The sequence below is a fragment of the Engystomops pustulosus genome, chromosome 1, assembly GCF_040894005.1.
Source record: "Engystomops pustulosus chromosome 1, aEngPut4.maternal, whole genome shotgun sequence".
NCBI classification, from domain to species: domain Eukaryota; kingdom Metazoa; phylum Chordata; class Amphibia; order Anura; family Leptodactylidae; genus Engystomops; species Engystomops pustulosus.
Genome location: NC_092411.1, coordinates 143,207,188 through 143,351,366, shown reverse-complemented (window position 1 = coordinate 143,351,366; position 144,179 = coordinate 143,207,188). Strand labels below are relative to the sequence as shown.

The following is a 144,179-nucleotide window of genomic DNA, read 5'->3' as shown; positions in this document are numbered from 1 at the left end:
TTTTGTCACTGCTTTTAACTGTATCTGCATCCTGCGGACACCAATACAGTTAAAAGAAAAAGGAGGAATTCAAATAATCATTGTAGCTTCCTTCCAGGGTCCCCTGGAAAGGAAGAACTGTGGGGCCCAGAGCAGGAGCTCCAATAATAACGCAGCCTTGTCTGCACCTCCTTGCTCCTCCTGTAGTCCCAGGCAGCTAAGGATTTGTAGCTTCAAAATAGCCCTGATCACAGCACATCCTGGGTGGCCAGGGACAGTAGGAGAAGATTTTGAGTCCTTTCTGGAAACTCTGTGCTGGGGTTATGGTCTGGGTGCCCACAGAGAGTGCTCTGAGTGCCACCTCTGGCACCCGTGCCATAGGTTCGCCACCACTGCCCTAGGATATCTCTTAGGCTACATTCACACAACTTTCGGGGCGACGTATGTATGGCCGCAAGCCTGCGGCAATGGGCGCACGGAGCAATATGGTGCCGCACGTATAGTGCTCCGTACACGGGGAAAAAATAGAATATGCATTGCTCCATTGCTGAGAACGCATACGTCCCTGTGCATGTAGCCTTACAGAGCCTGTTATTGTGTTTTCAACGCTTCATGGCAGAACTGCTTGAAGAGGTAGCACCATACCATGATGATGTATATGACAACCTAAAACGCCTCCTATGGTGTCACTGGTGGTGCCTTCTCCCACTTCTGGGACTTCTTGTGTCTAAATGAGGAAAAGAGAGACAGGGAACACAAAACTTTGTGGGCATGGCTACCATCCCTCCTACTTGACTGCAATCTATCTCTAGGTAAAAGAAGCAAGTTTGGCTGCAATGTGACTGTCAGTGGACATTTTTGCATTGACTCCTTCCACACTATCAGCTGCACCAGGACTAGCAACAGTATGCTATGGAATGATGATACACTTATACCGAGGATGCAGCATAGGGAAAGAACCTCTGCCCCCTCCCTCTTGTCAGATGGATCAGCAATCCCTTCCACATACACACTCCCTGACCTCAGCCCCTGCCACAGTGCGATGCCCTGCTCCCTCCTCTTCTGACGTCTGACACTCCCCCCGGCCTCCCGTGCCATCCTGTGTTGTCCTCAGCTCCATGCTAGTCAGCCATGATTCCAGAGCTGCACAAGAGGGAGGGTGAAGCATCATCTTAACACTGACCAATAGGGGCGGCACTGCCTCCTGCTTCCATACCAGCACAGCGTTAACCCCTTCAGTGCTGTGGCTCATCTACATAGTGGGCGGGGTCTCCTCCTCCGTAAGAATGGAGTACAGATGCCAATCAATGGAATACTACATGTACGGCCAGTGATACGGGGAGCGACCGGGAGGAATCCGCCGCACAGGGCACTGCACGTAGCCTCTCATCAGGATGGACAGTAATGGCCAATCACCTCGTATGCGGGGTCCTCATGTAAGTCCCATCTATTGTCACTAGACCCCCTGCTGCTCAGGCCTGGGGAGAAGGGATGTTGTCTACATGTCAGTTATCTAGCTGTGTTGTAGTGATCAGCCACGTCCCTGCTATTCACTGCCAAGAATGGGGCTGATCCATCCATTGTCTCATCGCTGGTCATTTCCTTCTTCTCATGCCATGTGAAATGTTCATTTGACCATCTCTGAATTTGGGGAAAACATTTGACATGAGTGTGTGTGTGATTGTGTGTATCATTTATCTATGATCATGGATAGATACTCATACAGATATGATCATAGATAGATACTCATACAGATATGATCATATATAGATACTCATACAGATATGATCATAGATAGAAACACATACATAGCTAGAAACATATACATATACCATATAATCATAGATAGAAACAAGTACATATATAATCATATATAGATGCACACATAAATGATAAAAGATAGACAAATACATATATGACCATAGTACCAAGAACTATCTGTGATTATACATATACTGTATAATCATAGATAGAAACAAGTACATATATAATCATAGATAGATGCACACATATATGATAAAAGATAGACAAATACATATATGACCATAGTACCAAGAACTATCTGTGATTATACATATACTGTATAATCATAGATAGAAACAATTACATATATAATCATAGATAGACGCACACATATACGATTATAGATAGACACATACATATATGATCATAGTACCAAGAACTACTGTGATTATACATATACTGTATAATCATAGATAGAAACAAGTACATGCAGTAATCATATGAACACCTCATCATTTTGTGGGACCGTTGATGGTTGTGCTCCACAGGACACAGGTTGTCACTTTAGTACCTCCATGTGAGAGATTCTCGGTACAGCTGATGAGAGCATAGATGGAGCATGATTTAGATAATGTACTTTTCTCTATCTCTGAAATGTATTACAGTAATATATCGGTAATAAATATGGTGGAGGTACATCATCAATAACATCAATCCTCAGTAACTAGGTCCATATGCCCCTCTTTTATTAGAAATAGGAAGGAAAAGGCCACTTGTGACATGTTTTCCATGAACTGTGCAGTGCCTCACCTGAAAGCCCATAAAATGCATGTCATATTTCTACACCGAGATATGCAGTTTTATAAGGTCACACATCAGCCAAGTGCGCAGGTTTGAGTGTGGAGTCGTAGCTGTATAACTAAATAGCTATAGGAGCAATACTGTGATACAGCTCGGTACTTCTATAATGGACTCACAGTATTATAAATCTGTACATGTCTATAAAGACTCTGACCTATATTGTTACATTTTGTACTGGAGATATACATCATGCCTCCAGTTTACAAACAAGGCAGTGTAAGTTCTTCAGCCAAGGGCTTGTACTGCTTATCCAAGCGGAGAAAGAAGTGCTCCTGACTCCCTGAAAAAGCACAGGAATATCCATCACATGGACTACTATCATATGTACAGCTCAGGAAGTGAATATTAGAGAAACAGGATGTACTGTGTATAGGGTCGGTGCATAACCTGCACTTCTTCCTCCACTATGTGTACTTTAAGCCACTTGTTGTACAGACTTGTTGTGGGCCATTTTTTTACTTTCGGCCACATGTATTCCTGTAAAAACTGAAATCATTCCCTGAACTCTGTTCTCTTCAATCATGAAAGGGGTAAAGTGATGGAATAAGTGTTTTTCCTGGAGTGTTGCTTTAAGTAATGCTAATGAAAAATGAGAAGCACTTTTTAGGTGACAGCAGTGGCAATGAGTTCTGCTATAAGGCAATATGCCCCACTCTCCTTTGTTTAACCTATAGAAATTCCATCTCATACTTCTATTACCTCAATTGCTCACTGTGTACTAAGAATTTAGATAACAGGAGACAGTGGCTATTTTAAGCGTAGTCAGCAGAATGCAGGTGCAATTTGTAGTACTCTACCTGTATGCTATCCATGAAGTAAGACGAGTGCATGATAAATGTCACTATATTCTCCATACATAAAAGAGAGAGAGACATCAGCAATATTTTACTGGTGAGAGGAACTGCAAGTCTTCTTAGGTCTCCACTGCTGTATTTTTACACTTACTTCATAGCTCAGAGCCTCTTGCTTTCAAAAGGCTTGTTAAAATAAACTGAAGGATATTAAAGGAAATTTACCATTTTAAAAAACTAAAAACACCTACTCATACTTATCTACGCTCCTCTTCATCTTGACTGGTGTGACCAGTGTCTTTCGCTAAGCTTGACATGCTGGGATCACCTACATAAGAAACTTAGAATAAGCAGCCTGGAGCTCGGGGATAAGTTGTCCCACACTCTGGGCTGCTAATTATGCATGCCTCCTTTTCGTGATATCACCTCCCTTTCCTATGCTGGTATAGAGAAGGCGAAAAAGGAGAGACCAAAAAGCGCTCATAGAGTAGTTTTTCTTAGTGGTATTTAGAAAATGGTGAGGTGATAAGAAAGAGGCTCACCAGATAGAGTTGTGCTTGTACCAGGCACAACACTAGTGGAAAGCATGGAGAGTGTATCATATGGTGCTGCCAATCAACTGTCAGAATACAGTTAGCCACACCTGTCTGGATCAGAGGAAATCGCTAAATAGGTGGTAGTCAATGCGCCGCACACTGGTAGTGAATGGATTCCGGAGTATTCTTCATAAGAAACTTTTATTTGTAGCTCAGAAACACAACGCGTTTCAGAATCTCAAAGGATTCCTTTTTCAAGTGGGAAAAGGCTGAAGGCCTTGGGCGCTGTCGCTCTGGCAAGGTTTACAGTGCCCAAAGCCTTCAGCCTTTTCCCACTTGAAAAAGGAATCCTTTGAGATTCCAAAACGTGTTGTCTTTTTGCGCTACAAATAAAAGTTTCTTATAAGGAATACCCCGGAATCCATTCACTACAAGTGTGCTCCGCGTTGACTACCACCTCTTTAGCGATTTCCTATGCTGGGGGAGGGAGGTGGCATCATGAGGAGTGAATTCACGCCTCCTGTGGGATAGATACCTCTCTCTCCCATGTTGGAGAGGGAGGTGACGTCACACAGAGGTGTGCATAATTAGCAGCCCAGATTTTGGGACATCTTATCCCCGAGCTCCAGGGTGCTAATTATAAGTTTCTTTTCTAAGTGGTCAAGATGAAGAGGAGTGTAGGTATGTGTATGTGTTTTTTCATTTTGGTTAATTAATGGTAGATTTCCTTTGAGGAAATACTCATAAAAATAAATGTTTTAGGTTTTGTTAAAGGGGTTGTCCAGGATTTTCACAAATTTTATATCCGGCTTGGAGAGCTATACAAACTTATACTTACCTTATCTGGTGCTCCTGTCTCAACCACTGCCTCTTGCCTGCTACGCATTAAGACTGAGCTGTGTAAACAAACAGAGTCCAGCAGTGACACCCTTGGAGAACAGGAGCATGAGAGGCTGCCATGTATTTTTTTGTTTGTATAGCCCCCCTTTAAGATCTATCCTAACAGGCGTGATTGGATGACTATTCTGTTTGTATGCCATCTACCTGATGGTAGATTTCACGTTGGAGAAGGATCAGTCACGTTGGATTTTACAGGCATGGTTGTGTTATCTCTTCACCTTTGCCCAGTGTAAATACGAGTATGTCTGTGTGGCTGAGACTGCATGTGTTTGGGGAAGTAAAGACAAAGAACTATTAGCCAGATATTTTGCAGTGTAAGGGTACATTCACACGCGCTATGCACGCCGTGCGCTGGAGGTGAGGAGGAGGTGACCCCTCCTCCCTCCACAGGAAATAGCGGCACACGGCCGCACATCATCCGAAAGATAGAGCTTGCTCTATCTTTTTAATGGTGTGCGGCCCGGATCGGTGCCACACATGTGTGGCACCGGATCCCCGCTGTGCCGCTATTGCCGTCTATGGGGATGTACATGCGGCCGCAAATTTGCGGCCGCATTTACGGCCCTGCAGATGGCAGTGTGAATGAGCCCTTATTATAACCTATCATATGTTGTAAATCTGCTCCACAGACAGTTTGGGCCACATTCATCAGTGGCGCATGGTCTTCATGAATCTGGCGGACACTGCACTTGGGAAGTGTGTGCCACCTTTTTTGGTGCATCTTTAACATAGAGCGTGCAACACAATTCTGTCGAGTTACTGTAATAAATGTGGTGCATGGTCTGACTCTGCAGCACAACGCCCCTTTAGGTGCAGAATTGTCTGCCTTGTCAGACACAGTGCAGCCGCAACACAAAACTGGCGCAGATGCTTTATAAATACATGTGCAAGCTGTTCGCACATTCTTTTCAGTGCAATGTCAGACAGAAAACTGGCCTATATGTTGTTTTACAAGCACATCCAAACTGTAGGAAACTTCCTCATCTTTGGGTGTAACCCCAACGGAAGACATTCTACTTTTACAAACAAATTATATGTTACCACTACTCTCTGCTAAGAGAGGAAATTCAGTTGTTCATATTGCAAAAACATTTCAAATAGTAACTTAAAGTGAAAGTGTTAATGTAAGCATACGGTGGACTCTGATAAGAGGTGACCTAGTTTTTAGAGATGGTTGCTGGAGGGATTAGGAACTACAGAATTGGACAATTCTGCATTGTTTTACATGTGATTGTCACATGATGATTCTTATAGATAAGGGTTATACTGTGTTTTGGCTTGGTCATCAACCCCTGCCTTGCTGGAATTGAGATCTGATGTAAAACATGGAAACAGATTTTTTTATGTTTAATTTTGGATTTCCTGCTATAATACATATGCTAGGAAGTGCTCTAAAGTGCACCTGTCACTATATCTAGTACAAGAATGGGTCAGGAGCCTCTGTGCATTTTATGCTATATACCCAAGGACAAAGTGGACATAGACAAGAGCAAATTGCAGCTGATTACTCCCTGTCAGCACTTACATAATGAATTCTGCAGTCTACTCAACTATAGCATCATTGTATGTTTGTGCGTAGGGTCACATTGATTAGACTTCCATATGGCTGCATTAAGAAAACAGGCATCATATAGAACAGTCTGTAGTCATGAACAGAGAGAGTAAATGGGGTCTCGCATTATGGCCAGTGGGCTGCTACATAGAACAAACAACATAAAGTAGGTGTATGTTATTAACATGGCACCACCAGAAGGGCAGCTGCATGACGGTGCCCTCAACTATTGATTCTACCCACAAGAAGTGTTATTATATTTTTTGGGGAAATGCCACAAATGCTGTTGTCCAGTATATGGTGGAAAGATTACATTTATTATTTGAAAAGAGATCTGTGTAATCATAGCTTTGCCTATGTTAGTAGCTGCAGGACTGTGAAAATGTATTTATATTCCAGGATTGAAGCTGGACTTGTAAGATCTTATTATTGAACACACCAAAAACTCATAGAAGAAGGGAAGAGTCTCACACACACCAGTGCACTACAGTGCTCCATGTCCAGCTATGTATGGCTAAAACCGATGATAGATTTGCTTTAAAATGGAGAAAATAAAGGATCTGGTTACTCAATTTTATATTGGAACATTTTTTCTTTGAAATTTTTCTTTTCTTTGAGACCCTCTGACTCTCAACAATAGAGAGTGTCTAAATAGGAAAGACCATGGCAAAACAGGAATTGGAATTTATTCTGGTAAAAACCCAGCGAGCTAAAAATTTGGATAACCTTAGAGTAGACAGGCTAAAGATAAGCCAACTTATCATTCAGCATCAGCCTATGTGATAGGGGTTATAAGGCTGATCTTATATTTTAAGAGAAAGTGGAGATTAAGAGATTAAGTGCCTGCATGAGTTTAATCTCTAGATTTACTAAAAAGACTTAAGTGGTGGATGATGATGAGCTGTAAGAAGTAAGTACTTTAAAGAGAAAAACCATGATGAACAGCTCTACTAGTTATTTATCTATGGAGCAGATTTATCAGGGCGTGCCCTGAAATAGTTACAGTTCCTGTCATACAGGCAGAAATTGCTTTAATGCCAACTCCACACCAAGTGGGCATATGAAGTGGGCTGTATCAGGCTCCGGCACAATTCTAAACCAGGCAGGACCTGGCATACAGCACAGCTGGCCCCCGGATTTATCAGGAGGCAAAAGTCTATTTGTGAAATCCCCAGGAGTTCCCTATACCATATACAGCACCCACAACAGTTAGGGTTTTTTACCATAATGAAAGTGATTTGCAGCAAATTCTTGTTAGGTAGTTTACATACTTGTGCTATGTAAAGAATGTGGTGTACCTCCTTACCGGAGTCAGAGGAATTAGGAGGGTGTTGTTCAGGAAGACTTTTTAATGAAATATAATTATGCCAGTATTTTCATTTATTTAATGTGTCCTACGTGTGTCACAATGCGTAAGGAAGGAACAGGAAATAACTTATTAAACACCATACAGCACTAAAGTACATCATCCTCATTACTGTATAATACATAACACTCAGTAGACAGCCTGATACAAAAATCATTTTGCCTCTGAGGCCGGTGCCACACGCACAGTTTTGTTTGCGTTTTCATTGTAATGGATATGCAGAAGCCACTAAGCCTCATGTCAGATGAAGACACGAGGCTACCATGGCAACCCATGCGCCGCCATGCTTCCAGTGCCGCCGGCGACTTTGCTGGCGGCAAAGAAAAGCACCGAACGCGGTTGATAGCAATGGGTCTTTACTGCGATATGCAGCAAAGCCCATCTCTGCATGAAGAGGGCTCAGCCCGTTGGCCCTCTTCATACACCCTTCACAGCTCTGTGGCGGATATATCTGCCACGGAGCGTGAAGGGCTTAAACCTTCAGGATTTTTTTACGGACACGGAGACAAATCAGAGACACAATGAAGAATGCAACGGAGGCTGAACACCAACGCCAATGTGAAAGAGCCCTTAGGGTGAAGACACACATGGCGTTTTTGGGCCGTTTTTACTAAGTGCGTTTTCAGATCGTAAAAAACACATGTGCAAAAAACGCATCCGTTTTTTTAAAAACATGTGCGTTTTTGTCCGTTTTTAATTGCGCAAATTCGGAAAACCAAACAAAAACGCATGCAATCTTTTTACGATCTGAAAACGCACTTAGTAAAAACGGCCCAAAAACGCCGTGTGTGTCTTCACCCTAAGGCAGTCATATTTTATGCATGCTTTTTTTGACTGAAAAATTTACAGTTTTTTTTTTCAACGCATGCATAACAGAATAACATAGAATTGGATATATGTGCACTTTTTTGCATAGTGCGTGATAATAATAATTCTTTATTTATATAGCGCACACAGATTACGCAGCGCTGCACAAAGCAAATAGGTCCCTGTCTCCATGGGGCTCACAATCTAAACAACGCTTTACTAAGAGCGTTAGTGAAGGGGCAACCAACACTCTAAACTTCAGGAGGGCAAATTTTCATCAACTAAGGGAAGACCTTAAAGGCATAGACTGGGATAATGCTCTCAAAGACAAAAGCCCCCCCAAAAAATGGGACTTTTTCTCATATATTCTGAAAAAGTCCTGTGAGAAACACATACCTTATGGGAAAAAGCATAAAAGGAACAAGAAAAACCCTATGTGGCTAACTAGTCTTGTAAGGAAAGCAATAAGCGAGAAAGATAAAGCGTTTAAGGTGCTAAAACGTGAAGGTAGCGATGAGGCATTACAGGATTATAGAGAGAAAAATAAATCCTGTAAAAAACAGATAAAGGCCGCAAAAATAGAGACTGAAAGAAATATTGCCAGGGAGAGCAAAAATAATCCCAAATTATTTTTCAAGTATATAAATGATAAGAAACTAAAAACAGAGAGTGTGGGTCCCCTTAGAAATAACATGGGGGTCATGGTGGAAGGAGATGAGGAAAGGGCCAATCTACTGAATGTCGCCTTCTCAACTGTCTTTACCCAGGAAAATCCCCTGGTGGAAGACACAATGAGGAATAATGTAAATTCTTTTTATAATGTCAACAGTTTAACCCAGGAAGAGGTACGGCGCCGCCTCGCAACCACTAAGATAGATAAATCACCTGGGCCAGATGGCATACACCCCCGGGTTCTGCATGAATTATGTACCGTGATAGACAGACCGTTATTTTTAATATTTGAAGATTCACTGAGGACTGGTTATGTTCCACAGGAATGGCGCATAGCAAATGTGGTACCAATATACAAAAAAGGATCAAATAGCGATCCTGGAAACTACAGACCCGTAAGTCTAACTGCTGTGGTGGGGAAAATATTTGAGGGGTTTATTAGAGATGCTATCCTGGAGTATCTCACTGTGCACAACCTTATAACCCAGCGTCAGCATGGGTTTATGAGAGATCGGTCCTGTCAGACTAATCTGATTGGTTTCTACGAGGAGGTAAGTTCAAGACTGGATCTGGGGGACGCTGTGGATGTTGTATATCTGGACTTTTCAAAGGCATTTGACACCGTGCCACATAAAAGGTTGGTATATAAAATGAGACTGCTGGGAATAGGAGAAAATCTGTGTATCTGGGTAAGTAATTGGCTTAGTGATAGAAAACAGAGGGTGGTCATTAATGGCACATTCTCAGATTGGGTTGATGTTACCAGTGGAGTGCCACAGGGGTCAGTATTGGGGCCACTTCTTTTTAATATTTTTATTAATGACCTTGTAGTGGGTTTACACAGTCAAGTTTCAATATTTGCAGATGATACTAAGCTGTGTAAAGTAATAAATACTGAGGTCGATAGTTTAGCATTACAGAGGGATTTGTGGAAGCTTGAGGGATGGGCAGAGAAATGGTTGATGAGGTTTAATGTAGATAAATGTAAAGTTATGCACTTGGGCCATGGAAACAAAAAGTATAATTATGTTCTAAACGGTCAATTACTTAGTAAAACTGAAGCTGAAAAGGACTTGGGCGTATTGGTGGATGGTAAACTTAATTTTAGTGACCAGAGCCAGGCGGCTGCTGCTAAAGCAAATAAAATAATGGGATGTATCAAGAGAGGAATAGATTCTCATGATAAAGACATAATTCTGCCCTTATACAAATCCCTGGTCAGACCACACATGGAATATTGTGTACAGTTTTGGGCACCAGTATATAAAAAGGATATAGTAGAGCTGGAACGGGTGCAGAGGAGAGCAACCAGGATTATTAGGGGAATGGGGGGACTAGAATACAATGACAGATTACAAAATTTGGGATTATTCAGTTTAGAAAAAAGACGACTGAGGGGAGACCTCATTACAATGTACAAATACCTGAACGGACAGTACAAGGATCTCTCCAAAGATCTTTTTATACCTCGGCCTGTGACCAGGACAAGGGGGCATCCTCTACGCCTAGAGGAGAGGCGATTCTACCATCACCATAGACAAAGGTTCTTTACTGTAAGAGCAGTGAGACTATGGAACTCTCTGCCGCAGAAGGTTGTTATGGCCGACTCTATGGACATGTTCAAGAGAGGCCTGGATGACTTTCTGGAGAGAAAAAATATCACGGGTTATGGGGATAAAACATTTATTTAATTCTTGAAGGTTGGACTTGATGGACTTGCGTCTCCTTCCAGCCTTATATACTATGATACTATACTATGATACTATGAACCTACCAATATGTTTTGGAGTGTGGGAGGAAACCGGAGGACCCGGAGGAAACCCACGCACACATGGAGAGAATATACAAACCCTTTGCAGATGTTGACCTGGGTGGGACTAGACACCAGGACTCCAGCGCTGCAAGGCAGAAGTGCTTACCACTCAGCCACCGTGCTGCCCTGCATCACTCCAGTTTTATTAGGAAGGTATCCCCAAAGACACTGGCGAAGGTTTTCTACTATTCTGTAAGAAGTGGCAACACTCCTGTATTTCATGTGCAATCTGCTTCCACAAGTATTTAAGAAGTGACCCTTATGTGACGCTGCTGCACTATTCTTCACGCGACACAAATTTTGTCACTGAAATGGGCATTCTGGTGCACAGTCAGACCGTGCGCCATATGTGACATGCAAAGTCCGACAGAAGTGTGTCACGCCCCATATTAAAGGTGCACCAAAAAAAAAGTTGTTTCCCTCTGTCGGGGGAGTGCAGGGAGCACGAAATGAATGAAAAACGGACGGCACTACATACATTTATATACTACACAGGGCACATTTACTAAGCGCTTTGCACCAGCTTTCTGTCAGACTTTGCACAATCTTTCAGAAGCGTCTGCACCACCATTGTGTTGCATGCAACCCTTTTGTGGCACAGCTGCACTAGGCATCATGCAACACAAATAAAGGGAAGCTCCGGTGCCAGATTTATCATGCAAAGTTTGTTGCACACCCTATGTTAAAGGTGCACCACAAAAAAAGTTGTGCCAGTCGCACCAGTGCAGTGAGCACCAGAATCATGATATCTGGCGCACGTTTTCCATGAATCTGGCATGCACTACACTATACACAGGCAAACCTCATTAAGTGCAGTTTGTGCCACTCTTAGTAAATGTGCCCCATGTGCTTGAGCAAGTAAGCTTCACAATCCTTGAAATAGGCCTCTGATTGAGGCAGAAGAACTGATATGATTTTAAGTAGCTGGTATTCACTTCAAAGACATGAGTTAAATCCTTTCTAGGAATACATGACTGGGTTAAGCCTCTGGCTCTCTGTATTTAATTATAGGATACACATAAAGAAGACTTCTGCCTAGAAGCAGGGTTTCTTGTAGATGCTGCTGACCAAGTGCTGTAAAATGTATTCCAGGAAATTGTATAGGCTCCCATAACAGTCTGTAAAACCCCTGTACATTGCCTACCCACAGATGTATACAGTATACAGTACCTGCTAGTGGCACTAAGAGTGTCTGCACACATCATTTGTCATGTGGCAAATTCGCTTGAAAACCAGCATAAAATCTGCATCACATATGCACTTTTTATGCAGATTTGTGTTATTTCTAAATGCCTTATCTTCTACGAGGAGCTGTTCGCCGAACACACAGGCTAGGAGGAGTAATGTGGCTACTGGGGCGTGGAGTAGCCGCGCCGTGTAGCCTCATGCCCAGCTACTCCACGCCCCAGTAGCCGCATAACTAAATTTACATATTAAGGGAATAAAGTTTATTAAAAGTTAGCGGGGACGTGAGGATTATCTCTAAAAAAAAGCTATCCTCACGTCCCTTACATCCACCTACCACCCGATCTACCTTTATAGGTAGAATCGTGGTGGTAGGTGCCCTTTAAGCTTATAAGTAAAAGACTAGTGTCCTACCTACTCCTTGGGGAGTCTGAGAGGCAACCACAGACTGCAAGAAATGGGTAGGACGCTCAGTTTTTTGTGGTAGTATATTTGTGTTATTTCTATTGTATTTTTTATGAAGATTTACATGCATTTTTTCTGCACACTGATCTTGGGTCATTTCAAGCAAAAAAAAAATCTGCATCATTGTGTGGATCTAATGCAGATATTCACATGCCCATTGACTTCAATGTAAAAAAAATACATGAAAAAAATCACAAAATGATCTCAGATTTTTTTTCTGCATAGAGCAACAATTTCTCAAAGTAAAAAAAAATCGCCCATATTACTTTTTCAAAATCACATTCTTTAATTCTACTGTATTACCCTCCAGATTGTACGCTAAAAATCAGCACAGAATCCACAACACATGCAGGTAGCTTTTGACCTCCTGACAGCAGGAAGGGCCCATGATCCATAGCCCATAACAATGTGCTATGTGCCCTATAACACATTTGGGGGGCGGCATTTATAAAATGCCTCCGCTGGCGCTACAGCTTGCGTATCTACTAAGATGCTCCAGCCTCTTGGAAAATATGGGCACAAACTCCGACTATAGTAGAGCAGCTCTGGTAATGAACATACTGCTGATTCAGAAAAAGAGTGTTATTACAGGATATTGATTGGATTGGTAAAATTCCCAAGTCTTCTTGCTCATTAATGTGCAATGTTTATCACATGGTGAATCAATCATAAGTTAGTAAATTTATTATCACATGGTCATAAGTATTCAGCCCCTTTGCCCAGTATTGAGTAGAAGCTCCTTTTGAGCTAGAACATCCACACGTATTGTAAATAATGCAACAAGTTTTTCACACCTGGATTTGGGGATCCTCTGCCATTCTTCCTCACAGATCCTCTCTAGTTCCCTGAGGTTGGATGGTGAAGAGGATTTCATCCAGGATATCTGTGTGCTTGGCCACATTTATCTTTCCTTCAATTGCAACCAGTCATCCGGTCCCCGCAACCCCTAATGCATAATGCTGCCACCACCATGCTGGCATGTTGGGATTGTATTTGGCAGCTGATGAGCAGTGACTAGTTTTCTCCACACATACTGCTTAGAATTTACACCAATACGTTCAATCTTCGTCTCATCAGACCATAGAATCATATTTCTCATATTCTGGAGTCCTTCATGTGTTTTTTTGCAAACTGTATTCAGCTTTCATACGTCAAGCACTGAAGGGATGCCATAAAGCCCCGACTGCTGGAGGCTGCAGTGAAAGTTGATTTTGTGGAACTTTCTCCCTACTGCACTTGGTGCTCATCCACAGTGATCTTGGGGTGTTGTGCTGTTGTACAGACTCATAGTAGCTGTCTACAGAGGATTCCCCAGAGGAGACATCAGGCAGGGAATCGTAACCTGGGAGATATCACCATCTGTCCATGTATGGTGGCATACCCAGGCACAAATTCAATTAAATATTAAGGATTTGAACCCACAAACTTCACACTCCACCTGCCATAGAGATACAGGTCAGAGCCTCAATCCACTAGGCCAGTGGTAGTGCCACAGGTGCCATAGGTTGCACTCTGAACCCTTTCTGTGGGCACCGAGCACAGAATTTACCAGATAGGATTCAAGGCTTCCTTCTGTTCTCCAAGACAGCCTGGGAAGCGCCATACTCAGCGCTATTTTAAAGCGACACCTACTTGGCTGCCTTGGACTACAGGAGGAGCGAGAAGGTGTGGGCAGAGATGGATTATCTTTGGAGCTCCTGCTTTAGATGGCGGCGCCCCGCGGTTATTAGCGGTGGGGGTTTTATGCATTATGCCCGTGAGCCCTCTCCATACATCCCTTATACCTCTGCGCCGTAGAGCTACGGCTCAGAGCGTTAAGGGGTTAAGCATATAATAGAGTTAAATTCAATAAATAAAAATGTAGAAGACAAAAATAAGAGCTTATTCAGACAGACGTGTCTGCTGAGCATCTGCAAAAAATGTGGACGTGATATCTGTGTCTGTGTTCAGTCTACATTGTATCAGTTTTTTTCACATATGCAAAAAAAGTGATGGGTATCTAATCTAGTTTTTGCCCTCCCCAGTTGTTTTCCTAGCAACAATAGAAAAAAAACTAAGGGTGATGCCACACATGGCGTTCTTGGTCCGTTTTTCCCAATTATCTTAATAGATAGGTTGTAAGCAGCCAAACGCATGGTACATGGCCAAAAGCAGACTGAAAACAGATGTTTAAAAACGGACCAAAAACGCCAAGTGTGACATCACCCTTTGGGCACTGTGCCACGTTGCGTTTGCAAACGCAGACGCAGACAAAACCGCGCCCACCAGGGCAGTCTGCGGTCCGATCGCATCGGCGTTTCTATGGAAACCCCTGCGATCGGGTACGAGCCTCTGGTGTTTTGCGTTAAATTAATGCAAAACACCGGCGGCTCGTACCCGATCGCAGGCGTTTGCATAGAAAAGCCGATGCGATCGGACCGCGGACCGCCCCGGTGGGCGCGGTTTTGTCTGCGTCTGCAAACACAACGTGGGACAGCGCCCTTACAGGTATGTGCCTTTCCTAATCAAGTCAAATCAGTTTAATTAACCCCTTAACGCTCTGCGCCGTAGCTCTACGGCGCAGAGGTATAAGGGATGTATGAAGAGGGCTCACGGGCTGAGTCCTCTTCATACAAAGGTGGGGGTTTTTGCATATTGCACAAAACCCCCACCGCTAATAACCGCGGTCGGTGCTTGCACCGATCGCGGCTATTAACCCCTTCAACGCCGCCGGCAAAGGAGGGCGCCGCCATCTTTTTTCCGATCGCCACGCCCCCGAACGTCATCGGGGGGCGGCGATCGGTTGCCATGGTAGCCTCGTGTCTTCTTTTGACACGAGGCTATCTGGCAGCTGCAGATTCGTTACAATGAGCCAGTGGCTCATTGTAATGAATGTGCTGCAAAAATGCCATATATTGCAATACAGAAGTATTGCAGTATATGGTAGCAGCGATCTGACCATCTAGGGTTAATGTACCCTAGATGGTCTAAAAGATAGTGAAAAAAAAAATTAAAAAAAAAGTTTAAAAAATAAAAAAAATTAATAAAATATTAAAAGTTCAAATCACCCCCCTTTCCCTAGAACGGATATAAAACATAATAAACAGTAAAAATCACAAACATATTAGGTATCGCCGCGTCCCAAAATGCCCGATCTATCAAAATATTAAAACGGTTACGGCCGGCGGTGACCTCCGAGGCGGGAAATGGCGCCCAAATGTCCGAAATGCGACTTTTACACCTTTTTACATAACATAAAAAATGAAATAAAAAATGATCAAAATGTCGCACAGACCTCAAATTGGTAGCAATGAAAACGTCGCCTCATTTCGCAAAAAATGACCCCTCACACATCTCTGTGCGCCAAAGTATGAAAAAGTTATTAGCGTCAGAAGATGGCAAAATTTTTTTTTTCTTTTTTGTACACATTCGTTTAATTTTTGAAAATGTATTAAAACACAATAAAACCTATATAAATTTGGTATCACCGCGATCGCACCGAACCAAAGAATAAAGTAGGCATGTTATTTGGAGCGAAGAGTGAAAGTCGTAAAAACTGAGCCCACAAGAACGTGACGCACGTGCGGTTTTTTTTCAATTTTTCCACATTTGGAATTTTTTTTCAGCTTCGCAGTACACGGCATGTTAAAATAAATAACATTACGGGAAAGTAAAATTTGTTACGCACAAAATAAGCCCTCACACAGGTCTGTACACGGAAAAATGAAAAAGTTATGGATTTTTGAAGTTGGAGAGCGCGAAAAGAGCTGGAAAACCCTCCGTCCTTAAGGGGTTAATACAATTTACACAGCTGGACTCCAATGGAGTAGATCCATCTCCATGAGGGTCAAAAGGAAATGGACAGCATGTGAATTAGATATTAGTATCACAGCAAAGGGTCTGAGTACTGAATACATGATCATGTGATATTTCAGTTTTTGTTACATAATAAATTAGCAAAAATATCTACATTTTCTGTCAAGATGGGGTGCAGAGTGTACTTTAATGAGCAACAAATGGCTGCAATTCAACAAAGAGTTCAAAATTTAAAAGGGACTGAATACTTTCTATACTCAATGTAGGTCACTGCAGGTTAACCACAGACAACCCACCTCCATCTACCCTAAAAGAAAAACATTGTTTCCCACGGAAGCCAATCACATTGTAGAATTCAATTCTAACTTCTAGCTCTGGTAAAATAAAAACTGTGTTTTGATTGGTTCCTATAGGTAACAAAGTTTCTCTTTGTTATAAAAATCGGATTGATGGGGTCAGACATTCTTTCTAATTTATGAAGTAGTAGGTCAGGCATGTGTCATGCAGCCCCAGGATACCTAGAGTTGGGGGCCCCCTTCTCACAAATTGGTGGAGCAATAGGTTTAAGTATGGGTCCTGCTACTCCAATCAATAGTATGGGGAAATAGTGTTCAGCAATTGCCAAGCACAGCGCTCTGCTACCTCTAGTGAAGGTCAAAGCTAGCTGAGCATTGTGCTGTGCAATTTTCAACTCTCCCATAATATTGATTGGAGCACTCTCCGGAATTTTGGGGGTGCCAGGAATCTGACCCTCACAACCATCTTGTAACAGTAAAACTAGGTCCAAACCCCTATAACGGTTTTTGCTTTCAGGCACAGCAGCTTCTAGTTAGGCCACAGTCGTCATGTAAGGCGTCTTGCCAAGTGTGAACACGGTTCTACGATGCAGGGTCCACTCCCTGCACATATTTTTGTTTTCTTAGTTTCGTTAGAATCCAGTAATGTGCCCTTCAGCAATGAAAGGGTAAATGACTGTTGCTGCCTGTGCTCGGGAGTCATAGCTACATTGTGTGGAGTTGAGGAAGCGTGAAGCAGCACCGCAGGGGGCATAGCGGCAGAAATCCAGAGCAAATATTTGTACTGAGGGCAGCCGGGTATCTGAGAGGAATAGCGCACACACCGTCACTGCGGAGCCACGCCCACACCAGCTAGGCCGCTCATGAGCTCGTAGGCACGCCTTTTGCGTAGCTAGAATGTCTGCACCGCCCACTTCCCATTGGAACCACGCCCCTCAGCCCTCGTCGTTCTGATGAATTTCAATCCCGTTTGCCTTGCCGCAGCCTATTACGTGAACGCGCATTATCTATGTGGCGTCTGCTGACCGGGCGTTGAACACCCCTCAGGTAAATAACCGTGACGTGACCCGGCTCGGAGCTATAATGGGTATGTCTGCCAGTACCACCTGGGGGGAGGGGGAGTAAGCGGCTGATATGGTTCTAAGTAGAGACCGTGAACGCTGGCATATGCTTTGCATAGGGATGTTGCACATTAGTTATGTGTCTGTCTTTTGGGAAATGGGGAAATAAAGTGGAGAATTTTGGAGTTTTCCAGAGTTCAAGGCCTCTTTCGGCCCTCATAGTATAATAGAGGGGGAGACACGTATTATGGGTTAGTGTATAGTACCACATGTTGTCAGTATTATTGCTATGCTCTAATTATGGCTTGGCATACCAGGCAGCCCTATGGACAGATGTGTGAAGCCTGGCATTCTCCTTTCAGATATAAGGCTAGTGAATGTGTGCCAGTGTATGCCTATGGTGCTGGGTGCCCTGACACGGGCCTTCTCCCCTCTCTTCTCACATATTACGGTTTACACATAGTTTTTGCCATACGTTGTACATACATTGCTGGCATATCCTTACAAGAGATGGCACAGATGTATCGCTCTGTATGCTTACACAGTGGGGTACATCACCCGGTGACTCCTCCAACCCCCTAAATTCGCCAATTGGCTGCTGCCGATGTGGGGGGTGTTTCCCCAGAAATGTTACTGTCCTTATATGGATGGTGACATCACCGGAATCCACCCTCCTGCTGAGCAACATATCCTCTCAGCAGAGGCTCGGGACGCTGCACCCGCTCCCCATAGGTACTTGCTGCCTCCGCTGATCGTATTATGGGGCTCAGCAGGATGGAAAGATGGCGTTTTTTTCACGTGCATGCGCAGGCTGCTCTGGTAATCTGTATGACGCTGACGCAGGTAGCCAAGCACGTACTCGGCTATATGCGCCAGTGCCATAGAGATCTGAATTTCCCCACTTTCTAATTGATAGGGTCACTTTCCCACTTTTGAGGTTGAGCATTCTTTCGCTCTGTCCATACTTTCATTCATTTTGCGCTGTCCATACTTTCATTCATTTTGTGCTGTCCATACTTTCATTCATTTTGCGCTGTCCATACTTTCATTCATTTTGCGCTGTCCATACTTTCATTCATTTTGCGCTGTCCATTCTTTCATTCATTTTGCGCTGTCCATTCTTTCATTCATTTTGCGCTGTCCATTCTTTCATTCATTTTGCGCTGTCCATTCTTTCATTCATTTTGCGCTGTCCATTCTTTCATTCATTTTGCGCTGTCCATTCTTTCATTCATTTTGCGCTGTCCATTCTTTCATTCATTTGTCTTCTCCTCAATCCCTTCTCCTCACTCAGGGAGCAGCGGAGAGGATACAGTGACTCTTGCTATTTGAACTACTCCCACCTCCTGGACTCTCTATACGCTGCTGACCGGGAGCCAGGTAATGTAAAATAGTCATTTAAAAGAGTCTGCTGAGATAACTCTACACAGACCTTACTGAGTCGGCCTCAGACCATTGCTGCTTATGGTCACATACCTGCATATTGTCTGGACACATCGGGAGGAATTCCAACATGCAACGACATATCCAACTCTATAAAAGTCTCTGCAAGTTTTTTTTTTTTTTTCTTACTCCTCAATCTTTTTCAAAGCAAATCTCCAATCTTACCATAGATTGACAATGAAATAATAATAATAATTAGGTATACAACTGTGTAAGTATATTATTGTCCATTTACAACAAATATTACAACAAGCTATGGGCAACCGCAAATATTTTAATATATTTTCTAGTCTTGACACGATCTTCTGGGAAATTCCTAGTTGGGAAACACTATTAAATCTGAGAAAATGGCACAGAGCTGTTTTTCCTGAGTGTGTATGTTAGTTGGATCAGGGACCATTCGGTATGAGAAATAAAAGGGGAAATAATTTTGTAATAAATAATAATTTAATTTTCTTTTGTAATTGTAAGGTTTATGTAGTCCTTGACATCCCACTTATTTCCCTTGACCCAGTGTTCCCATACAATGCTCCATGTAGCTTCTACTAAAAGGTCTGATGATTGCTGTGCATTTCCATTGTTGCGTTACTGTTTACACACTTTCCTAAGTGTACAGAAGTCTGTCAAGCCTTTTTTTTTTTTTTTTTTTACAGCCCGAGGGCTTCTGTTATTAGTGGAGGACCATGTATCTAAACCAAGTTCACAGAAAAACCCTATACCTGCAGTCTGAGACTTTAAACTATTTTTCTGTATACAGGAGTTTGGAGAGATGTAGGAATGAAATGCTTAGCTCCTCCTCTGCTGTAGGGCTCCAACACATAGACCAGTGATGGCAAACCTTTTAGAGCCCGAGTGCCCAAACTTTAGCCAAAAGCCACTTATTTATCGCAAAGTACCAGCACAGCAATATAAGTAGTAATTTATTTCTCCTTGTTCTTTGACAACTTTCAATTGTTCAGCCTCCTAAAGACACCAACGCAGTTGAAAAGGAGGAGGGCAAATTGCCTTTCATTGTTGGAAGATTCTGTAGGAAGATTCTTTGAGTCCTGTCTGGTGAACTTCATGCTGGGGTGATGACCTGGGTGCCCACAGAGAGGGCTCCGAGTGCCACCTCTGGCACCCGTGCCATAGGTTCGCCACCACTGACATAGACAATCGACTGCTCCGGTATGTGGATGCCCCATGTATGGAAATTGGATGTTAAGGAGGATATCTACATTCACTTGTTACTTAACAGAGCTGTGCTGCTACACTCAGAGGGGCTGTGCAGCCCTCTGTTCACGCTGGTCTGTAATATTCTGAGGCCTCTACTCTCAGCATTGGTCCCCCTGCAGTGATGGCATAACAGACATCCCTGCATGATTCACTGGCCTCAGCAGCTCTGTGGGGTGGTCAGTGATTCACATGTGCCCATGTAGGGGTGGTAGTGAGAAGTGTTGAGTCATTTCTTTTACGTCCTTTCCTGGTTTTGGCAGAAGGCAACATCAATATGTAGATTGAGGGAAGTCGTCTTGCAAAGTTAAATTAAAAGGGGTCCCAGCTCCCAAATTGCCCCACAGGTAGAAATAGCATTATGTAGGATATATTTGCCTGTTTCTTAGATATCTATCAATTCAAGGAAAATTTAGGGGGTCATTTATCTTATTTTATTTTCTCTTATATTTGTGACTTTTGGTGCATTTGAAGATGTACATAAATTTGCACTTTTCCACTAGCCTAGAAAACTTCGCCGCAACAGAGTTTTTCAGTGTTGCATCTGAGAATATCCAAATGTGGTAATAAAGTCACAATTTTTGTGCAAATAAACTCCAGAGGAGGAGAAAGATTAGACTGGGTTGCAGAAGTTTTTTTTTTTTTTTTTTAAAGTTGCAAAAAAACAGACTCGCTTGCCAGATATATTACCCTCTTTTATATATATATATATAGATATATATATCTCAAGTAAGTCCATAGATAAATGAGCCCCCTTATTTTTAATTGTCTTGGTGCATCAGGAATTTGGCTACATGTGCTGGTACACCTGTTTTCTTCTTTCTGCAGAGCCCAGTACCACTCAGTACTTCCCATATGGTCATATCATTACAGAGAAGGTCTTGTAAAGTACATAAAGTTACCAGGCGAACCCTTTGGGGGTCATTTATTTGTAAATGTATCTGTGGCACTTTTTTATAACGTGAACACCTGAATTGCAAAGTTAAATCACACGCGAAAGATGCGAAATTGATGGTTAAAAAAGTTGCCCAAAAAATTGCATAAAAACAAAAATAGCACAAACTGCAAAAAAGAGGGAAAGGAATATGAAAAATCCCCCCCCCCAGTGCTCCAAAAAATCACTAATAAAAATATAAAATATCTCTTACCTGCAAAGCTTAAAGTATCTTAAGGGGCCTACACTAGACCCCCCCCCCCCTTGGATATGCATTTATGATTATTGGGGAATTTGGATAGCTGGTTAGTGCTTTCCTGGTCCCCCTTAGTGAACTCTTTTCAATCTAACAAACTTTGCTGTTTGCTTTAGCGCTGTTTGTTTGGTTAGTTGGGCTACCTTTGATGTGGGAAGTGAATGCTCCAGTTGCTAAACGTTAAATATTTGGCTAGAAAGTTTTGTTTGACATGGTTGTTGGTTTTTCAGAAATGGATAATTATAGGTTGCTCCTGAATACACGCATTAAGGGTTCATTCACATGGCCGTCTGCGGGGACGTACATGCGGCCTTAGATTTGCGGCCGCATGTACGTCCCCATAGACGGCAATAAGGAGAATCTGTTTCAAGTCCCTGTTTATTTGTTGCGGTGGGAATGGAGGTTCAATATAATGCAAAAACATAGGGGCACATTTACTTACCCGTCCTTGGCACGTTCCCCGAAGTGTGTTGTCCGACGAGAATGAACTTTGTCGCGATTCACTAACATCGTGCACCCTATTTCCTGCATTTGTCGCTTCCCGCTCAGGTCCAACAGAATTCACCTTCTGCTTCTTGGTGTATGTAAGCGCCTTAGATGCGACACAATTTAAATGTTAGATCCCGCGCTGAGTCAGAATCAGTCAGATTGTCTGACGGCACACCCCCATGATTTCTGTTGCATGAAAGCCAATGCAGCTGCGCCAAAATCACATCGCATGCGACCTAAACACCTGTCCCAGCGTTGCAAATCCCGAAAACGCCGGGAAGTCCGACGGAAATGCGATCCGCGGACCCTTAGTAAATGGAGGCCTCTGGTCCCATTCAGAAGGCTGCGAGGAGTAGAGGTCCTTGTGATAGATCCACGTCATGGACTGAACATGGATGGACCTGCTGTACTAAACTTACATCAGCATCACAAATCAGTGGCACTGAGGCACATTCATCGATAGATGAACTCCAGGCGCTCTTTAAAGCCGTGTCTTTTGCACATAGGATTTATTAAAGTGGCTTAAGCTTGATAAATGTGGTTCTTGTTCATAATTTTTCCTAGGCTACTGAAGGTCTGGAGTGGTTTTATGCCTACACAAATCACAGCAGCATGACAAATCTTTCAATAAGTCATTACTTCATGGAAAATATCTTTCTGGATTATAGATGGGTGTGCGTAATTATAAAGCCACAAATTAAGCAACATTAAGATGATGATTCTCATGGGCCCAAGTCTAAACCTTATATAAACATATGGGTGTGGGTTCTAAAGATCAGAGTTTCATTCATGACTGATACCAGTGTAATCTCATGAATCACTGAGGATATAAGTAAACATTGGTGTTGTTTTTATCTATAACCATAACGGTATATTCTGGGGGGAATTTGTTAAAGGGGTATACACATAAAAAAAAGTTCTCAAATTTTAATCCCCCCCCAGTGATATTTACACAATAAAGCTCACTTTAACCCCCTTACTTTACAGTTTTATTACTGTTATAGCTCCTATCACTCCCTAGGCTGGTCAGTGTAAAATCCCTGAGTGTGGGCGGGGACTCTCTAACCAGACACTTCATGATTCCTCTAGTTCATTGTAGGATTGCACTGATAACAGAATTTTGAATGCGATATGATACCCAGAAAAGCATTGCAATACTCGATACCGATACAATACTTTTAAGAAAAGAAGAAATGTATTATCTGAATCTTCAGAAATGCAATGCAAACATCTGGGAGCATAGCTCAGGCTGATCCCATTTCCATTGAAACAAATGCAATGGGTAAGGCCCGTTCCACACTTGCGAGTGATGCAATGAACTCGCAGCACACTCGCAGTGCGTGCTGCCTCCATCTCCCGGCTTGAACGCTGCAAACCAGGACTGAACTCAGCATGTCGGTTCAGTCCCGGTTTGCAGCGTTCGGGCTGGGAGATGCAGGCAACACGTGTTTCATAGTAGCAAGATAACCAAACTAGTAGAAGTGCTGGATCAAATGCATTTTCTGGGCACCACTGGTCCACATTGACCAATATTTTACCAGTCACGATAGCACAGGATAGGACGATAGCACGTTAGCAGTGCTGCACTCCTTTGTCCAGCATTCTATATACAAATCGGTGATTAGTTCAAGCCTATGGGAAGATGTACACATCAGTTTTCCATTAATACTGAACACTGTATCTGAATATAAAAGCAGATATTTGCATAACCCTTTATGATGCTGAAGTTTGTTCCCATGCAATATTTTTGACAAATATAGAATACACAATGCAAAAGTAAGTTAAAATGGTAATAATTGGAGTTTTTAAACCCAACCTCTGCTTTATTATATTTTGTAGGCACTCTACTTTGAAAACTTGTCAAGGCGGAAAGTAGCCATGGAGAAGGACACAAACCAAAGGAAACTTCGAGTATGTGTGGCTACCTGCAACAGAGCAGATTACTCCAAGCTGGCGCCTATTATGTTTGGAATCAAAGCCGAATCCGCTTACTTTGAGCTTAGTGTAGTGGTTATTGGATCGCATCTGATTGATGACTATGGGTAAGTTGTGTGCTGTGCGTTAGGACTCCAGCATTAGTTACCTTTCTTACTGAGACCAAAGCTTGGATACATGGATAAAATTAACCAAATAAGTGTTTGACACTTTTGAAACACTTCGGGAATTCTCATGGTCTAAATTATGTTACTTACTGTTCTCCAAAACATTTTGGCACGTTCAGGGAGCTTCCTGTGACAGGCCATAACAAGAATCTGTATATAGCCATTTGAAGGCCATTATTCAGTCCCTAGCGGCTATGATAACCCATTGGGAGCATAAGATTGATCCATGAAAATCCTTGAAAAAACTTTTTTTTTTAGTTTTTCACAGATGATTTTGGCCATGTTTGTCTGCATGTAGCCTAACAGTGATGTTTTTCTTGTTTATTCAGCTATAATACTTGTCAGAGAAGACACCATAGGGAAACATGTTGTGTGTTTGATTTAAAGTATATTTTTAAGTTGTTAACTATGTTTTTGCCCTGTCATTTTCTTTGTTTAGCAATACCTATCGTATGATTGAACAGGATGACTTTGACATCCAAGCAAGGTTACACACCATTGTGAGAGGAGAGGATGAAGCTGCTATGGTGGAGTCTGTAGGACTTGCTTTAGTCAAATTGCCAGATGTTCTAAACCGCTTGAAGCCAGACATCATTATAGTCCATGGCGATAGATTTGATGCGTTGGCCTTGGCTACAAGTGCTGCACTTATGAACATCCGGATTCTGCACATAGAAGGAGGTGAAGTCAGTGGAACGATTGATGACTCCATCAGACATGCCATCACTAAACTGTCTCATTACCATGTCTGCTGTACCCGGAGTGCAGAACAGCACCTCATTGCCATGTGTGAGGACCATGACCGCATCCTTCTGGCTGGATGCCCCTCTTATGACAAGCTACTTAATGTAAAAAACAAGGACTACATGGGTGTTATGAAAGCATGGCTTGGTAAGTGTATCGACAATATATATATGCACACAATCTGCTGTAATCTCATTATTTATATCTTTAATGTTTTACAACTAATGCCTTGTTCAGAGTGTAACAAAAAATAAGTAGATACGTGAATGTCTCTTTTTAATACTGTTTTTAACCAAACATTAACACACACACACAAAATACATGGGGTAAAGTGGCCAACCCCTTTAAGCGGTAACAGTAAGCTTATACAGGCAGTCCCCGGGTTGCATACAAGATAGGTTCCATAGGTTTGTTCTGAAGTCAAATTTGTATGCAAGTCGAAACTGTATATTTTATAATTGTAGATGCAGACAGAATGTTTGTTTTTTGCCCCAGTGACAATTGGAGTTTTAATATTTTTTTGCTGTATTTGGACCAGGGATTATCAATAAAGCTTCATTACAGACACCTTACAGGGGACAATAGTAAAGTAGGGGACCGCCTGTACTGACTATTGTTAGGCAATAACAACAGACTCCTTCATCACAGCCGACTGCAACATTTCACAGAAAACAGCTGGGCTCAAGGCATATTGTCTACTGGGCAGCTCCCCTGCAGCATGAAAGTTTTATGGGTCTCGCTTTGTTTAGTAAACCTTAGCAGCAGTCTTTTTCATTACGATGAACTATATCATTTTGTCTATGGTCACAATTTCTTTGGCAAGTTTTAGAAGAGTACATTAAAGGCTAGTTACTGCAGCCATCTTATGAGGGGATTTACCTGCTCGACGTGTGATACAAACTAGGGATAGATGCTGCAAGTTTGGATCCTCGGCCTAGGGTTAGGCCAAGATACTTGTCTGTAATATGCACCCATAACACTGGCTTACCTCCCTAAGTCTATCATTTGGTCTTCACTTTTTTTCCACATTATCAGGATATTAAGTTAGTGACATAAGAGTGTACAAAAACATTTCCCCTTTGTCATTCTTCACAGGTGATGATGTGAAACCTGAGGAATACATTGTAGCTCTGCAGCACCCTGTTACCACAGATATTAAACATTCAGTGAAAATGTTTGAGTTCACTTTAGATGCCCTTATTTCTTTCAATAAGCGAACATTGGTCCTGTTCCCAAACATTGATGCAGGTGAGATGCTGCTTACTGCTCATGACATTTGAACTGTCACACCCCCCCCCCCCTGACTCGCCACATGCTGATGGCAGGGAAAAATGGCCTTCCTGTTGACAAGGTTCCCTTTAATATAAACCATTGACATTGGGGTTGAGTTATAACTTGTTCTTCAGTGGTTGACTAATGCATTTCTGCCTGTAACAGGAAGTAAAGAAATGGTGAGAGTCATGAGGAAGAAAGGAGTGGAGCACCATCCCAACTTTAGGGCAGTAAAGCATGTCCCATTTGAGCAGTTCATCCAGTTAGTCGCACATGCAGGATGCATGATTGGGAACAGCAGCTGCGGTGTGCGTGAAGCGGGAGCTTTTGGAACACCAGTCATTAATTTGGGAACACGTCAGACCGGCAGAGAAACTGGTGAGAACATAGTGAATTCTATTAAAAATAAACCAGCAATGAACAAAATTGCAATGCTGCCCACAAAAAAGTGGAGCACTTGATTGTAAATCTACCACAAGCATCTTCTTTTTGATTCCACAAAATATATGTGATGATTAGTTGCCATTCATTTATTTCAGGTTTTGTTCCTTTTTTTTTGCCTTGCTCCATTATGGCAGATCTTTGATCTGTAGCTACAGAGTCTAGGACACATCCATCTAATCATTGGTTCCCTTGTAGCTCCTCTGTTTGGCTACAGTGTGTGAACAAGATTATCAGAAGTCGTATATCAAGGGTAAAATGACTGTAGTACAATCTGAAACTGACTTTAATAAGTGCATTTAAAAAAAAAGTTTCCTCATCAGCTGACTAAGTAACTATAACATTTCTAAGAGCAGTAACCTACTGACACATTTTAAATTGCCTGGTGAGGATCCAGAAAGCTGCATTTTGAACAAGGGTCTGTCGTACCCCCATGTACCCTGAAATGAAGAGAGCAGCCAATCGTGCCATCGAAATGAAATTATGGGTGTATAACTTGTATGCCACTGGAGAACCCCTTTAAATTTTTTTTTTTTCCTGACCTTTCTAAATGTAGGTGAAAATGTGCTTCACGTCCGTGATGCCGATACAGAGAATAAAATAATTCATGCACTTCAGCTCCAGTTTGGAAAACGATATCCTTGGTAAGTGTGATACCAGCTGAGAACCAAGGAAAACCACTTTAATTGTATTTTATTTATAGTATGGAGCTTTTTCTGTGAGAGCTCTATGTTGTGCCATATCTTCTAATAATGTACAGACAACTGCGACACTCTCTAGTCAGTGCTACAAATATACGACTGAATAAGGACACACCTTCTTGACAAAGGTTGTCACATTATTACTAAATCTCTTAGAGGGATTCAACACAATATATTTAGTAGAAGTGAACAGGTCACTGAGCAAATTTATTTCTCGTTCACAGCTCAAAAATCTATGGAGATGGCAATTCTGTTCCAAGAATTGTGAAGTTTCTCAAATCAATCAGTTTGTCAGAACCTCTTCAAAAGAAGTTTTGCTTTCCTCCAGTAAAAGAAAGTATCTCTCAAGATATTGATCACATTTTGGAAACCCTTAGTGCATTGGCTGTTGATCTGGGAGGAACAAACCTAAGAATAGCAATTGTCAGCATGAAGGTACATTCTTTTATTTTTATGTAAAGTGCTGCGGAATTTGACGCTACATAAAGATTATTATTATATCTTTTACAATGTGCGGTTTCTTCGCTTAGGGGGGGGTACATTTCTTTTGTGTATATTATTATAATGCAGTTAGCTTACCCCAGCAAAAAGCAAAATTTTAGGACAATTCAGAATTATAGTAGCTGTCGATTCATAAATATTCAAATGTGAAAGATTTGAGGTTTTTTTTATTTTTTTTTTTAATACAGAATTCTGTTGTGAGGATTTTCTCTAAAAGCCTCGGCAGTATTCAAGTTCATTACAAGTCTAATGTAATAGTATTCAGAAATGTATGAGGAACACATACTCTATGTAGGGCTAGTAGAAATGAGCAATTTTTCCTTTAAAATAATTAACGTAACATTACATAAATAAAATTATTTATAAAGGAACCCTACCACTACGGATCTACCTATTAAGGTTCATCCGGATGTAGGTGCATCTAACGTATGTGAGGATAGCCCTTTAGGGCTAATCCTATACTCTCTTCGATCTTTTCTAATCTTTAATCAGGGTAATATGCAAATTTTTTAAAGAGGCTACTGGGACGTGGAGTTGCCCGGAGCTGAGGCTACATGACCTGGCTACTCCAACCCCCAGTAGCCTTGATGATCCTCCTAACCAGACATCTTCAGAGCGCAGCTACAAGGAGCTAGAGTTCTGCGCAAAATGCAGTCCAGTGGCTGCGCGATCTCCACTCCAAAGCCAGAGCTACTGCGCATGTGCAGAACTCCGGCTTCGTGGGCTAGTGCGTGCAGCTACTTGTAGCAGCGTGCTGAAGATGTCTGGTTAGGAGGATCAAAGAGGTTATTGGGGCGTGGAGTAGCTGTGATGTGTAGCCCCTGCTCTGGCTACTCCATGCCCCAATAGCCTCTTTAGAAAATGTGCATATTACCCTGATTTAAAGATTAGAAAAGAACGAGGGGAGTAAAGGATCCTTACATACGTTAGATTCACTTAGATCCATAGATCCGTAGTGGTAGGTTTCCTTTAAGTAATTGGGATTGTTAGGAACCCTAGAATATTTCTGTAATGAGAAGCGGTCGGCCAATCATAGCAATCATTGATGCAATGTGACGTTCTTGTCAGTTTTAACCAATAATGGCTCTTAAATCTGTGCCTCAGTGGCCTCTATAGTATGTGGTGGCCTGCATTGTCAGATGCTATCTATAGTTACAGCTACCAAGTTGTAGTTGTACAGAGCTTTATATATTGTATCATGTTTTATGAAACCTTAAAGGAAACCTACCACTTGTAGTGGCAGGTTTCCGATGGAAATACCGGGCACCAGCTCAGGGTGAGCTGGTGCCGGAGCTTATTTTAGTTAGTGTTTTAAACCGCGGTATCGCGGTTTAAAACACTTTTTAAACGCTATAGCCGGCGCAGGCAGGTACGCGCTCGGCGCTTACCGTGCGCGCGGCTACATAGGAAGTGAATGAGAGCTGCGTGCACGGTAAGCGCCGAGCGCGTACCTGCCTGCGCCGGCTATAGCGTTTAAAAAGTGTTTTAAACCGCGATACCGCGGTTTAAAACACTAACTAAAATAAGCTCCGGCACCAGCTCACCCTGAGCTGGTGCCCGGTATTGCCATCGGAAACCTGCCACTTCAAGTGGTAGGTTTCCTTTAACCTTAAATTTTTTTTTTTTTTTTTTTGTAAGGGGGAAATCATAAAGAAGTATGCCCAACCCAATCCTAAAACCTATGAGGACAGAATTGAATTGATTCTGAAGATGTGTGTTGAAGCAGCATCAGAAGCTGTCAGTCTGAACTGTAGAATACTTGGTGTGGGTATGTGCCTGTGATTTTTCTTCTCTTTCTCTGATAAGTTGATCAATCTATTAATCATTTCTACAAAATCTTACATCATAATAGGTATTTCCACCGGTGGACGGGTTAACCCGCACGAAGGTGTGGTGCTTCATTCTACTAAGTTGATTCAGGAGTGGAGCTCAGTTGACCTGAGGACTCCCCTATCAGACACCCTTCATCTGCCTGTATGGGTAGATAATGATGGAAATTGTGCTGCCTTGGCTGAGAGGAAGTTTGGTCAGGGAAAAGGAATAGAAGACTTTGTCACAGTTATTACTGGGACAGGTATGTATCAAAGTGCTTGGAAAGCTCTATAACTTCTGTATTCTTTTATTCTGCATGCAGTTTCTCTGACAACTGTACTGAGCCCACAACTGTAAACCCCTAACATTCATTTATCATTCAATAGCCATTTTTTAATTATGTTATTACTCAACTTTCATATGGATTTAATATTGGAGAATGAAATGTCCTGAAAAGTGTTTTCTAGGATTCAAATATTAATTATTATCTGTGAGGATAGGTGGGGTCCTGCTCCATAGTTGTTGCCACTATCGGAAGTGATCCATTCCTAGATGTAGACTTGCTGTCTCCTCTAAAGACTTCATTGCACAACCGTTCCCCCACAATGTACTGCTTTTCTGTTTCAGGTATCGGAGGAGGAGTGATCCACCACAATGAACTTGTACATGGCAGCTCGTTTTGTGCTGGTGAGCTTGGACATATCATGGTGTCTTTTGATGGACCTGAATGTATGTGTGGCAGCCATGGCTGCATAGAAGCATATGCATCAGGAATTGCCTTGCAGAGAGAGGCAAAAAGACTGCATGATGGTGAGTTCAGCAAATTTCCTTTAGATTTTCTGTTTGTCACTAGGTGGCAGTGAAACCACAGCCATTCCACTATAGTTACTATATAGCCTACAATCATCATAGGCTGCATCATCCTGTGTAATACTAGGCATTTAGCCTGCACATTTGTATCTCCTAATTTTCACTTTGTGTTTAATGTACATAGGTTTTAAGCTGATATTGTGTAACCCCTTGTTATCTCTGTTATTCAGAGGACCTGCTGTTAGTAGAAGATATGTCGCTGAAGAATGATGAATCTGTTACAGCCGTTCATCTCATCCAAGCAGCAAAACTTGGAAACTCCAAAGCCAGCAATATTTTGAAGACAGGTATTTAACTAATGTATAAATATGTACTAATGTATAAAAATCCCTAAATTGCTCAATAAGGCATTGCATTACTTCAAGTGCCTACTCATATGCAGGTTGTTAGGTGATGTGTGACTTATCTGGTATTGAATATATTTATTAACCCTATACCTTAACGTACACATTACTGATGTTTGCTCTTGCTTTCAGTAATTTAGCATATAAAATATTGCTAATCTGTTCCTTTATACCTCTTTTTCTATGAACAGCTGGGACTGCACTTGGTATTGGGATTGTGAACATCCTGCACACCATTAACCCATCGTTAGTGATACTCTCTGGAGTCCTAGCAAATCAGTATGTAAATCCAGTGAAAGAAGTAATACGCCAAAGAGGTTTGGCCTCAGTCCAGGACGTGGCTGTTGTGGTATCCAACTTATCTGACCCAGCACTCCTGGGAGCGGCAAGTATGGTGCTGGACTATACCACACGTAGGACATACTAGACCATAATGGAGTGGTTCACAGCCAGAAAGAAGACTGCAAGGCCAGGTTTTGTGCCTAAACGAAGGTGGCATATGTTTTCTAATATAGGCCACTTTTGTCTGAAGTTGTTTTTCTTATCATCTTATGTATATATCTGATTGTTTTCATAAGAGACGCCTTGCCCTCATCTGCTTCAAGTAAAAGGTGGACATTGCAAAAGGAGCCTTTTACACATTGAAGAATTTAAAGCAGACCAGATATCATTGTCCAAGCAGTGGCTTCACTTGTTTCATGTTACATTCCCTATGTGTTTAGGGAGTTGTATATGTCTAATCCTTTTTTGCAATTTTAATCATTTATGAATGTCAAAAATTTATTTCAAATGTAAAAAATCTGATTTAAGAAAAAACTGTCACCATGAAGTGCAGTCAACAGGTAGCATGTGACAGTGCAGAAAGAGCTGAGAAGACTGATTAAATAGTTTTCTGTTCTTTCTATGTCCAGAGTGAATGATTGACAGCCTTCCCTGTATCTGTATATCCTGACATTGTCAGTCACGTATAGGACCTCCCACCCTTCTAGGGGGCTCATGGCCACCCAAACCCCCCCCACTAAATTTTATACTTGGAAGGACCGTCACCCTTGAACATCTGTTCCTGCTCTCAATACACATGTACTGAGAGCCATTTCGGGTCCTTTTGAAGCTCTTCTAAAGTTCCTCAAATTGCAGATAGAAAGCAGACAGACCGCAACCTCCATTCCCAAGAAGTCTGATTCTAGTTCCATATGTAGGAAGTGAATTCCAGACTTGTGGGGTCATAATATTCATACAGCCCAGGGCCCATGGCAGTCTTATTACGTCCCTGGGATCACCACCATGACTGCACACTATAGAACAGAGAGAATTAAGTGTTTATGATACAAGTTTTCCTATATAATTATTTCAATCCGCTCTCCCACTCTAAAACATGCTGTCTACAAATTAGACTGTGTTGCACTATAAAAAGGCCTGAATTTGGCTGTATGCAGACAGCTGTCCATGCACAGCCACATTTGCATCAGCCATGCAAAGCTGTTCCCAGCCTTCAGGCTTTTACAGCATATTATATGGATGTTCCATACATGACTTTTGTCCCCCGTCTGTATTCTATTTTTATGTTTAACAGTGCTTATAAAGGAAAACACTTTTTACAAGTGTTTTTTCTAAGTTCACCAGAACTTAGGTGTACAAAGATACAACATGTTTTATATAATGCTGTAAATCTATGTAATTTGTGAGTTTTTTTTATAAATGCAGCTAAGACTGAGAATGTTCTAGAAACTTTTAGCGCTGCACTTGAATCCTTATACTGTTATAAGTAATTACATAAGTAATGCCAATGATCATAGAGGTAATTCCATTTTTATCATGATGGATTCAATATTGTTTTTATAACTATACGTATGTACCTAACTATATTGTTTTAAATGTTGCTCTCTATTGCATCTGAAGTTGAAAACAAAGCAACGTTGCACAAAGTCTGTATTACCGTATTACACAATTATTATTTTTTTTGTAGCTGTTGCTATGTACAACTGTTTGTGCCGGACATCAAGTAGTGCTTATGACTTCAGGGTCAGGCTACACAGGGCCTGTCTGTAATTGACATTAATGGTGGTCTACATGTCTGTATTCACCAAATTAATCAAACCATTGCAAAGTTGCTTTAAAAAAAAAAAAAAAAAAAAAAAGTTCCAAAGATCAAACCTTGTTCTGGGGTTGTAAAACTTTGCTTTTCTTGTATTGTAAGTATACAATATTATTATTATTATTGCTATTTGTAATTGCCAAATGTTAACAGGAATTTTAATTTCCTAAAAGTCCAACCGCTTTCTAAAATTTCATGTTATTTATGTCATGGAATGACTGTTGTAAGGATGGTACATTTTAAGTGTTTTATGAAAAGTTATCTCCTGAACATTCCACCTTTGTACATAGTACAGTATAATTATGCCCCGGTGATAACTATTTGGTATTTATTTATTATGTTAATGCAAAAAGCATTATGATAATTTAATAGCACAAAACAACAATAAAGAGACCAATGAGAGACCATGTATAGCTTGTGTTTCATTTGTGAGGATGAGCGTTGCATTCTTTGTTTTTATTCCACATTATAATGACCATGTTAGCCGCCAGATAGTTTAGAATGGAGTGTTTAAAGGGGTTACGCCACCATATTATATTTTTACTTATCTGAATGCCTTCAAGTTAAGTATTTTTGCCATTATAATTTATTAAAAATTATGTTCCCTTACTGTGCAATTAATCATTAAACTTGTGAATGGCTCCCCCTACTGGTTGCTGTATCCGTCCTCTTGCTTTCCTCTGCTGGCCGACCATGCATAGAGGATTTCTGTCAGGCAGCTGCTAGTTCCCTAGATCCCTCGACTCATCTCTGCAGAAACTCTGAGCCAGGATCCTCTGACCTGAGCTTGCTGTCTTGTCTCTCTTCTGAATGATGATCTTTATATCTGAGACAGGAGGATCCTCTGGCTACTACATCTTTCCCCATAGATACCTGTGAAACCCAGACCACAACTTGTGCTCACCGTACTGTGCCGTCACCACAAAAAAGAAAGAGTCTGCTCTACCTTTTGACCAGAAGAATCGCCATGCAGCTTGGTCTTCTATGGAGAGGAGTCGGATGAGCAACGCTTATGCCTCTTCCTCTCCAGTGCACCAGCGTGAGCACATGTTCATGTAAATGCAGCCTTGGTGTGTAAAATGTCTGTCATTTTTAGAGGTGTGCTTTTACACATGTATTGTGTGTCTTTATATATATGAGCAATTCTGGATTGCGAGCTTCAGCAGAGAAAGACCTACCTGCTTCACACCGGTAAATGTATGGTCCATTTATGCACAACTGCTCTTGGTGTCATTGGTAGCCTATTGCTGTAACACTCCTGTGACTACAGGATGGGACAGGGGGCTGAAATAATCGGTGCTGTACACCTGAATGGCGGGGGTATCCTGTAAAGTCAGTGATGCCAGGGAGTTAAGCTGGGTTTACCATGGTTTTTATTGTGTAAGCTTAGCGTATACACAGGGAAAGCTGCCGACATATTTGCTGAGCATATCCATTGACATATGGTGGCAGACGGAGGCATAGTTGTTGCCTCCGTCTGACCACTATACTGGCAAAAAAAAGGCAGGATGGAAAGACATTGCTTTAAGACTTGAAAAATGTCTATTAGCCTTTTGTTAGCTTATAGATGCTCTACAGAATGTGTACATATACGGCGCTCTGGGGAAGAATGTAAACAACATCTAATGATCAGACGCTTTGCCATGACTGTACCCTGCAATTTAATCAGCAACTTCCCTGCGCTGCCGCTGCTTTCAATCATATTGGCATCTTAACGGATTTTACTCATGAAAGAAAATTTATGGCCCCTCTAGTGCTGTGAGATGCAGTGTACTGGCAATGTGGTTAGATTACCAGGGTATAGGGTTTATATACACTTTCATTTAGCTTCTGAACATTGTACTAGAATCTGACACCTAGAAAGAGAGGAGACAGATTAGACATGAGATGATGAGATCCATGGGATGCATGCAGGGTCAGACTGGAGTACCTGGGGCCCACCAGTGAAATTTATTTTGGGGGCCCACCAATTACTACATATAAATATTTTGTGAGGAGGTAATTTCTAATCAGTAGGGGGGGCAGTAAAACAAAGGATAAGCTAGTCCCTCTCTACTAGTGCATGTCTCATGGTGGGAGTACAGGGCTGCAGTAGTGATATCTCAAGGCATTAATGTTAGGAATTGTAAAAGAATTACCGCGGATTCCTGCTAGTGCCTGGGCCATAATGATGTAACTGTTAGCACTCCACGCCTACCTAATAAGAAACTGGTGACAATAACCCGACACTCTAGCGTCCCAGCGTCTGGCTCTCTGACCCTGTAGATATAACAGCACATAAGCTAAGAGCTGTCTCACACTGGGTTACTCAGTGAATACAATACTGATCTGACAAAGAAAGCAGTAGGATCTATTACCTCACAGGTTACATGTCTTCTCCTACGCGTCCAGAATTGTCATAAAATCTGGCTGTAGAATTTTCAGGCAGATGTGCTCAGCTGCAGGCAGCACATCCCCCACACTACGCCCCTATAAATACCAGTTACTTACAGTATTTCACCTGGATAAAAACTGTGCTGCTAAAGAATCTACTTAACAAAACTAACCTGTGCCCCCTGCATATCAAAGATTACATTGTTACCCCCAAATAAATTACTATTATACAGTCCCTGAATCTTTTATGCTTTATTTATTTATTTTTTCAATTTTTTGAAATTTCACACAATTACAATAAACAGAACCAAAGAACAAGATTGTCTGTTACATACTTTCTTCCCTACAATGCAGGGTTATTAAATAACATCCATGGTAACAATCAAGGTCTTACAACAACCCAATATTAACTGAGGGATATCACACAGTAAATGGTAGCAGGATAATGTAGCCAGATGTCTTGTTAAGACAAAAATAACTATTGACACATAGACGATCAGACATATACACACACACATACATACCAGAACACTCGGTCTCCTTCATTATGGAGAGAAATAACTACCACATGAGGTTATTAGGCTGTATAGGGAGTCACGCACCATCTGGACCATATGCAATCATACTTCAGGGGACACTTCCTGTTGGCATACAGGGACCGGTAGTGGGGAATGACACTCTTAATAAGTAGTATCCATCTTTTTAAGGGGGGGTCCTTCCACGTCGTCATCACCACTTTTCGTGCATAATATAAGACAAACCTAAAGAAAATTTTGTCATAGAGGCCGTTCACAACCTGAATCTTTATTCTTTCTATACACCCCCACCCCCTAAAAATACGAAAGTTACTTTCAATAGTGTCACCTGGATAACAAACTGTACTGCTCAAGAATCTACGTAACAAATCTAACCTGCATATCAAAGATTACATTGTTACTCCCAAATAAATTACTATTATAAAAGTCCCTGAATCTTTATTCTTTCTATACAGTGCTGCCAAACCAATTATTTACCTTTTTAACATGTGTCCTAATTATTATGCATATAATTCAAGTTTTATTATACATTTATTCAATGTGCCTCCTACTTATTAATTTACACATAGTTCCCTTTACATTATTTGATTCTATTATTATATAAAGCCTCCAAATTATTAAAGGGATTTTGTCAGCACAGATTACTCCTGTAACCAGTAGCAGTGCCTTGTGCAGCATGTAATTATAACAACTTGCTTTGCAAATCGCACATTGTAATGAATGTTTTAAAACGACAAAGCCTCGGGTCTTCGGAAGAAAAGAGGCTGTCATGACAACCGATCGCCGCCCCCGATGACGTTACTTCACCAAGATGGCAACTCCCATGCCCTGGATAAAGACCTTATCTGTCTGTAGCTTTACTATCCTCATGCTTCTGTTTGCTGGCAGGAAGTCTGAGTGAGTGTGAGCTTGTCTTGGAATGCAAGGTTGGGGGAGCTCTGGAGTGCAGAGAGCAGTTTACTACTGTGTTAGAACAATATGCTGTATTTTTGTTAACAGTGAATTAGAGAATGTGTTATTTCGTTATCCTGAGTACATTTAAGAATCTTGTCTTTAAGGATAAAATGCCATTAACAGGATGGGGAATGACAATCCAGCCCTATCCACACCTGCTTGCTCCTCCTGTAGTCCCAGGAATGCTTTAACTTTCTCGACCAAGCATGCAAGTCCTCACTGGGTGGCACCTCTATGAGATACATCCTGGATTCTAGGAGCCATAACTTTGGCTCCCTGGGACAAAGAATCTCGGGGCCAGTAATCTGGAACGTTTCGTGTTTCAAGTTAAATTTTCTGGTGCGTTTGAGAACACATACATGTCACTGCTGACAGCAATTTAACAGATAATATATCTGGTTCTCTGGCAAAGGGGAGCACAATCCTAGATCCATATGAAACAGGAGATTCTCCTCCTTCAGAGGGAAACTTCCTCCTGAGATTCTAGGTGTCAGAGATCCACAATTTCAGCCCTCTGAAATGTTCTCCCCCAGCCTCAGGTTAACCAATGTTCGTGTTGTAGGCATATACTTTACATTATTTTCATATGTGCAGGTTTACATGCATTGCTCTAACATGGAAAGATGTTTTAGCATCATTGCAATCACCTATAACTGGCGTAACATCCTTGGATTTGGTTTACAAGATAGTTATTTAAGATACCTTACAAGTGGTGTTTGATGTAGATGGGAACAGAAAAAGAAAACATTTCCTGGAGGGGTTGAGGTAGCAGTTGAGTTGTACCATTTTATTATGCAAAGGAAGTGATCTTATCTAGGTGTTTAATTTATGGCCATCTCCAGGGTTGATTCCATTTGTCTGCAGCTGTCAAAACTTGAGTTTTAAACTTTGTTTCAACCAGTGAAATATCCTCGAAATGTTAGTCAATGTAAAGAAAATGGTATAAGAGGAGAATGTTCGTTTACTGGTCAACATTATAATATCGCCAACTTCAGCTATGGGAGCTTAAGTTGAGTTGTCTCTGTTTCAACCAACAAGAGATCTTTCACATTTTAGTTAATGTAAAGAAAATGGTATAAGATTTTGGTTAAGAAGTTAGGCAGAAGGATATAGAGGAATGGAATATATACACTCACCGGCCACTTTATTAGGTACACCTGGCTAACTGCTCGTTAACACTTAATTTCTAATCAGCCAATCACATGGCGGCAACTCAGTGCATTTAGGCATGTAGACATGGTCAAGACAATCTCCTGCAGTTCAAACCGAGCATCCGTATGGGGAAGAAAGGTGATTTGGGTGCCTTTGAACGTGGCATGGTTGTTGGTGCCAGAAGGGCTGGTCTGAGTATTTCAGAAACTGCTGATCTACTGGGATTTTCACGCACAACCATCTCTAGGGTTTACAGAGAATGGTCCGAAAAAGAAAAAACATCCAGTGAGCGGCAGTTCTGTGGGCGGAAATGCCTTGTTGATGCCAGAGGTCAGAGGAGAATGGGCAGACTGGTTCGAGCTGATAGAAAGGCAACAGTGATTCAAATCGCCACCCGTTACAACCAAGGTAGGCAGAAGAGCATCTCTGAATGCACAGTACGTCGAACTTTGAGGCAGATGGGCTACAGCAGCAGAAGACCACGCCGGGTGCCACTCCTTTCAGCTAAGAACAGGAAACTGAGGCTACAATTTGCACAAGCTCATCGAAATTGGACAGTAGAAGATTGGAAAAACGTTGCCTGGTGTGATGAGTCTCGATTTCTGCTGCGACAATCGGATGGTAGGGTCAGAATTTGGCGTCAACAACATGAAAGCATGGATCCATCCTGCCTTGTATCAACGGTTCAGGCTGGTGGTGGTGGTGTCAAGGTGTGGGGAATATTTTCTTGGCACTCTTTGGGCCCCCTGGTACCAATTGGGAATCTTTGTAACGCCACAGCCTACCTGAGTATTGTTGCTGACCATGTCCATCCCTTTATGGCCACAATGTACCCAACATCTGATGGCTACTTTCAGCAGGATAATGCGCCATGTCATAAAGCTGGAATCATCTCAGACTGGTTTCTTGAACATGACAATGAGTTCACTGTACTCAAATGGCCTCCACAGTCACCAGATCTCAATCCAATAGAGCATCTTTGGGATGTGGTGGAACGGGAGATTCGCATCATGGATGTGCAGCCGACAAATCTGTGACAACTATGTGATGCCATCATGTCAATATGGACCAAAATCTGAGGAATGCTTCCAGCACCTTGTTGAATCTATGCCACGAAGAATTGAGGCAGTTCTGAAGGCAAAAGGGGGTCCAACCCGTTACTAGCATGGTGTACCTAATAAAGTGGCCAGTGAGTGTAGATGAATGGAGGTAGAATATCTGGGTATGGTAGTACATTCATCTACATCTTCAAGTCAGAGCTATCACCATTGATACTAACGCCATTGTCAATGTCTGGGGCTGAAATCCAATAAAGTATGCTTTGACTCTGGAGGACCGAGGTTGTCTGAACTGGATGATTACCTGGTTGAGTGGTATAAGGTGGACTGGCGATTCATCGTCATCGTATTATATATCATCAACACATGTTATTAAAGGGAACCTGTCACCAGGGACCTCATTTTCACCAAGAACAGTTTGCAAAAGCCCATTACAGCTGCATTGTAAATCTACTTTCGATAAGCATTTCCATTACAATATAATTGTGTCTTATAACACCCTGACAGAATCCTCTGTGTAGTTTTAGAGGTTGCCCTTTGGTTTGGATGCATTTCAAAAAGCATGTGACTTGTTTGTGCTGCAGACTGCTCAGCTCTCAGCCCCCACCTTTGTGTTCCTCTACAGCTCCTCCCTCTCCCACTGATGTCAACTCACCAGGCTGTGCGCTCTTTAAAGGAGCAGGAGGGAGGAGCTGTACATGAGCACAAAGGTGGGGGCTGAGAGCTGAGCAGTCTGCAGCACAGACAAGTCACATGTTTTCTTTTTAAATGCATCCAAACCAAACCCCAACCACTGGGACTAAACAGAGGATTCTGTCAGGGTACAAGGTAAGTTATAACACACAATTATATTGTAATGCAAATGCTTAGAGAAACCAGAAAGGCATACATGCAATACAGCTGTAACTGCCTTCTGTAAACTGTCTTTAGTGAAAATGAGGTCCCTGCTGACAGGTTCCCTTTACCACTCTCCTACCCAGAACAATCAGAGTGCCACCTCTGGCACCTGTGCCAAAGGATCAACACCACAGATAAATGGTATTTAACTGTATTATATTCTTAGTTGTACAATATTTATCAATTCCTACAAAAGAATCATTGTCAGTGGACAGAAGACATAGACTGAAATAATCATAAAGATTCAACCATATATAGACCTTTAATATCACTATTACACTTCTGCACAAATCCAACAACAATCTGTATTACACTGAAGCACACTGAGACAATGATCAGATGTGGGGTTTCCTCCCAAAATGTATTTTCTAAGTACAAGGGAAAAACAGGAGCAATTACATACAATGATCGATATCAAATACACATGGAGGTTTGGTCCCAAAAAGGAGGAAATGTAAAATTTAACCCATTTTTGCAAACATAGCTTCTCTGAGATTAAAATATTGGAAGTGTCATATTTTTGTTGTGCTTTTCTCTCAGTGCACCAGTGGCGCCTGCTTGAGTGATATCAGGACCGAGCGCATACGGGAAACATCTTTTGCTTGCTTGCTAGACTTGGGATTAAAGTCACAAAGACGAGCCACTCTTTCCCACTCTGTTCCCGGGGCCGTTTCTTCAGCATCGCTTACAAAGGCTTCTTCAGCAGCCCTGAAAGGCAGTAAATTCACCAATTAGAAAAATATTTACTTTGCCCTGTGGTTACGGGCATTCAATTACTCAGTTTCCTATTCCTTAAACTCAACCAAAGAAAATGCATTCAACATGGTTTCAAGATATAGATCTAGATTGGATCTTCACATACCAGCGTTTGTTATTACCTTGTGTTATCAGATATGTCAATGTGGAACCAAACAAAATTTAGAGGAAGGAAAAAAATAAATGATAAAACTGTAATATACTGGAAAATAATGATTGATATCAAAAGAAATTGCAGGGAATGTATCTTAATGTTTGCAACTTGTTAAAAACATAAAATAAACAGTATTCAATTCACAAATCCTCTGACGCTCCTGTTCTGCAGCTTATTCAGTGGCCGCTGGTATAGTCTTCCAGGTCATAAATCAGAAGGCAGGAAATGCCAGGACAAGGAATAAATTGGTGACCCATCCATATCTACAATGGGCCAGGGTCCAACCTGGTGTATAGGGATTCCCAGGAGATTTGAGTCACATTAGAATACATGGCAATAAAAAGTAGTGTTTGGGAAAGCGTGTCACTATGATGCATGGATTCCAGACCACTGTGCTTTGTCTGTGGAATCCAGACAGAATATATTCAGTCTTTCACAGACTTAAATTGGGGTAAATTGAAAAAGAATGCGTCTTCAATAACAGTTACAATAAACCGTACGCACTCCCCCCAACGCCACCACTGTGCCTTTGTTGAAAAGGTGTCCTGGCTTAAATCTGCCTCCTCCAGCCACTAAAATAATTCCCCAAATGTTTTCTGCCTTTGTCTATGTTGGCTCCGCCCATGGTCGCTTGGCCCCGCCTGTCGCAGGGTGCGAGAAATGGTGAGTAGATCTGTTAATCAAAAGGAGAAGTAGTTGACTACAGAGAAAACATGACTCTTCTCCTCAGAAATTGACTCAGAAAAAAGTAGAGCTTCAGTGTCAGATCATTTTAGGTGATAAGGTGTAAGACTTTTAACCATTTACCAGCAGATATTACTGGTGCTAAATGTGAGAATTGTTTGGCTGGAAGAAATGTGATCTGAGGACAGGGCTGGATTTGTCAAGTAACGAGCCTACATACATTCTTGCCACAACTAACCAGGTGGTAAAGACTACTGGGCGACTGGTAAGTTTTAGAACAGGAGCAGGGATTGATGTAAAGTTTTTTTTATGTTTTTAACCAAATTGTGTGCGACTCTACCAGGCAACGCTTTTCAACCCAGCTCAGATTATTTATTTAATGATATAGCAAAAACTGCATTCAATTACATAGGATCTGTGCTGTAAGGAGTTGGCTGCAGCGTTTCCTGCATTACTCAATGGCTATTTCCTGCTGTATGAATACTTCATACCATGTTAAAGCATATTTCAAATCAGGACAGCACACTAATATGGAAACAAGACAAGTGAAGCAGCTGCTGAACACACGAAGCCTGCAACGTAATGAGTCAGACTAAGCCTTTATATACTGCTACTACACCTAATGCATGTATTAGACAAGCTATACTACTTTCATCAGTTAACCAAGCATCACCCAAATCTAGGCACAAAAGATAATAAATCTATCAAGAAATGCTACAGGTTTTGAAGGCCTTGCTGAAGAATGACATTAGAGTCTACTTTCTCCATTATGTTCTACAGATCTCCAGAAGCAGCCAAACCATGGGAGGATAAACAGGTGCAACATGTAGATAAAGCACAAAAAAAAAAAAAAAACAAGGAGGAGGGACTTCCAGGGAAAGATGTGGTGACATTAGGACATATGGTGGGTGTACACCACTGCAGACAGGTCACTACGACACTAGCACTAACCATGGGACGGACAGGTTAAGGGGGCAGTGAGAAGAGTTTACTTAACTGTTCTAGGCTGTAGCAAGGATGGTTTATGTTTGTGCTTATAGGTGAAGAGAAGAAATAAAAACAAGAAAAAGTTTAAGTCAGATACAGAAGATGAACATGAAGGTAATGCTGATGACAAGCAGGACATGTAACTAGGACACTGCTGGCATGCTGGCAAACCCACGTTACCATCATTGACAGCTAGAGAGCTAATACTAGTATATTCAGAGGCATGGGGGAAAGGACATTGTCGAGAAGGGAAGATCAAGGGGAGAACTAAATGAGAGTGTTTAATGCTATTCACGAGAGCACACGGTTCTGCAGCAGCACAACAATTAACGTGTATGATGCAGCTGAACACCCACACATAACAGAAGAATACATGGGAGACTTCTCCATTGTGTGCAGCCTGGATCAAAGCTCACAACCATCGCAAAGTAGATTGTGTAGGTTGATACAGCAGAGCAGTGACAAGGCAGGGGCTTATACAACACAGCTAAACAGATCTTAAAGGGAAACCTAAACACGTAACATGTTCATAGGCATTAGGTTTAGGGGCCCAAACCTAGTGACCCTACAGTCCTATTCATCCCTGCATGTGGGTTAAAGGAAACCTACCATCATATGGTAGATCTGATGCAAGATTCCTATACAGTGTACCAGCACCTTGTAAATATCTTATCTTATATATATACGGTATGCAAATCTTTTCTAGAGGCTATTGGGACGTGGAGTAGCAGGAGCTTCTTGCCGCAATAGCTGCCCGCACTCGTCTGCGGAGCCAGAGTTCAGCGCATGCACAGTAGCTCCAGCTTCACAGAAGACAAAATAAATCCTCCCTCATATAATCCTGTTACCTTGGACAATTATTGTGATGATAGAATAAGGAGCCAGTTATAATTCTAGTATTAGGGCTATTATAAGTATTGCTTATATTTCTTTGACACAATGAAATACATGTATTTAGGCATCTTCAAAGGATTTACTCTTTATAATCTCAGTAAAAAATAAATAAATAAGAATACAGAAAGCCTGGATAAATAAAAGGCTTGATTTAACACATTGTGGTTCAGTGAGATAAAATAGCATAAAGAGTGCAGTCAATGAAGTCAATGCATCTGTAATGTGAGCTACGGCTCCTATATATACATACAGTACAGCAAAAAAGGCCTCCATTAGCTGATCCACTATACATTTCATTATATACAAGACTCATTTGGGCAAATGATTGTTTATTTTTTGAAGTTGTCGAGAGAACTGAACAGAATATGGTAAAAAAGAAAGCAGAACACCACTTTCCATGAAAAATGTCTACAGCCAGGCATGGCACAGTTACCCTCCAAAAAGTTACATAACGCCTCCAAAATACACATGCTCCAGAATACTGGTGCACACCTAATGATAACAGATGTCCTTGGGTCCTCAAGCATATGTGTAATAGGCAACTGAGCTAATACATTGTACTTCTTACTAAACACCAAAAACAAAAGAGCTTAGAAAAATAATAATTTATACTTTATTCAAAATAACACATATTGTACATGTAAACAACTTTCAAAAGGGATTCCTGTAAGTCAGAATATAAGGGGAACAAGATATGTCCTTGTGGAAATGGGACAAACACAGAGTACCTATGACCCCCCTACACATGCCTCAAAAAATATATGCCAAAAAGACATATCAATTATGTATTATGTCCGAAAGTAGGACTTCTTTTGGGAAAAGTAGACCTATGTGCAATTAGACAGTACAAACAAAAAAGGTCAAAAAAGCAGGCCACACTTACCCAAAGGCATAATACAAAAGGCACAGAGGCAATCAGAGGGAGGGCCAACAGGAACACCCCGACGCGCGTTTCGCACTGATGCTTCGTCAGGAGGCATGTGTAGGGGGGTCATAGGTACTCTGTTTGTCCCATTTCCACCTGGACATATCTTGTTCCCCTTATATTCCGACTTTCAGGAATCCCTTTTGAAAGTTGTTTACATGTACAATATGTGTTATTTTGAATAAAATATAAATTATTATTTTTCTAAGCTCTTTTGTTTTTGGTGTTTGTTGGTTCTGGATTTTGGAGGGCGGTTGAGACTGCATATGGGGCCTTTTTTGGTTTTTCATACTTCTTACTAAACACTAAAAAGTACACACAATTATTTAAAGGGGATGGTCATTGCTTTACTAAAATGCTTATGTGCATTTACTGTCTTGAACATGATCCCTGAATATTCCTTGAACAGTCCTTTATTTACAGCCATGATCTCTGCGGAATAGGTGGAGCATCACCGGTTTCCTTCCATCCTTCTCTGGCCCAGGCTTACAGGATGTAGATGAAGGGATGAGCAAAGCAAGGTCTGAACACTCTCACTCATCTCCTGTGCCTCCCTCCTTGTGAAGTGCTGACCAAAAAGGTACTGTATGAACAGTACTGAATGAAGAGGGAGACACAGGAGATGTACAAGAGTGTTTGGACCTCCAATTCGCCCCAGTCCGATTTCTGCCCGTGTTTGCGTCCCTAGCAGTCATTTTAAATTGTCATCGGTGTGTGAGAAGAGCTCACCCGCAGATGACTCGCCGAATACAAAGGCCTTGGGCTACTTGCACATCTCAGTAAGGCTTCTTGCACATGAAGGTGCAAGGCCGTGGTCAGTGTGTAATCCATTACCAAGACTTGTCTGCAAAACCGGGACGTGTGTCATCAGTATATCACTCGCTTATGCGCATCCGCCTTACATACATATTTGCCATACATATATTTGGGTTCCCATAAACTTCTGGGTCTACAACCTGCACACCATGGAAAACACATCCAAGTTCTAGGATTAATTGAACTTAAAGTGACAGTGTGCCACCAGATAAATTAAAAAAAAACAAATAGCAAAACAACCTGTGTACATGTTACCCAAATCACAGTCCCTGCAACTAGTGGGTCAGGGCCTATACTTGATACCTTCTCCTCCTATGTGAGACAGTAGACTGAAACAGCTTCACTAAAAAAACTGAGCAAACTTGCAGTGTGCACCAAAAAAAAAAAAAAAAAAACAAAACAAAAAAAAAACACGCGTTCGCCACAAATTTGTACCGGTGCAGGGGCTTTACATCTTAAGTAAATCTGGGCCTGTATTGACACCTATAAAAAAGTAGCACAGTTCCTCCTGTCAGACTTGGCCTGTTAAATGCGGCACACAGCCCGACTAAGCACCGGAACGGCCATTTCAGTGCAGTATTTTGTGTTGTGTTGGGTATAGTGTAGCGTGCACCACAAATGTGTCTCGGACACTTCTCAAATACATGTACAAGCAGTTGTATGTGCAAAGTCCGCCAGAAAACTGGCGCAGGGGCCTTAATAAATCTGGGACTGTCAAAACATTTGAATAGTTTATGATGATCTCTGTTGAAACTTTTGGTGGTGCGGGCACTATATTTTTGTTTTTTCCAAGTGTACCCATCATTAAATTAACTATCCATAGTAGCGCAGTTCTGCAGGTGAGATGGAGTTACCTACAGTACCTTGCACGAAATATATTTTTCAGCTTGGTTCACAGCCACACTGCTGCCATCCTATGTGTGGTCATACCTGTGGCCAGATAGAATAACGAGGGACCCCACAATAAGATATCAGATTATATAATAAAAGTCCATATTTATTCATTTACCCTATCTGATATATACAATACATGCCCCAATTTACCCACCTATAACAAAAGCACAAGGACAATAAGACAAAAAAGAAAGAACATCCATAAAGTAGAAGTAGTAATTTAGTAACATACACATAACCAATCACGTCAGCGAAGGGTTGTTTGTAGAAAGCTTCATCTGCCACCCTACAGGCAGCAAGAAGTCCAAAGAGAAGGCAAGCAGGCAAAGAAGAAAAGAGGGAGAAAGCAGTGAGAAGTGGAGTGTTAAATAAGCATGGAGAATAACAGGAGATAAGAAGAGCCCCACACCAGAACACAAAGTGGTCAATTCACATTCAAAGATAAAGAGAGAAGGCAACAAAACTATTAATAGAGGGTTTTACACACAAAACATATACCTTGATTAAATATTATACGCCAATGTATTATTACATTTACACCATGCATAGGTACAAAATGCCCCTTAGGCTGCATTCACACACATGTATGGGGGACGTATATACAGCTGTCATATATACGGTCGATATGCGTCCCCCATACACTTCTATGGGCTCACGGCATGGTACGGGAGCGGTACGGTGCAGCACACATGCGGGACATGTCCTAGCTTTACCCGTGTTACAACGCCGTGCATCTCTATGGAGTCAACCCTCCTCCTCCTCTGCATAGCACCAGACATATGTACGCCCGGCTACAGCCCAGTGGCCATACGTTTGTGTAAATGCAGCCCAAGAACGGCGAGCCCCACTTTGCACCTCCTTAGTTTGTCTAGTTTGATGCACCGCAATATTACATTTTCTAGTGCACGGGCCATTTCCTGTAAAGCCACACCTCCTTTTACTGAGGACACTCCCCTTTTTCAGACGAGTTCTAAAACAACCTAAAAATGGTCTAGAACTTTCAATATATGCGACACACATCATTTCAGGTGGGAATTACACCAGTATTTTGGTGTAGACAGATTAATACATCTCCCCCTATATGTCTGAGGGCAGGATCTGCATGCTTCTCACTTTAATTCCCATGGTAACACCAAGGCCAAAGTGGCAAGTCTTTGATTAGACAATGTATAGCAAAAGAGCAATGAAAAGACGGTAGCACTAAATACTAGACTGCATAACTCATGGGGATCCCAGTGAAAAAGAATAATAAATTCAAGACAACCCTCTTGATACCCCTTCAATAAGTATATTTTAAGGAAATGCTTGCATTCTGCATGAAATAACTAATGTGGATTATAATAAACTATTTCCTAAGAGTTTTCAAAAAGGGGTTTCTGCTCCAAAAGTTAAATGTGGGCATTTACCAGGGCTTAAACTCTGGGTTTCTGCCATAGAATAATCACATATCCTGGATCCCTGATGTGCATCCTTTAAAATACTAGGCTCCTTGAGGCGCTCGGGTGACATAGCCTGAAACCCAGGCAAATTTGCACAACTTTTATAACTCTATATTTCAATTGCAAGATTTAGAATTCTAATAAAAGAAGATTGTTACATAGTTCCACTTAAAGGGCATCTACAATCACTTTCCTCAGTGGTGGCGCAGCCAGAGAATAGAAAACTAATTGATCTCCCATTCTTATATTTGATGGGTGATTTATACAGCAAAGAAACTGTCTAAGGTCAGCAAAACTGTTACTACTGTATTTTGCACAAGTTATTACCATCTAATGAATGAAGCATAAGCTCAACAATTATAAACAGGTATAATGCTATAAAAGTGTTGTAGAAGACGTTACCGGTTATTTGCTTTAGTCTTTTGTAACAGTTCATCCTGCCTGGTGTACCATTCTTCTAGCTCTTTTCCAGCCTTTTCTTTCCATTCAGTCTCCTGTTTTCTTGAGTTGGCATCTGTGAACAAGGTAGAAAATACTCAATATAAAGAAGAAAGTAAAGGATAAATAAAAGATACTTGCTTTCATCAGTAAAGGGGTTTGGCCACTCTTTTTCAAGTGGCCCATGTCCCTTTATTGCCTTGTGGAAAGTCCCTGAATGTTCATCAAGTGATTCAGTACTCCATGTGCAGACCCTCCATGCTTATTTCTTTACATATATAATCTGTACTGAATAGAAAGAATGACTCATCCTGCCCCCCCCCCCCGCCCCCCACCCCCCCATGTGTATGCAGGGGGTAGCAAGCTGATGACAGGGAAAGGCTGCAGCTTTCAAGTCACTGATAGATAGATATACATGCAGAGCTGTGTATCTTTTGAATATTTTGTTTTTGTATTTCCCTGCATACCAGGGATTTGCACACAGAGCACATTGCTATATCTATATTTTTATATAATATGCGTGTCCCTCTAGTAGGGTTATAGAGTGCCTTCTTTTGTAAATTCATACAGGCATAGAAATGTCCAAGAAATGTAATTATTTTTTATCCACAGGAGAGTGGATTCTGTCTTCAGTCACCTGAATTATTATTGACCCGTTAATTAGAAAAAGGAAGTTTATTCACCCAGTGTCAGTTGTACAATACAACATTTCAGCTCCGCCATGGAGCCATTATCAAGTGTTCATGGGTGAATAAACTTCTCACAATAAAACTTTTTCACAATTGGAGTGCAGCTTCTGTGGACAGTTTGCTTCTCAGAGTTTTCTCAGATATGGCTCTCTCTTTATTTCTATGGTACTTCCTGCTGACTAAGAACTGGTTCCACCATGATATCTGTCATATTGCCAGAAAGAAATCCTCTATACACTGGGCTATTCTTCCCCAATTCTTCTGTAATGCAAGTGTGAAAATAAAGACTAATGCATTTGTTTAAAAGTAGCATGACTGGCACAAGAGCAAAAAAATGCCAATTTTCAACTTTTTCATGCCCTGCACACAAGACATATCAAGCCAAGTGTTAACAGAACGTGTCAAGCATTGAGCCACTGAAGTGGAGCTGTGGAGATGTAAGCCCCGGACAACCACCGTACTAGAAAACTATCTGTATAGATCAGTCACCAGCCTCATTGACACCGTTATTTTCTGGAGAGAAGAAGATAATCACTATATTATCTAGTATTGAGCCTTCCCAGGAGTTTGTAGAACTTTTGAGAAACTGATAGACTCTCACCAAGCATTTCTAAACGACTCCTTTGTTCCTCCCTCCACTTGCGGATGCTCTCTGGTTCTGCCTGTAGACGATCGGCTTGGGAAATTGCTGCATAGCTGTCTGTTGGGCCATTAGACTCCTGATCAATAGAAGAGTAACGTGTAAGTATACATCTTTATAAGTTAGCCAAAGATACGTCAGAGTAAGACAGACAATTACTCTTTAATATGAAGCTGGTATTGCTAGCCAAAGCTTACATGAAGCATTACAGAGAGGCTCTCAAAATCAAAATAGTACGGTTTCCCCAACAAAATTCACTAATAGGGAAAGGATTTTGGGTGGGGGTCCACCATACGTTTACCCCAATTTCCTGTTTGGACGCTTGTCATAGTTTCACTTATGAGTACAGATAATGGCAACCATGGCAAGTTGCTACGGGCGTTCATTCAGCTGCAATCCAACATGATGTCCGGGGTGCACAGCCAAACCCAAACATCAAGTCCGATCATCACTATTTACGAGGGGACATGAACTTAAAGGAAACCTACCACTTGAAGTGGCAGGTTTCTGATGGAAATACCGGGCACCAGCTCAGGGTAAGCTGGTGCCGGAGCTTATTTTTGTTAGTGTTTTAAACCGCGGTATCGCTGTTTAAAACACTTTATAGCCGGCGCAGGGAGGTACGCGCTCGGCGCTTACCATGCGCGCGGCTCTCCTTCACTTCCTATGTAGCCGCGCGCACGGTAAGCGCCGAGCACATACCTCCCTGCGCCGGCTATAAAGTTTCAAAAGTGTTTTAAACCGCGATACCGCGGTTTAAAACACTAACAAAAATAAGCTCCGCCACCAGCTCACCCTGAGCTGGTGCCCGGTATTTCCATCTGAAACCTGCCACTTCAAGTGGTAGGTTTCCTTTAAAAACGACATTGCACCACCACCAAATAAGACCCCATTGTTGACAAACAATCATTTATGGTAGATCTGGCAAACCAATATGTTAATCAGACTCCCAGGACCACCCACCAGTAGAGAAACTAACTCCTTAGTGACGCAGCCTGAAAATGCTCTAGTGACCGGGCATTTTTAGTGAATTTTTCTTTGCGCCGTTTAAGTGCCATAACTTTTTGCATTCTACCTTAAATTTATTTGCGGGGTTTTTTGGGACACATAGAGCTAGTTAAAAAAGGTAATAAAAATGTTAACACTTTTTTTTCATTTTTATTGTTATTTTGGATTAAAAGTGGTAAAAAGGCTTTTATTGCAATGTATAGTACTTTTTTTTAAATTTTCAAATAAACATTATTAATAAATTGCCTATTTTGTTTAATCCGTTTTGATATATAATATGTATAGTCTCTATGGTGACATTTTCAAATTTTATTTTTTTTTTTTACTTTGTTTTTTCTCTTTTACAAGATTTCCCCTGTAACTAGGGGATGTATAAGAGCCTCAGTTACAGAGGAAAGCCAACAACAGCTGATCAGAGCTGTACTAGGTCTAATTAGACCCAGCAGCTCTGATTAACTCTTTAGACCCCCGCAATCACGTGACCGCCGAGTCTACGGCGGTCGCGCTGGCTCTGCTCCTCTCTGCATCGCCCTCATTCAGTGTGATGCTGTAAGGAGCGGAGAAGGGAGAAGCAGTAACAAACTGCATCTCCCTTCTCCCCAGGGGTCTCCGGGTGCCTCTGACACCCAGAGACCGGGTCCTGTTCCGGTTAGTCAGTGGGCAGTCCGAATACAGCTAATTGACATACTGAGTGCCAAACATAACACCGTAAATTGTGAGGTGGCTAAAGTAAAAACCTAAAACTACTCTGGGATCAGTAGAACGTGGGTACTGATGGTGAAATGTCAAATCAAGGACCTAATCAAAAAAGTGCAGACCTCTTAAAAATCTTAAACATGTGCAATTCTGGTAAGGACAATAATGGTAAATAGCTTTAGAACAAAACGATCTGAAGCAGCACTCCGGTAGTAGTGAAAAATAAAGTGATTTATTCCACCATCAATGCGACGTTTCGCCTTATCAATAAAGGCATTGCTTAATAATGCCTTTATTGATAAGGCGAAACGTCGCATTGATGGTGGAATAAATCACTTTATTTTTCACTACTACCGGAGTGCTGCTTCAGATCGTTTTGTTCTACTGGATGTAGTGGGTCACGTCAGACCCGCTTTGAAGACCTGCACCCAACCTCTGCATGGTGCAGTTCCAACCCCATTTCCTTTGTTGGCAAATAGCTTTATTCACATTGGGTCGCCGGAATAAAAAAAACATGCATGATTATTCAAATGCTATTCAGTGCCAAATTACTTTTTTTCACTGTGAAAAAATGAGCACTGAATAATGGGGGAGGGGTGAAGGCAAAAAACACTAACTATATAGAGGCATTTGCTAAGTGAGAATATATTAAGATTCACTGAGAAGTGTTATTGCTGATAGATTTTCTTGTGAGACAACCATCAGAAGGTCGTACAATGCTAGGCTTATCCTATGCAGTTTGTAGTACCACAGCATCTATCACTGCTTTAATTGCGGAGACTTGTAAGAAAATGTTCCTATTACCTGGTAAAAGTCACCATTCAAAACACCATCTATATAGCAAACAAAAGAATAAAAAAATCATTAGAAATCACCACAAAATACAGCCTGTCACGTTATTGTCATATAAAATGCCATATAATATTTACGCATCTTTCCAATAAACTTACCAATGCCATGCGAGGTGGGATTCTTCATGTCAGATTACTGGATTCACTTACACCTTTCACACTTATGGTGTGAACATTAACTACGTGACTGGACATTGTCCTCAAGATTTTTGTGAGGTTTACTCCATAGCACAAGGGGCTCTATACAATGCGACTACAGGTACATCTTACAGAGCTAAGCCTACAGGTATCTACTACATGGATGGGAAAAGAGGAAGCCAAATAGACCACTCCTTGAGGGAGATTAGAAAAGTTAAACCTCCATACAAAATAATGGAAATCAACCTCATTACAGGCCAAGGCACTGGCTGTGTTTTGGGATTCAACCAGTGGTAACAGCACATAATAGATGCCACATTGATTTCTGGAAACATGTCGGAAAAATAACCAATAAGTCAGGTTTTGGCAGTATAACAGCACTATGTACATAGTCCAAATGGCTCCTCTTACACAAACACATTGTTATATCCTACAATACCAACCTTCATCACCCTCTTCCTCCTCGGATGCTGCAATCAGCAATATTATATATCAGAAATGGCCAAAATATCATAGTACAGAATCATAGAAAAACAGGCCAATATAGGAGGGCTGACCGATGGGAGCAGGCAAAAAAAGAAATTCCATGACTTGTAAAATCTGCTGTATGTGCTTTTTACAATGACCATTTGAACTGTTTTATCCACAGGAATTTCCTCCTTTTCAACTCGCACAGCAAAATACAGTTCCTGTCAAGCAGCGCTCTACAATCCTAGGGATCCCCGGCTGAGACTTTCAGCATTGTTTCGATGTAGGGCCCTAAATTCTTCCAATAAAACGCCCTCTCCTCTAGAACCTGATGCCTTCACCACCACCCTCAAATTACAAGTCTGGTGATATCCATAGATCATATTGAAAAACACAAATATAATAGATTTGGGTGAATGTTTCACCAAAAGACATAGAAATCACTTGTCTAAGCAATGTTACCTTCCTGGTTTGTCACATGGGAAGTGATCGCCTGTGATCCATGATAATAGACATGACAAGCCAGTTAGACAACTTCAGACATCAGTATGATAGTCTCAGTAGTCAAAAGAAACTTCTACAGGGAGGTTGACAATACACGTAGAATAAGGCCCCTTCCACACTAGCGAGTGTGATGCGATGAACTCGCATCACACTCGCAAAGCAAGCTGCCGGGAACGCACGGCCCGAACGCTGCACCGCGGGAGTGAACTCAGCATGTCAGTTCACTCCCGCGGTGCAGCGTTCGGGCCGTGCGTTCCCGGCAGCTTGCGTTGCGAGTGTGATGCGAGTTCATCGCATCACACTCGCTAGTGTGGAAGGGGCCTTAGGCCTTATTCACTAGTCAATGGTTTGCATCAGTATTCTGAAGGCAAAGGAACAGGGGGAAAGTATAGATTGAGGTCTTTTCATTATATCTTCCTATCTACCGATAGTCACCAACACTAACCATTTCACTAATAAAATATATGATGGAATGTTTAACTGAATGATCTATACACCAACATACGGGCCTAAGCTGGTAGATCTAGAATATAGTTTAAAAATGTAGTAAAAAAGGACCAATACACTTGAAGAAAGTGGTGGTTTATCAGCGGCATAGCAAAAACTGAAAGGTGCGGGTAAAACCCATAGAAATAACTTATTTGCTCTGGGGGCAAAACATGCAATGCTGCAGATTTTACAGGCGTTGTAGCAGGCGAGAATCTGACTGCCAGGCCCCCTACCAATCACAAAAAAGGGATCCCTAGCGATCTGGAGAGAATTGGTGTACCATTTTTAATAGTGGGTGGAGCAGCTCTATTAAATAGTATGAGAGTGTCAAATTGCTTCACACTTCGCTCGACTGTCTCTGAATCGCTGAGGGTCTGTTATCATCAGTAAGAGTCCCAGAGGTCGGACCCTCAGTGATGAGCTTGTTATTCCTAAGGCTGCATTCAGACGAACATATGACCGCCGCGATGGAGAGGAGGATGGGTGACCCCTTCCCTCTCCATAGAGATGCATGGTGTACGGGCTGTAACACAGGACATGGGACATGTCCTGTCTTTTTCCCATGTACGGAGCAGTAGGGTGTCAGACATTGCCGTCTATGGGGACGTATGTATGGCCACAAGCTTGCGACTGTACATACGTCCCCCGCGTGAATGTAGCTTTATCCACTGCATAGCAGACGACATGCAAACTTGGTAAAACCCCTTTAAGGCCTTCATATACATTTGGATGAAATTGCAGCTAAACCCCGTGTTATGAGGCTGATGTGCATGCCTCCATCTTATACAAGACATAAGCCACATACATGTCTGTGATAAGGGTGGGAGGATCAGGTGATGCATCAGCAGATTCCCAGCACTTCCTATCAATGTAAAGGCAAGATGATGTACAAACAGGATATCCAGGACAGGGAATAGCCATTTCAGCAATCTCGGGTCACAGAGAAGGTTATTCAGGGTCATTCCACTAGTCTGATCCAGTTATTACCTATAATGTATCTCCTGATCACTATGGAGACTTAACATTAGCAGCTGGATGTCAGTGTAATGAGCAGACATTGCTATGGGTAACAGAAGCCTCCACTGCCATCTCTATGTATTCACCAATGGAAAACATGGGAAATTAGGAAAGACATAGTGAAGGAAGGGAACCTGGGTGTAATCCTCTTACAATGTCACCCAGTGTAACACTCAGTAATCTGCAGCCACTATACAGAGTAATCCAGGTATAACCAGAGGACTGCTGAATTATTAACTCCGTTACAGGGGAAGGAGACATACACCAGTAATGGGTAACTAGATACCCCATCTCCGGGGCTCTATAGAGATATCATACATCAGGATGACCTTCCACCAGTTCTCTGAAAGCAGCCATCATCCCGAGCATCCCCCGAACACACTGACGTCTCAGCACCCCTCCCCCACACACCGTGCCCCCGCTCACCCACTGTCCCGTCGTGCAGGGCGCTGGGCACATCCCCGCTGTCCAGGATGCTGAAGCCTTCATCATTCTCGATGCCGGCGATCTCACTCTCCTGCTGCGCCAGGAAGGCGGCGGCCGGGTCCTCCTCGGCGGACACTCCGTTCCCGAAAGCGTCAAACTCGGACATGATGGCGGATGATGGCTACAGGACACGGAGGAGAAACGAAGCGCGATATTTCCGGCAAAGCCTTCCCGATCACACTCCTGCCACCGGCGATCGCCAGAGGATGGGCACGGAAGTGACGAACCCGGGAAGAGGCGGCAGGAGCGTAACGTCAAGTGTGGCAGGAAGGGACGTCACAGAGCAGGGCTACATACACCAGCTGACTGACGCCCGGATGAGGTGTCTCCGGTCAGGAGGGGTTTACTGTACTGTAAGCAGCAGTACTCCTGACTGCGAGGTCACACCCGGGTGCTGGAAGCATGGACGCGTCTCTACACAACACTATTCCAGCTGATGCTTCTCTTTCACATTGGCGATTTTCCCTCACATCACTGAACTCATTTTGGCTTATGGACACATTCCTGGATTCAGTGATTTGTCACTGATACCTTACTGTACTATTCTTTTCAATGGCCTTTTTCACACTTTCCACCGATCCAATGCTGTCACAAAAAGGTTCTGCTTTTCCTTCTGACCAAAAAAAAGAAGTGTGAAAAACAATGGTTCAGTAAGGTATCAGTGACAAATCACTGAAGCCAGGACGCGAAAACAATCTGTATTCTCAGCCAATAACTGAGGAAAAAAGTTTGTGAAAAAGCCAATAATCTGATGTTACAGCATATGACCCACAAATGTCCTAAATGGTCCATATGTGGAGTGCTGGTGCACGTACTGCTATCACCCCCAATCCCTGAAGTGAATGAAGCAGTGACCAGGCATGTGTGTGCACCACTTCATTTCGAACACATATATATACTACTCACAAAAAGTTGGACTTGAAGATGATGCACAATTTATGGAAAATGTTAAAATTTCATACGCAGTTATATCATGAAATAAGGCATCTAAGTAGAACAGTGATGGCTAACCTATGACACGCGTGTCAGTGCTGACACAAGTAGCCATTTTCACTGACACGCGGCTGCCTGAGAGTTAAGTTTCATCCTACATGATCAGGTGCAGTAGCCGGGAGGCTGAGAGATTGCACTGAGCTTCCAGCACTCCCCCCTCCTCCTCCTCCCCCGGGCCGGCCCCTCCCCATGTGTGAGCTGTGCCTAGTGTCTCCAGTCAGCACAGGTATCAGCACAGGGCACAGCAGGAGAGGTGACCCGGCCATATACCCAGGAGGCTCCTCTGCAGCTCCTGATATTTGTGGTGGGGGTAGGATGGCAACACAGTCAGAGGTCACATTGTTGCTGCCTTGTGTGATGTCCCAGCAGCTGCCACCTCTACACTGACCAGCTCCAGAGCAGGGATGAGGGAGGACAACAACTCCCATCATACAGTGAGTAAGGTCAGTGCACTGTATGATAGAAGACAGTCATCAGGGCTTGTGTGTCAGTTTTGTGACGTACAAGCCCTGAAATAATCGCAATGCCTTGCAAATTGCCAGCTTAAATCTCTACAGCTTAAATCTCTGCCAGATAAGACCTGGTCTAAGCAGGTCCAACCTGATGGAAATGGTGCCCACATCTACTAAGAGGTCAGAGCCTTATAAGATCCATGGCCGGCGGAGGGGATTCTTCTCATTGTCTGATGCCTAATTGCCTGCTGAGGCAGTATTAGGCCCCTTCCACACTAGCGTTTTTCACGTGCGAGTTCTGCGCGTGCTTTTGACACGCAGAACTTGCATTGCACTCTGTCCCATTGTTTCCAATGGGCTTGTCCTTATTTGCGTTTTTTTTCACGCGCGTGCATGCGTTTGTTTTGATGCGCATCAAAATCGCAGCATTCTCTACTTTCGCGTTTCAATTATTTCCCTTGCTCGAGATCGAGCATTTAATTAAAAAAAACACAATGAAGAACAGTGAAGAATAGAATAAAAACAGTGAACACGGGATCATTTAAGTGAAAAACACAGTGAAAAATAGATTACAGATGTTCGGCACATCTGCTTACTTGTCGGGAGATACGCGCGGAACGGTGCGAACAAAATAGCATGTGAAGAACACTTTATATGTGTGTGAAGAACACATTGCAGATGTATGGAAACATGTATGGAAACATGTATGGAAACATGTATGGAAACAAAATAGAATGTGAAGAACACTTTATATGTGTGTGAAGAACACATTGCAGATGTATGGAAACATCTGCAATGTGTTCTTCACACACATATATAGTGTTCTTCACATGCTATTTTGTTCGCACCGTTCCGCGCGTATCTCCCGACAAGTAAGCAGATGTGCCGAACATCTGCAATCTATTCTTTACTGTGTTTTTCACTTAAATGATCCTGTGTTCACTGTGTTCACTGTTTTTATTCTATTCTTCACTGTTCTTCACATCTGCTAACTTGTCGGGAGATAATATACGTGCGGAAGAGTGAAGAATAGATTGCAGATGTTTGCATACATCTGCTAACTTATCAGAAGACATTCTTTTTCAATTAAATAACACATTTTATTCCCGAACCATGGTCCCTTTGAAAAATGCTCGAGTCTCCCATTGACTTAAAAACCGTGCGTGAAAAACGCGCTGAAAACGCAAGAAAAACGCAAACAACACGCGCATGAAAAACGCAGAAACGCTAATGACTCCAAGGAAAAATGGAACAAAAACGCAGCCAAAAACGTCAGTTTTTCACGCATTGCACCCTGACGTGAAATGCAACGCTAGTGTGGAAGGGGCCTTACACTCTTCTTCAAGGGCGGCCCTTAGGTCATTAATGTTCTGGGATCCAGGTCTGGAGAAAGCATAGGCCACTCAGTTTGAGGTTACTGCAGTGTCCAGCAGCATTCCATAATGTGACTTATACTGGTGTTATAATATATATAATATAATGGCCCACATTTATCAAAAGTAATGCAAACTGGACTATGTGCACCACATTAATGAATACTTATTTAATCTGGGGCACCCTGCACTGCTCAGGAAGTTTGCACCAACTTTTTTTCAGTTCACTTAATATAAAGGGTGAGACACAATTGTGATGAGTCACAGTAATAAATATGGCGTGCGGTCCGAATCGCCAGCAGAACGCCCTTTTAGGCGCAGAATTTTTTGGCGGACAAAGTGCAGCCGCGCCATAAAACTGGCCCAAACACTTAATAAATCCATGTGCAAGCAGTTTGAACATTCTTTACAGTGCAATGTCAGACAGAAAACTGCTGCAAACACTTTGATAAATGTGGGCCAATGTCGACTGATACCTCAGCTATTGCCAACATATTTTTACTATCTCATGTGACTACAGTTTTTTTAATAAAAACAAATGAGACAAAAACAATTGTTCAAAATATAAGAATAAGACTAAATGGTAATTCCTTTTCCAAGAGTTCATCATGGCATCCCCCTGGAGGTTGGGAAATTATTGAGAGATTATTTAAGCCTTTTACCCGCAACCTCCCTCAGTGTATACCAAATAAACATACCAGAAGGAATGCAACAAATTTTAATTGTGCAGATCTTTCATGATACAAAAGAAAAAACGTAACTTTACAAGAAAAAACTTTTATACATCTATTTTCACCCACCATGACTGCCCTTGAAGATATATCACATAATATCATAGGGAGGAACATCTTGAAGGAATTTCCTCCCAGACGAGCAGATTTCTGGCCTGTAATGCCTGGCAAAAGTAAGACTATTAGTTCATGTTACAGCTCTGCAGATTTCTTCCAATGTAGCTATTTCTTCTCAGCCCAAGATGTGGATACTGATCTAGTGGAAAGTGCTTTAGAATCCTGAGATAGAACTGTGTTTTCTTGTTTGTAGCACAATCTATTGTGTACATAACAGAGTTTACGGAAATAAGTTGAGTGTCAGACTTTAAGGATTCCATTTAGAATTTCCTGTATACAACCCAATTGTTTAGGAATTACAAATTTATGATTCAACGGAAAGAACCATTTGGCTTTTTTTTTACAAGAAATAAAGGTTAATAATGACTTATACTTTGTTCCTGAGGAGGAAACAGAATCACCACATTTACAGATTCATCTGGATTAGGGGTTCCACGTTGTTTCAGAATTGCCGGTTCAGAGTTTCGAAATGAAGATTGGCGATTAAGAATCTCTGAGGAGGAAGAGACAAATTGTATGTAACCCTGGTGAATGATAGAGATCATACTCATATTGTTGGTTATGAGCATCCAATTGGTAAGCAAATTCAGTAATTTTCCTCCCACTTTGGCTTCATTGTTTGCTCTCAGGTTTGTTTGAGAAGCCCGAAGAGAAAGGATTTACCTATTCCCCCTTTGTAGTAGTTCCACTTTCCCCTTTTTTCCTTGCTTTCCTGAGGTTCTTTAACATTCCTGAAGCCACAAAAAAGGTTCCTCTTAGGGGCTGTCTTGGGCTCAGGAAAACCCTTTTTCTTATTGGCTGCTTTATCAAGAATATCGTCCAACTCAGAACCAAATGCATACTGGCCAGAGAAAGGAAAACTGTACAATTTGTTTTTTGACTTAATGTCCCCAGACCATTGTTTCAGCCATACAGCCCTCTTTGCTACGTTGGATAAAGCTTGCTCTCTGGCTGTAGACCTAATACTCTCCACTGAGGCATCTGCTAGAAAAGCCACAGCCGATCTTAGAAGTGGAATTGAATCAAAGAGGGTGTCACTAGGGGTACCTTAACGTATATGATCCTGTAATTCGTGAAGCAAGTAAAATAAAGTTTGAGGTATTTGTTTTGAAAATAAACATAGCTGTCTCCCAGGATCTCTTAAGTAAACAGTCCATTTCACGGTCCACAGTGATAGGGATTTTTATGCAGGGCCCCAACAGCCCTCTTGACTTTTGTAAGGTGAGTCCTAATTAACCCTTTGAGGGAAGATGAGATAGCTGCCGGCAGCGAGATGACAGAGTAAAAAAAAGACACAGTCTGGTCTTTAGATGCACTCATATCACACTGTTTATTTTAAAAAAAACCCAGCTGTATTTTAATACAGAAAAATCAGCATTTTGGGTGTTGTATGAAAGGAGATAAGGCACTTAGATTCTATTGGACATTAGCACATTCTGGGAAAAAAGTTAATTAATTGTGCTCAGTTCTCAGAGACCTTGTACACAGATATTGTTTATAATAATTTGCTGAGAAGAAGAAGATAACTGGACTCCAGAATCATAATATAATCAAGGACAGACTGACAGGCGAGCAAACAGGTTACATAAAATGAAGTTTGAATCATGACATTAACTTGACAATGGTCAGTGAACATGGCCGCTGTATCTAAGATGGCGGACAGTAGTCAAGATGGCGTCCAAAACCAGTGTGATCTCCTTGACAATTCCCCCCTTTGAGCTTTGCTGGCCTGTAACTCCATCCTGAGCGAACTCCTCAAGCTCCAGGTGCCCACAGGTAGGCTAAGCCCTCACCTGCTGGACTTGTTAACTCTTCACCAGATCCCCTGGAGGCCAGTCACTAAGGGGTTACAGGCCTGCACACTCAAATCACATCACTGAGTTTCTATAGTTCATAGGTTTGTAAACAGGCTGGTTCTCCAACAGGCAGCATCATCCTCCGCTCCGGGCACTTCTCCTGTTGTGGTTCTTACCGCTTGGATGGCCATCTGGGACATGGTGGACTTGATGAGGGGGACCACACAACACACAATAAGTGACAAGAGCAAAATCACAATCCCCAATATCACCCCCATTTAAAGGAAACCCTTCCAATCCCCCAACTACAAAGTGAAGGACAAAGTGTCCACTCCAGAGTTTCTCTTGAGTTCCCTGGACAGTCCTTCAATCTTTTCACGAGCATGGGTCCATAGGGGGCGATGTCATCTGGGATGCATATGCGACAAGCCACTCCCACCATCTTACAGACTCCTCCCTTCTCAGCAAGGGTCATGTCCAAAGCCATGCGGTTCTGGGAAGCATCTCAGATATAATTCACAAATCTCTGTTGATTACAATAAAAACAGTTAACTCAACCAACATCTTTACTCATAGCTCTCTGGGTAATAATGGACTCTAGACCTGCCCATATCTGATTGTGGGCCTTGAACTCATCTGTGACCTCCCACTGTATCTATATAAACATTGTCATCTAGGTGCTTCTCTCAGACCTCCAGAATCCTTTGGGATTCTCTACCTTTTCTTATGTGTCTGATCAAACTTATCCCTGAGGATGACGAGGAAGGAATGCACAAATGTTATCACAGTACACTCACCTTCCCAGCCTCTAGGCCAGACCTGACTCTCCAAATCCACAAATCCGGTACACATCAGACACTGCTAATACAGGGTTACCTGTGCTGTCAATGTTAAAGAAGGTCATTGTTGTGTTGCACCAACCATAGGTAAAGTCTGCTACCCTGGGGGCATCCTGGTCAACCCTATAGTTACAGTGATAGTCATGGTTGGGGTGTCCCTGAGCGTACAGTTAGTCCTATAGTTACAGTGATAGTCATGGTTGGGGTGTCCCTGAGCATACAGTCAGTTAGAAGAGACCAGCTAGCAAGAAGAATAAGTTTGCAATAGAAAGTGTGGAAGCATGCTGACTTCCCTCTAGCTGCACAGACGTGGCACGGGTCAGCAGGACTTGGAAAGGACCGTCTTAGTGAGGCTCCAGACTCCAGGTGTCTCTTTACCACCACGTAGTCTCCAGGCTTCAGGTTATGCATCCTGAGGTCTCTGTCTGGATCTGAAAAAGGAATCAGAAACACTTTTGCGGACCTTTTCCAAGGCCTGGCTCAACTGTGGCATGTTCCACCTTGTTTCCTGCCATCAGCTATAGGGTCTGTGGGAAGTAGAGGCCTAGTCTTGGTGCACATCCAAAAAGTACTTCACAGGGGGACAATCCCATCTTTCTGATGGGGGTGGTCCTAACTGAACAGAGGCAGCAGGAAGGCACTCGTGCCATGGTTTCCCTGTTCCTTCCATGGCCTTCTGGATCTGTAGCTTAAGAGTGCCGTTTAGTCTTTTAATCCCACCACTAACTTGGGAAAGGTAAGGGGTGTGCAGGGCCTGTTCTACATCCAGGAGGGACAAGGTTTCAGTCTTTACCTGTCCAGTGAAGTTGGTTCTGCGACCGGACTCTATGGACTCCGGAAGTCCAAACCTGCAGAAAAATCTCACTCATCATCTTCTTGGCTGCGGCTCTGGCAGTAACCTTGGTCATAGGAAAAGCTTCTGGCCACCCTGGAAAGAGATCAATGCACACAAACACGTATTCCTATGTACCACTTTTTGATAGCTGGATAAAATCCATCTGCAGTCTCTGGAAGGGATACAGCAGCTTGGGTGTCACCTTCTGTGGGGTCTTTACCACCTTACCCGGGTTGTGGCGGGCACAGACTATAAAGGCTTTAACTAGTCTAGTGACAGGGGTAGTAATGCCCGGGGCAAACCACTGGTGGTTTATGAGCGCTAGCATGGCCATTTTGGATATGTGTTTGTGTCCGCAGGCTACTTGAGTTACTGTCGGGTGCAGGGCTCCGGGCAGGCACACCCTCTCTCCCAGCATCCAGGTCCCATCGGCATCTGGGCTCCAGCTTTCCTCCACACTTCCTTCACTTCTGATGACTCTCAGCTCACCAGGGACTGGAACACCTGTGGATCAAACTTTTAGCTCAGATCTCACCGCTGAGACTTCAGGACAGTCTCTGAGTTCCATCTGTGCAGCTGCCTTCGCCATCCTGTCAGCCACATACTTGCCCTTGGCTTGTGGAGTTACCAAATTGTGTGTGCTTGAGTATAGATGTTCGCCCTTTTACCTTCCACCAGCTGTAGCGCTTCCCTGAGTGCCATCACTTCACCTCCTGCGCTGACCTGTGTGGAGGGAGTGGTTCTGCTTGTACTACCTCATGTGCGCCACTGACCACTGTATATCCAGTGTAGAACCGTCTGTCTTCTCCCGCAGACCTGGAGCCATCTATGAGAAAAAACCTCAACATCTGGGTTAATCACCCTTCTCCCCCCCCTCTCTGAATCCTGGAAGACTTGCGATAGAATGAAGGATTCAGAGCTGTGCACCTTCTCAGTGTATACTGGGGCACCAGGAGTGCACACTGGAGTCTGAGCTGTCTGGCCTTTGCTCAGATGTTTGGGCTGTACTTGGGTGAGGACACTATGCAAGGTATGTGGGGTTTGCACGGTAACTGAGTGATCTAGGGTCTAGGATCAACTCACTGGCCTTGCTGAGCAGATTGGCTGCTGGCTGCAGCTACTGACACATGAGGGGCTCTCCTCATGACTAATCGGGCCTAATAGTGGGACACTGGGGAGGCCACCACGTTCCTGTGCTAAGACACCTGTGGTGTGGCCTGGATACTCAGTGCAAAATAAAACAAAAGGTCTTATCCAATAGGATGTGCCTAGGGCCGGGGAAGATAGGATTTGCCAGCTTAGGGCTATGGAATGCATCAATTGCCTCCTGACTAATGGGGAAGAGGCAATGCAGTCAGAAAGGGGCAGCATCAGGCTGAAGGCTGCAGACGTTATCCCAGACCTGCAGGAGCTGGCCAGTCCCAGAAACATGTCAAGAGGCTTAGGGCCTCAGGGCAGGGGCACATTCTGGACTGCCAGCTTTCTTTCCTCTATCAGGTATCTCCCTGTGGCTGAGAAGCAGTGGCCTAGGAAGACCACCTTCTCCTGGCAGTACTGGAGTTTGTCTCTGGAAACTTTGCAACCCTTCTGTAACAGAAAACACATAAGGTCAATAAATGCATCCTGGCAAACAAAAAAAAGTAGGTCCTTTGCATACTGAAAAGGAGAACATCCAGTAAGGGGCTAGTCTGCCAGTCTACTCCCTGTAGGGCCATGTTGTATTGGCTGGGTGAGTTTTACCCCCTTGTGGGAATCTACATCAGGTATACTGGAATACTGAACTGGTAAAGGCAGATAGGTACTGGCAATCTTCATGTAGGGGCACAGAGAGGAGAACATTTGCCAAATCAATAACAGTGAATAAAATGTCACTCTCGGGGACTGCTGCCAATTTGGGCTAGGGAACACTGGGCTTCAGTACACTCATTGGCAGCTTAAAGCTCATGGACCATCCTACATGTATCCGGCTGTTCTTTCTGGGTCTTCTCCTTGACTGGGAAATGGGTTAAAATCATCATCGGGCTAGCAGGGGAGAGTTCTACAATGAAAGGCGATAACTCTGTTGGGGGGGGGGGGGAGGCGTTCAGAAGGGGGACTGTTCTCGCTGACATCCCTGTCCATTACCACCCCCCCTTGTCCTGGCCTGTTGGGGCCGTCTCCGCCACTCACTATAGTAATGTCTCCTCCCCACAGTCAAAACACACCCACTTGGGTCGGGCTGTCAGCGGACCGCAACTTTCTCTCAGTCTCACTTTGCCGTGGTCTGTGAAACTGGTCTCTGGCATCAGAACCCACCGCAGCCAGCCCTACAACGCCCAACCTGCTCTCAGTACAGGAGGCGGCTTGAGCGCAGACATTCGCGGCACCACACAGATCCAGCCCGTCCCAGGTGATAAGACACACAGGAGCCGAGTGTGCTGACCCACAACATTCCCCGAGAAAACTCCTTTCATGCCCTCCCCTCTGTCCCAGGAGGACAGACTCCCCACAGTTCAGGACATCAAGTCCAACCTAGGAGGATATGACAATTTACCTCTTTGATTCTAGCCGAATGCCCGCAGGAATTTGCCAGCTTGCGTTCTGATGTTACTTCTATGACGGCTAGAGTAGATGACCTAGACCAGGCACAATCTTCTACAAATCTGCTCTTGGAAATCAAAATACAATTCAACAGCATCAATTGCAGTTATGTGCGCTGTAGCAACACATGGATGATATAGAGAACAGAAACAGACGCAACAACCTGCGTATCAAGGGCCTGCCTGAATCTGTCCAACCCGCAGCCTTATTCTCCACCAACACTGAAATTCTTAATGGAATCCTAAGCAAACCTCCCACCACGCACCGAGCCCTTGGTCCTCCAGATCCGAATGCACAGAATCCAAGGGATGTGGTGTGCCGCATACACTTTTACTCCTTTAATGAACAGATCTTGATAAAACTGAGAAATCAAAAACAAGTCCTTTACCAAGGAGCCTCAATCAAGATCCTCCCAGATCTCTCCTGGGCCGCCGTACAACCCCCTACTGGACATATTGAGAGAGCACAATCTACCCTACAGTTGGGGCTTCTCATTTGCCCTGCACGTTCGTTCTGGGGGAAAAAGTAACTCTGAAGCCGTTCCTTCATTCACTATGCTTACCCCCAGTGTCTCTAGGTCACTGGTCCACATACCTCAAACCGTTAGCCTCTTCTGCTAACCTCACTCTGCTAGGCCCCACAGGAAGGATCCCTGGAAATGCCAGATGTCCAGCAGAAGCGGAGGAACAAAATGCTCCCCTCACTCACGGCCTGACTCCTCGTCGTGAGGGGCTCCCAACTCATTACCCCACCTCAGTAGGGAACACTCTACAAAATAACTTGCACGCCTCACCACAGTTGATAGCCCTATCCTCACATAGCTAGGTCAGCTGATTAGGTCTACTGAACAGGAAGGAGTGGCTGTGGAGACTTAATGAGTCCCTCCTCCTTGATTCATTATGCATCATCCAATTCATTTCAGACCATCTGATGGAGCCTGCACCAAAGCTGATGCAGTGGGAAATCCTCAAAGGCTACATCCAGGGAGGGTCTTCATTAAGCACACACCACACACTGCGGATAGTGCTGGAGCGGGTTTCCTCCCTGGAGCTGAAACACAAACAAGCCCTATTCTGCCCAATACTGTGTGACCTCCAGGCAGCTAAACTGGAAGTTAAATGCTTACTTGAAAAAGCCTATGAAGGCATGCCACAAGTCCGCCGCAGTAAGTTCTACAAATATGGCAACAAATGGAAAAACCATTCACCCCTACGGAACTCACCTTAGTAGTCAAAAACCTACCAGGAGGCAAAAGCCTAGGCCCAGGCAGGTTCACGGGTAGCTTATATAAACATTTTTCACAAGCACTGAGCACAATCTTAATAAAAGCATTCAACAAAGTCTCCCCTGAATGTCCCTTCCCTTTGCAGGCCACAACAGCACATGTTGTGGTCATTCCCAAACCTGGCAAGGACCCTCAGATATGCTCCAATTATCGTCCCATCTCCTTACTTAATGTGGACCTGAAGATCTTTGCAAAACTTTTGCCCAACAGGTAGTGTTCGTGCCGGGAAGGGAGGGTCGTGACAATACCCGGAAAACCCTGAACCTCATGCACTATGCCACTAAGTCACACCAGAAACTGATGAGGATTCTCTCCCTAGATGCCGAGAAGGTCTTTGATAGGATCTCCTGGTCCTCCTTCAGACAGACTCTTACCAACATTGGACTAGGCCCAAACCTCATGACTAATATTCTCTCCATTTACAGCAACCCCTCAGCCCGACTTAAAATTAATTGAACGCTATCGTCTCCATTCTCAAAACACAATGGCACCCAGCAGGGTTGCCCTCTGTCTCTGCTTTTATACGTACAGGCCATGGAACACCTCCTAGCAACAATTCGTAACAACCAAGACATCAGGGAGTCTGCATTGCGGGAACAGAGTACAAATGCTCAGCCTTTGCTGATGACCTTTTGTTCTACATTACGGATCCTCTATCCCAGCCTTGATGAGTGAGCTGGACCGGTTTGACCATTGGTTGAACTTTAAACTCAATGGGGCACATTTACTTACCTGTCCGAGGAGTTCACCCGAAGTGCATTGTTCCGATGATAATGCACTCTGGCACGATTCACTAAGATTGTGCTCCCGATATCCTGCATCTGTCGCTTGCCTGCTCAGGTCCGCCGGAGTTCACCTTCTTCTTCACGGTGTATGTAAGTGCATTGTCTTGGACTTAAATCCTGCGCTCAGTCCGAATCCGTTGGATTGTCCAATGACCCGCCCCCCGATTTTTGTCGCATGAAAGCTGGCGTGATTACGCCAAAATCCGATCGCATGCAACATAATCCCCTTCTAATTACCTGTCCCAGCCCCGAAAATGTCGGGAAGTCAGACGGAAATGTGATCTGCAGACCCTTAGTAAATAAGCCCCAATATGTCCAAATTTGAAGCTCTCAACGTCACCCTTCCCCCTACAGATGTACCCCCTCTGATCTGTTTTACCTTTCTCTTGGCCACCAGGCGGCATAAAATACCTGGGGGTCAAAATATGCAAGGACATATCCTCCCTCTTTGCCACCAGTTTTGCCCCCTTACTAGCCAGATTTGAAACAGATTTAGCCTTCTGGAAAATTAAAGACTTTTCCTGGTTCGGGCGACTTAACATTCTCAAGATGCCTCTACTACCCCGATCACTCTACCCCGTACAAACCATTCCAATCTATATACCCCTCTCCTACTGGAAAAAGATCCGTAGGTGTTTCAGAGCCTTTATATGGTCCCGGGGTTGTCCAGAATTGCGGAGGGAAAAACGTGGGGGGAATTGGCCTTCCTGACTGCCGTTTCTACTATCTGTCGGCTGCCTATTTCCACTTTCTGGACTCTTTCCACTGTAGAACCTCGAAGACTTGGGTGGGATTAGCAGAGTTGACATTCACCAAAGACTTAACTACTCTCCCATGGCCTTTGACCTCAACGCCTAGAAACCCCACTTCACTCTCCTTCATGATGGCTCACACTATATGCATTATGAAAGGGACAGGACAAAATCTCTCCCTGATTGATCAGAGGGAACCTCTATATCTAATCGTGAACAGCCCTGCATTCACACCAGGCCCAGCAATAATCCACTTTGATTTCCCCAGGTGTTAGCGAGATCTACAATCCAACCCTTACAATTCTTGATCCAGAACCAGTCCCCCTCCACACACACACATAACACATTTCAATATAATCAACACTTCTATAATGCAATCAGGAACCATAAGGAACTTGTCACGTACCCCTTCTGCCTTTGAACAGGCATGCCTAGCCTCTACCCCCACACCCCATGCCATCTCTTTCATCTATAAATTGTGTGTCTCTGCACTGTCAACCTTCCTCCCCTTGTACTGCGCGGCTTGGGAGAATGAGCTGAGCAAGACCTTTTCCCAAACACAGTGGACAAAATGTTTCTCCCTCTCTCAGAGGTCCATGATCGCCACCAGGAGACTAGCTACAAAATCCTCTCCAGATCGTACAGAGTGCCCACACTACTGCACAAATGGTATCCCGAGGTCCCTTATGTCTGCTGGCATTGCGGTGAAACACCACTGATGGTCCTGCCCCCGACTTGAAAATTTCTGGTCCACAGTTATCTCCTGCATCAAAACTGCCACTGGTGCCCTCATCCCAAACACCCCATAGACGACCCTTTTATTTATGTTCGACATACAGGCCCATAAATATAAGAAATCCCTCACTCGACATCTCTTACAAGCTGCCAAGACAGTTATCCCCAGGAAATGGCAACCAGACTCCCCTCCCTCCATTTCGGAATGGTTGGCTGAAATTGCCTCCACCCACAGGATGGAGGAGCTTATTGCACACTCCCCTGCAGATCACACTTGATTCTCCAACACATGGTTACACTGGCAACCAGTCCTAATTTCCCATTGTTTATCGAACCCTCCAAGACTAAAGTGTCTGTGGCAAGGTCAATCTCCCACCGGACCCTTGGATGTACCTCCAGCTGCCTCATCCCCTTACCCCTCTTTTTACTCTTTCTCACTCCTAATAACCACTGGAAGATTCCCCCCCTCCATCTCTTTTCCTAACCAGTTCAAATTATAAATATGACTATGTAATCTTGTGTCATATAATATTTTGCACTTGTGCTACTACTATTGTAACTCTAATATATGGCTATTGATACTTATTGCCCTAAACGGCACCCTATTGTGTCATGCCATTGCACTGTATTTTATTCTGTTGCTTAATAAAATCCACTAATACATCCACATCAGATGTATTTAAAATACAAAAAGATTAATCCTCAAACAAGGGAGTACTTAGAGGACCCATCAGCCACGGTGCAGAGCACATTCGGAAGCTCCTCAGCATGATTGTAGACATCTGAGGCGACGGATATACCTGCGGCTACACTTTAAATACTTGCCTTCCTGTGATCCTGGCGTTCAGCGTCACTCAAACAGCCCGCCTCCCCACTTCTGGTCGCATCACTGCTGACACCTGAACTGAGGCATCTGCAGAAGCAGGGAATGCAAAGGAGAATCAGAGCGACTCTGGCACCTGGATGAGCCAAAAGTGCACTTAAAGGAAAAAAATAGACCAATGGAGCGGCCAGGAAGGGGCTGAGACCCGATCATAGCTGGGACAGGGGCCAGGGTACCTCAAGGGATAAAAAGTTGCCATAATCTCCCTCTTTCCCTTGAGGAGAGAGAGTGGTTTACTCACAATCCTGACCTGTGGAGGAAACACTGAGGGAAGTTGCAAGGGAGGGGCATAAATAATCTCTCAAGTGGAAAATAGGGATATCTTGAGAAATACACATCGGATCAAAAAACAAATAATATGTGACAAATATTTATTAAAAATCTATCCAATGATACTAAAGTTGACCCTGTATTTTCATCCCCAGGGTGAAATGGTTAGAATTTTTCATTTAGAAACTACATTCAGTGTAACCCAGGAACAATGACATGCACAATAGTAGTTTTTTGTTCTCTCCGGGTGCCTTTCACACATTGGAGACCTTGAAATCTACCATTTGTTTTCATGCATTGTGAACCAAACATACCTTGAGCAGAAATATTTCATGTTTAATCCCTGATCCGAGTAGTTTTGCTCAAAAACAATTATAAATTCAGGTCCTTGGGAAAGCTGGGTTGCATGCTGGCTAGTGATGTTTACACAATAAAGTTAATTTTTAAATCCTACTTTACAATTTTAATCACTTTTATTGCTCCTGTAGCTCCTATAACTTAGTGATGGTTGGGGTAAGATTTCAGAGTGTGGGCAAGAACTGTCTAAGCAGACGCTTCATGATTCCTCTGTGCTTGGAGATGCTGTGTGCTGACAATGTGCTTAGATTATCAGGGCATAGGGTTTATCTACAATTGTATTTAGCTTCTGGACATTCTACTAGTACCTGACACATCGAAAAAGAGAGATGAGATGATGAGATCCATGAGATGGATATAAAACACAATGACTGGAGGCTGGAGGCAGGAAGCTCTGCATCGTGCTATTCATGATAAAAATCTGTCCTGCGCGGCCTTAGTCAGAAAATTTACAGCCGGATCCTGGGGCAACCAAAATTGTACACACCAGGACTGATATAGAAAGATTGTAATTATATCTGTGAAATGCCGTATTTTTGTTAATAACAGTAAATTTGTTATTTTGTTAACCTGAGTATATTTAAGAATCTTGTCTTTGTGGGAATACCCCTTTAAGGTCTTATACTTACCATGTTAAAGTTTTCTGTAAGTGGCCATCCCGTTAAAAGGGAATCTATCACTAGTTTTTACACTACTACACTAACCTCATAAAAGGTATAAAATAACATTTCTAGAATTACCTTTATGTGTTAAACCTCACCCATTTACATATAAAAAAGGCTGAACAGGGTGCATCGCATCAGATGTCGATAATTTGGGCTCTATAGTAATTAGAACCATGCTTTTGATATAATATGACAGATAAAATTCTCATCTTCCATATCCCTAGAAATTGAAAGCTATGATTCTTGGTGCTACAGAGGATAAGATAAGGACGTTAGAAGTGAATCTCCCCTTCAGCCTCTTCGGGTGTCTCAGCTCAGGTTCTCTTCAGCTACTTTGTACATGAATTTTGAGATTTTTTTTATAGCTAAATGGACAAGATGTCACATAAAAGAAGGAATACTAGATGTTTCCTACCCTACTAGAATTAGGTAGTTTAATGTAGGTAAAAGACGGTGACGCTCGGCTGTACGCGTGGGCGGGAAGCAGTGAACCTTGGGGCTGATAGATAAACAACTACTGCAGACTGGCGGGAGCGAGGAGGGAAGAAGGAAAGTCACGTGACGGGCTGAAGACATGTGACCTGCACGTCATCCCTTCCAAGAGCATCTTTATTCCTGACTCGAGCCAGCTCAAAGAACTCAGCACTGCACCCTGCAGGCCACTCGCGGGACTGGCAGCACGAAGTATTAATTGAGGCGTGGTCACGGAGGCTCCAGCCCGCCCCTTCTTCCCAGATGTATCAGGTGACCGCGCTTCCTCGTGTGGACGGCCCGTGATTGGCTGTGGGAGCGGCCCTGGTGCAGACACGTCAGTGACAGGCAGAAGAGGCTGCAGGAGAGATCACAGCACGGTCTCCGCATTCATCTGACACTCGTATCCTTCTGCAGACTGCCGCCACCATGCCGCTAGAGTTCGAGTTGTGCCCAGGCCGTATGGTGGGTGGCGAGCACCCATGCTTCATCATAGCTGAGATAGGACAGAATCATCAGGGAGACCTCGAAATCGCCAAGAAGATGATCCGCATGGTTAAGGTAAGAGAATGGCATCCTCTATGTGTGACATGGCAAAAGTAAAGTATTGGCTCTCTAATGGTTGGGTGTGCCCATGGCAGCACACATGTGGGCATCCCCTCTGCAGTATGTGCCCCCTGTGCCAGTGTCTGGATGAATGGGTGACCTGCCATGAAGTCTAGTATCACTCCTACATCTGGCTGCTTTGTGGCTTACCCCAGGGACCAGCAATGTGCCACCAATCGGACTGTGTTGGCACAGTGAACAGAAGGCATCTTGCCCTGTGTCTTCTACAAGGTAGCAAATTAAAATGTCTTTTTCTCCAGTGTGGGTGTTAGGAGAGGTGGGAGTGGGATTGAAGAGATTGCTGCAAGATTTGTGCCAAAGTGTAGTGGGTGATGCATCAGCCAGCTGCTTACTAGACCTTCTCCATCAAGCAGATGCCCACTTTGATTGTTAGAAGACCTGTGTGCCCTCCCATAGTGCCTGAGTGATTAGCTCATGTTTTTATACCAAGTGCAGTCTGTAACTGTAATGGAGCTCGTTAATGGGAACCTGTACCAGGAATACCATTTTTAGCTAAGGATAGGTTTCACTAAAAATGCTTTTGTCAGGATTCTGAATAATTTCATTACTTTGTAACGCTTTATTTCACATTACTGACTCCATGCCAGTAGTGTGTGGTGAGTCTTGTTACCAGTAAAGATAAGTTGATCCGATGGTTAGGCGATCGGCGATCTCCGTCAGCTCCATAGAGATTAATGGAGCAGAACGGTCATGCATGCCCTCGTTTTCGCGATCTGCAGGGTTCTCAGCATTGAGACCCCCACTGATCAGCAAGTTAGGCCCTATCCTGTGGATAGGACCTAACTTGTCTTCCTGGGAGAATCCCTTTAAGTCAATTTAGCACCTTGAAATGCAGTGTATTTGGCATGTTATATAGTAGGAGGAGCTAGTAGATTGATATCAGGAGTTTCGTGGGAAAAGATTCAGTATAACTTGTTGTTTATTCTTTAATATTTATGCTCATTCTAGGAGACCAGTGGGTAGACATAATGATGATTGACAACTGTATACACACTGATATGCTCAGCTCCTCCTGCTCTGAACTATACTGCTGTGAATTATATTGTGTTTACATGGTGGGAGATTCCATTTTAAGTGGTTTTCCATAATAGAAAATAATGCTGTGCTAGAAGTGGGGCCCTCATACCACCCTCTTGGAGTGTGTTTCTGATAGTTTGAGCAGACGCATGGATATTAGTGGTTTGCCGGAGGACATTTTGAGGGCTCTCCTTCTGTTTCTCCTTGCAGAAAGGAGCAGGTATTGGGCTGCTGCTTGGTTGATACCCTCCATGAGAAGGGTGTACCGGCCAATCATAGTACCTGCTCCATTCTCTGGACATTGTACTGACACAACTAAGTTTCTTGCCACAGCTCGCCTTGCTGTCCCATCCTGGATGAGTTGTACTACTTGAGCCACTTCTGTGGGTTGTAGTTGCTGCCCATGCTAACTCTAGGGGTGAGAGCAATGACAACATGAAGCAGGTGACCAAAACAACAACCAAAAAGGATGAGAACAGAAATGTTCTATGATCACCACCTACAGAACCACTCCTTTTATAGTGGTTGTTTTTCTCAATTCTACAGCTGTTGTCTATTGCATTTGCACAACAGCAGGATAAATTGGTTCACAATGGATTATAAGTCGATTATAACTGGACGGATTGATTTCAAGTGGGATTGACAAATAGTCAACGAGGTTGCTAAAAACATTAACCCCTTCTGGGTAAAAAGATTGTCCGGCTGGTGTCGTCACTCTTTGAGCATATGTATTAGACCAGGTTGGCGCACCGCAGGTTTCAAATGACAGATGATTCCGGCACAGGATATGTTGTACTCTGTATGTGTTGTGTAGGATAATTGTGTAGTAAGTTGCACAATAATGACACAGCACAGGATTAATAATTATCGGCAGCTTGCGTCCAATGTTTCTGGCAAACAACGTCAAAGGTATTCCAATACTAATATATGCATAATGGTATCAGAAATCCATTTTTCAAGAAAGTAGGATCAGCTGAACCACTACTTCATAAAATAACAGGCTAGACATGTTTCCGCCTCCTTCATCAGTAGCATCAATGATTCTGAAGTGTGAACTTCCTTTTATACATGGATTAATAGATGGGGGGGGGGGGGAGATTTATCACGGCGTACACAGTGTTTTTTTACATTTGAGGTGAAAACCCACTTTGCAGTGACCAGTTCTGTGTGTGTGCAGAGGGGAAGTGGTTCAAAGTTAATTTTGGTGATCAATTTTGGTTTAATTTATTTGGATCTGATGGGAAATACTATGTTTGTCAACAGACAGAAAAAAAACTCAACCCAAATTGTGTAAAAGGTGGTGGCGGATGTGCCATGGTTTGGGGAATGATTTCTGAAGCAGGAGTTAGACCTCTTATACAGCTAAATGGCAGAGTGAATGCAATTGTATATCAGACCTTCCACAACATGTGGTTCCTTCCTTGCGTTCATCACTCATCAGCCAGCAATTTTCAAGCAGGACAATTCCCCCTATCACACAACCATTATTTGAAACCGAAAATATTGACCCAATGCAATAGCTGATCCATAGTCCTGAAAGATGGCATCAGTGACATTATTTTAAAGGCGCAGTGTCAGCCTATGCATGTGCGTAGGCTGACACAGCCAATACCCTGCAATACATCAGTATTGCAGAGTATTATCATGAACAAGCAATCAGATGTCCCATGGTGGAAATGGTAAAAATATAAAGCAATAAGTCAATAAAAATGGCCATAATCCCCATAACATGTAAAGAGACATATAAGACCATATAGAAAATATTAAAAAGTCTAAATCATAACACAAACCCCACATATATAGTATCGCCATGTACATAACAACCCGTTTAATAAAAAGTAAATAATTATTGAACCCGCATGAGGAACGCCATTAAAAAACTTTTAAAAACCCACCAAGAATTATGGTTTTTAACCTATTGAATCCCACAAAAAATGCAATAAAAAGTGATCAAAAAACATGTACTCCAGAATGATACTGTTGCGAAGTACAACATGCCCCACAAAAAAACAAGCCATCACCCAGCTCTGTAGCCAAAAAAGTTAAAATGTTATGCCACTTGGAAGACGGCAATGCAAAAATGATAGATTTTTCTCTCCGCGTTGGGGATTTATTTGGCAAATTTAGTAAAATGTAAGAAAAAATATTCAAGTATGGTATCCCCGTTGTCGTATGGACCCATACAATAAAGATAACATGATTATTAGGCTATAGTAATTGATGCTGCCCTAAAAGTTCCTAAATTTTCAACATTTGGGTATGCCAACCCCAAAATGGTAACACTGGAAAAAGCATCTTATCCCGCAAAAAAAATGCCATCACATGACCCCAGTAACAAAAAAGCTAAAATTTTATAGCCTTCAAAAGGGGCCAATGATGAAATTTAAAATCCTGGCAGCTGCAGGGCTCTCCTTCCCTCCTGCGCCTCGCTGTGCGCCCATAAAACAAGTCACGGCCACGTGTGGCGGGTCTCTGTACTCGGGAGAAATTATAGAGCAAAATGTAAGATGAGTTTTCTCTTTTTATCTGTTTGAAATGTGTAAATTTTAGGGCTAAATAAATGTATAACCAACGCAATTTGACCATTCAAAATTTCACCTCCATTTTGATTCAATTACTATGAAGATCTCAAGGGTTTAACGATCTTCCTAAAAGCTGTTTCTGATAGGTTGAGGAGTGCATATTTGAAAATGGGTTGATTTATATAGGGGTTTTTTGATGTTAAATATGTAAAATTTCATTCAAAACAGTATTTATCCCCATAATAGTCAATTCTGAAAATGCGCAAAATCGGTTTTCGATTTGTAAGCCGCATGACATCAGATAAATTATCCAGACATTTCAAAATTTTGGTAAATAAATGCAAAACTTATCAGCCAAAATGTACCACTAAAATGAAGTATAACATGTGAGGAAAAAACAATCTCTTAATCCTTTTGATAAGTAACAGTGTTCAAAAGTTATAACCATATAATGCGACACAAGTCCGAATACAAAAAAATGGGACTGAGCCTTAAGCTACAAAATGGCTGCGTCCTAAGGGGTTAATCAATGCATAGGAATTTGGGAAAATTATGAAATGTCCTTTAAATCTCTGTTCTATTTCGGATCATGGATTTAGGCCAGGAGTGAACAACAAAATGTCAACCCATCCAGAATTGTACCACAGCATAGCAATAAATACCACCCTAGAAACCAAATAGTACATTCATAGCATAATGGAGACCCCAAAGCATACAACAAAAATAATGAGAGTGCTCTGAGTAGACAATAATACTGGAGACCTCCAGAGCAGACAAAGAAATACAAAAAAAAAATTCCAGATCAGACACAAAATGCTCTCCTTTCCTCACCCCTCTTCTGCTCTCTGCACCACACTTCAGCTTCTTCTCTACTCCATGTGCTGCTCCGCTCTGTCCCATGCTAGTTGTACACTCACCGGCCACTTTATTAGGTACACCTGTCCAACTGCTCGTTAACACCTAATTTCTAATCAGCCAATCACATGGCATGGTGCATTTAGGCATGTAGACATGGTCAAGAAAATCTCCTGCAGTTCAAACCAAGCATCAGTATGGGGAAGAAAGGTGATTTGAGTGCCTTTGGACGTGGCATGGTTGTTGGTGCCAGAAGAGCTGATCTGAGTATTTCAGAAACTGCTGATCTACTGGGATTTTCACGCACAACCATCTCTAGGGTTTACAGAGAATGGTCCGAAAAAGAAAAAACATCCAGTGAGCGGCAGTTCTGTGGGCGGAAATGCCTTGTTGATGCCAGAGGTCAGAGGAGAATGGGCAGACTGGTTCGAGCTGATAGAAAGGCAACAGTGACTCAAATCGCCACCCGTTACAACCAAGGTAGGCAGAAGAGCATCTCTGAACGCACAGTACATCGAACTTTGAGGCAGACGGGCTACAGCAGCAGAAGACCACACCGGGTGCCACTCCTTTCAGCTAAGAACAGGAAACTGAGGCTACAATTTGCACAAGCTCATGGAAATGGTTGCCTGGTCTGATGAGTCTCCATTTCTGCTGTGACATTCGGATGGTAGGGTCAGAATTTGGCGTCAACAACATGAAAGCATGGATCCATCCTGCCTTGTATCAACGGTTCAGGCTGGTGGTGGTGTCATGGTGTGGGGAATATTTTCTTGGCACTCTTTGGGCCCCTTGGTACCAATTGAGCATCGTTGCAACGCCACAGCCTACCTGAGTATTGTTGCTGAACATGTCCATCCCTTTATGACCACAATGTACCCAACATCTGATGGCTACTTTCAGCAGGATAATGCGCCATGTCATAAAGCTGGAATCATCTCAGATTGGTTTCTTGAACATGACAATGAGTTCACTGTACTCAAATGGCCTCCACAGTCACCAGATCTCAATCCAATAGAGCATCTTTGGGATGTGGTGGAACGGGAGATTCGCATCATGGATGTGCAGCCGACAAATCTGCGGCAACTGTGTGATGCCATCATGTCAATATGGATTAAAATCTCTGAGGAATGCTTCCAGCACCTTGTTGAATCTATGCCACAAAGAACTGAGGCAGTTCTGAAGGCAAAAGGGGGTGCAACCCGTTACTAGCATGGTGTACCTAATAAAGTGGCCGGTGAGTGTATGTGCCGCCATCAGGACCCGGAGCACAGCTGTGCCAGGAAAGGTAGAGGATGCAAAAGCACTACAGTACAGCTGATAAGTATTTACCTCTCCTATCATTTGTTCCAGATCTCTGTAGTTTTTGTATTTGCATAGTGCTGTATAAACAAATAATATTAAAAATACTTTCCTCCATAACACGTGGAGGGCAAAAATCCATAAATCCTATATGGCAGTGATGGCGAACCTTTTAGAGACCGAGTGCCCAAACTACAACCCAAATCCACTTATTTACCGTGAAGTGCCAACATGGCATTTCAAGAAGTAACTTATTGCTACCTGTTCTTCCACATCATTCAATTGTATTGGCTCTCCTAAGGCCACCAATACAGTTGAAAAAGGTGGGCAAATTCAGACCATAATTGTAGCTTCTCTCCAGGAAGAATGGAGGGTCCAGCAGGATGACCTCCAAAGATATTGCAGTTCTATCCACAGCTTCTCACTTTTCCCACAGTTCAAACAGCCAATGAAATGTCGCTTTAAAATAACTCTGAGAGCAGAATCTTTTAAGTTGCTTGGGACTGCAGGAAGATTTGGTGGATTTGGTCCTGTTTGGTGAAATTGGGACAATGGTCTGAGTGCCCACAGAAAGGGCTCTGAGTGCCACCTCTGGCACCAGTGCCATAGGTTCACCACCACTGCTATATGGCAACAATTATGTAATTATATATACATACTCACTGCTGACAGTTATGTAAATGTGCACACACAACATGACCTGGTTCCTTACTGCTGTTCGTCCAGTGGGCCAGTAAGAAGAGAGTGAGAGATATGTCTAGCTTTAAATGTTTTAATATCCCTATGGGCTGACCCTGCCTACTACCCACAACTCCACCATTTTCTTCGGTCCAGCTGAGAGATCTTTAGAAGATGCGAGGACTTTGTTCCTCCCTGTTTCCTTAAATAGGCAAATGTTGCCACATTGTCCAATAGAACCTTTATATGCTTGTTCCTCAGGTCCTCTGAACAATATTTTAGTGTGTTCCAGACTACTGTTAACTCTTTTTAGTTTGACGGAGCCGATGGCATTTCCCGGGACCAAAGACCTTGGAAATATTTTTGCCAGAAACAAGGCCCCCCAATCAATCTGACTGTATAGATATTGAGGGACATTGGATCCATTCTACTCCTTTCCCCAATGTTATGGGGTTCTTCTGCCAATTCAGGGATTCTTTCACTAGCTTGCGAATGGCCAGATGCCTGTTTAGCTAACAATGGTCACTGTCCTAATTTGACGGGACCCGTTTCTCTTGAAGGGGTCTGACACCAGGCCACACACCGGGTACAGGAAGTCATTGTCCACAGAAGGCTCATTGCCGCAAGGATCGAGATCGTTTTTCTTCATCTGGAAATTCTTTACTTTCCCTTGGATTGTCTTCAATTTCTGTTCAGGAAGATAAGTGGTCTGAGTCACAATTTAATGACGCCCCCAAAAATTCTTTCACATAACCTGGGGCTAAATCTGAATTTTCCTCGTTTATTAACCAGCCCAGATTTTGTAAGACCTCTATTGTTAGTCGTTTGTCATCTTCCAATTAACGTATCGACTTGCATACCAGATACGGGACAATGAGGTCTTCTTCTGTCTTTAGGTATTTTACCACTTCTGTCATCACTTTTGTAAAGATCCGAGGAGCTGAAGAGAGACCTAATGACAAAGCAGTAAATTGTAAATGAATCTCCTGTCCTGGGTTCATTTCAGAAAACCATTCTTATAGGCATCCTTGAGATCCAGGGTGCATAAAACTCATCCTTTTGATATAATTGGAGTTTCTGTTTTTATCAACTCCATTTTGAACTTGTAGTTAGCTACCCAATGGTTTAAAAACTTTTAGATTTATTATTGGTCTGTAAGTACCTTTGGGTGTTTTTTTAATGAGAAATAGAGAAGAGTATTATCCTGTACCTCTTTCTTCCTGAGGAACTGGTCTCACAACGTCTAGGTCCTGTAATTTCATCACATTTTCCCATAGAAGGTTTTCCAAGGTGTCAGAGGATTGCCTGGATAAAATAAAATTGAGGAGCTGAAGAGGAAGGATTTGTTCTTTCCACCCCTAGAATTGTTCCGGTACTCCTGTTTCCATGGTTGTTTCCTTTTAGGAGCGTCCTTATTTTGTCTGAAACCATGAAAAAGATGTTTCTTAGCTTGTTTCGGATCCAGGAATCCTTTTTTTCTTGTCCACAGCCATGTCTAGGATTTCGTCCAATTCTATGCCAAATAGGAATTCTCTTGTGAAGGGAAGACTGCACAATTTTGGTTTAGACCATATGTCTCCACTCCACTGTGTCAACCATAGTTCCCTTCTGGTGGCGTTTGAGTGCTGCTTCTCTAGCTGCAAATGTAATGGTTTCTGCTGATGCATAAGCTAGAAAGGCAGTCACTTTAATTTTAATAAAGGAAAGGAGTCTAAGATTACCTTTCTGGTTATACCTTCTTCTAATTCACCTAACCAAAATTGGAGGGTACTTGCTACTGAGGTGGCTATAAAGTGTGTCTTAAGATTTGCAAAAGACGTCCCCCACGCTTTTTTAAGTAGGCATCTATCCATAGCGTCCTTAAGTTTGGTGGAATCCTCAAATGGCAAATCTGTCTTCTGCCTCCAAATAACTCAACAACTACCAATTTTTCTATTACCGCCTCTTCAATGTTTAACGTATCTCTTACAGTTTTAATCAAACCTTCGAAGTCATTATTTGAAAACAAGAATTTTAATCACGCATAGCCTGAGGATACACAGAGATTTCCTGTTCATATGACCATGACTTCTACTTTTCTCTTTCTCATATGACCATGATGGCTGTTTTGAATCTATTAACGAATATACTGGTGAGTTTCCCCTAGGTGTTTTATAGGATGGACCAGATTCTGGACCATTAGAAGATTTCATCTCCTCATGAATGAGACTATGTAAATCATCCATTAAAGTAGGCCTTTCTTCTCCTAATTTTTTGTCAATACAATTTTTTTTATAATGACTTTTTATATGATACATCCATTTTTGTGTGACAGACTAGACCTAGTTTTGGATGGTGTTTTTTGGGGTTTCTCTTTCTCAGCCTTTTTAACTCTTTTCTTTCTCGATTTCCATTGGGAGACTTTTCTCCTGCAGGGAGAGGGGAAGGGAGTTGATAATAATCTTAACGACTACCCCAAGAACCACCATAGTCACTTAGTAACTTAAGATTTGTAAGAGGTAATTTGCAGGACCCAGGGTCTGTACAGCAAGACTCTCAGCCTCATCAGCCATTGTAGGACACTTGGGAATGGAGACCTCAGAAAACTATAACGATCCCTTTGCATTTTACACTTACCTTCCGGCATCTGACGAAGAATCCACATCCTGTATTAAAAGGAAATCTACCACCAGGATGAAGGATTGTAAACGAAGCACTCTTACATACTGGGGTGTGTCCCCCATAGATATCAATGAAGCCTGGAGGCCCTTTGGCTTATTTGCATTATTTTTAAAACCCTTTTTGTGTAAAAACAAGAGCATAAGAAGCTAAAATGTCATAGTGCTTGGTTTATAATACTTCAACATGGTGGTAGATGTCCTTTTAAAGGAAATCTACCATCAAAATCAATCACTGAAAACTAGGGGACTTCAGATCTGTAATTGTGGTAATCTTTTCATATTTGTTATCCATAAGCTCCTTCCTTCTAAAATCAGCTAAAATAAACCTTATAGTTTCATAGTTTATACGGTTGAAAAAAGACACTTGTCCATCAAGTTCAACCAAGGAAGGGTAGGGATTGGATGAGGAAAGGATTTAGGGGAAACAATTCTATATAACATAACAATCAATGTTATTTAGGTGTAAAAAGACATCTAGACCCTTCTTGAAGCTGTCCCTGCTGTGACCAGCGCCTGAGGCAGGCTATTCCACAGATTGACAGTTCTCATAGTAAAAAAGCCTGTCGCCTCCGGTGATCAAACCTTGTTTTCTCCAGACGGAGACAGTGCCCTCTCGTCTTTTGATTTGATTTAATCTGAAACAACTTACCACCATATTTCTTGTATGGACCATTCATATATTTATATAAATTAATCATGTCCCCTCGTAGTCGTCTCTTTTCCAGACTAAATAATTCTAGTTGTTTTAATCTTTCCTCATAACTAAGACCCTCCATACCCCTTATCTACGTTGAACCCTCTCCAGCTCCAGGGCATCCTTTTTATGGACCGGTGCCCAGAACTGGACAGCATATTCCAGGTGTGGCCGAACCAGTGCCTTGTATAGTGGTAATATTACATCCCTATCACGAGAGTCCATACCACTTTTGATACATGACAAGATCCTACTAGCTTTAGAGGCAGCTGATTGACATTGCATGCTGTTATTCAATTTATGTTCTACTAGTACCCCCAGGTCCTTCTCAACAAGGGACTCTCCCAGATTTACTCCCCCAAGGACATATTTTGCCTTTGGATTATTGGCCCCCAGGTGCATAACCTTACATTTATCCACATTAAACCTCATTTGCCAAGTGGATGACCAAACATTCAGTTTGTCCAAGTCACCCTGCAGCCTATGAACATCCTCCATAGACTGTATTACACTACACAGTTTGGTGTCATCTGCAAAAATAGACACAGTGCTACTAATTCCTACCTCTATATCATTAATAAATATATTAAATAGTAGTGGGCCAAGCACAGAACCCTGAGGTACACCACTCATAACTGGTGACCATTCCGAGTAGGAATCATTGACCACAACTCTTTGGATACGATCCTTCAGCCAGTTTTCAATCCAATTGCAAATTATTTCTGCCAAACCAATAGCCCTAATTTTACCCATCAGGCTTCTATGAGGAACAGTGTCAAATGCCTTTGCAAAGTCCAAGAACACAATATCCACAGCTGCTCCTCCATCCAGGCGTCTGCTCACCTCTTCATAGAAGCAGATAAGGTTAGTTTGACAACTTCTATTCTTAGTAAACCCCATACTCCAGTATGTAGTCTTTTACTAACCCTTCCAATACTTTCCCCACAATGGAAGTTAAGCTTACAGGCCTGTAATTGCCTGGCGAAGTTCTAGAGCCCTTTTTATATATTGGCACCACATTTGCCTTGCGCCACACCAGACATTACGGAATCCCTGAAGATTTTAGACAGTGGTACAGCAATAACAGAACTGAGTTCTTTAAGAATTCTGGGGTGTAACCCATCTGGTGCAGGAGCTTTGTACACATTGGGTCAGATTTATCAAGCTGTCTGAAAGTCAGAACATTTCTAGTTGCCCATGGCACCCAATCACAGCTCAGCTTTCATTTTACCAGTGCTCATTAATATTTTAAAGGGGAACTGTGATTGGTTGCCATGGGCAACTAGAAATATTCTGACTTTCAAACACTTCATAAATCTGCCCCATTAATTTTATTTGGCTTAGATTGGATAATGTCTACATTTAGCCAGTCTAGTATATTACAGGGTCCATGACCGCACTGGCACCACCCAAGTCAGAAGTTCTGTCTTCTATTGTATAAACGGAGCTAAAAAAACTATTAAGTAACTCCGCCTTCTCTTGGTCTCCAGTCACTGATGCCCCATTTTCAGAATAAAGGGGTCCAACCTGTTCTGAACCATTTTTTTTTTTTTTTTTGCATTGATATACCTAAAAAATTTCTTGGGATTTGTTTTGCTATCTTTAGCCACCTGTCTTTCATTTTGTATTTTGGCTGATTTGATTCCCTTTTTACAGATTTTGGTAAGTATTGAAAGCCTCAGGTGACCCGTCAGATTTATATTTTTTAAATGCCCTCTTTTTCTCTTTAATTGTCCTTTTAACTGTAGCTGTAAGCCACGCAGGGTGTAATCTAGCCCGTCTATACTTGTTACCTATTGGAATAAATTTAGAAGTATAAAATCCCAGGATAGATTTGAATTTCTCCCATTTAACATTAGTATCACCATGTGACAGTATCTGATCCCAGTCTATATCCTGTATTCGATTTTCCCACCTGTTTCTACTTTTTAAAGTTTAAGAGGAAAATAATTTTATTATGATCGCTGTTCCCAAGGGGTTCCCGGGTACTAACATTTTGGACAATCTCCTCATTGTTAGAAATCACAAGGTCCAACAATGCGTCACCTCTTGTGGGATCTTCTACAAGCTGCACCATAAAATTATCCTGAAGAATATTCATAAAATGTCTCCCCTTCACAGATGAAGACAAGCCCTGACCCCAATTTATATTTGGAAAGTTAAAGTCTCCCATTATCACTACGGTCCCCTCCTGTGCAGCCCGCTCCATCTGTTTATATAGGTGACCCTCTATTTCCTCAGAGATGTTAGGGGGTCTATATATTGCACCAAAAATAATTTTCTCAAAGCTCTCCTGGCTTTGAATTTCAACCCACAAAGTTTCAGCCTCCTCACACTCTGAGACCACTGACTCATTCACAACCGCTTTTAAGTCTCTTCTGACATACAGACATACACCACCTCCCCTCCTATTTGCCCTGTCTTTCCGAAAGAGTGTAAAACCTTGAATATTAACACCCCAATCATGCGATCATGCTTTTTAAATCCTGCTAATAAGCTTGAAAGACTCTGTGGGAATTGTCAGAGCCTGTTGCTTCACAGGCTTTTGCACTGTGCAAGAGCACGTCCCCCCCCCCCTCTGCACAGTGTAACAGCCTGTGAAACTACACTTCTGGTAATGCCCCTGGAGCCTTTTTGGTTTATTAGCATAATTTTAAAAGTTGATTTTGAGAAAATATACCACAATCACCGTGCTCCTGGTTTATCCTGCTTAATTTTTATGGTTGATTTCTTTTTAAGGGAGCTATACAGCTATAATCCAGTGGTATATTTGCTTTTAATTCTAGTTACTAATTTCCCTGTAATTTAGAGGGGTTACTGGCTTATCATATTTCAGGTACAAGTATATATGACTGTGTATTTAACACATAATTAATGTGACTAAAGAAAAGAAAAAAAACATGAAAACAAATTAGTTTCCTCCTCTATATAGAGGAATAATAACCAAAATGTACCCTGATACAAGTGGGTTGTATCATATGATTGCTGCTCGGAAAACATTCTGAATAAGCGGTTATATTATTTTGCCAATTTTTTTTTTATGATTTTTTTTTCTTGGCCTATAGCCTTAGAAAGTAAGGATGTCCTGTTGTGTTATGAAACCATCTGTAATTAATTTTATGCAGACGCTTGAAATCCTGCTTACTGAGTGGGTGTAGCACAGTCAGCATGCAAATCCATGAGCTAATGAAGTGGCTGTGGAGAAGAAGGTTCTATTAGGGCAAAAATTGGATTTTCTTCATGTGTTATCTAATATGATGAGCAGGTAATGGTCATTTTATATAAATGTTGGATGCATAGGTCAGTTGAAGGGGAGAATCTAAAAATAATGTTCAATTTCAGACAAATAAGGTTACGTTTACGCTTGCCTTCGGCATGTTCTGTACAATGTTTCTGTTATTAGCGGTGGAGAAAAATTCACATCACTTTTTTTCGGCTGTTATTAATGGAAGTGTAACCTTCCACAAATTGAAGTCTATGCAGAATGGAAGACTTTACGTTCCACTTTTATTCTTCGCTTCCGTTCTGCTCTCCTAAATTGGAGGGTGTGACACAAAACGCTGACGCAGTTGTGACCTGAGCCTTTCAGTGCTGTGGTAGTAAGCTGTTGTGAACTTCCCCCAGCTGATGCACCACCGTGTTCAGAAGCAGGACATTTTACTGCCTCCATTAACTCCAACTCTTTACATTCTTTAATGGGAGCCATTCAGCTTTTTTCATAGATGAAATTTTCTCTCGCCTCCTCTATTTGCCAGAAAATCAATGTCAAAATTATCAGATGGGTGGTCCTGGGCTGGAGAAGATAGCTAGGCTCCACTAATCTGACAGTGGAGATAGAAAAATAATTGCATTCATTGGTTTAAAATGGGGGCTAGAAAGAAAATTCCAAGAATTTGGACTGGTACCTTTTTTTTTAAAGGTTGCAGAGATTTGGAAATGGTCTAAAATGTGACTTGCTCTGCAGGTTTTAGACCCACAGCAGTTATTTCTGTGGGTTTGAAGAAAATCTGTCGCCATGAAAATTCTGTGTAGTATAGCATGCTGCTTGAATATGAGATTATATTTTCCCATGATATGGGTTCCTTTTTACCCACTGCTTTGAACCTGGGGGGCGTTGGGGACATTCTGGTGTGTCACACTAAAAACCACCATTCTGAGACACACAATGCTGACAGAAATGCCATCCTCAGACAAACTCGCCTAAATCTATGGTCTGCGGAGCAGATTCAGTGTGCACCATGGCAAACCTATATGTACAACATGCAGATTGTCATGGGTATCTACCAGGTATAGAGTAATGCTACATGTCTGGTGGAGAAGTTGAATGCGCCTGCTAGCCTTGTCTTGCAGTTTATGATAGTATTATATTGCATTTGAGACCTCTTTTTAAGCTATGAACCCAATTTCAGCCTACGAAAAACATGTCTAGCCCACTGCAACCCTCATTTCTTCCATTATCTGTCATATTGGAAAAAATGTGGAATACATATACATAAAAAATATGAAAAAAAAAATGATGGAATACATAACCTCACCGATACTATTGGATTTTATGTGTGGAGTGGTATGCTGTGCTGATCACTGCTATAATGGGGAAGTGTAACCTGTTGAATAATTTCTACAGCTTCTACTGGAGGTCTGAATCATTTTGTATCCTTTTGATCCTTCGCCATCTTGCACGCTTGCACTATTATCCATGAATTGTATGAGCTGTTTTAGTGACCTGATGGTTTAATATTCTTGTAGGAGTGCGGTGCTGACTGTGCCAAGTTCCAGAAAAGCGAGCTAGAATACAAATTTAATAAAAAAGCCTTAGAACGACCATATACCTCACCACATTCTTGGGGAAAGACGTACGGAGAACACAAGCGCCATCTGGAGTTCAATCATGATCAGTACCGGGAACTGCAAAAATATGCAAAGGAAATAGGAATCTACTTCACAGCCTCTGGAATGGATGAGGTAAGACTGTGGCTGATGGGAATGGAGTTAACACTGGTTACAGTAAATATTAGGAATGCAACCCTAAAATCTCTAAAATTAAAAATAGTTTTGAAAGGTACCTATTCTAGAGAGTCAGAATTTGATCCCAAATCTCCCCACAAGTAAAGAAGCATTTTGTATAGAACTATAGCATTATGTATAGTATAACGAGCTTTGCAGACATACCATATTGTACAGAAAATTCACTGATCTATGTGTTGTAGAGTCGTGGCTGGGTGTGCCCATGCACCCATTGATGTGCCGTTACACAATAATTGTCACCCTTGTATAAGAAAGACAAAGCATGGCCCTCCTGGTTCTCTAAAGATAAAATGACAGTGGAAAACTGGAAAAGTATGACTGGCATGATGCTGTGTTTACTTATGATGTGGCAGCGTGTAGGCCTTTAATATTCATTCTGCTTTATAATAATATAATTTAAAGTTCTTTGTATATTCAGGTCATAGTAATTATATTGATCTGCCTCATAATTTGTATTGTTTTGAATTCATTTTTTTTTTTTTTTTTGTGGAAAATGTCTTATTTGTTACTTTTATTGTAGATGGCAGTAGAGTTTCTACATGAGCTTGAGGTACCTTTCTTTAAAGTGGGGTCAGGAGACACCAATAATCTCCCCTATATAAAGAAAACTGCCCAGAAAGGTAGGTGGTTCCCTTCATTGTACAATATATACAACTTGCATTCTTATAGAATAGACCCCAGTTCACAAATATTCCACCAAAACGGCAACTATAAAAATCACAGCTCTACACACTAAAAAAGACCACTTACACAGCTCAGCACACCATAGTATGTTTTTTTTTTTTTTTTTTAAATTTATAAGTGAATTTAAAGTGTTATAGCCACATGCACACAGCCGTATCATGGCCCTTATAGAGGTCTATGAAGCCCAGTCACTGTGAGCACAGTATTTCTCCGCACTATGAACCAGCTGGGCAGCTGCTTGCCTTATGTATAGGGGAGGAAGGTTCTCTCCCCCTTCCTTTTCTACCCGGGCATAGGGGGCAGTATTATAGTAGTTATATTCCTGTACATAGGGGGCAGTGTTAAAGTGGTATAGGGTCAAGTGGACCATTTATATGCTTTGTGTGTTTTAAAGATTTGTTGAATAAAGAAGAATTTTACCATTCAAGAAAGCCACCTTCCTTTGCTTTGCCAGAGTGTCGGGATTTTCTCATTTTACACGCAGTGTTATAGTAGTTATATACTTGTACATGGGGGCAGTGTTATAGTAGTTATAGTCTTGTACATAGGAGCAGTATGAAGCCAAATTCATCCCACCTTTCCACACTTGACGTGCTGTGAGATTTTGTATCAAACATCTCTGTATGTGATAGAAGCTCAGGCTGGCAGGCTATCTGCTACAGGTTTTTGCAATTTTTTATGTTAAAATTAGGGATCTCGGCTTATACTCGGGTCAGCTTGTACTCTAGTATATACGGTATATGTGATTAGTGATTCTTTTGGGAAAACCCTGTATAAGACGTTGACTAGAGAAATGTAAGCGGCTGATGACCTCCCACTTAGCATCTGTCATTCTTGAAGACTAATTGGTTCTTTGGACTCCCACACTACCTCTAGATGTAGGAGCATAAATCTTGTGTTTGCCATATTGGTGCAATAGGTCTTTTACTAGAGCACATCTAGGCTAAAGATTCAGAGTAGATAGGAGAAAAATAACCAAAAAGCACTCAATAGTCATGTTACATACATTATGATCCACTGTTCAATAACAAAGGCAAATGCTGTACGATATATTAAACATCCGTGAGTGTAATATACCCGTTGACCCCAACAGGTCATTTGAATAAAGAAACTCTGTCAATTTCTGAATAGCCCCAGCACCATGCAGCAGCCTAGAACAATGTCTCTAATATTCACTGTATATACATATTCTTTGGATAAATTCTTCTTGTCAGCTCGAACAACAGTCATGACATCTGAAATGGATCATGGTATAGTGATTATTTCCAGCTTTGAACCATTGGGGAATAGTCACACAACAGATTAACATCTTGTGTATTGTCATGTCAAAACTTTAGGGCTAACCATGCACAACCATGTGTTTTTCTCTGGCCACAGGCAGTCCCATGGTACACAGCTTAGTGCCCCAAAGGTCAACGGCAAGTGAGCACTGAGTGCTATAAATCTGCCTGATCCATATACTTTTTTTTTTTCTTTGGCATGGGTATTCAGCTCATGCATAAAGCATGCATGACATTTCATTAAACGGGGCTTCAGGGCATTTCATTAAACGGGGCTGCAGGGCATTTCATTAAACGGGGCTGCAGGGCATTTCATTAAACGGGGCTGCAGGGCATTTCATTAAACGGGGCTGCAGGGCATTTCATTAAACGGGGCTGCAGGGCATTTCATTAAACGGGGCTGCAGGGCATTTCATTAAACGGGGCTGCAGGGCATTTCATTAAACGGGGCTGCAGGGCATTTCATTAAACGGGGCTGCAGGGCATTTTCTTTCATGGGGGGGGCTGCAGGGCATTTTCTTTCATGGGGGGCACTGCAGGGCATTTTCTTTCATGGGGGGCACTGCAGGGCATTTTCTTTTATGGGGGGCACTGCAGGGCATTTTATTTCATGGGGGGCGCTGCAGGGCATTTTTTTTCATGGGGGGCGCTGCAGGGCATTTTTTTAATAGGGGGGGCTGCAGGGCATTTTTTTAATAGGGGGGGCTGCATAAAAGTGTGGGTCAATTATTTTGTGGAATAACCCTTGTTTGCAATTACAGCTAATAATCGTCTTTTATAAGACTTGATCAGGCCGTCACAGGTCTCTGGAGTTATCTTGGCCCACTCCTCCATGCAGATCTTCTCCAAGTTATCTAGGTTCTTTGGGTGTCTCATGTGGACTTTAATCTTGAGCTCCTTCCACAAGTTTTCGATTGGGTTAAGGTCAGGAGACTGACTAGGCCGCTGCAACACCTTGATTTTTCCCATCTTGAACCAGGCCTTGGTTTTCTTGGCTGTGTGCTTTGGGTCATTGTCTTGTTGGAAGATGAAATGAGGACGCATCTTAAGATCCTTGATGGAGGAGCGGAGGTTCTTGGCCAAAATCTCCATGTAGGCCGTGCTATCCATCTTCCCATGGATGCGGACCAGATGGCCAGGCCCCTTGGCTGAGAAGCAGCCCCACACCACCATGCTTGACTGTAGGGATGGTATTCTTGGGGTCGTATGCAGTGCCATCCAGTCTCCAAACGTCACATGTGTGGTTGGCACCAAAGATCTCGATCTTGGTCTCATCAGACCAGAGAACCTTGAACCAGTCTGTCTCAGAGTCCTCTAAGTGATCATGAGCAAACTAAACGAGCCTTGACATGACGCTTTGAAAGTAAAGGTTCCTTACGTGCTCGTCTGGAACGGAGACCATTGCGGGGGAGTACGTTACTTATGGTATTGACTGAAACCAATGTCCCCACTGCCATGAGATCTTCCCGGAGCTCCTTCCTTGTTGTCCTTGGGTTAGCCTTGACTCTTCGGACAACCCTGGCCTCGGCACGGGAGGAAACTTTCAAAGGCTGTCCAGGCCATGGAAGGCTAACAGTAGTTCCATAAGCCTTCCACTTCCGCATGATGCTCCCAACAGTGGAGACAGGTAGGCCCAACTCCTTGGAAAGGGTTTTGTACCCCTTGCCAGCCTTGTGACCCTCCACGATCTTGTCTCTAATGGCCTTGGAATGCTCCTTTGTCTTTCCCATGTTGACCATGTATGAGTGCTGTTCACAAGTTTGGGGAGGGTCTTAAATAGTCAGAAAAGGCTGGAAAAACAGATAATTAATCCAAACATGTGAAGCTCTTTGTTCTTTGTGCCTGAACTACTTCTTAATACTTTAGGGGAACCAAACAGAATTCTGTTGGCTTGAGGGGTTGAAAAATAATTGACCCATACTTTTATGTTTAAAATTTATTAAAATTTAACTGAGCAACATAACTTTTTGGTTTGTAAGATTTATGCATCTGTTAATAAATCCTGCTCTTGTTTGAAGTTGGAAGGCTCTAACTTATTTGCTTCTTATCAAACCTGCTAAATCTGCAGGGGGTTGAATACTACTTGTAGGCATTGTATCAGTGGTAAAATTAGGGGCCTCGGCTTATTTTTGGGCAGTTTATATGGTAATCTATATAAACTATGTAAGCTGTAAATGCACAGCCTGCAAGAAAATGGTGCAACTATTGGTTTTTACTATAACTATTGGTTATTGCTTTTGCATTTCCTCCACTTTTTGGATTTTTTTTTACCAGCTTTCCTGTAGATTGCACAAAATCTTAAATGATGAGGACATGGTAAGGTCTATTTGTTCTGCAGATAACAAGCCCATTATGCATCTCTTTAAAAAAGGAGAAAAAAGGAGTCCATAAGGAGTTAATGTCACTTTTTCATTACAAGTGCAGCTTTTAATGTAAACCTTCTGTTTCTTTCTAGGTCGACCAATGGTGATATCGAGTGGCATGCAGTCAATGGATACCATGCGCCGTGTTTACGAGCTTGTAAAACCAATAAATCCAAACTTCTGTTTTCTCCAGTGTACAAGTGCATACCCCCTTCTCCCAGAAGATGTCAATCTACGTGTAATACAGGTATGCTTCATGGTAGATATCTCTAAGAAGAGGATTGATTTTCCTTTTCTTATGAACTAAGCAGGTATAGGTTACAGAGAAGTTTAATAAAAAAAACCTCTATAATAAATGACAAGAACAATAAATCCAATATGCGCAGCTTACAGAGCTACTACTAATCATTTACAAGTTTTAATTTTTGGACCTGGTGTAAAGGAGTAAAGTTAACTTTAATTGACCTCCTCATCTCTCTTTTTTTGGATACTAAGATGAAAACATGGCAATATACAGCATAAGGGGGCACATGTCAGTTTTTGTCTTGTTCATCAGTGCATCCCACATGTCCCAACTCCCTCAGACTAAGGCTGCTGTATATATCTTGCAGCTGGATATACGCCCCCATAGACGACTATGGAACCCATTGCTGGTAGGCTGACCACACGTGTGGCACTGTACCATGCATGGAGAAAAGATATAGCATGCTCTGTCTTTCCCAGTATGCAATTGTGGCGCACGCTGACCTATTGTGGCACAGTTGCGCTGGCTTCCATGCAACACAAATTAGGGGGCGTGCCGTTGGATGGTCCGACAGCTTCGGAATTTAACTTTTAAATTGTTTCCCAAGCCCTATGTTTAAATTGCACCACAAAAAAGATGGTGAACCTGTCGTACCTGAGCGGAGAAGCGACACATTCATGATTTCAGCCGCACAAACTTGGCGAATAGCCGCACGCTGCATTGTGGACGGACAATGCACTTTTAGTGAATTCTAGTGACCTGTTAAGTAAATGAGCCCCATAAAGCTATAAAAACCAGTAACTTATCTAACCAATATGCCACTTATGATTTGTTGGTCCATCCCAGCTCAAGGCCAAATGCATATCTGGGATCGTGGCAACGAGGCAAATGAGTTTGTTTTGGCAGTCTTGGAAAAGCAGATATACAGAACTTATAATGGGACCATAGGAAGTGGGTCATGTCTGGTCTCAACAGAATCCAGAGATTCAGACTGATCCCATGAGACCAGAACACTGCTCCTATGATTTCCATTGAGAAGCTAGAACCATCAAAGGTCCTGGAATCCCCTAGAGCCACTTAGGGGGTGTCGAGGAGTGTGTGTACAGCTAATATAAACAAATTACAGTTTGAATTATTTACCATCACATCAAGAGCAGAAAGGATTAGTGTGGACTAACTTTTTTCCCCATTAATCCGGCACAAGCTTGTAGTACTCCACTTGTAATCTACACTCTGTAAACTGCATATACAGGCAGTCCCCTACTTAAGGATACCCGACGACCCTAGACCTTCCTGCGCACTGTAACCTCTGTGACCACTGTGATTTTTTTTTTTTTATCTTGAATCCCTATGTGTGCGTCTCGGTTATAAACATGGTACTGACTTCTGACCTGATATAATCCTGTTACATATATTAAACGAGACATTGATGGAAGTCTACTTCACTGATAAGGCTATGTTTCATTGAGGCCAGTGAAAGGAGACTTTCAGTCATTCAGGGTTGTGAGCGAGTGTTGTGCCATACTGGAGGCTGTGTGGACAACTCTAACTCAATAAGCATTGAAAATCCAACCAAAATGTGTGACTATTGCAACAATTCGGTGACCACAACGGTGACCTATCTATAGCACTAGGGTCATCACAGCAGACAGTTACATGTCCATGAAATCTTCAATGGAGCCAAAAGAAGAAAGACTTGGTCAGAAGATGAAGTGGTGGTGATAGAGAAGGAATTACAGTTTCAGATGGAACCTGCATACCCTGCAGTTATTAATTTTAGTATTTCAACCCTGTACCTATAAATATATTGTTTAGTGGTTATAAGCAAAGGGATTACTAAATGATGTATTTGCTTTAACTGTTTTCCTGTACTTTGTGAACATGCAATTGTGTATACTGTTCACATTTTATTTCAATTTCAACCCAACTCTGGCCCCTAGGTGCTATAAATCGATGCTGGAGCACAGGCAGGGGGTATTAACTTAAATGGGTTGCTCAGTTTTGGCAAAAAAGGTATCTTTATGTAATGAAGCAATACAATTTGTATATATACTTTCTGTATCAGCTCCTAGATCTGATTTCCAGATCTCTGCTTGCTGTAATTCAGGAGGATAAGAATTTCTCCATTGTCATGTGATATCCCACAGGTGCATGGTGGTTACCGGACAAAGGTCTCATTACTGTGCTGTCACTGTAACAAGCCATTAAATAAGGGACGTGACGAGGGCCAGATTTTTACTCCTAAACAAAAGCTCCTACAGAATGACAGTAAGCAGTGATCTAGAAACAAAGAGGAATTCATACAGGATTTATTTTTGCTATACTGTACATAAAATGTATTAGTTGAAACTGGAAAACTTCTCAATGGACATGATGGTAATTATTTAGGAAAATGGCTTTTATAGATTTTTTTCAGATAGTTCTTTTTCCACACTGTCTTCATGTTTATGCTTTTATAAGGAATGCAACTAACTATTCTTAGAATACATGTACAGTAATGATAGGGAAGAGAACTGTTATCCAGCTCTACTGCAAGGAGCGGCCGGTTCCTAGAGCACGGATCCGAGTTCAGTCAGACATGCTTTATACATGATCCAACTCAATTCAACCAAGGCGTTCAATCAACCAAGATTCTATAAAATCTTCTTCTGTTTGTTTTCGGAGGGGGAATTACATATAATAATTTGGTAAAATCACTATAACTTTACAGTTATGCTTTCAACATTTGTTCACATCAACACATTTTAAAATATTAAAATATTAATATAGTCACGTAAAAAAAGGTTAAAGTAAAATGAAGTACTTTTATTATAATGGTCGTTTTCTTATATAACTAACCTCAGGTTTGTGATTTGTTTTTTTCTTTTAGGAATTTAAGTCTGCCTTTCCAGACATCCCAATTGGTTATTCTGGCCATGAAAATGGTATTGCTATTACAGTCGCTGCCATAGCACTGGGTGCCAAAGTGGTTGAGCGTCATGTAACTCTAGACAAAACTTGGAAAGGAACTGACCATCAGGCCTCTCTGGAACCAAATGAATTAGCTGACCTAGTCAGATCCATAAGGCTAGTAGAGAAGTCAATGGGATCTTCAGTAAAACGCCTCCTTCCATGTGAAATGCCTTGTCTCAACAAGGTAACTTTCTATGTATTGGTTTTTATTCTTGAAGTATGCGTCATGTCATTGTAGTTGGGTGTCCCTTTTAACATATAAACCAAAACTTGGCATTCAGGGGGAGGAGTAAGTTTTATCAGAATTGTTTGAGGCCAAAACTGTTCTAGTTGCTCACGGCAACCAATTATAGCTCTATAGCCTAGCAAGTAAAAGCTGAGCTGATTGGTTGTCATGATACAATAGAACAGTTTAGCTTTCAGACACTTCTGATAAATCTCACCACTTTGAGTTCGAAGTGTTTATGTAATATATGTATTAAAAAAAATCTAGCATGCTCCTTTTCTCCTTACGAGTGGGGCTTAGGGGACATCCCCTTTTAAATGTAAGTTTCTTTTCCAATAATCCAGTATGATAAAGAGGTTGCCACAATACAATGAGGGAAATAATACTAATCTGTAATCATTGGGCCACACTTTATATGCAGACTTGGCAGTGACCACTCCTGGATAAATGTAACCCAATGTGTTGTCATGTGAAAAGTGAGGTTGACTGCCCTATTCCACAGTATAAAATCAAAATCACACAGAGATTATGGATTTGTGTGGACTAGATGGTGATAATTTTTAACGTACAGTATTAAGACTAGGGTATTTTGGTAATATGCATGGCAATAAAATTCGACATTGGACAGGGAGATGGCTTGACTTGTATGAAGTCATTATATTTAGTGGGTGACCAGAAAGTGAGACTGCAAAGCTTTTCCGTCTCCTCCTCCCTGTAATTTGTATTCCGGGACGTTAGTCATATATATTTTTTTCCAAATTTTTTTTAATGTATTTTCCCATACTTCTGTTTTGTTAAGTTATAGTAGAATTCTTGGAAAAAAAGAACTCATAAGTAGACTTCTAAATAGATTATTTTACCTGTGTTTCATATAAAATATTCGGCTAATGTCAAATTATATTTAACCAAAGAATCAAATGTCCTGCTTGCTTTTCAAGATCTTGAGATTATAGGGCGTTTCCTAACAGTTGTTACAATGAGAGTGCTGTTCGTCACAAAAAGGTTGCATTAACATTTTTCTAGAAGAATAAAATAATTCTTTGGAGGAGTATTTTTAGCCAAGGAGGAGTATGAAATTTTCAGTATTACATATAAATAAATCCTAGGCATACACAGAGGGCCCTCTATTTAAGGGCACCCCATAGTTAGTAGGACACCTCTGCCAACTGTAACCTCTGTTGAAGTCTCTGGATGCTTTACTTTAGTCCCAGGCTCCATTGATAATCCAATTGTTACTTGCACAAAAAAGAAAAATTTGTTTGCTGCAGCGAAGAGAATGCACATCGCACAGAGACCACTATCTGACAATAGAAAAACTGTCAAGTAGAGAAAATATTAACTTACTTGGGGGAGAGGGGTACACTAAACATTGATGGTGTAATGTTCTATAGAATTGTTTCCCTTAAATCCCTTCCTCATCCAATTTCTTCCCTTCCTTGGTTGAACTTGATGGACATGTGTCTTTTTTCAACCGTAAACTATGAATAAAGGGTCAAGAAATAGTTGACAGCCCAAAGATACAAAAGCAATGCAGGCATGGAATACGACTGGTACAGGACAGGAAGTCCTGGCCTCTGCATTAAGAATCTGCGATGCACACACTCCTACTAGACTGGCATCGAGGAAACATGGGCTGCAACTCCTGGCTCAGACAGATTTATCTGCTTGGGACTTTTTTCAGGCGTAAAAATGCCTTTACATGCGTAATAGACGCTTGTAGAGGGATTAAAGGGAACATGTCACCAGAAGGCAGAATTTCACTGGTGATGGGTGGGAATAGGCACTGCAGAGTACATTACATGACACCTGGATTCACAGCTCTGCTCCCCACTATTCCCGTAATGTCCCCTGATAATGATTACCTGGCTCCCTGTCAACAAGTTTTTGCCAAGTCCTGGGGTGTTGCCTCTTCGCTGCTGGGTGCATCGAGCTTATGGCACATATCTGGTCTTGCGGACATGTGCATGTAGCCTTAAACTGCGCCATATTTTCTGTCCATTATGTAAGCACTTTGAGACCAACTAAAATTGACACTACATAAACTAGACAGTCTTATATGTCACAAGGTTTTCACTTTTTTGGCAGGCATCATGGATAGCATATCCCCCCATGTTCTTCATATCCATCCAATGAATTCTGCTAGATGCTTGTTCAGCACTACTTTGGCAGTGATCAAACAAAATGATGTACCTTTCTGTTCTGCGGTATGTCTATTGCGTGCGACACTCCACTACGCCATTATATTAATAATATAATAATAATCTTTATATAGCGCCATCAAATTCCGTTGCGCTTTACAATTAATAGGGGAAATATACAAATAAAATAATACAGAGTACAAACAGTTATATGGAATAATGGGAATGATGGCCCTGCTCACAATAGCTTACAGTCACTATGCATTCACTAAACAAGCAATGTTTTACTGAAAGACATGAGGTCAACAGCTTGTAAGATGCCAGCAAGGTTCTGGCTGCCGCTTCAGGCACAAGGCATGTAAGACAAAATGTAACTTGGCATTACATGTTGATTTTGTTGAGAAGTAAAGTTTCACAAATGATGCTTTCTCAAGGAGTATCCACTACTCCTGAGGAGCGACTGTAGACACTTCACTGGAATGATTGACATGTTAATTGGCTAATTGGATAGATATGTTGTCTCTTTATAAAAGCTCTCCTTAGTCCTCACTTGAGGACTGAAAGAGCGTGTCATAGAACACCATTGATATAATGCTTTAAATACACAGTTGTTGTATACCGCTGATGCCACACTACTTATTCTATACAATGGAATAACAGCAGGGGTAGGCTAGGTTCATTATCACTTTTTTCAGCTCTGTTGCAAGAATACCATGGGCTAAGACTTATCCCACTGTGTGCTCCTACAGCGGGATACGTCATCCTGTAAATCGCCCTCTCTCCAAAAAGCAGGAGGAGTTACCATCGTCGACCAACAGCCAGTGATGTCGGTGAACTTGAATGCACTGTTATCACTGGAGACCTTCCTGAACGTTTGCTCATTGGAGGCCCGGAGAGGGATGCAATACCTTTCATCCGTCCCCATTGCCTCCAATGGCCACCACAGAACGTTGACAACATATACTGTGCAGAAGTAGTAGTAGTTGGCATAAGAAATTAGAATGGCTATATCTAGAAACCCTTCTACTTGCTCACATAATATTGTTTTTTTTATGTCTCCTTTAGCTTGGTAAATCTGTAGTGGCAAAAACAAAAATCCCTGCAGGCACTGTGATAACTCTCAACATGTTGACAGTGAAGGTAGCCGAGCCACGCGGCTTCCCTCCTGAAGAGATCTTTGACCTTGAAGGCAAGACTGTTAAGAGAGACATCGAGGCGGATGAATCGGTCACAGAAGAAGCAATAGAAAATTACAATACTAGAACGAAATGCTAATAGAATATAAAGCCTGCCCGTTATCCAACAGTTTTTCTCCACTCACCTTTTACCTTACCAATACATGTTCTATGTAAAAGTCAATTGCACAGGGTTTTGGATCCTTTTTGTAACAATCTATTCAGTGGCATGTCAGATCGAGTTGCTGTACTACAGTTGTCATATCTAAATGGGTGAAAGTGCTGTTGCTTGTGAGGCTGTGACAAACGCATGGCAATCACTATGTTTTGTAAGCAGATTTTGAAATTTGCAAATCACAGCATTTTGTGAATGATTCTTATAGTTTGATATATACATTGAAAAAATAAAATACATTTCTTTAAAAATCGGTGGTGGCTCTGCTATGGACCTTTGCTTCCTAGGAAATAATAGCATTGCCCTGTGTTGTAAGGCTAGCAATAGCCTGTCCTCTCTCCTTATGTATGGCTTGCCTTCTATGAACCTCAACATGCACATGAATCGAGCCGCGATCCGTTTACAGCATGTTTACTGGAATTTTGGTTAGTTACATTGCTATATATTCTCCTTCTGGCATGTGTACATTGAGTGCATTACCAACCTCTATCCACAAGCCTTGGTTTTTGATTTTGACTTTTAATATATTTGAATCGATAATGCACGATTTACTGTCCTGGGAACACGTCCTACGAAATGCAGTTTCGAAATGCTGTGTCTTCATTCACACTGCACAGTTTAACTTTGTTACAGAAATCTTGCACTTTGTTAACAGGATACATTTTATGAATAAATAATTCTTGACAAAAAAGGAGTTTATTGAGATTGGTGCTGTTTTCATGGCGGGCCTTTGATTTAAAGGGAGTCTACCATCAATCCAAGCATTACAATCGGTTGTTGGCATGTTATTACAAAAAATTGATTTCAAAGGCACTTTTTTTTTTTTTTATTTCTGTCCATTATGCATTATGCGATTTTGGAGAAATTGCTATTGTAATCATATGCTAATTAGGCAGTTGGCGCTCCAGGCTTGGCACCTAAAGTTCTGCTGTTCATGCGTGTACCACTAACCTCTCCCATCAGATAAGCCGGAGATTTGTTGTCTGAGAAGCATTGGCCAACACAAGAAGGAGAGAATTGATTTGGGCTAGAAAAGCAGTATTGAGGGCACAACCTTGGTATATTGATTAAACTGGGAATATCTTGAAAATAGCATTATGGATAGAAATAATAAAGTTATGCTGGACAGCACTCTACATTTCTGCTGCCAGCAAATTGGTGGAGGTGGTAGACTGCCTTTCAAGGAAATCTACCGTCAAAATTAAGCATGGATAAACCAGGGACAGTCATAGATCTAGGCCTGTGACTGTGGTAAATTTTTTTTTTTTTCTGACATTCTTCCTTCTAAAATCAAGTATTACAATCCAGGTATTTGTACCTGGATTCGTGTTTTTAACACTTCATTCTTTGTTTGCTCAATAAAATTATTTGACCTTATATACGCATCCTCTTTTTTCCTTCCTTTTTCCTTCTGCTAAAGTTTACTGGGCCGGTTCCCAGAGCCCTCCATGCTGCACTTCCCCCTCCTATCATGTTCTGAAACCTCCTCTGCTGCTGTGAGATTACATCAGGCAGAGGGAGGAAGTGCTCAGCAGAGGGGGTGACGATTTAACCTGTGAATTTTCAGCACAGAGGGGATCTGGGAACTGCCCCAGTAGCCTTTCAGGTTCATTAGAATAATTTTAACATTTATTTTAGAAGGAAGGGGCCATGGATAGCACATTTAGAAAGATTACCACAGTCAAAGTTCCTGGATCTATGAGTAAGTTCCCCTGGTTTTTGTCATAAATGTATAACAGGTTGGATCACAAAAACTAGAACAGCAACACCTTTACATAGTGAAAAGTCCAAGTAGGATTTGCCTGAAAATAATTTTAAAGGTGACCAGTCAGAATATATTGATCCAAATCGCTGTTTGACAACATGCGTGTAGTGGTTTAAAACCTTCCAGATCATGCGATGTGATACTCTGGATGATGCCAACATACTGCACCATGAAAGAAACATGATCTAAAAGGTGTCTAGCTGCTAAAAAACATACTGCTTGACAGGTTTCCTTTAAATTGTACTGGACCGTTCAAGGAACTTTGTGTTATTCCTTGTGTACACCCACAGAACTAATGAGTTTTACAATGTCAGGTTATTAAGGGTACTTTCTTCTGATGCAGCGGCGCGTCAGAAGAAGATTTCGGGACATCGGGTCCTGCAAGTGCTGGTGTCGGGCTGTGATATCACAGCCGAGACCCGGGATCGGAAAAACTCTGATCCCGGGTGTTTAACCCCTTACACGCTGCGGTCAAGCATGACTGAGGCATGTAAGTGTCCACACCGTGGATCGGACCTCCCCGGTGTGCTTACCGGGGGATCCGATCCCTCCTGCCTCAGCCCTGGGTTCCGACGATTGACCCGAGGCTGTCGGCTCCTCTCTGTGCCGGGTTCCGCCTCCTGGCAGGACCCGGCTGTAAGTAACTGAGCATGCTCAGTTACTTACACTATACACTGCAATACAAGTGTATTGCAGTGTAAGGGCTTGAACAAACAATCAGATGATCGCATGTTTAAGCCAAGAAGTAGAAAATGTAAAAAAGTAAAAAAAAAAAAAATGTCATTTTAGAATATAATTAAATAAAATAAAAGACCCATAATCTCCTCAGTTACACATAAAATGCAAATAAAGTATATAAAACACAAAAACACATACATATTTGGTATTACCGCGTCCGTATTAATCTGTACAATAAATCTAAATCAATATTGAACCCGCTCGGTGAACGACGTAAAAAAAAAACTCAAACTTCCCATAATATACAATTTTTCATCAAACACCATCACTAAAAATGTTCTAAAAAGTGATCAAAAAAAGTTACGTTCCCTAACATGATACGACTAAAAAGAACAACTCTTTTCGCAAAAAATAAGCCCTCAACTAGATCTGACAACAGAGAAATACAGAAGTTATGGCCCTGAAAAGTTGTCAGTAGTAAAAACAATGCGATTTTCTCCAATATTGGTTTTGCTCAGGAAAGAAGAAAAACTATATAAATGCGGTATCACCACAATCGTCGTGAACCGGAGAATAAAGATAAAATATTATTTTTACATTACGGTCAGCAGGGGGAAAAAAATGCTAAAAATCCAAAATAAAAATTGATGATTTTGTTTGTGCCCCCCTTGAAATAGTTAATAAAATCTCATGAAGCTTTAGACTCCAAAAATGAATTATCGATACATTGTATCTCATCCCGTAAATAATAAGCCTCATATGTTCGCATTACCAAAAAAAATAAAAATTTATAGGTCGTACAATGTGACAATACAAATCTGCTTTGGATGGCGCCTCCATTCATTCTATGCTCGGCTGTGCGCCCATACAGCAGTATACCACCACATATAGGGTATCAGTACACTCGGGAGGAATTGGGCATCAAAAGTTGTGGAGCATTTCATCATTTAATTTATTCTGAAACTGTCAGTTTTGGCCTAAATGAATGTATTTTCCCCAAAAAAATTGAAAGTTTCTAAATCGCAGGTCCATATTGTTTTAACCCATGTGAATCACTTAAAGGGTTAATAGAAGTTGTTTTACACATGTTGCGGGGTGTAGTTTCAATAGTGGGGTAATTTATGGGGTTTGAATATTATTTAGGCCTTTCAAAGTCACTTGGAAGCGGAGTTGTCCCTTTAAAATGTGAGTTTGGGCAATTTTCAAAATAATGAGAAAAATGGCACCTAAAGTTCTGCACCTCATAACATCCTAGAAAAATGAGAAGACGCATAAAATATCATCTCAACATAAAGAAGACATTCCATAAATGTTAATCATCAAGCTTTTTGGGTAGTTTTACTTCCTGTCTGGAAAGCAGAACATTTCAAACTTGGAAAATGAAGAATTTTTACAAACTTTTGCCAAATTTTCACTTTTTTTCAGAACGAAACGCAAAACATATCACTTAAATTTTGTAACTAACATGAAGTACAATGTGTTACGAGAAAACAGTCTCAAAATCACCTGGATATGTTAAAGCGTTCCAAAGTTATAACCAATTATCGGGAGACAGGGTAGATTTGAAAAACCGAGTCTGGTCATTCAGCTGAAAACTAGTGTCGGTGATAAGGGGTTAAATATAAAAAGTGATTTTTGTTTTGTGTATTCTGTTTACTGATTTATGCAAGCTGGATGGTACATAGAGCTAGAAAGAGTGCTCCCTACACACACAGAAGTCAATCACTGTGCAAGAGCTTTACTTCAGCTGAGATTTCTGCCCATGTGACTTTTTGCAACTAATTTACAACTTTTTAAAAGAGCGTCACCATGCTAGGCCACAAAATAAATACCGCCTGGAAAGGGTTCATCTATTTGGCAAGATAGAGATTCATAATCTTAATTTTAATTTCTTCTGACCATTTCCAGACCACATAGGCAGAAACCTCATTACCCAGCCTGCAAACAACGTGATGGAATTATGACTTGCGTTGTAGAGACTGGCAAAGGCATAGGTGGCTGCTTATGATGTTCAAGCTGTAGTTGAAACTAGTTTTGTGTTTTAAACTCTTAAAGGAAATCTATCCCTGCCGCCTTGGGGAGATGGTGGGGATAGAGACCAAGACACAACTGACGCTTGTTGCTTAAATGCTCCATTTTTGCCCCTCAGAGCATTCAAGTCACATTTATTTATTGTCAAATAATGGTGAAAAATGTCAATGACATTTAAGTTCACATACTACCATATTAAATCCATTACTTAAAACTGATAATGAAGATAGAATAAACAACTAAGAGGGAGAAGTGTCTTGCCAAGAGTCCAAGCTAAAGCTGATTTTCACTTTTGTCTTTTCTTAGGCAAAGGTCAATAACTTGGCACAGACACATGCCATTAACTGTGTTCAAATAGGTTAAAGGGGTATTCCGGGAATATGAATGTCTGACACAAAAACCCATGATGATATAAATAAATGAATACAACAATATTCAATGTCATTAGTATTTTAATTTTATGATTTACAAAATGTATGGCCTCTCTAAAGTAGGTGGATTTATCACTAAGATGGCCGCCACTGGAAACTACAAGTTCCATGGTCCTTTAGTTCTCAGTAGCTCCTCCTCCCTCTTATACTCTTCTCCCAGTGATGATGTAACAGGTTTTCTTGCTTTGTTACCATAGTAATGATGTGTAACTGCCATCACCACAACACTGGCCATACTGGATGCACTGCAACCAACCGACTACAGCCAAACCTAGTGGTGATTACATGACCTGCCCAGGCAGGTGCAGGACATGTGATGTGGACATGTGACCAGCGGCTATCTTCTGTCCTGTGTCTGCTCTGCAACGGACCGTGCGGAGGAAATTAACGGACTGATTAAAGGGCCAGTAGCATTTTATTTCTTCATGTCAGTCTATGTCACCAGCATTTTCTACTAAGGGAAGCAAAATTTTAAATAACAACTAATTGCACATTGGCTTATATTTTGAGTACCAATTTGTATATGAGTTATGCTGATTCCTGGAATACCCCTTTAATTACAATAAATTCATTTGCATTCCCAATCCTTAGGGTAGATTCCCAAAATATCAATCATCCCTTATCCCATATTTACTATTTTCTAAAATGTAGCCTATATGTTTAAAACCATGTTTCACTTATACGCTAACTATCTTTAGAGGCTACTCGGGGCATGGAGTAGCTTCTGTGAGCTACAGCTACTCCAGGGACGCTGCCTCAAATTGGCAGAGGACCTGGGGCTTCTGCGCATGCATATATATATCAACCCTGGCTGACGATGCGTCGGTATCCACTGAGTCTGTGCAGGCAATGCAGCTGCGTTCACAGGCAGCATTTGTTAGGGCCACTTGGGGCGTTGAGTAGCCTTAGATCTGGAGCTCACAGAGGTTACTTCACACCCCAGAGTAGCCTCGGAAGACAATTCACATATAAATGAATTAAAATTGAAAACAATTTGGATAAAAATCTGAAAATAGTAAAAACTGTATAGGAATGAGGGATATGTGGAATCTACCATCAGGATCAGATTTCCTTTAATGAAACATGACTTGCATTCATATGGTACGATAAAATTTTTATCCCACAGGGAAATAGTAGTGCCACACATTTTACATCATCCAACTCACTTACAACAATTAATAACAATTACATATATGTGAACCCGAGGGGGCCTAACAATGTTAAAACTATTTTTTAAAAAGTAAAAAATTCTAAAGATTGGAATAGTCTTCTTTCAAAGGCACAGACAGAAAAAAAAATACATAAACACATTGAGAATCTCCTAATATCATATCTATAAAGATACTTCAATATGGTAAATGTTGTAGCTGTAAAAATTTACTCTCTCGCCATGTTGCCACTCAAAACTATACAGCCTTTTAATAATTTTTATGTTTTTTTCAATTAAAATGACAGTTTGCCATGCAAAAAATTTTAACTTTCAGAGCTCCATACAATTGAGCATGAAAAAGTTACAGTTGTTGGGAAATAGTTATGCAAAGAAATGTTTGGTCTTTTTTTTTTTTTTTTAAAGCATAACAAAATCATAGAAATTAGAATCTTATGAATTTATACTGGCCCAAGGAATAAATGTTATGTGTCGTTAGAAAACGGCACAACTGTGTCCTTTCCTGTCAATTCCAGAGGTTTGGACCTATAAATGGAAAAAAAAAAGTTATGGCATTTGGAATGTAGAAAGTGGAAAACTAAAAATGCAAAAGCGGAAAAGACCCAGTGCAATTATTAGGTTAGTCTGCACAGTGTGACTGACCCATCCCACAATCGGAGAGCTGGGTACAAAGGTTCTGTAAATCTACAACGAAAGGTATGCAAATGCTTCATTCCATTTGTGACGTCAAAAAATGAAAGAACTCCAGATTCATAGTCCAGGAAAACGCCAACTTTTTCCGGAGGGTTAGCAACATGAATGGCTTTCCTTTCTCCTTTGTGGAAGGCCCAGTACTCATAATCATATCTTTTTATGCACCATGATCCACTGTTCCACCCGAGACGACTCAACTCGGTGTCTCCTTTCCTTTGTATAGATGGATATGTGATTCCTATCCACCATCCAAGTCCTGCCTGAAGGACATCTACTTCCCAGTAGTGACTGCCAGAATAGTAGGAGTCTCTGCTCAGAATCTGCAAAAGTTTATCAAACCTTGGTGGGTGGCTAGAGTTAAGTTTCCCTAACCAGGCACACTGCACTGTAAGTAAGTCCTCAGAGAGCCTCAGTTTAGGGTGCATTGTGTATGGATCTAAAGTTGGGGTTCTACCATCTGTGATTAAAAGAAACACAAGTACAGAGTTAAAAGTAGACCTCATATTTAAAACATTAACCTATTCACTGCCAATCATTTTTGGAAATTTTGTTGCGTTATTGGCCAGGGCAATTTTTTTCAATTTTGACGTGTACAGATAAAACTAAAATTACATCAAAAACTATTACACTAAACCGAAACAAACCATATATTTTCTGAAAGTAGACATTTGCCCCATTATTAAAATTGCATTAAAGAGTTTATAGACAGAGGCACCTTCATGCAATTTTGATTCATAGTGTAAAATTTTATTACAAAATACATAAAATTTGACTTTGATGGCACAAAATGCGTACCAAACAGAAAATATTTACTTTCACGTCTCTGAAATGTAATAGATGGACATGTGTAGAGTTTGGATATACCTCAGTCATATGTTTATATAAAACATATATCATCATAATATCACTAAAACTGAAATAGCTAAATATCTGCTTTTCAGCTAGAAAAACCTGCAAAATATAGTAATAAAACAGATTAAAAAGCAAAGGCACTCCTGAAACCTATATATTTTTGCATTGCATTTGCCTTGATTAACTGTGTACCACCCTCATGACAAACACCAATTATTAAAAGAAATGAATTGAAAATGCCATGAAAACTCCTATTTTTACATAAATCAGCTATTAATACAGTAGTGGAGATGTAAGGAAACTTTCTGTAGAGCTTCCATCTAGTGCTGGTCTCTGTTACTCTCCTCCATAATAGAAAAAGATAATGGAGACCCCCATGTAAAACTGAGGACCCATGGTTGGAGGGGGCCACTCATTCCTATTTACACCACTGGTGGTAGGCAGCATCCACACATGGGATTTTGGTTGCTTTTAATAACGAAATCCAAGGGCTTCACCCATGATCACATGTTGGGATAACATTTAGTTTCTAGCGTGTTAACTAAATGTGAAGGAAATGCAATCTTACCTCAACATGTGATCGCTGGTGGCGCCTTTACATTAAAACACTAGTTCTGTAAAATACAAGCTTCCTACCTGCTGTTTTGAATAGTTTGAGGGGTGAAGTTAAAAGAATGGGTGATATGTGGGGGGCTTCTATTAACAGAACTTCCAAAACCTCTATAGAAATAAAATGGTCCCTAAAATAATTCATTATAAAATTTTCATGAAAATGTGAAAAATGCTGTTCAATTTGTAATCTTTCTAGCATTGTAATAAAACAAAAGGACAATTATAAAATTATGCAAGCACAAAGCTAATTTACCTACCTTTTTCATAAATAATTGCTACATATCAACACAAATTTCCCACAAACTTGATGTACAACATGTCACAAAAAAAACTATTTCAAAGCCACCTGGTTAAGTTAAAGCCTTCTGAAGTTATTATTGGATAAAGTGACACAAGATTTGAAAAATGGGCCTTGGACACCAAGGCACAAATGAGCTTGGTCACTAAGGAGTTAAACAAGAAAAACTGAAATATCACATGGTCATAAGTATTCAGCCCCTTTGCTCAGTATTGAGTAGAAGCATCTTTTGAGCTAGTACAGCCAGTGGTACACCTGCCATGAGGCGAGTGGAGAATCTCGCCTCAGGGCGGTGCGCCTCCTGCTGGAGGAGGGGCATTTTACAGGCTGCAAGGCTTCTCCGCTATTACTAACAATAGTACTTGCATCATTAAGATGCAAGTAATATTTCTTACAATGCCATGCAGGACGTCCTGTGCGGTGCTGCTGTGACACAGGAAGTGCTTACTAGCACTTCCTGTGTCACTACCACAGAAGTAGCCTGGAGCAGCGAAGAGGAGGAGTGGGAGCGCCACATTCAAACATGGCCTGCTGCAGGAAGGATGACAGCTACATCGGCCTTCCTGATGTAGCCCCTGCCTGTCCTGGACCTCCTGCTGGATATCAGGTAAGTGTAATGTGTATATGTGTATGTCTTCCCATTTGTATATGTGTGTTGTCATGTATATATATTTATGTGTCTTCCCTATGTATGTGTCTTATCATTCGTATATATGTGTCTTGTCATGTGTTATCATGTGTGTGTGTCTTCCCTATGTATATGTGTCTTGTCATGTATATACATGTGTGTGTCTTCCCTGTGTATATTTGTCTTGTCATGTATATATGTGTGTGTGTCTTCCCTGTGGATATGTGTCTTGTCATGTGCTATGTGTGTGTGTATTCCCTGTGTATATGTCTTGTCATGTATATACATGTGTGTGTCTTCCCTGTGTACATATGTCTTGTAATCTGTGTGTGTATATGTGCCTTGTCATGTGTGTATATATGTGTGTGTGTGTCTTCCCTGTGTATACAGTATGTGTCTTGTCATGTGTGTGTATATATATATATATATATATATATATATATATATATATATATATATATGTGTGTGTGTGTCTTCCCTGTGTATATGTGTCTTGTCATGTATGTATGTATGTATGTATGTATGTATGTATGTGTGTGTCTTCCCTGTGTACGTGTGTCTTGTCATGTATATATGTGTAATAACTGCTGTATTAAAGGGATTATCCGAGTGCAGCAATAAATTAGGGATGGGCCAGGCTTTTAAAAAGAAATAAACGTGTACTCTCTTCCTCCGTAACTCCCGTTCTCCTGTGCCGCAGTCCATCTGATCCATTCCCCCTGTGCTCTGGGAGCTTCCGGCCGGTCGGCCCGGCCACTCTTCACCAAATCCCAGTGCCTACAATGCTGAGATATAAAGACGGATGGTAGTGGCCTGCCACATCTCCCGGCTGGAAGCTCTCCGAGCACAGCTTCCTTGCCCCTGTAAACAAACAGGGCACACGTTAAACAAACCAGAGCGTGGGACATCGGGAGCCACGGAGGAGGTGAGTACAGATTTAGATTTTTTAAAAAGCCTGCCCCAGCCCTTCCCTAATTTATTGCTGCACGCGGATAACCTATTTAATGCTGTGGTCATTAGTCATTAACTTTGTGACAACATGTGGTTAACCTTGTGACTTTCCAGGCAGCTTCCCCAAAGAAGACAATAGCCATTTTTGGAATGACATGTCAGCTGAGGTGAATAATGCAAGTGGGGCCTGGAACAAAATGGAGAGCATTTATCAAGATCAATTTATAGTCTTTTTTGGGGGGAGGGGGTGGTTGAAGGAAATTTTAAGAAAAAAAGAACTTTATTACACTTCTATATATAAACATTAATGCTAAATATCTGGAATTGAGGTGTAATAGCAATGACCAAGCACTTCTCATTGCAATGCTGCCATCTGCAGCCTAACTATGAGATGTACAAGCCTAACACTGCAATCCTGTACACAAGTGGACCTGGAAAGCACATAAATACACATTGACACCATCACTTACATTTTAAGAATAATAACCTATTTCCAAAATGTGTCGTTTTAATTAGTTTTCCTGGATCTTTGATTGATCTTGTACTTGGACCATCAACAGCATCTGAATTAAAGGAAAAACATCAGATGTTTAACAATACTGTTTTGAGTTATTTATAAGTATCTCTCTTTTATCAGGAAAGAGAAGTCTTATTCTAGTCCTCATTCCTTTCGAATACCCCAGTATAATCGCATCAACATTACAATGTATCAACATTACATCACGTTGTTGTTATTTTCATATTCACTTTTCACCCTGACCTTACATCATCAGCCTATGGAAATCTTACTTTTGTACTGATAAACTGTGCATCCATTAATAGCTGGAGTATACTTCAGTCACATCCCTCTTTTTGTTTTTCTTTATAAGACCCCAGGACTTGTGATTTCTGCTGGTGGCACATTGTAACAGATCATGTGCAAATACGCCATATATTGCTATACTGTAGCATGGCAGTATCGATCATGACAGTAGTATCGATCAGATAAAAAATAGAAAAATCGTTAACATTTTTTTAAAAAGTTCAAATCATCCCCCTTTCCCTAAAACTGATGTAAATATAAATTTAAATTAAATTCATAAACATTTCTGATATTGCTGGACTAGGAGGGGGAGGCATGAGTGCTCCTCACCCCTCCACTGGAAGATGAGTGGCCACACAGCAAATCTGCCAAAATATAGGACATGTCCTATATTTTGCACCTGTGCACAAGCTGTAGTTTGGCCGCCGGGGGCAATTCTTAGGTATTGTGACATCTCTGCCCTCTTCACTGGTTGGGCAGGGAGGTGCCGGCCGTGTAGTGGGCCATGCTGGTGTATTCCAGCCCAGCAACTGCACACTACCTGTAGCCTGCACCCGATCAGCTGCAGGCTAAGCCGTAATCCTACACCAGATCAGACCTGATTTGGAAGTGCCCTGCTGACATTGCAGCTGCCCACCAGAATTTATCAGGAGTCCAGAGCCGGGATCGGTGTTCGCATTGTGGGTGTTAACAGTGGTGTTTGCTGCAATATGCTGGTATGTTTAGTGAGGGCTACGTGCGTGAGCCCTCTTCATATACCCCTTGCGACATTCTGCCGTACTGTTATGTCGGTTTACCACCAGGGTTAGTAAATGACTTATAGCTTCTATATATGTTAATCATTTGCTCACGTCTCTTATCACTGAAAATCAGCTGCTGTGCTTTCCATCATTGCCACTATCAATTTATACTAGGAAAACAACAAGGCAGCGCCAGCCTGTATATACAAACAGAGACCAACAGGGCAGCGTCATCCTGTATATACAAACAGAGACCAACAGGGCAGCGCCATCCTGTATATACAAACAGAGGCCAACAGGGCAGCGCCATCCTGTATATACAAACAGAGACCAACAGGGCAGCGCCATCCTGTATATACAAACAGAGACCAACAGGGCAGCGCCATCCTGTATATACAAACAGAGACCAACAGGGCAGCCCCATCCTGTATATACAAACAGAGACCAACAGGGCAGCGCCATCCTGTATATACAAACAGAGACCAACAGGGCAGTGCAAGCTTGTATATACAAACAGAGACCAACAGGGCAGTGCCAGCCTGTATATACAAACAGAGGCCAACAGGGCAGCGCCATCTTTTATATACAAACAGAGACCAACAGGGCAGTGCCAGCCTGTATATACAAACAGAGACCAACAGGGCAGTACCAGCACCAATATACTAACATAGACCAACAGGTCAGCGCCAGCCTATATATAATAACAGAGACCAACAGGGAAGCGCCATCCTGTATACACCAACAGAGACCAACAGGGCAGCGTCATCCTGTATGTACAGAGACCAACAGGGCAGTGCCAGCTTGTATATACAAACAGAGGCCAACAGGGCAGCGCCATCCTCTATATACAAACAGAGACCAACAGGGCGGTGCCAGCCTATATATAATAACAGAGACCAACAGGGCAGCGCCATCCTGTATATACTAACAGAGACCAACAGTGCAGTGCCAGCCTGTATATACTTAAAGTGACCAACAGGGCACCGCCAGCCTGTATATACTAACAGAGACCAACAGGGCAGCGCCAGCCTATAAATAATAACAGAGACCAACAGGGCAGTACCAGCACCAATATACTAACAGAGACCAACAGGGCAGAACCATCCTGTATATACTAACAGAGACCAACAGGGCAGTGCCAGCCCTTATATACTAAAAGAGACCAACAGGGCAGTGCCAGCCTTTATATACTAATATAGACCAAGAGGGCAGTGCCATCCTGTATATATTAACATAGACCAACAGGGCAGCTCCTATGGCAACCTATTGCCGCTCCCCTTTAAAATATTCATGAGCTCTGGTAAAATGAAAGTTGAGCTGTAATTGGTTGCCATGAGCAACTAAGAACATTCTTACTTTTAGACAGCTTGATACATCTGCCCCTTTATGTTCCTCTTTTTATACCTTGAAGTCGGATTGCAGGTGGCTCCTTGAATGAAGATTTGAAGTTTTCAATGAAGGCTCCATAGTATTTCTCTACATGTTCAAATTTGACAGGAATTGGATGCAACTGCTCAGCTGGAATCGATTGACTTTTCATTTCCTTTTCAACTAAGATGAAATCCTAAATAAGAAGATTTATATAATGAATAACAATAGTAGTATGTAACCCAAGAGATGTAAAGTGTGAGTGGTTGAGGGTTGTGGGCAGGGGCGGACTGGGAATTTAAAGTGGCCCTGGAAAAAAATGTAAAAGTGGCCCCATTCTGTGGGCGGGGTCAAAACAAGTAGGCGTGACCTGGTGATGTGGGTGGAGTTACTAAACAGCGCAGAGAAAGACACTCATACTACCTCCCTTATACAAGAATAACGCTTCTTTTATAAGAGCACACAACTAATACTGCCCTTAAGTAAAATATATTGTAATACTACATTTTATGTACAAGAATATAACTTCTATAATACTGCCCCTATGTACAGGAATATAACTACTATAATACTGCCCCCTATGTACAAGAATATAACTACTATAATACTGCCCCCTATGTACAGGAATATAACTACTATAATACTGCCCCCCTATGTACAGGAATATAACTACTATAATACTGCCCCCTATGTACAGGAATATAACTACTATAATACTGCTCCTATGTACAAGAATATAACTACTATAATACTGCCCCCTATGTATAAGAATATAACTCCTATAATACTGCCCCTATGTACAGGAATATAACTACTATAATACTGCTCCTATGTACAAGAATATAACTACTATAATACTGCCCCCTATGTACAGGAATATAACTACTATAATACTACCCCTATGTACAAGAATATAACTCCTATAATACTGCCCCTATGTACAAGAATATAACTACTATAATACTGCCCCCTATGTACAAGAATATAACTACTATAATACTGCCCCCTATGTACAGGAATATAACTACTATAATACTGCCCCCTATGTACAGGAATATAACTACTATAATACTGCCCCCTATGTACAGGAATATAACTACTATAATACTGCCCCCTATGTACAGGAATATAACTTCTATAATACTGCCCCTATGTACAGGAATATAACTACTATAATACTGCCCCCTATGTACAAGAATATAACTACTATAATACTGCCCCATATGTACAGGAATATAACTACTATAAAACTGCCCCCTATGTACAAGAATATAACTACTATAATACTGCCCCCTATGTACAGGAATAAAACTACTAAAATACTGCCCCCTATGTACAGGAATATAACTACTATAATACTGCCCCCTATGTACAGGAATATAACTACTATAATACTGCCCCCTATGTACAGGAATATAACTACTATAACACTGCCCCCCATGTACAGGAACATAACTACTATAACACTGCCCCCTATGTACAGGAATATAACTACTATAACACTGCCCCCCTATGTACAGGAATATAACTACTATAACACTGCCCCCTATGTACAGGAATATAACTACTATAACACTGCCCCCTATGTACAGGAATATAACTACTATAACACTGCCCCCCTATGTACAGGAATATAACTACTATAATACTGCCCCCTATGTATAGGAATATAACTACTATAACACTGCCCCCCTATGTACAAGAATATAACTACTATAATACTGCTCCCTATGTACAAGAATATAACTACTATAATACTGCCCCCTATGTACAGGAATATAACTACTATAATACTGCCCCCTATGTACAAGAATATAACTATTATAATACTGCCCCCTATGTACAAGAATATAACTATTATAATACTGCCCCCTATGTACAGGAATATAACTACTATAATACTGCCCCCTATGTACAAGAATATAACTACTATAATACTGCCCCCTATGTACAAGAATATAACTACTATAATACTGCCCCCTATGTACAAAATTATAACTACTATAATACTGCCCCCTATGTACAGGAATATAACTACTATAATACTGCCCCCTATGTACAAGAATATAACTACTATAATACTGCTCCCTATGTACAAGAATATAACTACTATAATACTGCCCCCTATGTACAGGAATATAACTACTATAATACTGCCCCCTATGTACAAGAATATAACTATTATAATACTGCCCCCTATGTACAAGAATATAACTACTATAATACTGCCCCCTATGTACAAGAATATAACTATTATAATACTGCCCCCTATGTACAGGAATATAACTACTATAATACTGCCCCCTATGTACAAGAATATAACTACTATAATACTGCCCCCTATGTACAAGAATATAACTACTATAATACTGCCCCCTATGTACAAAATTATAACTACTATAATACTGCCCCCTATGTACAGGAATATAACTACTATAATACTGCCCCCTATGTACAAGAATATTACTACTATAATACTGCCCCCTATGTACAGGAATATAACTACTATAATACCGCCCCCTATGTACAAGAATATAACTACTATAATACTAACCCCTATGTACAGGAATATAACTACTATAATACTAACCCTAGCCAGCCAGCCCTCCCAGTATATAGCCAGCCCCCCCAGTATATAGCCATCCAGTCCCCCGAGTATACAGCCAGACAGTCAGTCCGCCAGTGTACAGCCAAACAGCCTTCCCCAGTATATAGCCAGCCAGCAACCCCCCAGTATATAGCCAGCTAGCCCCCCAGTATATAGCCAGCTAGCCCCCCAGTATATAGCCAGCCAGCCCCCCCAGTATGTAGCCATCCAGTCCCCCCAGTATACAGCCAGACAGTCAGTCCGCCAGTGTACAGCCCCCTCTGGTATACAGCAGCCCCCTCTGGTATACAGCAGCCCCCACTGGTATGCAGCAGCCCCCTCTGGTATACAGCAGTCCCCTCTGGTATACAGCAGCCCCCTCTGGTATACAGCAGCCCCCTCTGGTATACAGCAGTCCCCTCTGGTATACAGCAGCCCCCACTGGTATACAGCAGCCCCCTCTGGTATACAGCAGCCCCCACTTGTATACAGCAGCCCCCATTTATATACAGCAGCCCCCTCTGGTATACAGCAGCCCCCTCTGGTATACAGCAGCCCCCGTGTATACAGCAGCCCCCTCTGGTATACAGCAGCCCCCACTTGTATACAACAGCCCCCTATGGTATACAGAAGCCCCCCCGGTATAGCATGCAACAGCCCCCCTGTATACAGCAACACCCCACCACAGTACATGCAAATAAAAAACATGAAACTTACCTTTCCGGCGCTTTCCCCACTGCTCCAATACATGATCCAGTCCGGCCGCGGTGACAGCTCCGTACGCGCCGGCGTCGCAGGCTATGACGTCATAGCCTGCGACGCCGGCCCGTACGGAGCTGTCAACGCGGCCGGACTGGATCATGTAGCGGAGCAGCGGGTAAAGCGCCGGAAAGGTAAGTTTCATGTTTTTTATTTTTACATCGGCCCCACCAGTCCCAAACCGGCCCCGGACCGGCCCCAGGTGAATCGGCCCACCGGGATTTCTCCCGGTGGGTCTTATGGCCAGTCCGCCCCTGGTTGTGGGAGGTGTGGGTTTGATAATACATGATGATGATCTGCTCTCCTCTTTGAGTGTGTCCTACAGTTTTCAGATGTGTAAGTCATATTGTTTGTAATTGTAAATAGAAAAAAAGATGAAATTATGTAAATGACTTGGAAACCCACAATTGGTTGGGAAATAGAGATTGAAGTCTGCAATCTTTTAATGTGACTACACAATGATGATTTTATTTTAGGTGATTTGTGAGCTTGTAGACTCTCTATAAAAGAGACTGGGGCACATTTACTTACCCGGTCCATTCGCGTTCCAGCGGCGTCTTCTCGGACGAGCGTTCGGGTCTTCCGGCGATTCATGAAGGTACTGCGCCGGAGTTCACTGATCTCTTCCTGGTGCATGTGAGTATGGCCCGTGCGACCAATTTTTTGTTTTAAATGCGGCGTTTTTTCTGAATCCGTCAGGTTTTCGTTTGGGCACGCCCCCCCCCCCCCGATTTATGTTGCGTGCATGCCAGCGCCGATGCGCCACAATCCGATCGCATGCGCCAAAATCTCGGGGCAATTCGGGGAGAATCGGCGCAAATCGGAAATATTCGGGTAACACGTCGGGAAAACGTGAATCGGGCCCTTAGTAAATGACCCCCATTGTTTTCAGCACCATGGACAACAAATTGAACATGTCACATAGCTGTGCACCACAGGAAATGTTGTCAGTTTATAATTAATGCAGCTCAGTATATAATTACAAGATCAGAAGCAAGTTAAATACTTACTGTATATGCATCACAAGAACCCAGAATAGTACATACAATGGGTTGCAAAAGTATTCAAACCCCTTGAACTTTTCCTCATTTTTAAAGGGAATCTGTCATCAGGGATCTCATTTTCACATATCACACCTGCGTATACCTTTCTGCCTCTCCTATGCATTTGCATTGCAATTGTGTGTTTTAACTTACCTGGCTTCCTGAAAAAATCCTCTGTTAAAACCCAGGGGGATGGCTTTCGGTTGCCTGCATTTTAACCCCTTCTGAACCCCCTCCCCCGATGTCAGCTCACCACGCTGTGAGCTCTGTTCCTGTGAAGGAGCACAAAGGTCGGGGCTGAGAGCTGAGGAGTGAGCAGCACACACAAGTCACATGTTGTTTTTTGAACTTCATCCAAACCAAAGCGCAGCCCCGGGACTACAGGGATTCTGTCAGGGTGCAAGGTAAGTTATAACACACAATTATATTGTAATGCAAATGTTTAGAGAAAGCAGAAATGCATATTTGTAATGCAGGTGTGATGGGCTTCCGTAACCTGTCTTTAGTGAAAATGAGAAAAAGAAAATGTGAAAATTTGTGGCAGCAAGACACCACTGGAAGTAGGAAATATCGCATTTTGAAATGGTTGCCTATGGTTACACTTGAAAATCTGGTTAAATTAAGGTTTATATACACTTTCATTTACCTTCTGAACATTGTACTAGTATCTGACACATAGAAAGAGAGATGAGACAGATCAGAGATGATGAGATTCATGAGATGCGTATTACACACAATGACACTCTCAGCACTGCTACATCTCTGCTCTGCCACAGATCTAATGTGCCTCCCTCCCCGGATAAAGAACTTATCTGCCGGTAGCTTGTAGCTCTCCTCACCATGTGATGTGATGTTTGCCGGCATGAAGTCAGTGAGTGTGAGCTCCTCCTGAAATGCAAGGGTGGGGGCTAGAGGCAGAAAGTAGCTCAGCTCCACAGCCGTAGACAAGATGTCTGCCTACCCTAAAGTCAGAAGATCCAGGGTCAGAAACCAGGGGCAACTGAAATTGAGTACACCAGGACTGATAAAGACAGGTTAGACTTATATCTGTGAATTGCTGTATTTTTGTTAATAACAGTGAATTAGAGAATTTGTTATTTTGTTATCCTGAGAATATTTAAGAAACTTGCCTTCATGGGAATATCCCTTTAAGAGGACAAACATAGTACAAAAGTAGTGAGTCTCACTGCATACAAATGTAAATAGAGCATCTGATGAGCAGCTACCTAAATAGCAGATGTGTAAAATTACAGGAATACACCTATATTGTTTTTATTTAATCCCAGTATTTATCATCCAATGTGCCTCTATTCTCAGATGCGGACTGTTTCTTCCACTATTATCAGGAATTGGGGCTAGATCCAAACCTGCAAATGGGTGAACATCTGGGTTACCTACATGCTTATGTTAGATGTGTTCTGCCGGACGCTCCATTCCTTCACAGCTAGTGATGGAATTGCTTTGTTCTCCAAAACCAAAAAAATATATATATTTTTGCCAATATAGAACCTTATGCTCTGGCCAAAAATTATGTTTATGACATTTAGTTTTGGAGTACTGTAGCCATTTACCATTTTTCAGACTGCATCTGCATCTGTGGTTACCTGCAGGAGTTATTCTTTTTAGACAGTTATTTTAATGTTTCTTTATCAAAAAAAATATCATTTACTTCTTAAGGACAAAGCCCTTTTTCGTTTCCAATTTTCATTCCCCGCATCCAAAATTCCATAGCTTTTTAAATTTGGAATTTTAAATTCAATTTAATAATAAACCGCCGATGCGCCACCGGAATTTAAATGCCTCGGAGGCATTAACAGGGTTAACACCCGTGATCGGTGCGACCATCGAACGTGGGTGTCACTGGTGGGTGTTTGCTGCACTATACACAGCCTGGGAGCCCTCTCCATACACCCACAACCAACGTGTGACGTACAGATACCTAACATATTGTTAAGGGGTTTATTTTTCTGTGTCCCCAAATGAAATTTTTCTTCTATATGGAGCCCCCCTGATGTACAGAAACTCAGTGCAATAATAATAGCATACAATACACAACAGATATCACCACAAGCATATCACTACTGCACCTAACACATTGCAATTTTAGAGGGATACAGTAATTCACAAAATGAAAATAGATCTATAAACTGATTGCTTTATCCAGTTTGGAAGCACAAAGATGATGAAATAGCTGCATCTTAAAGATGTCTTAAAAATACTACTCTCTTCCTCAAACAGCTTTAAATATAGATTGTATTTTGTGTTCCAACTCAGTTCACCGGAGTAAATGAGATTGGATTGCCATATATTTAACAATTTTTTGGAAGAAAGCAACCATAGTTCTTATCCTTGAAGACATAGCAGTGCCATGGACAGTACACAACCAAATACAGTGTTCCACAGTGTCTAATCACACACATAATTATGTTGTGTACTGTCCTTCACCTCACCTGGTCCTAGACCAATGTCATGTTAGACAATCATTTTGATTGTATTCTCCATGTTAGTCCTTTGACACTTACAAGATATATTAGATCTATAAAATAGAAGATTAACATTTGCTTCTCACACTGGAAATGTGGTTATAGTAAAGCCATATTACCTGAATGAGTTGAATATTATCAGGCTGTTGATGTATGCTTCTGATATGAGCTTTAAATTTGTCGATAGCACTTATCTGGTCATGGCATGATTCTATCTGACCATCATACGCCCACAATGCCAATTTTGCCTTATCTTCGATAAATTTCTTTGCTAATTTTTCCTCTTCATCCAGGAGCAGTCTTAGTTCTGTAAATTTCGCTGTCAGCTTATCTTTGCTTGCCAAAGTGTGGGCCTAGCAACACAGATGGGAGTATTAGGAAAGTGTCAGGAATCAAAATGAAACATATCATGTTCCTCAGCAGAGGTTAGAGCTTTGTTAAGCTTTTCAGCTGAAATGTACTGATAAGGCAACAGCAAAAAAATGTCTTTCAATGTCTGTTAAGTGTAGTAGACAAGTCAACAATGTCATGTCTGGAAGTGACAGCTAGGTGCTATCTGGGAGCAACAGCTAACCACACTATTTCATCATTTTAATGTGAATGAGCTTTATTCTAAGGGTTCCTAATGATTTTAAAGAAAAAACATCTATGCTGCCCATAGAAAGAAATCAGCTTCCATTTCTTAAAGTGATATTTACAAGGCTTTTATCATTGAGAAATCCTGACAATGCCTTTTAGACCAGTGGAGGCGAACCTACGTGCCAGAGGTGGCACTCAGAGCCATTTCTTTGGGCACTCAGACCAGAACAGAGTTCACCAAATAGGACCAAATCCACCAAATCTTCCTGCAGTCCCGGGCAAGAGATGCTGCTCTCTGTGCTATTTTAAAGCTGTTTGGAACTGTATGAAAATTGAGAAGGTGTTGAAAGAACTGCAATATCTCTGGAGGTCATGCTGCTGGACTCACCATTTGTCTTCTACTGAGAGACCCTGGAGAGAAGCTACAATGTCTGAGTCTGAATTTGCCCTTCTTTTTTCAATTATATTGGTTTCCTCAGGGGGCTGATATGATTGAAAGATGTGGAAGAACAGGTAGCAATAAGTTACTGCTTAAAATGCCATGTTGGCACCTCACAGTAAATAAGTGGATTTTTGTTGTAGTATGGGCAATCTGTCTCCAAAAGGTTTGCCATCACTGTTTTAGACCTTTTAGTGCAAGCTCTTCTTATAAGTACATTCATTACTGCTAAAACTATTTTTAACTATAAGAAGCATGCATTTCATAGGTTTTGGGACATGTATAAGGTCCTAATCTAGGTGCCAATTATTATGTTTATAACGCTGTGTTTATGCAGTGAAGCTGTGATATTTCCTATGGCCAGTGTGGGAATGTGAAGAGAGTACTGGGCAGAGAGACCTGAAATGAAGTATCCAAAATGCTAACTATAAAGACACTGCCATCTGTCCTCCTGTACATTTTGCATATACATAGCTCCCAACCTTTGCAGGTTTGGTGGGACAGTTCTAACTTTTGGGTGCTGTTTCGCCATCCCAGGCGGTTGGGAGAATATCCTGGGCTGCCCCTCTCTGCCCTGCGTTGTCCCGCCTCCTGGACTCCGCCCTGACACTAGAGGTGCAGAGCCGACTTGAGTAGGGGGACCAGCTCCTGCTGCCTCCTCTCTGTTTATACAAAAAAGCTTTATTTACGACCCTTGCTATCTTGTTTTCTCCTCTCTCCAGGGATCTGAGATGAAAAGAAGGAGGGGGGCATCTAGATGACCGTGCCCCCTCCGCCGAGTCACCTCAGAGCTTTGGGGAGAGAAGGAAGCAGGACTGCATGGGAATGGTGGAAAGGTAAGGAATATTTTTTTTTGTTTAATACCTGGGAGGGGACAGAGGCCACAATGTGAAGGGGGAACACAATATGAAGTAGGATGGAAAACAGGGGGCCACAATCGGAAGGCGTGTAAGAGAGCGGCCACAATATGAGGAGTGGAGAGGGGTGAAATTACTGGATTTTATATATAGTGGGGGAACAAATGTAAAGGGGGGATTAAGAGGGGGTATTATATGGGTCGTTAGTGGGTTGGCCACAGGAAAGGGTATTATTCTATGTGGGGGACAATAAGGACAATATTATATATTTATGGGGTGGGGCAATGGCCGTGGTTTAGGAAATAAAGCAGAGCTATGTAAATAAAGATTATTATTATAGTCTCTGTCTAAAAGTTGGGAGGTATGCATAAAGATAGCAACATGGAAAATTATTTCATGAAAATCTGGAACTGTCTACAACTTATTAAACATAAGGGTTACGCCTGTAATTTATTATTTATTATATTTAAAGCAATGGCAGTTTATATGATTTACATATCTATGTGATAATTCTTGAATCATTTTTAGTTTATTTCTCAGTTTCCTAGGAGAAAGAGTAGAAAAGATGAGTAGTATAGGTAGGAGTACTTTGCTATACATAATAACTAGGATATGTTTGAGCTGCATATTGAGGAGCAGAGTGGTTTGGCATGGAGACTATGACCTATGACCTATTGGACAGGTATTTAACAGGTGTCTGCGCTGGGATTGTGTCGCACGCAATCGGTTTTTGGCACAGCTGCGCTGGCTTCCATGCAACACAAATTGGGGGGCGTTCCATTGGGATTTAACTTTCAAATTGTGTCACAATCCAATGCACTTACATGCACCAGTAAAAAGATGGTGAACTTTGTCGGACCTGAGCGGGGAAGCGACACATGCAGAATATCGGCCGCACAATCTAAGTGAATCGCGGCACAGTGCATTATCGTCGGACAATAGATTTAGAAAACTGATACAGAGGAATTGATACAGAAGGTATATTGGGAAACTCTAAATATTCATTATACAAACAAGTTTATTTGATGAAAATGGACAACCTCTTTATGCAGCTGCTGGACCTTATGTTCTAGTTTGAGGGCTTTTTCATACAAGTGTTTTTCATGCCCATGTGTTATCTGATGCATTTTCTTCTTGTTATCTTATATGTATTACTTGCATATCATCTTTTTCACTGTGTATATGCAGATAAAACATAACTAAGGACCCACTACAAGGTACCAAACATGTAGGTCTACAATATACATCTATTGTTAACATTAAGAAATAAAAGAGTGTTTTAACAGTTTGAGTATGTGTTCAAATGACCTTTCTGGTCTACATATTTCATGCCCTACCTGAGGGTGTTGTTACTGTATTGGTGTAACAGCTGGTACTTTTATAACACTCTGAATTTCCTAAAGGATCAGATATATTTTAGAATTAAGAAACACGGACAGTGCAATGTGTGTGCATTAGGATCAGGGGCGGAGTAAGACTGTCAAGAGCCCAGGGATGTATGAATATTAAAGCCCCTACAAGTCTTGAATTTATCTCCTACATATGGTACTAGAATCAAGCTGTTAGGGTAATGGAGGATGCGTCCCTTCTGCCTGCTTTTAGTCTACAGTTTCAGGACCTTTAGAGGACCTTAAAAGGTCCTGAAATTTCTCTTGTGTACATGTGTATTGAGAGCAGGAACATATATTCAGGGATTCCATGGGAGAAGGGCCTTCTGAGTATAAAATTTGAAGCATGGTTTGTGTAGCCATGAGCCCCAGGTTACTGCCTATATTACAATCCTCTACTGATTAGAATGCTTGGAAAGTATGGTAACTTCAAGAAAATATTATTATTCCTACATTATACTGTGAATATTCCCAGTTACACTCTCCCTCATTTTATCTGATGTAAAAATTCCTGCTACTTAAGATTTATCATACTTTTCTGAAATAGCTTTTTACATGTATCATTGTATTTTGTTGGATCTATGATTTGTAAATATTGCATTGTAATGTGTGTTGGCAGTAGCTGAATTTAAGACAGGCCTGTCAGATGTCTGGAAAGAAAACATTGACTTTACGTCTAAGATTCTCCCATTCATTACAACAAATTTAGAATTGTGTCATGCGCAGCCAATGGCTTTTAGTAATTGTATTTGAGAGTCCTGGAATACATATCTCTTCGCATAAAACTGAACAAATACAGAGCTTGCAACATTTGTGTATTGAGTGTAACCCTGCAGTGTTTCCTGCTTTTTAGCTATGCCTCATACCTTGAGATCAGTGGCAGCTTGCTCAATATGATGTATGTTGCCAAGTACATAGCTTTTCTTTTGATCAAGCTGCTCCAGGCATCTGCTTGTCAGAATCTGCAAGAAATGGGAAGAAGTTTATTAGCATAGCAAACACTTTTGTAAGTCAGCATTCAGTACTTTTCATGTAGCAAAGGGACAGAGAGTGAACTACATAAGTTTTAATGTAAAGGCAGAGTTCAAATATACATCTGTTTGGTATGTCTTAATAACATCAAACCAGACTGATGGAAGAAATTATATATTATACTGAGACAGAAAAGGTATAAGGTTCCACATGCACAAAATAAAATATGCTTCTAATGTTAGCCTATGGAACTAGATTTTATAGTAATGTTTGACACTTACGTATTCTGCAGCTTTTGCTGGTCTAAAAATGTATCATACTTTCTACAGGCAAAGTCCATTGGGGCCTAAAAATCTATTGGGGCCTAAAAATGTATTGGGGGGATTTATTACAATTTCTCCAGGCATGTATGTTGAGGCCCCAGTCTTTTAGTAGATCCGGATGCAATCTCAGCAGGTCATACCTGGTCTGAACAGGTCCAAGGTGGAGGAGATTTCTGCTATAGTCCTTGCCAGATTACTGCCCTCCTGCTCCCCAACATGCCCAAAGGGCAGAAAATCCCCAGAACTGGCAGTGTCATGTCTTCTCTGCCAGAAAACTGGTGGAAAAAGCATAATAAATCTCTCCCTCTGTGTCTCAGTGCTAGATAGATTTCCTCCATGAAACAAGTGGCGACAGGTGACTTTGCACCAGGACCCAATGGTAACCAATAAAAGAAACTAGGCACACCGTAATATTGCATTTTGTACTGTATGCCTTCAGTGTAGGACTAACCTACTCTGATTAATTGGTTGAACCATTTCTGAAGACCTACCTATCAATCTATACAGAAATCATGTATTACGAATTATATCTTAAATAATGTATTATTAGATACTGAAGTATTAAGCCTATGTATTGTTCATAGCAGTAGATATAACATCTGAGTCAGCTTCACATGGGAAATGTCTTATTCTGGACCTATGTTTTCCACTATTATGTGACTATATTGTCCATTTTAGGAACCTCAACCTTAATGACGACCAGAGTTGACTCCTGATAGCAATAGTGGAGAGCATTGGCTCAATTATAGAGTAGTACAAGAGGATTAGAGAACTTGGTGTTGTTGGAATGGTTTGGTAACCTGCACCCAAACAAGCATAACCACTAAAAAGCAAGACCCTGAAAACAGACACAATTATACAATTATACCTGCGACAACCCATATGCCTATGCGAGATATACAATGGGATAGCAATTGGAATTTACTACACACTAACATATATATCACACTGCCAATCTTGGCCAATTAAGTACGTAACACTAAAGTGTTTGTTGGTGTGCCTGTACTGATAAATACCATGAGCAATACTGAATTGTAAGTGTATCGGGATACCTGTGTGATAGCTGTATTCGACTCCTCGTTCGTCTTGAAGCTCCAGCTTGAAACAATCCAATAGGGGTGTATGAACAAACTGCAGCGCTCTTGCATGTGGAGTGTAACTTCAGACGGCGGCTGTCACTCCAAAAATGTATAAATAAATATACACTAAGAGAAAATGTTGGGTGTTATAATCCTACTATTTTCTCTGTAGGGTGTTTGTCCGATCCTCTTTTATTTTATCTTTACTTTCTATCTTATTCTTTATCTTACTATCTTCTTACATAAATGCAAACAGTCCAATATTATTATTAAGACCCATAGGGGTTAGAGTGTAGAGAAGCAAAATCCACCTGCTTTTCGCCCTTGGCATTTGGGAAATATAATTCCCCCCTCTCCAGCTATGATGAACCTTTTCCATGGCAAAAGCTTTTGAGCCTTCAAATTTTCCTTGAGGGAAAATTTTATAATGTTTTGATAAAGGGTGACCCTCAAATTCCTTTTTGATGTTTTCATGTGTTCATTTATGCGATCTTTCAGTACCCCTTCGGTGCGCCCAATGTGTACATTTTGGCAGGGGCATACAATACAATATAAAACTCCCTTAGTTCAACAATTCACATGACTTTTGATCCTATATTTGTCTATATGAGAAAATGTTCCAAAAATGTTTGTTACTCTTTTAATTTTAGTTTTTTCACACATAGCACAATGTCTACATGGAAAAAAACATACTATTGTAAACTTTGGTTATGTGTTAATGTCTGGGTATTCTGTATAGTTGGTGCAACTAAGCTTCTAATGTTTTTTGCTTTTTAAAAAAATAAAACTGGGCTTCTTTGACAGATATTGTCCAATCACTTTATCCTGGGATAAAATATACCAATGCCGGTACACAATACGTTTCAAAATGTCCTGCTCCTGTTTGTCTGGATTATAATTGGAATGTCTATAATGTTTTTAGGTTCCTGTTCAGAATTCTTCTGGTGGTACATGTCCTTTAAAGGGGTCAGCCGCCAGCCAGGCTTCACTCCACATGCAAGAATGCTGCAGAGTTTGTTCATACACCCCTATTGGATTGTTTCAAGCTGAAGTTTCAAGCCATACAGTGTGGGTCTACAGAGGAATATATATCCGGATTCGGAACACTTTGCTTCATGACGAATGAGGAGTGCAATACAGCTTTCACACAGTTATTGCGATACACTTACAATTCAGTATTGCTCATGGTATTTATCAGTACAGGCACACCAACATACACCATAGTGTTGTGTACTTAATTGGCCTAGATGGAGGTATAGGCAGTGTGACATACATGTACGTTTGTAATAGGTATCAATTGCTATTTGATATCCCATTGTATATCTCGCATAGGCATATGGGTTGGCGCAGGTATAATTGTATAATTGTGTCTGTTTTCAGGGCCTTGCTTTTTAGTGGCTATGCTTGTTTGGGTGCAGGTTACCAAACCATACCAACAACACCAAGTTCTCTAATCCTCTTGTACTACTCTATAATTAAGCCAATCCTCTCCACTATTGCTATCGGGAGTCAACTCTGGTCGTCATTAAGGTTGAGTTGCACACCACCCCTGAGCTAATTTGAATTGTTCTTTTTTCATCTTTGCAGTCCAAGAGAAATAACTTTTATTTTTTATGTTGAGTGCTAGTTTCTGAGAAAATGTATCTTCAATGCCAACATTTTGAGCTTTGCTTAAGGAACCCATTAGTGACATTACTCCGATGTTTATTGATCCTCGTGTTCAGTTGTTGGATAGTGCGTCCAATATATTGGAGACCACAAGAGCATTCCAACAGATAGATTACAAAAGAGGATGTACAATTCAGGAAAGATTTGATCCTAAAGGCTTCTTCTGTGATGTTACTTTTAAATTCTTTTGTTCTATGGTTTATGCTAAGGCAGCATTTACAGTTGGGTTGACCACACTTGTAGCTGCCGGTGGTCTTGGGTAGTAGTTGATTGGTAGTTGTACTCCTAATAGTCCGAAGTTTACTTGGAGCAAGTAGATTTTTTAGGGTCTGAGACCTTCTGTAGGTTATACTGGGTCTGGGGGGTAATTGGGGTTTTAGATAAGGGTCATCCAGTAAGATCGACCAGTGTTTTTCAAAGATATTTCTTAAGTGGGAGTGATTGTCATTGTAAATGGTAATGAAATTCAGTCTGCAGTTTTTATTTTGTGTTTGTTTGGAAACTTGCTTGACTCTAGGGGCAAGGCAATCTTTTTGGGATAATTGTTCGGCCCGTTCATAGGCTGATTTGACAATTTTTGGGGGGAATTTTTTGTCTATGAACCTATTAAAAAGTATTTTGCTCTGTGCTTGAAAGCTACTATTTTCAGAGCAATTTTTCCTTATGCGTCTGAATTGGCTAAAAGGAATGTTCTTTTTCCATTTGTGGTGATGGGAACTGTTATAATGCAGAAAACTGTTGCTGTCGACTTTCTTGAAGAAAGTCTCTGTGCTTATTTTATTGTCTTTTGCTTGTAGATGTAGATCTAGGAATTCTACTTCCGTTTTTGAAACGGATTGGGTGAAGGACAAACCCCAGTTGTTACAATTGATGGTGGTTACGAAGGACTGGATCTCCTCTTCAGTTCCCTTCCAAATCAGAAGGAGGTCATCTATATATCTCCGGTAGTAAATAATGTTGGCGGACCATCTAGGGTTGTTCTCTATGAATTCTGATTCAAACTCCCCCATATACAAGTTTGCAAAGCTAGGGGCAAATCTCGTGCCCATCGCTGTGCCTCTGGTTTGCTTAAATATTTTATTTTGAAAACTAAAAACATGTGTTAGGATGAAGCGAATTGCTTCCAGGATGAAGGTTCTTTGTTTTCTGGGCATGGTACTGTTTTTTTCAAGGTGTTGATTAATTCTGAAGAGACCCTCTTGATGGGGAATATTTGAATATAAGGATGATACATCCAGGGTAACCCACCAGTAAGAGGGTTCCCAGATGGTATTTTGAAGGCTGATCAGAACGCTGGTGGAGTCGCGTAGATAGGATGGTAAACTTTGGACATATTGTTGAAGGAGCACATCTATATAGTGAGACAGATTGCAGGTGAGTGAGGAGATGCCAGAGATGATCGGTCGTCCGGGTGGGTTTTGTAGGTTTTTATGGATTTTAGGTAAATGATAGAAGATGGGGGTAGATGGTGAGTCGATCCAGATGTAATCTTTCTCTGATTTAGTGATGGTATTATTTGCCACAGCCTCGTTTAGAAGTATTTTTAATTCTTGTGCGTGAGAATGAGTGGGGTCTTCGGGTAGGACTTCATAGTAGTTAGTGTCCGATAGGATGTTCTCAGCCTCCTTGATGTAGGCTTCCCTATCTTGGATCACTATGCCGCCCCCTTTGTCGGCACTGCGGATTATGATATCGTCGTTCTTCAATAAGGAGCTGATTGCTGATCTCTCTTTGTGTGTCAGATTATGGGAGGGCTGGGTTTTAGAGTTAATGGTACGTAGTTCTTTTTCAACCATAGAGACAAACGTTTGGATGTTGTTGCCTCTATGATGTAGAGGATAAAAGGTGGACTTAGGTTTAAGCCCACTGGGAATCACTGAAATGGTGTCAAGAGTGTCGGGAATGTTTGGGGAATCTGTGGGAAGCGGATCTTTGGGGAAGATGGGACTAGGGGGTATATTTATACTAAGGCTATCCGAAGAGGGGGTCTCGTTAATCTTCATGTTGGTTTTAGGGAGACTAAAATGTCTTGCAAGGGTAAGTTTCCTGGTGAAGGTATGAAGGTCACGGAACAGTTGAAATTCGTCGAATTTTGACGTCGGGCAATATTTTGAGCTTAACATATTAGTTAAAAGAGTTTTCCCACAAGAAAATTCTCACATCTAAATCCCCTAGTGATGTTAACACAATAAGGAACATTTTAACCCCTTACTTTACCATTTTACTCAGTTTTATTGCTGTTTTAGCTCCTATCACTCAGTTATGGTCAGTGTAAGATTCCAGAGCGTGGGCGGGGACTCTCTGAGCAGACACATTATGATCCTCCTAGTTCTATAAGCTGACAATGTGGTTATATTATAAGGGTACATGTGTATATACATTTTTATCTGGCTTCTGACATTGAACTAACACAATGACACATAGAAGGAGAGATGAGACAGATCAGAGATGATGGGATGCATGAGGTGCCTATTACACAGATGCATGACGTGACAGAGGCTGACAGACTTTTACACTGTCAGCTCTGACACATATCTGTTCTACCCTTCCCCGGATCACTTATCTGCCTGGAGTTTGTAGTTTGCAGCCTCTCTGTCCTCATGAAGTGTTTGCTGGCAGGAAGTGAATCAGTGTACATGTCAGTATGAACTCCGTGCTAGGCCTGCAGGGAGGTGTGGCTATAGGCACAGAGAAGAGAGACACAGAAATCTTGGCTCCATGCTGTCACTAAGGAATCCAATATGGCAACCACCCAACCCTAAAGTCAGAAGTTACAGGGTTGTGTCTAGGGGCAACTGAAATTGTGTACACCAGGTTGCACTTATATTTGTGAAATGCTGTGTTTTTGTTAATAAAATTGAATTAGAGAATGTGTTTGTTATCCTCAGTACATATACGAAACTTGTCTTCGTGGGAATAGCCCTTTAACAATTTTGCCTATTTATATATTTTCTTGTACTTTTGCACAAAAACACATTTGATTTTGTGTCTCTGTAATGTTTTAGATCTCTATACATTTTTAATTCATTTACAATAGATGTTTTCATTGGTATAATTTTGGAGTACATATGACAATTTAATAAACTTTTTACAATTTTTTGGGATGCAAAATGACAGAAACAACCATTTTGACACAGTTTAAAAAAAAAAGACATTTAGATTAGCAAATTACCATACCATTATGTTTTGGTGATTATTGATGTGTTTGTTATTTTATTAATTTTTCTTCAACATTTGTATATGTTCCAGTAGAAAACCCGTAATCTCCTGTATAATACCATGCAATACCTCTAACATAAAGTTAATAGACATGGGGAGATTGATCAGAAGTGCCTGAGAGCGAAACTGTTGTAGTTGCTCATGGCAACCAATTAGAAGACAGCTTTAATTTCCCCATTTAGAGTAACAGGTGCTGCCTGGAATCTTCTTTACACTTTAGAGCTATAGAATATTATGGGGACTCAATGTCTGTGGGAAAACATTTTATCATTTTTATAATAATCTATATTTATATAGAGCCATCAAATTATGCATCTCTTCACAAATCATAGGGGACATCTATAAATATAATATTACATTACAGAGTACAAACAGTCATATGGTACACTAAAAGTGAGGATGCTGCTCGCAAGAACCTACAGTCTATGATGATGAAGGGGGTGACACAAGAGGCATAAGAGATTGTATAATGGTCCAACCATTCTTTATAAGGGAACAGTATAAAATAATTTAATAAATAAAAATCTGCTGCTTAAACCAGCCATCTTATTTAAGTCCACGGTGAAAGTGATTGCAGAGAAGCCTGGAGCTTGGAATATATCTGGTGTTTGCTGGAGAAACAAAGGGAGAAGAACTTAGAATGAATTAGTAAAGAGACAGTGAGTGTGATAGGCTTCCCTAAAGAGATGGGTTTTAAGAGGATGTTTGAAACTTTGGAAGTTGGGTAGTAGTCTGAGTCCGGGAAAAGTCACTCCAGAGGATTAGTGCAGCTCGGGAGAAATCCTGGAGACTTGCATGTCCCGTATTTCCATGCCATATGAGACCGTATATAGGTGACGTTTTTCATCCTTTTGCTGCAGGTAATTAACCCTTATTTATACATCTCCATAGACTTTTTAGGGCATACGGAACTGAAATACGGGAGAAAATAGGACATGATCGTTATTTTTAAATGGCTAAATACGTTACAGTGTAAACAACAGCAATGTAAATGGTTAGACGTATTGTCCGTTAAAATGAACGTGGCCATATGTAACACGTAAAAAAAACTCTACAGTACAGGTAGCATACAGCCATTTTCATACGTTCGTGTGAATGCAGCCTCAAGGTAGAAATTAAACTAATATCACTGGCAGATCGAAGAGCACAGGCTGGGAATTAGACTGAGATGAGAGTAGAGAGATAAGGAGGTGCAGCCTTATGCAAAGCTTTGTGGATGAAGGTTATTATTTTAAAGTCGAAAGTGAATCAGAGCAAAAATTAGAATTTTAGAGGTCTCTATGGGAGGATGGGAGGATTCTGGAGATTCACACGGCAAGAGTGAGCAAGAGATTGAATTTGCGGTGCAAAGGAAAGATTGGAGTCCAGCACAAACCCAAGACACTGGGCCTGCTACCTCAGTGCTATAGTGATCCCACAGACTGAGATGGAGAGGTCAGGGTTGAGTCGGTTGGTAGATGGTGGAAAGATGAGAAGTTCAGTCTTAAAAAGATTAAGTTTCAAGAAGAGAGAGGACATGATTTTCGAGACAGCAGAGAGACAGCAGAGAGACAGCAGAGAGACATTGTTGTGGAGTATGGCAGAGGTGATGTTACATGCAGAAGTATACAGCTGGGTATCATCAGCATAGAGATGATACTGGAAACCAAATCTGCTGATGGTTCGTCCGATGGGGGCAGTATAGAGGGAGTTGAGAAGAGAAAGATCTAGAAAAGGAGACCCTGAAAGTGTGTTTAGAAAGATAGGAAGAAAACCAAGAGAGTGCAGTGTCGTTTAGGTCAATGGAGTGAAGCATCCTGAGGAGAAGCTGGTGGTCCACAGTATCGAACGCTGCCAATAGATCTAGAAGAATGAGGAGAGAATAGTCACCTTTTTATTTAGCAGTGAGGAGATCATTGGAGACTTTAGTAAGAGCAGTTTGAGTGGAGTGCATAGTATGAAAGCCAGATTATAGGAGTTAAGGAGAGAGATGGCTGAGAGATAGCGGGTTGGTCAAGAATAGACCAGGCATTCAAAGAGTTTGGAGATGAAAGGGAGATTAGAAACATGTCGGTAGTTAGTAGCACTGGATGGGTCCAAGGAAGATTACTTTAGTAATGGGGTTACAACCGCATGCTTGAAAGAAGAGGGAATGATACCAGAAGAGAGAGTGGTTGAAGATTTTAGTGAGGTGAGAAGTGACTACTGGGGAGAGAGACCCTATAGTGGGTCGGACAGAGGAAAGGATTCTGGACACTTCTTCCTTTGCGACTGGCTCAAAGGAAGAGAGGTAACAGGGTAAGGAATCGGAGAGAAGGGGATTATTGGAGTGAGTGGATTGAGAAATTATCTCATGGCAAATGCAAGCAATTTTTGGCCAGATCTTCAGCTCCAAGGTCTGTGACAAGTGGCTGCACCTTTGGTGTTAGTAAAAAGTGAAAAGTATTAAAGAGCCTTTTGGGGTTGTTAGAGAGAGTGGATATTAGATCCTCTAAAATGTAACGACTCCTCCCTTGTTAGAAAGTATGTAAAGAGAATATTCCAAGTCCTTAGTGTCTGCAATTAAGGAACAGTACGTGGAAGAGTCTACCTGAGTGACCAGAAGAAGAAGTTAAGATGGGGATAATCTACCATAGACCCTGAGCTCTTTGCCTGTGACCAGATTACCAGCCTTCTGAGAAAGAGAGGGACAGCTAGCCCAGGCCTTTTATAGGGTAGAACCCTTCTTCTGCCAGGTAGGAGATAGGAGAAGGCCAGCCCTTTGATTTGTTTGCATTGTTTTGCACCTGAATTTCTTCAGCAAAGATGGAAACTGCAGACCATGACTTTCTGGACTTATTTCCCATTGGGGTGCGACATGCATTACCATCTTTTCCAGACCCAGGCATCTTGGCGTCACAAACAGGATCCAGTACAGCGACAGCAGAGCTGGTCACCGTGGATCCAGCCCCAGAGGATCAAGACAGCCAGGGGCATCTACAGGAAAGTCCTAGCTTTCTTGAGCTCATCACAGCAACTGTGGTCCCCACGTGGGATCTGCTACAAGAAAGTGACTGTGCTAAGGAATATTCAGTGGAAACAGAAAGTATTCAGACCCCTTTTTCACACTTTGTTTCATTTGGTAAGTTCAAAAAAATTTCATTTTGCTAATGAATGTACACTCTGCACCGCATCTTGACAGAAAAAAAACAAAAATGTCGATATTTTTGCTAATTTATTAAACAAGAAAAACTGAAATATCACATGGCCATAAGTATTCAGCCCCTTAGCTGTGATACTCATATTTATTTTGAGATGCTTTAATGAAGCCAACGAGGTACATCCCATTTTCATTGCCTATGCACCAAAACCTTTGGCACATGGGCAAGGAAGACAGGGTGGACCATGCTGTGCTGAATTGATGTGTAGGTGCCAAGAACTCTGGACTAAGCCGAGTATAAATGTTTGCTTTTTTTGATAGGTGAAAGTTGAAAGTCCTCAGTTGATGAAACCTTTTATTGGCTAACTAAAAAAAAAAAAAGGTATCAATAACTGAGGACTTTCATATTTGTAACCAATGGCTAACAGCAGTGGAATCTTTTGTTTTCTAAATGCGGATACAAACAGAAATAATACATGGTAATGTGGGACACTGAACCACTGGTCACTAAGGACCTGGGTTTGGTTTAGCATTTCAAATCTCCCTTGAAGATTCTCTTTAAAGGAGTATTTCCACGAAGACAAGTTTCTTTTAACAAAATAACACTTTCTCTAATTCACTATTATTAACAAAAATACAGCATTTCAAAAGAAAAGTCCATGCGGCAAGTGTGTTTTGAAGGAAATCCTTACACCTGTGAGCATTTGTGATCCTCCCCGTCTTCTTGTAAGTGCAAAAGGATACATCATCTGGTTGCAGGTTTTTGCAGACAATGAAAAAGATTCAAACGATCCAGCACTTTTTATATGAAAAATTCTTGCTTCTTTATTAAATCATCATATAAAATCGATCAGCACATAATGTTATCCACAAACAACTACGCCTTTCGAGTAAAAAAAACTCTTCATCATGGCTGGCCAGTGAAGAGGTTTTTTTACTCAAAAAGCGTAGCTGTTTGTGGATACCATTATGTGCTAATCGATTTTATATGATGATTTAATAAAGAAGCAAGAATTTTTCATATAAAAAGTGCTGGATCGTTTGAATTTTTTTCATTGACAGCACTTCAAATATATAAGTCAAATATATAAGTCCAACCTGTCTCTATCAGTCATGGTGTACACAATTTCAGTTTTCCCTAGACACGACCATGTAACTTCTGACTTTGGTCAGGGGGGCGCCATCTTGGATTCCTGTGAGGAAAGAGAAGCTGCAAGCTACAAACTCCAGGCAGATAAGAGATCTGGGGGAAGGGGGAGGCAGGCACATATCTGTGAGAACAGACTTGTAACAGAGCTGACAGTGTAAAAGTCTGTCAGCCTCTTTCATGTCATGCATCTGTGTAATAGGCATCTCATGCATTTCATCTCTCTTTCTATGTGTCAGTGTGTTAGTACAATGTCAAAAGCCAGATGAAAGTATATATACACATGTACCCTGATAATCTAACCACATTGTCACCTCACAGAACTAGATCATAGGATCATAATGTGTCTGCTCAGAGAGTCCCCGGCCACACCCTGGAATTTTGCACTGACCAGCCTAGTGAGTGATAGGTGCTAATACAGCAATAAAACTGAGTAAAATTGAGTAAGGGGTTAAAATGATGTTTATAGTGTAGACATCACTAGGGGGTTGAGATGTGAGAATTTTCTTTTATGGGAAAATCCATTTAAAACCTTGCATTTTGTGGCTTTTTATTACCTTAGCATTTAAAGCCTGGAAACAACACATGATATTATGGAGCAGTGAATGGATACTTAACCTTCATATAACTGTTCTAAGAATTAGCTTCAAAGCAAAAAGTAAACTTCATCCATAAAAAAGCATCTTTTGTAATCTGTGATAAGAGGATACTTTAAAATAGCTTCTTAGTAAGAGAGATTGCTGTACTAGCATAATCTGTTTTAACGAAAATACGTGTCCTGAAAGTACGTTAAGGATGCCAATTAACAGGGGGAGTTTTGCTAACCCGCTCTACATTTGTCAGCATTTTTAAGCAGGTTTCTTTTTTAGCATGTGGCGGTCATTAATTACAAACTTAAAATCAAATAATAATGGGAGACTATGGCAAATTGCCAGTACGTTCCTCAGTTCAGGTGCCAGATCTTTGTTTTTTGTATTTCAAAAGATCCAGCAGATGTCAGTAGACAGCCAGAGCTCAGCAGAGACCTTGAGAACATCATCCTGCTGACACAAGCATTCTTAGAAGTATTACACAGAATGGACACGACCTGCCACCATGTTAAGCCTTTCCAACAACTCTTTATTAGTAGCTTAGTCCATAAAATTAAGTTAACCTGATTTAATAGTGGCTAATGTAGACAAATGGAGTTTAAAGGAAATCTACCATCAAATTCAAGAATGATAAACCAAGGGCACTTACTTATAGATCCAGGCAATGTGACTGTGGTAATATCCTTATATTTGTTATCCATGTCCTCCTTCTGCAACACCCTCGCCGATGCAATGGCGAGGTAGGGTTTGCGAATACGTCCCACCTGCATGTAACCACATTAAACTACATGGTCCTTATAGGACATAGGGGTATTGCAGTGGTGAATCCTGCCTGGCAAGGCAGAGGTTAAGTATTTTGTATAATGCAAGATGCTGTCATCCAATGATATGTGTTACATCCTGTGCTCTGTAAGCTGAGATGTGATTGGAGGAGCAGCCACCACCTGACCAAAGGGAGGTAATAAAACTCCCTGGCCAGGAATGTTCTGGGTCTTTTGAGATCTTCTTTCAGAGAGATTCAAGTGTAGGAGAATCTTAGAGTGAGTGAGTGAGCAATCTCTGTCTAGCCCATACCAGAGCAGGAAGAGCCTAGCCCCTGCCTCTGAAGAGTGGAGCATCAGACTAGAGTTAGTGTAGTGAGGAAAAGGGGTATCATCTTACCTTTAAAGGTGATACCTGAAGCCCTACAGGACAAGCTGAAGCTTCCTACCCGGACACAGCTGCCTCCCAGCCTGCGCTCCACATCCAGGCTGGTGAACTATCTCCTGAGGCTCCCTCCAACTCACATCTCAGCACTCCATCTACCTGTTAAAGGCACGTTTGCTGCGGTTCCTGCCGGTTCAAATAAAGAACTGTAAGTTGTTTTCTTCAACTTCTGTCTCCGTCTGGTCCCTGCTAATACGGCTGCCTTCATCACCGGCACCCTGTCCTTCACACAGAGACTCACCCTCGGGACATTAAGGGGTTGCCCCAGGGAGATCCGCTATAGCAGCCTCTCCCTCATCATTTCTTGCCAACACCACCCTGCTGGAGACCTGCCAGGCTGTAGGACAGCCCTCCGGTTCCCCCGTACCAAGCACCGTGACAATAGCGTGCTTAGGCCGCAACCGCCAGCCACTCCGGTACTGCGGGCCCCGGCTGACTCCAGGCCTCACCTCAAGGGCTAGGCCCCGGTGGGGGATGTTGCACTTCCTTTTAAAATCAACTTCAAATTAGCCTAATGAGCCTGCGGTGCTACTTTAGCCCTTGTGTGGTCTGGCTTTACAGGCTGTTATACTGTATCATCACCCTCCCTGTTTCCTCAGCACTTGTGTAGTGAGCACTTCCTGCTTCCACTTTCTTCTTATTGCACAAATGCTGAGGGAGCAGGGGGAAAGGTGAGACTAAATTGGCAGCAGGTAGCCCCTCATTTTCATTAGCATAATTGTAAAAGTTGATTTTAGAAGGAAGGAGGTCATGGATAATAAATATAAGAAGATTACCACAGTCACGGTGCCTCGATCTATGAGTAAGTTTCCCTGGTTTATCATGAGTTGTCCTATAATACACATAGTTTCATTCACATGTGAAAAATTACCATGTAAAACTGCATATCCTTTCTTCAGGAATGAAATTCATAAATTTCGGGCGTGGAATAGCCTCTTTGATCTCCAGACTGGACAGCCCTACAGAACCGCCTCCCTGCACATCCATGACACTTGTGAATGTGAGGGCACATCACGCACAGACACAGTGGCTCCCGTTGCATCGCTGGCTAAAGGGGAGCTCTTGCAAAAACTTCTGGTTTTCTGCCTCCTTCACTGGGCCATGACGCAACGGGAGTCACAGGAGCAGATTTATCAAGCTGTCTGAAACTCAGAATATTTCTAATTGCCCATGGCAACCAATCACAGCTCCCCTTTAACCCCTTAGGGACGTGGCCCTTTTTCGGTTTTGTATTTTCATTTTTCACTCACCACCTTCAAAAATCTGTAACTTTTTTATTTTTCCACATAAAGAGCTATGTTTGGGCTTGTTTTCTATGTAACAAATTGAACTTCATAGTGATGGTATTTATTATTCCATGCCGTATACTGTGAAGCAGGAAAAAAATTCAGAATGCGGTGAAAATGATGAAAAAACGCATTTCCGCCATTTTCTTGTGGGCTTGGATTTTACAGCTTTCACTGAGCGCTCAAAATCACATGTCTATTTTATTCTTTGGTTCGGTACGATCCCGAGGATACCATATTTGTATAGGTTTTATAATGTTTTCATACATTTAAAATAATTAAAACCTTCTGTACAAAAAAAAATTCTTCATTCTGCCATGTTCTGGCACTAATAACTTTTCATACTTCAGTGCATTTTTTGCGACTTTTGATGACGTTTTTAATGCTTTCATTTTTAGGACTGTATGGGCTTTTGATCACTTTTTATATATTTTTCAAAATGGCAAAAAAGTGGCATTTTCGACTTTGGGCGCCAATTTCCGTTATGGGGTTTAACGCTGGGAAAAATCGCTAATATATTTAGATAGATCGGACATTTTGGGACGCTATGATACCTAATGTGTTTATGATTTTTACTGTTTATTTATATTTATATCAGTTCTAGGGAAAGGGGGGTGATTTAAACTTTTATTTTTTTTACAATTTTTTCATATTTTTTCAAAAAAATTTTAATTTTTTTTTACCATTATTTTAGATCCTCCAGGGTGATTTAACCCTGTAGGGTCCGATTGCTAATACTATATATATATATATATATATATAATACTATATATATATATATATATATATATGTGTGTATATATATATATATATATATATATATACTACCGTATTGCAGTATATAGCTATTTTACAATGATTTTTAATAGCCTGCCCTCTGGTGGCTATTAGAAATCATTGCACCTGGCAAACCTACGCATCTCAATGAGACTCTAGGCTGCCATAGCAACCGATCGCCCGCCTCTGATGACGTTCCAGGGGGCGGCGATCGGGTCCATACACAGTCGTTACCCGCTGTGTATGGCGAGAGCTCAGCTCGTGAGCTCTCTCCATACACCCCTTGCCAAGCAAGGACGATATAGTTCGTCCTCGGTCGGCAAGGTGTTAAAATATTCATGAGCACTGGTAAAATGAAAGCTGAGCTGTGATTGGTTGCCATGGCCAACTGGAAATATTCTGACTTTCAGACAGCTTGATAAATCTGCCCCATTGTGTCTGCAGGGAATTTGCATATAAATTAATGAAGTTTATAAACCTATAGAAAGCTTTCCAATAAACTATAAAACATGTTTAGGGATGAGAAATTGGAAATCTACCTTTGGATCTAGTAAGAAAAGTAGATTCCGGAAGGTATATTTCTAATAAATGTGAGACAAAATAACTTGTTTCTCCTAAAAATTAATCTTTAGACAATGGTAATATTTAATGCTGTGCTTCAGCAGGAACTTGGACACTGCTCTGGGTTGGTGGGAAGAAGCATGAAGCTAAATACCAGACAATCCAGGAAGAGACTGCAAAAAGACTTGAGATTGGAGTGCCGGTTCGCCATCCAGCAGGGCAACAAACACACAGCCAAAGCTGCTATGTAATGATTTAAATTCAGTCATGTGTTAAAATGCCCAAAGTCTGTATCTAAATCTCATTGAGAATCTGGATTTAAAAATTGCTGTTCACAAAAGTTCTGCGATCAATGTGAAAGGACAAAACGTCCAGCCTCTAGATGTGCCAAACTGGTAGAGACATACCTCAAATGGACTTGCAGTTTTCAGTACACCTAAAAGTGGCTCTACACAGTATAAACGGCTGAATACATTTCTTTCCCCACATATGCCATGCAAAAGCACATATTTTCAGGTGTAGCACTTATTTTATTTACCCTTCACAAATACTTGTTATTTTGAATTGCTCTATTACATTAAATATCAATATACTTATCTCTATGATTTTTTTATTTGGGACATCACTGTACGGCTGTAAATGTCAGTTTTCATCTAAAAATCTTACAGTTGGAAACCTCAGACAGACACCGCACAATGTGGAAAAAGATTTATACAGAACATATAAATAAATTTACAGTCCAAAATGTATGTTGTACAGAGGGGCATGGAGTATACTGCAAAGTCACCTCACAGTGTGGACAGTTCAAAACTGAAGCTTACACTGGAGCATCCATTGGTGCTGAAGTTCCTTTTTACGCTCTGCTTCATATAACAGATCCATCTGATAGGGTAGTGCCAAACTTAGCCTTGGTAAATGAAGCAATAGTTCTTCCCCAGATCTAAATTGTCCAATAAATGCTAATATAGACAACATAGGCAAACAATTTAGATTCTGATACAACACATGGCAGTACCCAATTGTTAATTATGGGCTGTTTCACACCCACATCTAGATTTTTAAAAGTTGACAGATTTGCTTGAAGGGGTTTTCCCAAATTAGGTGTTTATAATATACATGCAGGATATGTCAAAAATATCTGGTAAATAAACAGGTCCCACCACTATGATTAAATCTATGCGCCTACACTAAGAATGTGGGTCCCCTAACCTTCTTTGTGTATTTAAGAAATTCAGCCGTGAAAATGAAGCATGCTAAACCAGAAACACGTATTCATAGATCCAGACACCAGGACTGAAATTTCTTTTTTTGACTTCCACACATTTCCCCACATAAAGAACTAGTTCCCCTACAGCTACCATGTTTAAATGCTGTCTAATATTTCCCACTAACATAGCTCCCAACTGTACCAGATCTCCTGGCTTTTAGGCACTCTGCTGCCTGTACACATCTCTGCTGTGCTACAATAGCGATGTGTGGAGGTAGCTCCTACCCTGAATGCCGCTCCCACTCCACCGTCTTCTCAGAGCCCAGGGAGAGGAGGAAGCTGGATTGCAGGGGAACGAGGAAAGATACACATAGTATATGGGGGGGGGGGGGGGGGGGTAAAGGATTTGACTTTTGCTTGGTGCTGTTCTTGTTCCCTGGATTCATATTAGTGGATTTAATGTAATGACTGTTTTATGTTTTTCTCAAGCCAGTATTCACTGATCAAATAAATCATATTTAAGTACCCAGAGGACAATAATAATACACCGTCTACGCATATATGAGCAGCTGAGCACAATGCATCTACCCCCAAGAGGTATATTGTGAACCTCCAAGGATACCTGTACTGCAGGGTGAGAACAGACTGCAGGTGTTACAACACTGCCTTGTTAGACAAGTCTTAAAACAAATATGTATACAAAATATACAAAAGTAAATTTCTATCAGCCCTGTAAAGAGTTAAATTGTCTCCGCCAGTATAATTGCAAACAGTTTAGTTTTATGAGTGTGTTTTAAGTAAATGTATCATTGAATAGTGATTTATGCCATTACTAATGTTAAACCTCTGAAAAAATTATGATTTTCTCAATTTTTGATTATATTTAGTAAAATTGGGCAGATAAAGAAATACTATATAAATCAGGTTTTACCATAATCCTGGTGACCAATAGAATAGAGCTAACATATCATTTTCATGGTACGGTGAGTGGCCTAAAACTATACTAAAAATCAAATACAAGAATCCATGGTTTTCTTTTCCAATACCCCAAAAGAGTTGGGTATCAAAAGTTATGGTGCATTGTGGAATTGTATTCTTTGTGAATGTATACAGGTTTGAAAAATACACTCACTTAGCCAATAAACAATTTCAAAATCACACCTCCATTTTGTTTTAACCCATGTGAAACACTTAATTGCTTAATAAACTTCGTAAAAGTAGTTTTTTATATGTTGAGGGCTTACGTTTCTAAAATGGGGTAATTTATGGGGGTTTTCTATTATTTAGGCCTTCCAAAGTCACAAGAAAGCTGAACTGGTCTCTCAAAACGTGAGTCCTGATAATTTTTGGGAAAAATCGCACCTTAACTTCTAAGCCTTCAAACATCCTACAAAAATGAACATACCAACATAAAGCAGACATTCAGGAAATGGCAGTTAATAAGTTATTTTGATGGTATGATATCTGGCTGAAAAGCAGGCACATTTTTAAAATAATTTTTCTGAATTTTCTTCAACTTTCAGCTTTTTATTTAAAAAAAATCAGCCACATTTTTCAACTAACATAAAGCACAACGTGGCAAGAGAAAACAATATCAAATTCACTTGGGCATGTTAAAGAGTTTCAAAGTTAAACCAGATAAAGTCACAATTGTCATAATTTAAAAAATGGGCCACATCAGTAAGGTGCAAGATAAACAAGTAATTATGGGTATAATATCAATATTTACCAATTTTACGCAATTATGTTGATAAAATACAATAGGGTACCTTTTTGTGTGTGGCTTCTTGTTGTATAAGCATCACTGGATGGCCTTTGTGTGATCCAAGTAAGGGACAGAGTGTGCACACGCATACTTTGCATGCTCTGCAGAACAGCTCGATTGGCCTCTCCCTGTGCTCCAGACACCATTGTGTTCTTTTCCTCCTTGCCCCCATCTTTTTGGCCTCTCCGTCTTCTGAGTTACACACTTTGTGGTTGGCTCTATTTTCTTCCATTATGTGTGGCTGAAAGTGTTCAGAACAATATGACTCTTCGCAAGTTAAACAGCTCCACTGGGCAATGCAAGGGCTATGAGAAGGACAAAGATCACACTTCAAGGATTGTTGATTTTCTGTTTCTTGCATTTCGTTTGGTAATTTGCAAGAGGGACATGGCCTTTCGGAATTAGGAACATTCTTCCAGAACCCTTCCAAACAGTTAAGACAGAAGCGGTGCCCACATGATACCATTAACACAGGCGATGGACATGTAGAATCACATATTCCACAATGATCAACTGGTTGGCACAAGCCAGAGGAAGTTGTGGGCATCATCTGTGAATCCGGAAGGCAGGACCAACTCTTATGCAGAATCTCACCTTCTTGCTTCTCCTGCTTGACGGTCCTCTTACTTCCCTAGGGCAACAGATGGGACAACTGTATTATAATGCCACACCTGTACATTTCTTAGTTGTCTCGTAAAAAACTGTGATTACCTTTGAAAAAATTGCCTTTGCTTGTGAGCTCTTCTGAGGAATATACAGCTCACTTCTGCCACCGGGAAATGAAACTAGATTCTCCTTGACACGTGACAGTGTGTTACTGTAGTAGTCATTGACCCTTTATTGACTAGATTCATTTCAACATGTGTATGTTGTAGTTAAACAGCAGAGACACATTTATCTTCATTGACATTTATTTTTTACTTGTGCTTTTTTTTTTAAACACAGTTTAGTTTTTCTGTTGCTATTTCTTTTGTTTGGTATATAACATAGGGGTCTTGTTAAAATATCACAAATGATTTATGTTCAATGTGAGCTTTAACAAAGGCTAAAGGTCCTGGTAATACATAACTTGGATTATTTATTAAAAGTAAATAAAATAAAGTGCGGGACATGGCACAAAAGTCCTAATAAATATCCCCCATCTCCTCTATGTACAAAGCTGCAGGACAACTACAGGATGCCTTATGAAATCATCATTAATTCTGGGAAAAATATCCTATTGAGACAATAAAAACCTAGACTAGACAGTCTGTTCATGTTCCAGATTTATCATAGTGGACGACACTGGAAGGCTGACTGCAGTGCAGGTTTATACCACCCTTTGCAATATACTGCAACCGATTGGGAGGTATTTTACATGCCCTTCTTAAAGGGGTATTCTCATCTGGGCATTCACATTCAGTTTGATTAATCTGCCATATATAATCATTTCTTCTGTAAGATGTTATTAAAAAAAAGTCATTGCACAAGGAAACAAAAAGTTTCTAAATATTAAATGTCTGAGGAGTTACTCCATGTCCCACAGCCGTCCTGTGGTAATGAATGCTGGAGGTCAGGCAGGGCTCAATGGTGCATCTCTGGCCACCGCTGCCAAAATGTGAGGTGGTCGTATCCGGGGAAGTCATCTTGTTTCTAAGGGACAACATGGCTACATTTATGAGAAATTATCTTCACAAAGTAACATTTTTTTATTAACATCCAATTGAAGAAATATTTACATATGACAAATTAATTTAATTAAATGTGAATAACCCTTTAAGGTAGAAAAAGGCAGAAACCATTGGTGTGCATATGCTTCCTCCATTTCTGGAAGGTTTTTTGGCTTTCCTTGCAGCATTAAAAAAAGAGTCATGTTCTGCCTTATTTATGATCTTTCCCACCAGAACAATGCCATGAAAGCTCTCTAAAATCTAGTCTACTGTTCTTTTTTGGAAAGCCATGGCCCTTTCCCAATAAGCCACGTTATCTCAAAACCAAGTCAAAAAGTGACTAAAACATTATTGTTTATGTGATGCAGCCACCTTTTGTCTTTATATGTGATCATGGGACATAGTGAAAGCTCTTTCATCCTCCCAGAATATGATAATCACAGTCACATCACTATAAGGTTACACTGTAATTGCCGGCCCTTTGCAGTAACGTGACCCATGATGTAAAATCCAGGTGAGAGGAGGGTATTTTCATGAGGACTGTATTTCCCTTGGAATTTGATTGCAAGGGGCTGGCATTTGGCTTTCTGTGCCATGCCAAACACATGCAATCTTGTGCCAAGACATGGATGGGGAGGGGTTGGCAGCAGTTATGTATATCGGGACAAAGGTGAAGAGAGATATCCATGTGGTGAGCACATCCTTACACAACTTCCTTTTTCTGTTTTATTTTGCCTTCAAATTTTACCAAACTGCCAAAACATGAATACGGAAATATAAATAAGTCGGATTTATTGTCTTCAAGATGTTGTTTTTTCCTTATACTGCCTTATATGTTTATTGGTTTAGAAATTCTATCTGATTATATCTAATGTCTGGATAAAAAAAACAACAGCTAATTCTGCTTTGATCCCAAGCTACTGTAAGTTTCTATAGGTTTGCATAGTTTCTTTAATTTGCTACTATTTTTAGAACATGAATTCTGATTTATCCATCCCACTCATGGGTTCCCTTCTGAACCTATTCAAATTGCCATTTTGATCTTGCCTTTCTCTCAAAAGTATTCTGCATCACTTATGATGGGAGATATTCCTTTGTTGTGTTGTCGAAGTCTGCAAACCAGTTTACTTTTGGTATTGTCTTTGTATGTATGAAAAATCCTGAATAACGTCATATTAAAAAAATGTAAGCATATTTGAATTTTATAACAATGTGGTTATTATTCTTAAGTTGAGTTTGTTAAAGGTGGTTCTATGCATGTGCTATGTTTAATGTTACTTTAAAGGGAATCTGTCAGCAGTTTTGCCCTTACAAAGTTGTAAACAGTGTTAAAGAGCCCTAGAGAGCTGTGTAACCATACCTTTGTGTTTGGGAGGAGGCATTATATATATATTGAGATAAATCTGAGATGGGGGCACTGCATTTATCCCCTATTTCTAACAATGTTGTCATGTTTTATGGAGCAGGAACCTTTTTTTTCAGATTGGATGAATTACCTCAAAACGGCCTTGTGATGAAAATACATGTACAAGGTGTGCATGGCACATGTACATGCCAGATATTTTCTTGTTCATCAGGCCATCAATATCCCTCACTCCCCCCTATCCTTAACTTGTATAATTAATGAGATCTTGGGAAGGTCTTACTACAAAGGCTGCAGAGGGACTATGCAGGTGCTCTGTAGGGGGTGGCTATTAGCTAACTCCTTCACAGCCTCAGCAACTCCTGGGATTTTTTGGAAGTTTCTCTCCACTTTTTAGACAAAAGACAAATGAAGCATTAATATCCCAGTCATGGAGTTATGGTCCATCTCACCCCAATGCCAGATACACAGATACATATTTGGAATTGTGTTTGCCAGAGTAAAGCATATCTGTCTCTAGCTAGGTTCTAGCATTCTTGGACATAAATATATTTGAATGGGAACATCGTAAATAGATCATGTCTTCATGTCTGGTATCAATGTGATTCAGGGATTAATCCAAATCCAATGAGACCAAAACTCTGACCCTATAACTTCCTATTGTGAAGCTAGAACTCCTCCAAGGTCTTGGATCTGATCCCAGGTAGGAGGATCCCTAGAGCCCTCCTATGGGTGTGAAGGGATGTGTCTGCACCTATTATAATCAGAGCACCTCTTTGCCTGGGGGAACTTTTCACCATCTAAGGGCAGAATGGATCAGCAAGTGTGGACTATCCATCCCCACTAGGCCCACACAAGGTAACTATCTATCTCACTGCCTACTGATATATGTAGTCCTACCCTTGGATTTTGTATACATATATATAACATATATACTGTTGTGTTTGTACTGTTTGTCCAGTATGCCCTTATTTAGGTTATTAAATATAAAATTTAACTGGCGTTGCTTTTATCTTGACCACAAATCCCCACGTCTGTGTCTCAGTTCAATACGTACTACCTGATTGGCTTTGTTACGGACTGGGCTTATATTAAATGAGAGCTTGTGGCGACCTACAGCTCTTACTCACTTCCTGTGCCTCCCAGAACATGTGCTTTCTGGGAGTGTCTATAAAACGATAATTAATTGACCTTGTGTACCCCTCAGGGGTCCAGAAAAAGTCACGTTTCTTCAGAGGCCCTGACCAAAACACTGAGACAGTGTAAAGTTAGTCAAAGACTGAAATAAATCTGGTCCGGTTTAAAGGAAACCTACCACTTCTGAAGGTAGGTATGAGATGCAAACACCGGGCACCAGCTCAGGGTGAGCTGGTGCCGGTGCTTAGTCTCGTTAGTGTTAAAACCGCGGTATCGCGGTTTTTACACTTTTGAAACTTTCTAGCTGAAACTGCTTCGGCGCTGCGTGCGCACGATCGTGCGCGCGCCTACATTGGAAACGCCGCAGGCGTTGCGCGCGCACGGTCGCGCGCAGCGCCGAAGCAGTTTCAGCTAGAAAGTTTCAAAAGTGTTAAAACCGCGAT

The 144,179-nt window shown here is 41.4% G+C and overlaps 4 protein-coding genes across 14 annotated transcripts; 2 read left to right on the top strand and 2 right to left on the bottom strand.

Annotated features, from left to right (window-relative positions):
* The first annotated feature begins 1,070 nt into the window (after positions 1-1,070).
* On the top strand, positions 1,071-33,101 carry GNE (glucosamine (UDP-N-acetyl)-2-epimerase/N-acetylmannosamine kinase). 5 transcript variants are annotated; one of them, XM_072155292.1, is made up of 13 exons: positions 17,619-17,808; positions 19,117-19,202; positions 23,996-24,198; positions 24,698-25,149; positions 26,098-26,250; positions 26,440-26,652; positions 27,272-27,359; positions 27,641-27,851; positions 29,556-29,685; positions 29,770-29,991; positions 30,357-30,539; positions 30,770-30,886; positions 31,135-33,101. In XM_072155292.1, exons 3-13 carry the CDS (start codon positions 24,035-24,037, stop codon positions 31,368-31,370), a joined length of 2,169 nt encoding a protein of 722 aa, XP_072011393.1. In that variant the 5' UTR covers positions 17,619-17,808; positions 19,117-19,202; positions 23,996-24,034; the 3' UTR covers positions 31,371-33,101. The 5 variants fall into 5 exon arrangements, with proteins under 5 accessions (XP_072011365.1, XP_072011393.1, XP_072011384.1 ...); XM_072155298.1 differs by lacking the exon at positions 17,619-17,808 and adding an exon at positions 17,831-17,848; XM_072155264.1 differs by lacking the exons at positions 17,619-17,808; positions 19,117-19,202 and adding an exon at positions 1,071-1,415.
* A 7,144-nt stretch (positions 33,102-40,245) lies between these two features.
* CLTA (clathrin light chain A) lies at positions 40,246-55,273 on the bottom strand. Of its 7 annotated transcripts, XM_072155202.1 has the most exons (8): positions 54,922-55,273; positions 52,461-52,487; positions 51,833-51,861; positions 49,286-49,403; positions 47,960-48,071; positions 46,351-46,404; positions 42,600-42,635; positions 40,246-40,716 (listed from the first exon to the last, which is right to left on the bottom strand). In XM_072155202.1, exons 1-8 carry the CDS (start codon positions 55,085-55,087, stop codon positions 40,545-40,547), a joined length of 714 nt encoding a protein of 237 aa, XP_072011303.1. In that variant the 5' UTR covers positions 55,088-55,273; the 3' UTR covers positions 40,246-40,544. The 7 variants fall into 7 exon arrangements, with proteins under 7 accessions (XP_072011303.1, XP_072011330.1, XP_072011319.1 ...); XM_072155229.1 differs by lacking the exon at positions 46,351-46,404; XM_072155218.1 differs by lacking the exon at positions 42,600-42,635 and having other exon boundaries at positions 54,922-55,271.
* Positions 55,274-71,170: 15,897 nt separating this feature from the next.
* Positions 71,171-97,771, top strand: NANS (N-acetylneuraminate synthase). The gene is made up of 6 exons (XM_072155189.1): positions 71,171-71,461; positions 86,002-86,217; positions 86,801-86,900; positions 90,700-90,854; positions 93,721-93,987; positions 97,233-97,771. Exons 1-6 carry the CDS (start codon positions 71,330-71,332, stop codon positions 97,440-97,442), a joined length of 1,080 nt encoding a protein of 359 aa, XP_072011290.1. The 5' UTR covers positions 71,171-71,329; the 3' UTR covers positions 97,443-97,771.
* Positions 97,772-103,790: 6,019 nt separating this feature from the next.
* Positions 103,791-140,500, bottom strand: TRIM14 (tripartite motif containing 14). The gene is made up of 7 exons (XM_072155176.1): positions 140,299-140,500; positions 139,592-140,218; positions 121,536-121,631; positions 117,526-117,759; positions 110,571-110,730; positions 108,095-108,187; positions 103,791-104,740 (listed from the first exon to the last, which is right to left on the bottom strand). The coding sequence occupies exons 2-7, from the start codon at positions 140,135-140,137 to the stop codon at positions 104,205-104,207; spliced, it is 1,665 nt and encodes a 554-aa protein (XP_072011277.1). The 5' UTR covers positions 140,138-140,218; positions 140,299-140,500; the 3' UTR covers positions 103,791-104,204.
* Between the last annotated feature and the right edge of the window lie 3,679 nt (positions 140,501-144,179).

Bases quoted from the DNA above. Each gene is read 5' to 3' on its own strand.
- GNE (XM_072155264.1), top strand. From the start codon at position 1,374: ATGGACAGTAATGGCCAATCACCTCGTATGCGGGGTCCTCAT. The intron at 1,416-23,995 runs GTAAGTCCCATC...TATATTTTGTAG, and splicing joins CTCGTATGCGGGGTCCTCAT to GCACTCTACTTTGAAAACTT. The intron at 27,852-29,555 runs GTACATTCTTTT...TTTTTTTGTAAG, and splicing joins TAGCAATTGTCAGCATGAAG to GGGGAAATCATAAAGAAGTA.
- CLTA (XM_072155202.1), bottom strand. From the start codon at position 55,087: ATGTCCGAGTTTGACGCTTTCGGGAACGGAGTGTCCGCCGAGGAGGAC. The intron at 51,862-52,460 runs GTTGGTATTGTA...TTTGCTATATAG, and splicing joins GGAGGAAGAGGGTGATGAAG to ATGGTGTTTTGAATGGTGAC. The intron at 46,405-47,959 runs GTAACGTCTTCT...TGCTGCCTGTAG, and splicing joins AAGACTAAAGCAAATAACCG to GGTGGCAGATGAAGCTTTCT.
- NANS (XM_072155189.1), top strand. From the start codon at position 71,330: ATGCCGCTAGAGTTCGAGTTGTGCCCAGGCCGTATGGTGGGTGGCGAG. The intron at 86,901-90,699 runs GTAGGTGGTTCC...GTTTCTTTCTAG, and splicing joins AAAGAAAACTGCCCAGAAAG to GTCGACCAATGGTGATATCG. The intron at 90,855-93,720 runs GTATGCTTCATG...TTTTTCTTTTAG, and splicing joins TCAATCTACGTGTAATACAG to GAATTTAAGTCTGCCTTTCC.
- TRIM14 (XM_072155176.1), bottom strand. From the start codon at position 140,137: ATGATGCCCACAACTTCCTCTGGCTTGTGCCAACCAGTTGATCATTGT. The intron at 117,760-121,535 runs GTATGAGGCATA...CTGTGTTGCTAG, and splicing joins AAGCTGCCACTGATCTCAAG to GCCCACACTTTGGCAAGCAA. The intron at 110,731-117,525 runs GTAATATGGCTT...CTTCTTATTTAG, and splicing joins ATAATATTCAACTCATTCAG to GATTTCATCTTAGTTGAAAA.